The sequence below is a fragment of the Oncorhynchus gorbuscha genome, linkage group LG10, assembly GCF_021184085.1.
Source record: "Oncorhynchus gorbuscha isolate QuinsamMale2020 ecotype Even-year linkage group LG10, OgorEven_v1.0, whole genome shotgun sequence".
Classification (NCBI taxonomy): Eukaryota; Metazoa; Chordata; class Actinopteri; order Salmoniformes; family Salmonidae; genus Oncorhynchus; species Oncorhynchus gorbuscha.
In genome coordinates, this window is record NC_060182.1 from 75,247,739 (window position 1) to 75,391,917 (window position 144,179).

Sequence of the window (144,179 nt, forward strand, 5' to 3'; positions counted from 1 at the left end):
ATGTGTACAACTGTATAACTCCACATTTGACTATTCATCTTTATGTCTTCATAGAAATAAATGACAAAAAAATGAATTTACTACTGTCCAACACCAGAACACATCCTCATTTGTTGACTGCTATGAATATTTAAAGAAATATGATGTATGATTGCTCCTAAAAATAAAGCCACACTGAACTTTTCATTTTTTACATTTTCTGAAATTAACATGAAACTCATACAGATACTTGACCAAATTGGACATGTGACTTAGTCACTTTAATATGAAGGAGATTGCTCATAATGAAGTAATACATGAAGCCAACGTCCTTTCTGACTCCACGTTCCAACAATGATCTTTAATCTAATTTATGAGATATAATGCATTTCTACATTTTGATATTTTATATATGTTTTGAGCAAAGCTCAAACACAACACTTTTTGAAAGACTACTGTGGGAAAACTGTTTTCTCTTGCAACCATCACAGCCCTGAATTCCAAACAGATGACAGCCACCAAGCTTAGCAACATTTGTTATGGGCCCCTCTTTGATAGAGTATATGAAATAGCAGTGGGGGGCATTAAGTGTCCAACCAGGTAACCAGGGGAAATAAGCAGGGGGAATGTGGCACACATTATGAAAGAGAGCAAGAGGCTGTATGAGATATTGGGAGTGAGAAAGAAGGGAGGGCAAAAAAGGAGAGAAGAGGCAGGGTGAAGGGTGAATAACTGGACCTACAGATGTAGGATCTTAATTTATTGTATTGTCTCAGTGAGATAATCCCGCAGCAACAGGAGTTGAACGTTTAGTCCATAAGGTTGCTTGATCGGTGGTTAGGCTATAAGCTGGCCAAAATGAGACGACATGAAAAGTGCAATACTGTTAAAATAGCTGTGTATTAGTGCAGGTTTTCAGTTAATTTATGTAAATCACAAAGCTCATCTGCATTTCCTACAGGGCAGGAAGTTTTTCAGCAACCGAAGAGTGATCAAATTAAGATCCAAAATCTGTAGCAAACAAAGGTTTTTAGCTTTCTATGTAGACAGTTAGAATTCTATAACCAGAAGTATTCCAATGAGTTGGACTACCCTGCCATCTAAAGGCCACACGATTTTAACTTGAGCTAGAACAAAAGAAGAGTCTTGGAGTCTGTACTTTATGTGTGTGAACCATCTTCCTTAAGTTGTTGGGATGTAAGAATCTCACTTGAAATAACTCATATTAAATGTGTTGTTGACCATAACTGTAAAAATTCCCTTTATTGTCTCAATTAACATGGTCATCAAAAAGATGATTGTTCAGGCATAAAAAAACTAGCTTTTAAAAAAATGAAACACAGTGATATATAATAACAGCTCAAAAATAATGTATATTTGTTAGTATAATATTTTTGGGTTTTCCACATAGCAAAGTCACAGCTCAAACATAAAGTATATGTTAGTATCACAGGAGGCTGCGGAGGGGAGAACGGCCGGAATGGAGCATATGGAATAGCATCAATTACAGAAACCATGTGTTTGATGTATTTGTTACCATTCCAATGATTCCACTCCAGCCATTACCACAAGCCCGTTCTCCTCAATAAAGGTGCCACCAACCTCCTGTGCTTAGTATAGTGTTTTCTTTTCATATAGAAAAGTACATTTAGTTAGCTGTTCTTATTCAAGTGGTGGTAATAAGCATTGCTCGCTCACTCACTGCCTTATCTGTGTTGGCCACTCACTGAAAGACTTCCAAAAGAAGGGAAGGGGAACATCAATGTCCATCTTTTTCAATGTTACTCTTATGTATGGAGCTGTGCTTTGCGATGCCTGCTCCATTAGGTAGATCAATTCATTGAATCCCCCATAAAAGTGAGACTGGAAAAAATCGACAAGCTCCTTGAGGTCATTGTTCACACGATCCACTGTAACCTTGTTATAGATTTCCTGGATCTTTATTTTGGCAGTATCTTTGTACTCACCAGCTTTAGATTTTGTTACGTACATGTCACGCTCAAGAGAACGCAACATTTTCTTCAGGTCTTGTGTCTTCAGAGAGGCGATGAACTCTGCTGCCCTCTGGAAACATAGCTGCAGGAGGTTATGAACTTTCTGGATCAGGTCCTCCAGACTCACGTCCTCCAAGTGTCTCACTACCTTGGTCATCTCATCCTGGATGGCACTCATGACAGACCTCAGGTTGGCAACAATCTTGTTTCCGTTGACAACTACATTGCTACCAGGGATTGTGAACTGAACGCCTTTAATTAAACTTTCAATTATATCAGTTATGGTCTCCATGAGATTTGAGAACCTTTGGGCAGCCCAGTCAATGGTTGCAGACACAGAGCGACTGGCCCTCTCGTAGAGCTCCTGTCCAGAAAGTCTCTCCTCTATTCCGGGCAGAGCAAAATTAGTCTCACGCAAGAACGTAAGAACACTGTTAAGCAGTTCAGTGATGTCGATAGACGGTATACTGTCAGCTGCAATCCTAAACATCTCTCTCATAGAATTCTGTAGTGTATCAAAACCCAATGGGACCTCATGATAGGCTTTCTCAATAATGTTGGAGACAGAGTTCTTCAGCTTAATGGAGGCACGGTTTACACTGAAGCCAAAGTGAGCTGTGTGATACTTGTTTATGAACTTGAGCAGCGCATCTGTGATGGCAGGCATTCGCTCTTTGAGCCCTTCGATGGTGTAATGCATGGTATTCATGTTCCAGGCAACCTGGAAACTTAACTTCTCAGAGTTCTTCAGAGTGGCTTTGACACTCACAATGTCCGTATCCTTATCAGGGCTAGACTGGATGGATAAGGAACAAGTAAGAGGGGATTAGAATAGTAAAAAGCTATGTATTGTGTCCATAGAAAATAACATCTTGAAAACTCTAAGCTTTCAGTTTGACAATTTATAGGCAGAGGTGTGTAGTATGCATATAAAACAAGTTTCAGTAATTCAGATGTGTCTTACCAGGTAGCGACTGAACACTTTTCCGTACACTTGTGAAGGTGACCTCCAAGTAAAAATGAATCCAAGGAAACCAATCGATGGGGAAGCCATGGAAGTGGTGATGCCATCCTTGCGGGAAGCATAGCGGAAGCTCACATCAACAAAGGTTGGGCTGGTGATATCCACATTCAAAGTATGACGAGATACACTGAAAGATAAAGGAAACTTGGTTAGATTTTTATGCGATTATGATCTGTCTGTTGGGGAAAATCTGGGCTGAAAGGTAGAAATGTACAGGATGTCTGGGGCGGCAGGTAGCCTAGTGGTTAGTGTTGAGCCAGTAACCGAAAGGTTGCCCAGGTTCCCCGTTCTGCCCCTGAACAAGGCTGTTCCCCGGTAGGCCATCATTGTAAATAAGAATTTCTTAACTCACTTGCCTAGTAAAGTAAAAAAATCAAATTATCTTGTGGTACTTACATAGCATCAGGAGAGACTTGACGTTTCATCCTAAGAAAATAGATTACATTTAAATCAGAAAAATATGTTGTTATCTTATTATTTGGTAGCGTTGTATTTTCGAAAGCATCAGTCTTACTTTCATAACATATTTTACCTGAGATTTTGTGAGAAGACATGCTGCCAGTTGACATTTATGTCACTGTGAACCAAGTTGCATTTCCCATTCATGCGGACTGCTCCGTTCTCAAAACGAAGAGTGGCGGTGGCTGCAGGGACAAATATACAAAAATAAATGTAAACCTGAAAGTACTTGGAGGAAGTAATCCAAAGTAAATTTTTTAAATCTTACCATCGAGGTCATACTCCAGGAAGATCATAGTGGAGGTACAGATGGACTTCAGTGAAGTGACAACGTTGGACTCCTTGTTTTCCAGGTTTGCAGTTGATGTCACATTGTAAATTGGGGATAACACCTTCACAGTGGTGGAAAGGGCACCGAAGGCTGGGATAAACACACTTACAGGCAAGTTCAGGGAGATTTCAGGGATTTCAATCTTCTGTTCTGGGATGGTAATGGTTGGCATTTCAAAGTTGGAAATCTGACTAGCAATCTCATCCAAATGAATGGTGTGCTCACCAATGGTAATGGACTTGGAGAAGGTAAATGATGAGATAATGATTTCATACTGTGGCAGCTTCACTGACAGGAAGGACATTCTGTTCTGTAGCAACTCTATATCAATATCAAAACTGGGAATTTCCACCTTGGGCAGACCAGGCAGCATGATGTCAAAGCCAGTGGTGCTTATCATCGTAGGGATCTCCAAATTCTTCAAATCAATTGAGAAGGCTGGCACATGGAGAGTGGTGAAGGGTACATCAAAAGCTGGAACATCGATGACAGGTGGCACTGAGACCTGATCTGGGAGATCAATATTTTGGAATCGCATGTCAATCGTCCTTACAGCCTTTGGGATCTCTTTCACCCAGCTAGGCACTGCTAGTGTCAATTCTGGGATATTGAAGGTGACCCCATTCTCAAATAATTTGGATGGTAAAGTGAAAATTAGTCCCTCTTTGTTCTTTGTGTAAACTACAGTAGTGGACAGATTGAGGAATTGCATTTCATCCATTCTGGAGACCTGCTCTAACTTAAGCACATCCCAAATAGTCTTCTGGTAGACAGGGAGCCGGACAGACTTCAGGAAAGCAAGAGATCCTTCCACAGATTCAGCAATATCTATCTTCACTTCAGCCTCATCATTTGACAGAAGTAAGTCACAGGAATGTACAACAGAGGCAAGTTGCTCTCTGCCACTCCAGCTAAATGTCTGCTTATCTGCAGTGATGGAAAGATAACATTTCTGATCCACTCCTGCGTCACCTGGAAGATCCATGTAATTGAATGGCTGGGTTGCACCAATGTCTACCTTAGCTGTCACCGTTGTTAGAGGAACAAAGTCTAAGTTTGCTTTAACAGAGTGCTTCCCATTTGTATCAAACCCTGCCCAAACAATGTTAACCATATTGTTGCAGGTGTAATTCAAAGTTGCATACACACGCCTCAGAAATGCCTCAAGAGCTAGGTTGTTATTGATGTTCAGATTCAATATGGTAACCTTATCGTGAACAAGGTTGGAGTCTAGGTCAGTTTTCACTGTGGATCGCAAGCCATTTGCGTTTAGGTAAATGTTAGCCTCGTTGTCTATAGCTCCATAGTAAACAATCCTTTTTACTGTTATGTCAGTTTTTCCTTTGGTAGAGGTCTCCAGTGAGACATAAGATGTAAGTCCCTCCAATGCCACGTTTTGATCAATGTTCCCCTTGCCTACAGCCTCAATCAGTGGCATATTAAGCATGTATTTTAGTTTAATCTTGGAGGCTACATTTGGTTTTGTCTTGGTATTTCCAAGAAGTTCCTGACTCAATTCCAGACTCACAAAGGGAAGGTTGACTCTTGCAACAGTTGCCAGAATAGCTTCCATGTTCCTTTTAGAGAGACTAACAGTACATTCGTGGCTGCCTTCTATGTTCTTGTGCTCCCAGGACAGAGCAGTGGCAAGTTTTAAACCCCTTGACCTTGTCAGGCTGGTAGACCCGTCAAGTTTACCTTTTAGAATATCAAACATAGAAGTTGAGGAAGCTCCAAATCGGGCAACAATGTCAGACTGGTTATAGAGGCCTACATTAGCAGTCAGGGTAATCACAGTGGACTTGAAAGAGAAATCGCATGTCATGTTGCCCATGGCAGGGATCATGATGTTGTTCTGAATGGCAGGTAGTGTGAATGAGGGAAGGGTCAGCTCACTCAATGTCTCAGGAATATGTAAGACTGGCAGCTCCAGAGATGGCAGCACCAGGGTATAAGATGGCACAGAAAACCCCATTGTTGGAACTTTAAAACCTGGTGTACTGACCTCCTTAGGGATGAAAAAGCCAAATGCAGGTAACTCTGCTCTGAAGCTAGAGACTTCAATATGCAGGATGGGTATTTTGTATCCGGGGACTGTGACAAACCTGGGAGGTTGGTTGGATGTGTCAATCTTATATTTGTCAAAATGTGTCTTGGCTTCATTGTAAGAGGTTGTCAGAAGGTTTACAAGTTTGTTTCTCCCTAACTCAAAGTGAGCCCTAAAAATGTCTAAATTACTAATTGCATTGTAGAAGGGTTGTAGGTCATAATCAATGGTGTGCATGTCAGGGTTCTTCTGATACTGAAGCTTTAGGTTCATTTCAAATGATTGCCTAGGGGTGGTTAGAAGTTCCTTGAGGCCAGCATGCTCCCAAAGAGAAAGTTCTTGAATGTGAGGTGTTTTCAATCTAAGATAAGGCACTGTCATCTCAGGGATGGTGAGGGGAACGGTCAAAAAGTCAACATTGGCTTCACCGTTCATTGCTGCATAGATTCCAATGTCTTTCTGATTGTTGTCCACGGTGAAATTATGATAGTACTTGTACTGATTGAATCGAGCTAAGCCAGCCCAGCAGGCGCGCTGCATTTCAGAGTTAAGTATCACACCAAATTCATTTTGGAGATCAAACTTTCCTGTGAGTTTCAATGGGAAGATAACCTTTGAATTTCCTTCGTTTTTGCAATCTAGGACAATCTCAAAAGGACGGGCCAAAAATTCCAAAGTGTTAGATATGGTTCCACTCATTCTTCCCATAAGCTCTGCATTGTGGGAGGCTGTCAGTGCAATCTTTAGGTCTCCCACATGGGCATCTCCATTTAAAACCACAATACTGCTCTTGACGAAAGGAAGTTCTGTCTCAGCCCTGGCAACAACAGTGAAGTGGCTGAAAATGACAGATTCAGCATTCATGGTTTGTTTCATTTTCAAGATCTTGCTTTCAGTTTCTCCAACAAAGGTTAATTTCGCAGTGATAACATTGATGTTGAATTCTAGATTGTTTTTGTGTGTGCCTTCATCTGAGTATTTTTGAATGGACCACTTTCCACTTCCTTCATTTCGAACAGTCACAGAAATAATACCAGATTCAAGACTGGCTGCTGCAGTCTGGGTCATGGTGGCTTGGCTTGAAGTTTCAACAGCTGGGATGTTCAAGTTGTGGCTGTAGGTAGTGTCTATTGATGCAGAAATTCCACTCTTAAGGGACAGTGCAATGTTGTTCACCAGATCAGCTGTGTACATCTCAGTAGTGGCCTTAGCAGTGGTCTTTGCTGTTGCTTCTGCAGAGGGTGCGCTGAAAGTCAGTGATCCCTCGTGATCTATAGAGAAGACCATGTGGGTGACATTCACAGTCTCAGTAAACACCAATGTTTCCATCTGAGAAGCTTCTAGACGAGCAGTGGCATCCAAGGAGTAGTCAAGGAATTCACAGGCTGATTTGGCCTGAGAAGTAAGCGTGGCTGTGAACTTGGAAGTCTCTGGTGCATCTCTATTCAAATGAATTGTTGTTGAGTTCTCTAATGAGGCTACTGTCACAAGAGTGTAATGGGGGGAGTTCACTCTAAACTCGCCATAGAGCTTGCCAAAAGCAGGAATTTGAACTTCACTGTGGACCTGAGGGAACTTTAACTCCGGAATTGGAAGCATTGTGATTTCAAAGTTCTCCAGATTCAACTTAGGGAGCTTGATGGCTGGAAGCTTGATCTCTAAAATAGTTATTTCTGGGAAGGTCAAGTCTGGGAGGTCGGATAAGTAAAGTGCTCTCAAGTCTCCAAAGATGGCCTCGGGTGGAGGCATTGGAACCTCATATTCTCTTACTTGGTCGATGAATGCAATTATTTGTTGTTTGATTTCCTCAAAATCTATGTTCATGGCTGGGACAGTGTAAGAACTCAGGATGGTGAACTCAGGGACTGAGATTTGAGCCGGAATGCTTATGTCCTGCAGCCTGTTCAGGTTGATTTGGAAGGCGGGAATTACGAGGTCAGTGAGAGGCACTACAAAAGAGGGAATCTCAACATCTGCTGTCTTCAGTGCATCCAGAATACCATCTACAGCCTGACCGATCTGGTTTAATATATCTTGGTCCTCAGCCACCCTGCGGATTTCCTCAATCAGTTTGTTGAACTGAACAGAAATGTAGGCAACCATGTTCGTATAGGAGTCACTTGCCCTTTTCAGATATATGAGTATCTCCTCTCTAATGTTCATGCCATCAACTCTATCTCTCATGTCTTGAAGGGCTTGCTGTACAATCGTCTTTATATCGTTGAAGGCTGTAGTGTCAATCACATCTTTCATCATCTTCACGACTTCTGCAATTCTTGTCTCTTTGAGTTGTTCCAAGTATTTGATGATAGAACCCTGGATCTTTCTAACAAATTCTCTGGAGGCCTCTATTTTTTGTGCAATTCCATAGGCTTCAATCTGATTATTAACATAACTTGTTAGTTCACTGATCTTCTGGTTAGCATCATCAACAAACACATTGTAATCAAATTCCTTTATAATCTTGATGACTGAGCAAATGTATTCCTTTAGCTCATCAATACTTTGCTTGAAGTCAATTGATTTGAACTGATTTACAGACCCATCCAGTAGTTGCATAACTTTGTCATATATGACTTCAACGTCTATAGATTTCAAAGCATCAACCAGTGACTGCACAGTTTCTTGGATTCGGAATTCCTTGATGAGTACTACAGTCTGATCCATGAATATTTCAAATCTCTTGTCAAACTCATACCTGAGAAGAAGATCTCTGATATAAGAATACATAGCATTGATTTTGTCTGCAATTTCATATTCTTCAATCCAGTTGACAATTACATCCTTTATAGATTCAAGGACCCTGGCCATCTGCTCAGTGGGAATCTTAGCAGTTAGCTGCTCCACATATTTAGTAAAGTCAAAGTTGATTGAGAGGGTGTAGTCCCTCAGATTCTGGAAAAACATTGTGACATCAAAGGTCTCAATAACCTGTTTCAATTCACTAATTTTATCTTGAAGTTTTTCTTTGATTCTAAATCTACTATCAATGTCCCCCAACCAGGCAACACTGCTGTCTCCTAGATTCTGTAGATCAATCTGTCTGATGACATCCTCAATTGCATCAATGACTATGACAATTGTTTCTCTGATATTAAAATGGTAATCAACATCCTTAAGCATATTTCTAATTTGTGAGAGGACATTTGAAATGGCGTCTGACAAGTCTCCCCTCTCAATGCTGCCCTTGACTGTCGCAATCAGGTCTCTGATTTTGGTTGCAATATCAAATAGTGTTTTTTCAATGTTCACCTTAAGATTCTCCACAGAGGCTTCCAAGTCCTCCAGTGTCACAGCATACTCCTGTGTCAAAATAATCAGTTTCTCTTTGACATCAGTCACTTTGTTCTCCAAATCAATCTCTGTCATGAAGTCACTGACTTGCTGCGGCAGATTGTCCAAATGGACTCTTAGCTCACCAATTAGCTGGTTAATGTCTAAGCTGATGATATAATGTTGCATGGTCTCCAGAACACTGACAACAGCAGTCTTGAGGAGATCAAAAGCAGCAGGAAGGCTTTTAATGAAGGGAAGCTCGATGATATGTGAGTTACTGCTCTTGTCATACTTCAGGAAACCGGAGACACTGAATTCTTGGTTTTCCTTCTCTGACCTTTGGTCTCCACACACTCCAGCCTCATTTAAAAGGTTTGTAGATATTATTCCCTCAAACTCAATTCCAAGCATCTGAGCATTGTTGTAAGTGCTGACGTCTTGATTATAAGCGTGGTTGTCAAACTTGGATTTAGTTTTCCAGGTTAATGACTGTTCACTGGGTGTTAGAAGACCATCAAACTTGTTATCCAGGTGAGCAGCAGATTCCCAACTCTCCAGCATATGTGTGGTTGTGGCCCGGCAGTCATGTGAGTAAGCAAGTGCAAGAGGCTCTGCTTTAACAAGCAATTTGCTGTAGAGCTGCCCAGTGTGCTTCCCAAACAGGTCCACCTCACCATCACTGTTGATTATGGCATTGACAGTGACACTAAATGGCAGTGCCAAGGTGCGAATAGTGCTGACAAAACGTAATGATTCTGAGTTTATCCTTGCCTCACAGTTAGACTTGGAGGTCAGTCCTGCAATCTCAATTTCACAGTTGTGGCTCATCTGTGCATCCATTATCTTCCCAGTTGTACTACACTTCAGAGCGCCAGCTAGGTCAGCATAGTTTAGTTCATAAGTGTGTCTGAGCTCATGTTCGTCTCTGTAGGCTCCTCTTAAACTTCCACTCAGGTCCAGCTTGGTAGGCTCCATTTTTAACTGGCCTTCATTGTTCATACGGACGTCAAAGAGCTTGAGATAATTTTTCATGTCAATGGAGGTAACAAAAGGCTTCACGTCAACCTTTATATCATGCTTGTAGGAGGCGTCCTCACAGATGGAGTTATCTGTCTTAGAGCGGAAGGCCAGGGTCCACAATGTGAGAGTCAGACTATGGGTGTTTTCTGTCTTCATGTTCTGCAGAGATCCCTTCATGTTGTTGGAGAAGATTAAACCCTGCCTGTTCAATACCAGGTTTGTTGTACTTCTTGCGTTTGAATCATAGGCGTTGCCTCTGAAGGCACTGCCTAGAGAAGCCTCAGTACTTGATATTCTGCCCTCAAAGCTTAGCTCGGCTCTGCTGTCTTCAGCCATTCCTTTGGTCGTGGAGGTCAGGGAGGCTCCACTACTATCTATGCCCCCATTGTAGATGTTCTCAAACGTCAAGGGACTGCACTGCAGGCTGTTGGTGCCACTGATAACCAGGCCATTTCTGTTCACTGACACAGTGGCCTTATGCAATCCACGGCCTCCTTTAACGGTAAGGGAGCCTTCAGAGTTGACTTCAAGACCGTCCATGTTCAGGGAACCTGTGAGAAGGGAGTAAGCCTGGTTTGTTGCATCATCAGCCTGGGACTCAACTCTCAGAATGATTACCTCACTGGAGATTCCAAGTTCAACTTTGTTCTTAAGTATATTGCCCAGGGCATTGGAAACAGCATCACATTTTAGAGATAGTTGGCCATCCTTGTACTTGAGCTCTGCCACATGCTTGAGAGCATCATCCTGCACATTGGTTTTGGACACAATGGACAACTCGTCATTGGCATACACTCCCTTGATCATGTTCTGAGCCTGGATAAGTGGGGAGTTCACCCGCAGATTGGACTCTCCTCTTCCTTCTCTATCGAGGGGGCGAATGGCATAGTTATGTCTGTAGGTGGAGTCAGCTTTCCATGAGCCCACTCTGATGGTTCCATCCAAGCTACCATCCCCTGTGACCTCTTCAGAAGTGGATTCTGACATTGCTGAGTAGTACAGAGAGGTCTGCAGGCCCAGAGGACTTGAGGCTTCAATTTTGTAGTTGGCCTTAGCATTCAGTTTGTCTGTAACGCTCAAGGTTTCAAAGACACTGAAGCTGGCATCGATGAAACTGTGGCTCAGGGACCCGTTGACTAGGTACTTCAGATTATCTTCCACTGTTCCTGAAATCATGCCTGTGCCTTTATGAAGACAAAAGGAGATTAAACCATTGTCATTATATAAACAGTGAAATATGGTGATCTTCTATGTACTTAAATGTATGTGTGGAAAATATACAGTGCATTCGGAAAGTGTTCAGACCCCTTCCCTTTTTCCACATTTTGTTAAATTACAGCCTTATTCTAAAATAGATTAAATAAACAATTTTCCTCATCCATCTACACACATTGCCCCATAATGACAAAGCAAAAACAGTTTTTTTTAAATTGTTGCAAATTTATTACAAATAAAAAACAGAAATACATTATTTAAATGAGTATTAAGACCCTCTGCTATGAGACTCAAAATTGAGCTCAGGTGCATCCTTTTCCATTGATCATACTTGAGATGATGCTACAACTTGATTGGAGTTCCTCTGTGGTAAATACAATTGATTGGACATGATTTGGAAAGACACACACCTGTCTATATAAGGTCCTACAGTTGACATGCCAGAGCAAAAACCAAGCCATGAGGTTGAAGAAATTGTCCGTAGAGCTCTGAGACAGGATTGTGTAGAAGCACAGATATGGGGAAGGGTACCAAAACATCATCTGCATCATTCAAGGTCCCCAAGAACACAGCAGCCTCCATCATTGTTAAATGGAAGAAGTTTGGAAGCACCAAGACTCTTCCTAGAGCTGGTCACCCAGCCAAACTGAGCAATCTGGGGAGAAGGGCCTTCCTTGGTCAGGGAGGTGACCAAAAACCCAATGGTAACTTTGACAGAGCTCCAGAGTTCCTCTGTGGAGATGGGAGAACTTTCCAGAAAGACAACCATCTCTGCAGCACTACACCAATCAGGCCTTTATGGTAGAGTGGCCAGACTGAAGCCACTCCTCAGTAAAAGGCACATGACAGTCCGCTTGGAGTTTGCCAAAAGGCACCTAAAGGACTCTTAGATCTTGAGAAACAAGATTCTCTGGTCCGATGAAACCAAGATTTAACTCTTTGGCCTGAATGCCAAGCATCACGTATGCAAGAAACCTGGCACCATCCCTACGGTGAAGCATGTTGGTGGCAGCATCATGCTGTGGGGATGTTTTTCAGCGGCAGGTTCTGGGAAACTAATCAGGATCGAGAGAAAGATGAACGGAGCAATGCACAAAGAGATCCTTGATGAAAACCTGCTCCAGAGCGCTCAGGACCACAGACTGGGTTGACGGTTCACCTTCCAACAGGACAATGACCCTGAGCACACAGCCAAGACAATGCAGGAGTGGCTTCGGGACAAGTCCTTGAGTGCAACGGGTCTGAATACTTATATAAATAAGGTATTTCTGTTTTTATGATGAATACATTTGCAAAAATTTCTAAAAACCTGTTTTCACTCAACTTGTCATTATGGGGTATTGTGTGTAGATTGATGAGGGAAAACAAACAATTTAATCCATTTTAGAATAAGGCTGAAACAGATCAAAATGTGGAAAAAGTTAAGTGGTCTGAATACTTTCCGAATGCACTGTACATTAAAATATAGCAGCGACCAGCAATGAACGGGGTTCACGGGATGACAGAAAGGACACAAGATCAGTTGGATAACACAGCAAACTGCAAACTATATCATGTAGGAACTATCTTCCTTTATGTGCAATCAGTGAAACATTACCATGTTTATCTCTCAATACCACAAGAATGACAAAAGTGAAGTTTAGTCTAGCGCTGTAGGTTGTTATCTTTGATTGCAGCAGGTAATCATTCTTAAAGTCATTACTTAATGTACTGAGTTTATATATCAATTCTGGAGTCAATTTGACTAATGGTTAATGTTAAGACTTGTGAAATAGTTTCAGCCTTAGTGTATGGGTATATTGCGGTCATCTTTGAATTCTGGGACTTTATTTTGTTAAACTCATTAGAGATTAATGTGGTAAGTCTATGTACCAAATATGGTTTTGCGTACAAAGGTGAAGACTAAAGTGTCTTATTAGGAATTTTCAAATCCGACTTCTCTATTGTGCGGTCTATGAGTTAAACTGCAGCACCGAAGTACCGACGCAAGACTGTAGGTGTGGTCAAGAAAATCACTACACAAATATAATTTGAAATACTGTATATCTTATATGACAGCATTAAATACAAAATCTGGAGTGAATCTTGGTTCATGAGGAGAAGATGATTGCAGATGATTTTGAGCATTAGCGTTGCATATGCAAAGAATTTGTTGTTAATAGTTTCCTTGTTTTTTGAGATATCAATACCAAATTCATTGTAGTTCATCTTAGGGACGTCCATAATAGCGATGACAAGTTTCAAGTTCAACAGCCACTGTGGAGTTGATTTACTGTGGTTTAAATGGACACATAAAATCAGATTTGTCAATAACTCAGGCATATCTTGATCAATGCCTTAGCTTTTCTCAAACTTAAGACAAAGTTAAGACATGTACCATGGGCCTCCATTCTACATTTGGTGTCATTTGGTCGTATGGTTCATGAGAAGAAGATTTTCAAAGTATTTGTAGCATATTTTAACATATGTGCTAATATGCACATACTGGTATACTGTGTACATCTTTGAATGCATCAATGTTATTTTCTTAAACTCTTTAGGGACTTTTGTGATGAGTCCAAGGCCCACAATTTGAGTGAATCTTAAGTTTAGTCCATGAGAAGAAGATTTTTTTCTGATTAATTTAAGCATTAGCATTACATATTTAAAAAAGTTAATTGTTAATAGTTTTCTTATTTTTTAAGATATCAATGCCAAAATGTAACATAGTTCATCAAGGTCATCAAAGTCTCTGATGACCCCAAGAAAACAGGCCATTGTGGAGTGGATTTATAAAGGATTTAGATAGACATATAAAATCAGATTTCCTGATTTATCAATAACTCAGCCATCTCTTAATTAATCACTTAGCTTTTCTCAAACTTAAGACTAAGTTAAAACATGTACAATGGACCTACATTCTATATTTGCTGTCATTTGGTGTAATTCGGACATGGATTGTGAGAAGATGTTAATTTATTTTTGTCCAAGATGGAGGAAAATCGATCCTGATGGACCTTATGGGTCCTTGAGGAAAATTTGTTCAGCATGATGACAGACAACTACATACAAAGTTTCAAGACTCTAGGTCAAATGGCAGGGGATATGAGAGTTTAAAGGAAAACTACACCCAAAAATGATCTTTTGGTATTTGTTGCATAAGTCCATTGTTGATATAGACCCAAAATGTTTTGCATGTCAGCAATCAAGTTCTCAAGATATATAACTTCCAAAATACAGAAATACAGGCGGAATTATGCATTTTACATCATACGATGCTGCGTTTTGCATCATATGATGCAAAGTGCATCATACCAGCGTCATCTATAGGCCAATCAGTTCAGTCATTTTTAACAAAGTTGCCCATGGCCTCTAGTTTTTGTTCCCCCCCCAAAAAAAAACTATTATTACCAATCTATGCTTGAGTTATTTGACCATGTCAAGGAAAAACAAAATGCAAGAATAACAATAGGTTACAGAGCTTCACTATGAATCCCTAATGAAACATGGAAAGATCAGCAAAGTTTACCTTCAAGTCTGTAGGCAAGTGGGCTGACAGGAGACTGAGCCTTGACTTTAAAATGAGCAATATAGCTGGGAACATCAACAGTGTTGTTGCCCCCGGAGATGGATCCCTCCCAGTTGTAGAAGTTGCTGTTTACTTTGGAGGTCACCTCAGCAAGGCCAAGCAAGGGCAGCACGATGTCAAAAGAGCGAGGTATGGTGAAAGTTGGGATTTGGAACTCATTGGCAGGAACCATCCAACCTATTTCAGGAACATCAATGGCAGGAATGGACAGGGTAGCGGGAATGTTTAACTCCTCAGAGGATTTTCCTCCCAAAGGCAAAACAAGGGAGATTGCCATTTTGTTCTGGTTGAACTCGTATCTGAATAAACTGTCACTGTTGTAAAAACAAAAAAGAAAGTGACAAATTAATTAATTGCTATTAGCGAAGAATTTATCCTGATTTCCCCTTACACTTTGCCATTATTACATTTCATTTTATCTCCTGAATTGAATCAAGTCAAAGTTTATTTGTCACGTGCGCCGAATACAACAGGTGTAGTAGACCTTACAGTGAATTGATTACTTACAGGCTCTAACCAATAGTGCAAAAAAGGTGTTAGGTGAACAATAGGTAGGTAAAGAAATAAAACAACAGTAAGACAGGCTATATACGAGGCTATAAAAGTAGCGAGGCTATATACAGATACCGGTTAGTCAGGCTGATTGAGGTAGCATGTACATGTAGATATGGTTAAAGTAAATGGAAAGGATTGACATGGAAATACAGTGCCTTCAGGAAGTATTCAGACCCCAAATGTATAAAAAATTATTAAAAGAAATACCTTATTTACATAAGTATTCAGATCCTTTGCTATGAGACTCAAAGTTGAGCTCAGGTGCATCCTGTTTCCATTGATCATCCTTGGGATGTTTCTACAACTTGATTGGATTCCACCTGTGGTAAATTAATTTGATTGGACATGATTTGGAAAGGCATTCACCTGTCTATTTAAGGCCCCACAGTTGACAGTGCATGTCAGAGCAAAAATCAAGCCATGAGGTCGAGGCACAGATCTGGGGGTGTGTACCAAAACATTTCTGCAGCATTGAAGGTCGCCAAGAACACTGTGGCCTCCATCATTCTTAAATGGAAGACGTTTGGAACCACCAAGACTCTTCCTAGAGGTGGCTACCAGGGAGGTGACCAAAAACCCAATGGTGACTCTAACAGAGCTCTAGAGTTCCTCTGTGGAGATGGGAGAACCTTCCAGAAAGACAACCATCTCTGCTGCACTCCACCAATCAGGTCTTTATGGTAGAGTGGCCAGACAGAAGCCACTCCTCAGTAAAAGGCACATTTCAGCCCGCTTGGAGGTTAAAGACTCTCAGACCATGAGAAACAAGATTCTCTGGTCTAATGATGAAACCAAGATTTAACTCTTGAATGCCAAGCTCACATCTGGAGGAAACCTGGCACCATCCCTACGGTAAACCATGATGGTGGCAGCATCATGCTGTGGGGATGTTTTTCAGCGGCAGGGACTGGGAGTTTAGCAGTAATAAAGCCTTTCTTGAAAAAGCCAAACCTTGACCCAGAAAATATTAAAAACTATCGACCTACATCGAATCTCCTATTCCTCTAAATGTTTTTTGAAAAAGCGGTTGCGCAGTAACTCGCTGCCTTCCTGAAGACAAACAATGTATATGAAATGCTTCAGTCTGGTTTTAGACCCCATCATAGCGCTAAAACCCAAATTGGTCTACATGAGCATGTTCTGGCCTGGTTTAGATCTTATCTGTTGGAAAGATATCAGTTTGTCTCTGTGAATGGTTTGTCCTCTGACAAATCAACTGTACATTTCAGTGTTCCTCAAGGTTCTGTTTTAGGACCACAATTGTTTTCACTATATATTTTACCTCTTGGTGATGTCATTCGGAAACATAATGTTAACTTTCACTGCTATGCGGATGACACACAGCTGTACATTTCGAAGCCCCAAAATTACCCTCCCTGGAAGCCTGTGTTTCAGATATAAGGAAGTGGATGGCTGCAAATGTTCTACTTTTAGACTCGGACAAAACAGAGATGCTTGTTCTAGGTCCCAAGAAACAAAGAGATCTTCTGTTGAATCTGACAATTAATCTTGATGGTTGTACAGTCATCTCAAATAAAACTGTGAAGGACCTCGGCGTTACTCTGGACCCTGATCTCTCTTTTGACGAACATATCAAGACTGTTTCAAGGACAGCTTCCATCTACGCATCATTACAAAAATCAGAAACTTTCTGTCCAAAAATGATGCAGAAAAATGTATCCATTCTTTTGTCACTTCTAGGTTAGACTACTGCAATGCTCTACTTTCCGGCTACCTGGATAAAGCATTAAATAAACCTCAGTTAGTGCTAAACACGGCTGCTAGAATCTTGACAAGAACCAAAACATTTGATCATATTACTCCAGTGCTAGCCTCTCTACACTGGCTTCCTGTTAAGGCAAGGGCTGTTTTCAAGGGTTTACTGCTAACCTACAAAGCATTACATGGGCTTGCTCCTACCTATCTCTCTGATTTGGTCCTGCCGTACATACCTACACGTGCGCTACGGTCACTAGACGCAGGCCTCCTAACTATCCCTAGAATTTCTAAGCAAACAGCTGGAGGCAGGGCTTTCTCCTATAGAGCTCAATTTTTATGGAATGGTCTACCTACCCATGTGAGAGACGCAGACTCGGTCTCAACTTTTAAGTCTTTATTGAAGACTCATCTCTTCAGTAGGTCCTATGATTGAGTGTAGTCTGGCCCAGGAGAGGGAAGGTGAATGGAAAGGCACTGGAGCAACGAACCGCCCTTGCTGTCTCTGCCTGGCGGGTTCCACTCTCTCCACTGGGATTCTCTGCCTCTTACCCTATTACAGGGGCTGAGTAACTGGCTTACTAGTGCTCGTCCATGAGGCCCTAGGTGGGGTGCGTCACTTGAGTGGGTTGAGTCACGGACGTGATCTTCCTGTCCGGGTTGGCGCCCCTCTTGGGATGTGCAGTGGCGGAGATCTTTGTGGGCTATACTCGGCCTTGTCTCAGCATGGTAAGTTGGTGGTTGAAGATATCCCTCTAGTGGTGTGGGGGCTGTGCTTTGGAGAAGTGGGTGGGGTTATATCGTGCCTGTTTGACCCTGTCCAGGGGTATCGTCTGATGGGGCCACAGTGTCTCCCAATCCCTCTTGTCACAGCCTCCAGTATTTACGCTGCAGTAGTTTATGTGTCAGGGGGCTAGGGTCAGTCTGTTATATCTGGAGTATTTCTCCTGTCTTATCCGGTGTCCTGTGTGAATTTTAGTATGCTCTCTCTAATTCTCTCTCTTTCTCTCTTTTTCTTTCTTTCTTTCTTTCTTTCTTTCTTTCTTTCTTTCTTTCTTTCTTTCTTTCTTTCTTTCTCTCTCGGAGGACCTGAGCCATAGGACCATGCCTCAGGACTACCTGGCCTGATGACTCCTTGCTGACCCAGTCCACCTGGCTGTGCTGCTGCTCCAGTTTCAACTGCTCTGCCTGCGGCTATGGAATCCTGACCTGTTCACCGGACGTGCTACCTCTCCCAGACCTGCTGTTTCATCTCTCTAGAGACAGCAGGAGCGGTAGAGATATTCTGAATGATCGGCTACGAAAAGCCAACTGACATTTACTCCTGAGGTGCTGACCCGTTGCACCCTCGACAACCACTGTGATTATTATTATTTGACCCTGCTGGTCATCTATGAACATTTGAACATCTTGGCCATGTTCTGTTATAATCTCCACCCAGCACAGCCAGAAGAGGACTGGTCACCCCTCATAGCCTGGTTCCTCTCTAGGTTTCTTCCTAGGTTCTGGCCTTTCTAGGGAGTTTTTCCAAGCCACCGTGCTTCTACACCTGCATTGCTTGCTGTTTGGGGTTTTAAGCTGGGTTTCTGTACAGCACTTTGTGACATCAGCTGATGTAAGAAGGGCTTTTTAAATACATTTGATTTGATTTGGCTAGTCAGGATTGAGGCAAAGATGAATGGAGCAAAGTACGGAGCGATGCTTGATGAAAACCTGCTCCACGGTACTGAGGACCTCAAACTGAAGAGAAGGTTCACCTTCCCCAAGACAACGAACCTAAGCACACAGCCAAGACAACACAGGAGTGGCTTTGGGACAAGTCTCTGAATGTCCTTGAGTGGCCCAGCCAGAGCACGGACTTGAACCCGATCGAACATCTCTGGAGAGATCTGAAAATAGCTATGCAGCAACGCTCCCCATCCAACCTGACAGAGCTTGAGAGGATCTGCAGAGGAGAATGGGAGAAACTCCCAAAATACAGGTGTGCCAAGCTTGTAGCGTCATACCTAGACTCAATTCTGTATTCGCTGACAAAGGTGCTTCAACAATGTACTGAGAAAAGGGTCTGAATACATAAAACCTGTTTTTGCTTTGTCATTGTGTGTTATTGTATGTAGGTTGATGAGGGGGAAAAACTATTTAATACATTTTAGAATAAGGCTGTAACATAACAAAATGTGTAAAAGGGAAGGGGAATGAATACTTTTCCGAATGCACTGTAATCCCAACCCCACTTAATATGTGAATTGTCAGATAGTTACGATTGAAGGAACAGTTTCTCAGGCACGGTGGGTAGAGTGAGTTCTGCAAGGATTCTCTTGTTTCTTCCAGCAACTTTGTCCAGCCAAATGTTGCATGCCTAAAATGAGATGTACTTTTTAGGTTGAGAATTGTTGTAGAGAAATGTTATCAATGGAAACAAAATTGTTGCAATTTTTTAACATTTTGTATTTATCTTAACTTTATTTAACTAGGCATGTCAATTGGGAGTAGAACATTTGAAAAATGACTGCCGATGCCATTAATCAAAAGATACAGTCAGCTCAAAGTATTGGGACAGTGAATTGTTTTTGTTTGTTTTGCTCTGTACTCCAGCACTTTGGATTTGATACAATGAGGTTAAAGTGCAGACTGTCAGCTTTAATTTGAGGGTATTTGAAATCATATCGTGTGAACCGTTTAGAAATTACAGCACTTTTTGTATATAGTCCCCCATTTTAGGGGACCAAAAGTATTGGGGCAAATTTGTATTGTGTATTAAAGTAGTGAACATTTTAATATTTGTTCCCATATTCATAGCACAGAATGATTACATAAAGCGTGAGACTCTAGAAACTTGTTTGATCCTGTCACGTTCTGACCTTAGTTATTTTATTATGTCTTTGTTTTAGTATGGTCAGGGCGTGAGTTGGGTGGGATGTCTATGTTCCTTTTTCTATGTTTTGGGATTTCTGGGTTTGGCATGGTATGGTTCTCAATCAGAGGCAGCTGTTTATCGTTGTCCCTGATTGAGAACCATATTTAGGTAGCCTGGTTTCACTTTTGAGTTGTGGGTGATTATTTTCCGTGTTAGTGTTTGTTAACACACGGGACCGTTTCATTTGTTTCACTTTGTTATTTTGTATTTTTGTAGTGTTCAGTTTGTCTTATTAAAATGGACACTTACCGCACTGTAAATTGGTCCGACCTCTCTTACTCCTCATCAGAGGAAGACGACGAACATTACAGAATCACCCACCACCAAAGGACCAAGCAGCGTGGTAAGGAGCAGCGCTATCTGGAGGAGGTTACAACATGGGACGAAATCGAGAGGTGGTCGGTCGACCCAGGGAGAGTCCCGGAGCCCGCCTGGGATTCTCTGGAACAATGTGAGGAGGGATACCGGAGAATGGAGTTCGCACGGCGGTCAAGGAAGCCCGAGAGGCAGCCCCAAAAATGTATTGGGGAGGCACACGGGGAGTGTGGCACACAGGGAGTGTGGCTAAGTTAGGTAGGAGACCTGAGCCAACTCCCCGTGCTTACCGTGGATAGAGGTAGACCGGGCAGACACCGTGTTATGCCGTGAGGTGCACAGTGTCCCCGGTGTGCAGGCATAGCCCGGTGCGATACATAGCAGCGCCTCGTATTGCCCGGGCTAGAGTGGGTATCGAGCCAGGTGCCGGGGTACATGGCACCAGCCCTATGCATGGTGTCCCCGGTTCGCCAGCACAGCCCAGTGCGGGCTATTCTACCTCAACGCACTGGTCTGGCTACAGAATCTCCCTCCAGTCCGGATCTGCCAGAGTCTCCCTCCAGTCCGGATCTGCCAGCATCTCCCTCCAGTCCGGATCTGCCAGAGTCTCCCTCCAGTCCGGATCTGCCAGAGTCTCCCTCCAGTCCGGATCTGCCAGAGTCTCCCTCCAGTCCGGATCTGCCAGAGTCTCCCTCCAGTCCTGAGCTGCCAGAGTCTCCCGTCTGTCCTGAGCTGCCAGAGCCGCCCGACAGTCAGGAGCTGCCAGAGCCGCCCGTCAGTCAGGAGCTGCCAGAGCCACCCGTCAGTCAGGAGCTGCCGGAGCCGTCCGTCAGTCAGGAGCTGCCGGAGCCGTCCGTCAGTCAGGAGCTGCCGGAGCCGTCCGTCAGCCAGGAGCTGCCAGAGCCGTCCTTCAGCCAGGAGCTGCCAGAATCACCCGTCACGCCGGTGCTGCCGGAGTCTCCCGTCCGTCCGGTGCTGTCGGAGTCTCCCGTCCGTCCGGTGCTGCCAGAGTCTCCCGTCCATTCGGGACCCGTGGCTAGGGTCCCCAGTCCGAGGTCGGCGGCGAGGGTCGCTGCTTTAAAGAGGCCACGGAGGCGGGCTAAGAGGCGGACAAGGACTATGGTGGAGTGGGGTACACATCCCACGCCAGAGCCTCCACCACGGACAGACACCCACCCAGACCCTCCCCTATAAGTTCAGTTTTTTTCGGCCGGAGTCCGCACCTTTGGGGGGGGGGTACTCTCACGTTCTGCCCTTAGTTCTTTTGTTATGTCTTTGTTTTAGTATGGTCAGGGCGTGAGTTGGGTGGGTTGTCTATGTTAGTTTTTCTATGGTTTGCTATTTCTGTGTTTGGCCTGGTATGGTTCTCAATCAGAGGCAGCTGTCAATCGTTGTCCCTGATTGAGAACCATATTTAGGGAGCCTGTTTTCTATTGTGTTTCGTGGGTGATTGTTTTCTGTTGTGTGTCTGCACCGGCCAGAACTGTTTTTGGTCGCTTCTCTTTGGTATTTTTGTTATTTCCGTGTTCATTTTAATAAATATGGACACACACCACGCTGCACCTTGGTCCTCACCTTCTTCCACCAACAACGGCCGTTACAGATCCATTTTCTATTTGTTTTGGTTGTGTTTCAGATTATTTTGTGCCCAATAGAAATTAAGGATAAATAATGTATTGTGTAATTGGAGTGACTTTTATTGTAAATAAAAATGTAATATATTTCTAAACACTTCTACATGAATGTTGATGCTACCATGATTACGGATAGTCCTGAATGAATCTTGAATAATGATAAGTGAGAAAGTTACAGACACACAAATATCATATCTCCCCTCAAAATAAAATAAATTCTAACCTCCCCAGTTATCGTAATGGTGAGCATGTCTTGGGGTATGATATTTGTACGTCTGTAACTTTCTCACTCATCATTATTCACAATTCATTCGGAACTAGCTGTAATCATGGTAGCATCCTTATTAATATAAAAGTGATTATTCCCATTACTTTGGAACTCACTGTATTTTAAAAACACAACTCTTACCTCAATGGCTTTGGTAACAATATGCCGCACTTTCATATCAGTCTTAGCCACCTTCTGATCTAGTATGTCATCAATTAACTTTTGTAGCGCCCTCTGGTAATCTTCTGTTTTGGGATGAGTTTTGGGATCTCAGAGTTCAGGTCAGACTTCATCTCCACCTCAAACTTGTTGTCATCTGTATGGGAAAACCACATGTAAGACTTGAATCATTTCTGTTTGTAGTTACATTTAGCAATTGCCTTTGTTAGGTCACACAGTACAGAGAAAAAGCTGTATGACACTTACCATATCTCACAATGACTGTTTGCATGGAGGAGGTCTCTGGAATATTGACTGCTGTCTCTAATTGCATGACTAGACCATCGGTGTTCTTCAGGGTTGCAGTAGCAGAGGCATCTGAACTCAGGGCTGGGATGGTCATCTGGACTTGCAGCATTCCATTTTCCATGGACTCAAGTCTAAGTTAAAAAACATTCAAAGAAAGGCATGTTAGTTACAGTATTACCAACCTTGCCAAAATGGTAAAATATAATTCTGGGTTTTCTTTTACCTGGCACGACCAACTAGAGACAACTGTGGAATATTGTGGTTGGTCACATCTAAGGTGATGCCACGTATCTTCTTCCCATTCACATTGTTGTCTGTGACTGCCAGCTTAATCCCTGCCTCAATGTCATAATCAGGGACATGGACTTCAGTGGTCAGAGTGTTCTTGTTCCGGTTGTACTTCAGTGTTGCGGTCGCCTCTGTGGGCTCAGAACCTAATATGAAGAGGACAGATGTGCCTCAATTCATGTTATGTACATTCTATTGGGGTAGCTATATAATTTTCCTGTCTTAATTTGTTCTCTAAAAAAAATTGGACACACATACCTGACGCCCTCAGGGTTAGCTTCAGAGAGTCCACTTTCTGGCGTCCCTCCTTACCCTCTCTGAGAGTTTCAGAAGTAATGGCAGCAGTGTATTCTGTTACCTCCTCTGTTGGTTGGATCTCCACAGCAAGCCTAATGAATTGATAGACATGTGTCTCTTAAAGACTATCTTTTGAATCAATAAAATGATGCAGTTGAAATCAAATGTGTTTGGAAATTCTGTCGATGGACTCAACTCTCACCTGCTCTCCCCTGTAAGGGGGTAGTACGGAGCATCATCTGTAGAGCTTGCATTGGTGTAACGCAGTGTTGTGCAGATATTCATACCAGTAAACAGGGGCTGGCATTCAGTGGAGTCTGTCATACCCTCCCCTATCGACGGCACCATCTTAGTCTGGGTGGAGGACAATGACATCAGCTTGTTGCTGGATTTTGAAGAGATGCAGGAAAATAATGACAAAATCTTTAATATGACTTTTTACATAGTAATGCTTAATATTAACTGATTCAAGTTGAGGCTGGTTTATGTAAAAAAAAAATATGTTAAAAGATGATGGCATTTGATACAACTGGATTCTTAAGTCTGTACTGCGATTCACACTGACAACAGTATGTGAGATACCCTTAACGTTCCAATTATATTTTTAAACAATTATTTTAAGTAGAAATATGTTAAGTAGAAGTTAGAGTAATTCCCACCTGACACTGAATAGCTGAGTGGTTCCCTTGGGTGCAGGGATGGAGAGTTTGATCTCATTTCTGCTAATGGTGACTTTGGCGTTCAGGGAACTCTCATGGTACATGTTGGTGTGCATCTCAATGCCAGCCACCACAAACTCAGGAATTTGGATGCCCATTTGCGTAATAAACTCCACACCGACAGATGGCATGAAAGACAGCTGCTGCTACAGGTAAGAAAGGCATAATTCACACTTAAAAATAACCTAGGATCCTAAATTAATCATAAAATTTGTTCAAATAGGGTTGGAATTCATTCAAATCCTTCCATAAGGCATATACATTTAATTGAATAGAACCAAAAGAGCAGGCAGCTTACCATGCCAGGGGAGAAGCTCAGACCTCCCTTGGCTCCAGGGGCAAAGACACCAGACAAGGAGAATTTCAGGGGTAAGCCAGATGCGGAGGGCAGAGAAAAGCTCTCATCCAGGAAGATATAGTGGGCATAAAGCTCGTTGTCAGTGCTCGACATTAGAGACCGCATGACCTATGCAAAAATAAAGAGAATAAGGTTAATTGAAACAAAAGGAATTTGGGTCAGTGGAGGCTCCTCAAAAGAGGAAGGGGAGGAACCTTCTCCTCAGTGAATTTCATGCAAATTAAAATAGTGAAACATTAAAAAGGTTATCCTTTGTAGATATAACTATACCAAACATATTCACGTCACCAAATAATTGATTAAAACACACTGTTTTAATGGGTAGTACCATGGTGTAGCCAGAAGACAGCTAGTTTTCATCCTCCTCTGGGTACACAAAACCTAGGAGGCTCATGGTTCTTAGCCCCTTCCATAGACTTGCACAGTAATTATGACAACTTTCCAAGGATGTCCTCCAACCTATCAGGGCTCATGCAGCATGAATTGACATGTTGTCCACCCAATCAAAGGATCAGAGACTCAATTTACTACTGAATGATAAGCTACAGCTAACTAGCACTGCAGTGCATGCAATGTGGTGAGTAGTTTACTCAAAAAGAAAGTAAGACAATAGTTGAACAGTTTTGAAGAAATTCATTTAATTAAAGATGAAGGAGAAGCGAGCGAGAGAGAGAGAGAGAGAGATATATATTTAGTTGTATTTTTTTCACTTGCATTTTTACTTAGCTAGCGAATGCATCTAGCTAGTTTAGCCTACTCAAATAGCCGGCTCAAACAGAGAGGGATGCTATGTTAGCTGGCTGGCTATGGCTATCCAACACTGGAACTCTTCCAAGTCAAGGTAAGATTTTGAATTTATTAATTCATTGCCATCGAGGCCTGCCGGTGTAAGTGCTAAACTGCTTGCTGACTGTACACTGTACCACATTACTAACATGTTAGTTGTAGTAGGTATGTTGACTAGCTATGACATTAGCTAATATGGTGACGATGATGTAAGCTGTGTGTAGCAGTTAGCGGTTATGATATGAAGGTTTGGCTTGGAAAGGTTTTTTCGCCTGGTCACAGACAGCTGATGTGTTGTGCACTGAAGTCCACAAGCGAAGGGAAGAGGTGAGAGGAGGAGAACGCGTAGATGTGAGAAGTAATTGTAAAATGAGCAAAATGATCATGCTGTGAGCTTTGTTTGCGTGTGATAAACATACCTGAATTTATCCAATTGAAACTCTCGTTTGCAACTGTTGGACTAATGATTACACCCTAGATCATCTAGATGCAGGCAAGAGTGTGAAAGGCAGTATTGAATGTCACCTTGATAACTCTAATTTTGCACCTAAGTTGTAAACTTTCATTCATAGGCCAAGTCGTAGCAAACTCATGATAGGTATAGGGAAAATTAGAGTATCATGTAGTAGCCTAAACCTATCGACGTTACGTTGAGCTGGGTGAATGGAATATAAATGACAGTCAGCCAATATGCTGTAATAGAAATAAGGTATACTCATAACCAAATAAATCGTCCTCCCTCATCTTAAACATCACCGACACTGCTTTTGGTGTGGGTAAATTCACTTTAACTCAATTAGTGTATGGAGATAATTGAAATCAAATTTCCCACTGGGCACAGACATAAATTCAACGTCTATTCCACAATGGTTCTACATACACTGAATAAAAATACAAATGCAACAATTTCTATGATTTTACTGAGTTACAGTTCATATATGGAAATCAGTCAATTTAAATTAATCAATTAGGCCCTAATCTATGGATTTCCCATGACTGAGAATACAGATATGCATCTGTTGGTCACAGATACCTTAAAAAAAAGCAGGGGCATGGATCAGAAAACCAGTTAGTATCTGGTGTGACCAGATACTGGTGTAACCAGTTCATGCAGCATGACACATCTCCTTTGAATTTAGTTGATCAGGCTGTTGATTGTGGCCTGAGGAATGTTGTCCCACTCCTCTTCAATGTCTGTGCGAAGTTGCTGGATATTGGTGGGAACTGGAATACGCTGTCGTACACGTCCATTTAGAGCATCCCGAACATCAAACATGCTCAATAGGTGACATGTCTGGTGAGTATGCAGGCCATGGAATTGGGACATTTTCAGTTACCAGGAATTCTGTACAGATCCCTGCGACATGGGGCTGTGCATTATCATGCTGAAACATTATGTCACATTCTGACCATAGTTCTTGTGTGTTTTCCTTGTTTTAGTATTGGTCAGGACGTGAGCTGGGTGGGCATTCTATGTTGTGTGTCTGGTTTGTCTATTTCTATGTTTGGCCTGATATGGTTCTCAATCAGAGGCAGGTGCAAGTCATTGTCTCTGATTGGGAACCATATTTAGGTAGCCTGTTTTGTGTTGGGATTTGTGGGTGGTTATTTCCGTGTCTGTTTCACCACACAGGACTGGTTTCGGTTTTCACATTTATTGTTTTGTATATTTGTAGTGTTTTCTCTGTATTCGTCTTTATTAAAGATGTTTAACCCTATCCACGCTGCGTTTTGGTCCGCCTCTCCTTCCCAGGAAGAAAGCCGTTACACATTAGGTGATGGCGTCGGATGAATGGCACGACAATGGGCCTCAGGATCTCGTCACGGTATCTCTGTGCATTCAAATTGCCATTGATAAAATGCAATTGTGTTCATTGTCTGTTGCTTATGCCTGCAACACCACCACCATGAGGGACTCTGGTCACAACTTTGACATCAACAGACCGCTTGCCCACACGACGCCATGCACGCTGTCTGCCATCTGCCTGGTACAGTTCAAACCTGGGATTCCAACTTGTCAGTGGCCATCGAAGGTGAGCATTTGCCCACTTGAAGTCGGTTATTAGGCTGAACTACAGTCAGGTCAACACTCTCGTGAGGACGACGAGCACCCGGTAGAGCTTCCCTGAAATGGTTTCTGAGAGTTGTGCAAACAAATTCTTCGGTTGTGCAAACCCACAGTTTCATCAGCTGTCCTGGTGGCTGATATTAAACGATCCAGCAGGTGAAGAAGCCCGATGTGGAGGTCCTGGGCGAGGTTGTGAGGCCGGTTGGACGTACTGCCAAATTCTCTAAAACAATGTTGGAGGTGGCTTATGGTAGAGAAATGAACATTAAATTATCTGGCAACAGCTGTGGTGCACATTCCTGCAGTCAGCATGCCAATTGAACGCTGACATCCCTACCGACCAAAGCCCTCCCTAACCCGGACAACGCTAGGCCAATTGTGGGTCGCCCCATGGACCTCCCGGTCTCGGCCGTTACGACAGAGCCTGGGCGCGAACCCAGAGTATCTGATGGCACAGCTGGCACTGCAGTACAGCGCCCTTAACCACTGCACCACCCGGGAGGCCTTTAATCAGCTTCTTGATATGCCACACCTGTCAGGTGGATGGATTATCTTGGCAAAGGAGAAATGCTCATTAACAGGGATGTAAACAAATGTGTGCACAATATTTGAGAGAAAAAAGCTTTCTGTGCATATGGAACATTTCTGCAATACTTTATTTTAGCTCCTGAATCATTGGATCAACACTTTACATGTTGTGTTTATATTTATTTTTGTTCAGTGTACTTTCATTGAAATGCCGTGGAAACAATGTTGATTCAACCAGTCCAGTGGGTTAGCTCTGTTTGTAATTTCCTGTTTTGTTGAGTTATCTAGTTCGCACTTAGTTCACATACCAAAAACAATAGCACCATTTTTCAATGGGATTGTATGTGTTTTTTCCTTCAGAATGACCTGTTCAGTCAACCATTACTTACCTTAAGAGGCATGATCTTGAAGAACACCTCAGAGTACATGGCTAGGCTCTGGGCCATGTGTTCCATCTCACTGGACTTGATGTATCCAACTTCATTTTCAAGAATCCTTAGGTATGCCATAGCCTCAGGGGAGTCTTGAGAGCGAAGTTCCCTGACAAGCTTTTGGAAGTTCTGTCCAATGTCTCTCATGAGGTCCTGTGGGACCTGTAAGATATGGGGGATTAAACATGTCCTTAAAAGGCCAAACCAAAAAACTATTCCTTGAACATCAATACATAAAATCATACACTTTTACCTGTCTTTTCCTTCTGTCACTCCTCAAGGGGGGGATCCAGTTCTCCAGCACCTGCTTGACCGAGTCTGGCATCTTGTGACCCGCCCAGTACATGGCCTTGGAGACCGAGTCGGGGAAGAAACCCTGCTCTCCAAAAAGGGCCTCAAGTCTCGCTTCAAATCCATTACCTTCAATACCAACCTTAAAAAAAGAAGTGAGAATACGTTATAAAACTTAAACACATAAAGGGGAGACAAGATATCAATGTAATCACACCAATATAGATGCAATTATTCTTTGAAATAATATGCATTTAAATCAAATGTTTCATTCATTAAATAAATACACTTTTTGTATCATATTTACCAAATAAGTTTCTAAAGTCTTTTCAAACATTACCTCTAACATGTCACTATTGTACCCAAAGGCTTTGAGGGTGGTCTCCAGCAGAACTTCCTTTGGCAGGGAGTCAGTGGAATCAAAGATCATGTTGCCCTTCATGGAGCCCATGGCAGTGTCCATTTTGTAGTTGCGGGACATTGTGGTGAAGGGGTTAGCAGGATGCTGATGGTCTTGCAATGCCTCCTCGATATACTGTCTTATTCTTGAGGAAAAGAGAAAGAGCGCTTTTCAGAACCCACAACTTGTTCGTGTTGCACAAGTGATTATGGGGATTGGGAAAATAAAGGGTATTATTTTGTTGCTGTGATTCTATTCTATTATTTTGTAGCTGGACAGACAGATGAAAAATATAACTAAATGAAGATGATTTTCTTACACAGGTGTCAAAAACATATACAGTAGGAGATGCAGAAAACAACGACACCTTCTACCACTGTGATCACACATTAAGTTAACCTTGTAAACTACGTATATAAACGAATAGGGAGTGACTGAACATATCATACAGAAAACAGTCACTTACTGCTGCGTTTTGGGATCATCAGAGTGCCGGATGTTGTCAAGGTGGGAGGCCACAAAGCTCCTGACCTGTGGGTCCTGCTCGTCATTCAGCGTGGTGATCACCTTGCTAAGGAGTGCATCATCAGGACTCTTCATAAGCATCAGATAAGCTGCCACACGTTTCTGGACGGGGTTCTCAGCATCCTGGTACACCTCCAAGAGACTTTCTCTGACCTGTCATTCACAGCACAAACCTTTTAGCTTATTAGTACAGATTGTCATTGATAGGATTATGAACAGTGTGCTAAGTAATAAAAGTATATAACTGAAGAGAACTCAAAGAAGAACGTTGAGAATTTATTGAGTAGGTTTAGGTGGTGGGTATGGTGGTGGGCATTGAATCACCTCCTGGTCGATGTCCATGAGTCTGAAGGCCTGAATTGCTGCCTTCTGGACAGATAGAGAAGCCCCCTTCTGCACACAGTTCATGAGGGACTTCTTCAAGCTCAGACCGACATCACCGGTAGATTTCATAGCTTTACCCATAACACCTACTACCTGGAATATGTTTGTGAAAGAATTAAGTTGCAAGGTGCAATACTGACTAGCTGTATATGTATGTTAGGTATACAACAACACAATACTTAAAACAATACTTTTAATATTGCGTATAAGCGGTTGTATACCCTTAGTGTCAGGAATGTCATATCCTCATTCCCTGAGCAGTCTCCCAACATGGTATCCATGAACTCTTTCACATCTTTGACCTCAGCGGTGGCATGTCCTGGGTGGAACCTGCAGATGAGTGTTGGGAATATGTTAACAGTGCTGAATTGTGTTGTGACTAGGTTTGCGAAATTCTGGGCACTTTCAATAAATTCCCTGGTTGTCTTGAAATCCCGGTTGGAGGAGTATAAGCAATAAGCAGGAAATCTGTAATTCTCCAACCAGGATTTCGGGAAAACCAGAGAATTTATTGAACATTTTGCAACCCTAGTTGTGATGGTAATTATTGCCCTATGGTGGTTAGCTTCAACAATTAATTGAATAAAAAAATCTAAAAAGTTACAAAGCTGTTATGGTTACAGTCAAATAAACTTAAACGATATTCCCCCCTCCCAAAAAAAGGCAATTGATGAGATATCGATGATTTCAGTTATTTTGAGGTAGAGTAAAAATAGTAAAGAGTGTAATTTCACTTACTTCCTGACTGTGTTTGCCAGAGCGTACATAATGGCTTTGCTCTGCCTGTGTTGGGCCACACTGAGCATATCTCTGACCCGGTGGGAATCAGGGCTCGACTGGAGGCTAAGGGCGTACACAAAGGCATCCCCCTCCACAGCGTTGCTGTCCATCGTCCTGATGACTTGGAGGATGGCACTGGTGCACTCTGGTGTTCCACACTGGGCCAGGGCCTGCCAGGTCAGCATACCACCCTCCACCATCATCTCTTCCACAGCCGGGCTCAGTGTCTCGTTCTTAAGGGCACGAAGCTCGGAGACCAGTTTCTGGAAGAGACCTGGCCTCCTCTGGCCCTGGTCAGTGCTCGACAGACCAATGAGGTCTCGCAGCGTGCTCAGCACAGCTTCTTTGGTCTGAGTAGGAGCCTTGTCCTCTGAGTACTCCATGTGAAGGGGTTGATTGCGGCTGGTTTTAACCTCTACGTCAACGTACAGGGAGAAAAGAACAGGTATGGAAAATCCTTCAAGAAGTTCCCTTCAACTCATGTTATCTGCTTAATAATTGACACTTTACTTGACATATAATGGCCAAACGACAGGGTCATGACCCAAGTCAAATGAGCTGAATTTAATGTTATAAACTGACAGCTTTCATGGTATCAGTATGTAATTGTTAACACAATGCTATGCAGCTCTTATAACAAGGGGATATTTTTAGCAAGAGCCATCACAGATCGCAACAAACACAACACTCACACTTCCTGATAGTACAGTACATGCCTTCATGTTCCTTACCAACGACTCTGTTGTTGATCTTTGCTGAGTCTTTCAAGGTCAGGCTCTGTGTCACCACAGATGATATTCCACTATTCCTGCAGATGGGTAAAAATTGTCTTTACTGAAATCAATTCAAATATTTTTGTAACACGCACAATTTAAGGTTGAATATTTTCCAGTGATAATTACAAGAAATGGCCGGGATTCAGGTATTCCCGTTGTGACGACCCTCCCACTCTGTCTGCCGTATTCTCTGTTTGTTCTTGTTTCCTTATTAGGATGCCGGTGGGCGGAGTTGGGAGGGTCGTCAGCTACATGGGAAACACCTGGGCCCGGTGTGTCCCAGGATAAATTCATGGAGGAGACTCTCTCCATGCAGACACCTTTCTAGATTTTGTTGTGTTTCTTGGTGGTTTTTTGATTGTTTGCTTTGGCATCTTTCAACACCCTGCATTATCACATTCATGCATGCAAAACACTCACTTACACTACTGATTACTGATTACACACACCATTGTACTTAGTTACTTATTTAATAAATATATGTTTTGTTACTCCTTATCTCCACATTGTCTCCCTTTTGTTACGGGCTTTGAGCCGGTCCGTGACATGGTGCAAATCGGAAGTGCCATTTTAAACATAAAATATCAGCCATACTGACATGATTATGCCACTGTAAATGGGGAAATATACACAGGAATTTAACGTTGTTGTTGAATTTGTTTGATGCAATTGAATCAACTCAAAGTTCTCTCAAAGTCACCAAACTATTTCGTTGATGTAGCCTAGTTGTTTGTTTTGTTTTTTAAAAACGTTTTACTCCCCAATTTGTAATTACAGTCTAGTCCCATTGCTGCAACTCCCCTATGGAATCAGGAGAGGCGAAGGTCGAGAGACATGTGTCCATGAAACATGACCCAGCCAAGCCGCACTGCTTCTTGACACACTGCTCACTTAACCTGGAAGCCAGCCGCACCAATGTGTTGGAGGAAATGCCGTACAACTAGCATTTGAAGTCAGCGTGTATTTGTCCGGCCCGCCACAAGGAAAGGAGTCGCTAGAGCATGATGGGACAAGGACATCCCGGCCAGTTAAAACCTCCACTAACCAGGACAACGCTGGGACAATTGTGCGCTGCATCATTGGTCTCCCGATTGCGGCTGGCTGCGACACAGCCTGGGATCGAACCCGGGTCTGTAGTGACGCCTCCAGCACTGTCTTAGACTGCTGCGCCACTCAGGAGGCGATGTAGCCTAGTTTTAATGTAGTCTTATGAAGCACTGATGGCCGATTGGTAAAATATTATAAGGTCTAGTGAAAATTACATTTGTTTTAGTATATATTTGACTGAAAGATGTCAGACAGCTTGTTGTCCCTTTTCTCTTCCCTGGCTTGCACCTGGCAATTGGGGAGTTGGGGGAGGTTGTGGCTGTTTTTACTGGAGGATAATACACTTATTGCGATAACTTTGTCCCAGGGAACATGAGATTCTCCGCTATACAAACAGATAAGCTAAGCAGGCCTAGGGTAGCAGAGGAGAATCATGGATATTGCAGTTGATAAATTGCTGTACAGAACCCTTTTCAAATGTTCTTTATCAAATCAAATGTTATTTGTCACATGCGCCGAATACAACAGGTGTAGGTATACCTTACAGTGAAATGCTTACTTACAAGCCTTTAACCAACAATGCCGTTTTAAGAAAAATAAGTGTTAAGTGCGATAGCATAGAGAACAGTCTATGGCTGTAGTCCAAACACTTAAAATATACACCCTATCCCCTCAGCCCTAAAATGACATGGTTAAAGTATGGTTAAAATTCCATAGTTTTCCATAGATTCTTGGGGAGGATAGGCTATGGCCATCTTTTTTTAGTGCTGATCTGATGTAGAATGTAGGCCTTCTTGGTGTTTCCAATGGCATGGTAGAAGAACCCGTCACACGTAGTGCTTTTAATTAATGGCGACTTTGCGTAATAGGCCCACAGTAGGCTACAACAGCGCACACACACACACACACACACACACACACACACACACACACACACACACACACACACACACACACACACACACACACACACACACACACACACACACACACACACACACACACACACACACACACACACACACACACACACACACACACACACACACACACACACACACACTGTGTTGATTGACCATGCCATTATTTATCTCGGGAAACGAGAGTGGGTTTGGGCGGGAAATCATGGTAACCCAGTTCCCGCAATTAAACCCTAGCACACACACGCACACTTGCACACCGCACATACACATAAATGTTTGTCGGTGACTTACTCATGTGAGAAGGGCAGAAAAATGTGCTTTTCTGTGCACACAGCATTGGTCATATGCTTTCTCCTGTTGTCAAACTGATAGTTGCAGTCCTGAGTACTACTGATGAGCTTGGACAAAGGACCATGCTGAAGAAAGAGTGATAGCCATATAATGACATTATTACCTTTTTTAAATTTCCTGAAAATCTCACATTTGAAGTTATAAGAAAAGACACATATCTATCAAAATGGCTGTATGGTTTGTTCAGGACTTCCTTGAAATGTCATATATTTTATAGACTATAATTGCTCTAAAATAACATGACATCATATAATATTATATGTCACTTTTAGCAGTCACTTTGAAAGCAAACATTTTTGAACAGGTGTAGGATTTTAATTTGATCACCCTGTTGTTGCAGGAAATTTGTAGTGTAAGGTAAAAAAGGCTTCTAAAGTTTGTAATTTTCACTTTTGTATCAACCCCTACAAAAATGTCCATTCATTATAATCCACACAATATTTCACATTTCCTGTTGCTGTAGGATTATTTTTCTACTGTGAGAAACTGGTCAAATGAAGATCCTATATCTGTATGGGTGGATCCAGAGGGAACCCACAACATTTTCAACACAGTGAAGTTGTACAGGTTTAATGTTTTTGAAGTCAGGTCTCACCAGGCTTGGGAGGAGGGCCAGGGGGCTGCTGGGGAGCTTCATTCTTCGGAACTGATCACACTGAGACAGATCTCTGGTGAGGGTCACATCTGTATCAATGTCCTTCCTGGAGTTGACTGTGTAGTCAGTCTTGCACAGGCCATGCACAGTGTTCTAATGAGGAAAGGGAAAAATATACATCAATATTTCCCTCGCTTTCCCTCACTTTCCCTCAGTGCAATAGTGCACTTCTAAGAGACACCTGACCTACCATAATGTTGTTGCTCTCCTCCATGACAGGGACGTTGAGTGCGGAGATGATGCCCCTCTTGATGTTCAGGATGTTGACAGGCTCATCTGGCTCTGGGTAGAGGCGTATCCCGACGACCGGCTCCCATGTGATTTTCAGAGGGTTCCTGAATACAAACGACACACCAGACAATAAGTCAACATTGTCAAATTAATTATAGTTGATCTGTTCATTCACTGGACTAGTAATACATAGTGTTATTAATTTTACAAGTGAAAAATGATTGCAATGGTTAATAAAAAATGATGGAAAGTGAAGGAGAACATTTTATGTTCAAATCATCAAATTGACAATACATGTTTTATCTTTATGGTAAATGTTTCCACTGACTTCTCCATAGCAGCCTGGAAAGCATCAGCTCCTGCGGCCTGTCTATACACAGGCTCTCCCTGAGGGTCGATGACCGACACCTCACTGAGAGCACAGTTCGCTGTGTGAAGAACGAAGCTGCATTCTTGTGGGACTTCGAGTTCAACCTAAACGGGGTGGATAATAACAAGAGACGTGAAGCAAACAGAGAGAGGGAGGGGCAGTAAGATAAGAGCTCCCCCGTTTACCAGGAGAAACAATAAAAAGTGGAGCCACAAAAACAAACAGACATAGGCTTACCTGACATGTGACTTTGGGGCCATTCCTGAGTTTGGATGTACCAGTCACACCATTTTTGCTCTCTGTTGTGTATTGGTACACATATTTCTTAAAGGTCTTAAACCTTGCTGACACTGGAGATCACAAATAATGGGCAAATCAATTTGAATAATGTCACTGAATGTACAAGTATTATATCAAGTATTATATAATTTATATCAATACTTCTAATATACTAGCTACTAGCCACCGGCTACATTTTAGATGTACAGTACCAGTCAAAATTTTGGACTCACCTACACATTCCAGGGTTTTTCTCTATTTTACTATTTTCTACACTATAACAGTGAAGACATCAAAACTATAAAATGACACATATGTAATCATGTAGTAACAAAGAAAGTGTTAAACAAATCAAAATATATTTTATATTTGAGATTCTTCAAAGTAGCCACCCTTTGCTTTGATGTCAGCTTCACACACTCCTGGCATTCTCTCAACCAGCATTATGAGGTAGTCGCCTGGAATGCATTTCAATTAACTGGTGTGCCCTGGTAAAAGTTAATTTGTGGAATTTCTTTCCTTCTTCATCCATTTGAGCCAATCAGTTGTGTTATGATAATGTAGGAGAAGAAGATAGCCTTAATTGGTAAAAGACCAAGTCCATCCTATGGAAAGAATAGCTCAAATAAGCAAAGCGAGATGACAGTCCATCATTACTTTAAGACATGTAGGTCAGTCAATGTGGAAAGTTTCAAGAACTTTGAAAGTTTCTTCAAGTGCAGTCCCAAAAAACATCAAGCCGATTGGCTCTCATGAGGACCGCCACAGGAAAGGAAGACCCAGAGTTACCTCTGCTGCAGAGGATAAATTAGAGTTACCAGCCTCAGAAATTGCAGCACAAATAAATGCTTCACAGAGTTCAAGTAACAGACACATCTCAACATCAACTGTTCAGAGGGCACTTCGTGAATCAGGCCTTCATAGTCGAATTTCTGAAAAAGAAACCACTACTAAAGGACACCAATAATAAGATAGACTTGCTTGGACAAAGAAACACAAGCAATGGACATTAGATCGGTGTAAATCTGTCCTTTAGATGAGTCCAAATTTGAGATCTTTGGATCCAACCGCCCTGTGTCTTTGTGAGACGTAGAGTAGGTGAACGGATGATCTCTCCATGTGTGGTTCCCACCGTGAAGCATGGAGGAGGAGGTGTGATAATGTGGCGGTGCCTTGCTGGTGACACTGTCTAGGATTTATTTAGAAATCAAAGCACACTTAACCAGCATGGCTAGCACAGCATTCTGCTGTGATACGCCATCCCATCTGGTTTGTGCTTAGTGGGGCTATCATTTGTTTTTCAACAGAATAGTGACCCAAAACACACCTACAGGCTGTGTAAGGACTATTTGACCAAGGAGAGTGATGAAGTGCTTGCTGCATTAGATGACCTGGCCACCACAATCACCCGATGTCAACCCAATTGAGATGGTATTAGATGAGTTGGACTCCAGCGTGAACGAAAAACAGCTATCAAGTGCTCAGAAAATATGGGAACTCCTTCAAGACTGTTGGAAAAGCATTTCTCGTGATGCTGGTTGAGAGAATGCCAAGGCTGTTCAAAGCTGTCATCAAGACAAAGGGTGGTTTCTTTTAAGAATCTCAAATCTAAAATATATTTTGATTGGTTTAACACTTTTTTGGTTACTACATAATTCCATATGTGTTATTTCATAGTTGTAGAATATAGTAAACAAATAAAAATAAAAAGTGTGAATGAGTACGTGTGTCCAAACTTTTCACTGATACTGTTCTTCTACATAATGCAAAACAAAACATAATTTTTTTAAATGAAGAAAAAAAAAGAGAAGGGTTTTCCCATAATTATGTCAATATTTTTTACACAACATCCTGGGTTCACAGTCGAAGTTCCAAGTCACCACTTGAACTCTGGACCTTTACTGAGTAAATGGAAATTCTCTTAGTGAATAACATCAATTGTACAAATCATGAACATCATGGCGCAAGAGTTCAGATCCAGCCATGTTATCTCTGTTATCTCCAGTTCCACTAAAACTCAAAAACCAGGACAGGTATCGATCTAAAAGCATTTATTTACTGAACGTAAGATTAACAGTTCAAGTAAATTCTTAGAGACTTACATGGGCATGATGACATCTGTTCATCAGCATTTTCACTGCCTTTCTCTAAAAAGCAAATAAAAGAGTCCTAATTTTTGTGAAAAATGTTACATTGGTGTAGCATTTATTTATACTGAACAAAATATAAATGCAACATGCAACAATTTCAAAAATGTGACTAAGTTACATTTCATACAAGGATATCAGTCAATTAAAATAAATTAATTAGGCACTAATCTACAGATTTCACATGACTGGGAATATAGATATGCATCTGTGTGACCACCATTTGCCTCATGTTGTGTGACACATCTCATTCCTATAGAGTTGATCAGGCTGTTGATTGTGGCCTGTGGAATGTTGTCCCACTCCTCTTCGATGGTTATGCGAAGTTGCTAGATATTGGCGGATACTGGAACACGATGTCGAACATGTCGATCCAGAGCTTCCCCAACATGCTCAATGGGTGACATGTCTGGTGAGTATGCAGGCCATGGAAGAACTGGGACATTTTCAGCTTCCAGGAATTGTGTATAGATCTTGCAACACGGGCCATGCATTATCATGCTGAAACATGAGGTGATGGTGGTGGATGAATGGCACGACAATGGGCCTCAGGATATCGTTGCGGTATCTCTATACATTCAAATTGCCATTGATAAAATGCAATTGTGTTCGTTGTCCGTAGCTTATGCCTGCCTATACGATAACCCCACCGCCACCATGGGGCACTCTGTTCACAAGGTTGACATCAGCAAACCGCTCACTCGAACAATGCCAAACAAGTGGTCTGCGGTTGTGATGCCGGTTGGACATACTGCCAAATTCTTTAAAATGACATTGGAGGGGGCTTATGGTATAGACATTAACATTTAATTCTCTAGCAACAGCTCTGGTGGACATTCCTGCAGTCAGCATGCCAATTGCACGCTCCCTCAAAACTTGAGACATCTGCGCCATTGTGTTGTGTGACAATCCTGCACATTGTAGAGCAGCCTTTTATTGTCCCCATCACAAGGCGCACCTGCGTAATGATCATGCTGTTTTAATAAGCTTTTTAATGTGCCACACCTGTCAGGTGGATGGATTATCTTGGCAAAGGAGAAATGCTCACTAACAGGGATGTAAACAAATTTGTGCACAACATTTGAGAGAAATAAGCGTTTTATGCGTATTTACAATTTCTGGGATCTTTTATTTCAGCTCATGAAACATGGGACCAACACTTGACATGCTGTTTTTATATTTTTGTTCAGTATACTTTGCTACATTGAATCTGTGTAAATGTCAGACATGCAGTTGAGCATACATTTTTAGACATATATTTTCCAAACTATCCAAAATAATTTGATGTCATTAATTAAAGTAGATTGTAGTATAGAATATAATTATATTCCTAATATATTACTAAAATATGTATCTTCCTATATTGACTAAATAAAATGCAAGTGATGAATAGTTTTCACTATCATATGAAAATCGGAGAGTAATAAAATATAAAAACTTACGAGCAAAGACATTGGTGCTCAGAAGAAGTAATAGCCAGATCTTGGGGTCCCCCATGATGGGCGCTCAACAACAAAAAAAGCTCTGTCCCTTATGTTGGGTTGAGCTCTCTCTCAACCGTAACTGATTCACTAACCACAGGACCTAGATTGTTTATAATGTCTCCCCATATCTCTCCTAGTCCCTCCCAAAGACAGCCCAACTGAGAGCTATGGTAGATAAATCAATGTTGCAAATGTTGTGGCCAATTCAAAGGTCATCAACTTTGATTAGTTGAACAAAGGAGAAAATTGTCACTATTCTAGAATATGTGAATTGCACATTTGTCAGTATTGATTCTCCCGTTTAGCAATTGTTTTGGATCAAAATATCATTGTCTCCTGTTTTGTTTCTCAGGGATCTACTGTCCTGTAGAAACTTGCAACAACTACCAGTTGCACATTATGTAGGTCAGTATACTGTATAAGGAATTATAGCTATGCCCTAATCCATGTATAGCTTTTAGAAAAGTTGGAGAATATTTCGTACATTATTTAAATTACACAAAAGTCTAATATAGAGATGCACACTGAACAGTAGGATTTGGTATATACAGTATCAGTTAAAAGTTTGGACACATGTACTCATTCCACGGTTTCTCTTTATTTTACTATTTTCTACATTGTAGAATAATAGTGAAGACATCAAAACTGAAATAACACACATGGAATCATGTAGTAACCAAAGAAGTGTTAAACAAATCAAAATAAATTGTGTATTTGAGATTTTTCAATGTAGCCACCCTTCAATTAACAGGTGTGCCTTGTTAAATGTTAATTTGTGGAATTTCTTTCCTTCTTAATGCGTTTGAGCCAATCAGTTGTGTTGTGACAAGGTAGGAGTGATATACAGAAGATAGCCCTATTTGGTTAAAGACCAAGTCCATATTATGGCAAGAACAGCTCAAATAAGCAAAGAGAAATGACAGTCCATCATTACTTCAAGACATGAAGGTTAGTCAATGCTGTAAATTTCAAGAACTTTGAAAGTTTCTTCAAGTGTTGGCCCAAAAACCACCAAGCACTATGATGAAACTGGCTCTCATGAGGACCCCCACAGGAAAGAAAGACCAAGAGTTACCTCTGCTGCAGAGGATAAGTTCATTAGAGTTACCAGCCTCATAAATTGCAACACAAATAAATGCTTCACAGAATTCAAATAGCAGACACATCTCAACATCAACTGTTCAGAGGAGACTGCTTGAATCAGACCTTCATGGTCGAATTGCTGCAAAGAAATCACTACTAAAGGACATCAATAAGAAGAAGAGACTTGCTTGGTCCAAGAAGCACGAGCAATGGACATTAGACCGGTTTAAATCTGTCCTTTGGTTTGATGAGTCCAAATTTGAGATTTTTGGTTCCAACCTGTGTATCTTTGTGAGATGCAGAGTAGGTGAACGGATGATCTCTGCATGTGTGGTTCCCACCGTGAAGCACGGAGGAGGAGGTGTGATGGTGTGCATGTGCTTTGCTGGTGACACTGTCAGTGATTTATTTAGAATTCAAGGCACACTTAATCAGCATGGCTACCACAGCATTCTTCAGCAATACACCATCCCATCTGGTTTGCTCTTAGTCAGACTATCTTTTGTTTTTCAACAGGACAATAACCCAGCACACCTCCAGGCTGTGTAAGGGCTATTTAACCAAGAAGGAGAGTGATGGAGTGCTGCATTAGAAGACCTGGCCTCCACAATCACCTGACTTCAACCCAACTGAGACGGCTTGGGATGAGTTGGACCGCAGAGTGAAGGAAAAGCAGCCAACAAGTGCTCAGCATGTGGGAACTCCTTCAAGACTGTTGGAAAAACTTTCCAGGTGAAGCTGGTTGAGAGAAGTCCAAGAATGTGCAAAGCTGCCATCAAGGCAAAGAGTGGCTACTTTGATGAATCTCAAATATAACATATATTTGGATTTGTTTAACACTTTTTTGGTTACTACATGATTCCCTATGTGTTATTTAATACATGTGATGTCTTCACTATTATTCTACAATGTAGAAAACTTTTGACTGGTACTCTGTATTTATATTTTTAAGATTTTGGAACTTGCAGAGATCTGATACAGGTCTGATAAACTTTCAGTTTAATATCTGTTTAACATTCCAAGAACCCTATCAGTATGACTTAACGATCTGATAACCTGTGTAACCCTACTGCTATATAGGCGGCCTGGAACATGACATGCTGCTTCTGCGGCTGGTGTATGTAGTGTGCCTCATTGATTACAGTGGGGGTGTTTCAACTACAGCTGGTGGACATTAAAGAAACAGACATTCAATGCTTGAAGTGTAGTTTTGGCGGGAGCCGTGTGACCCATCAGACTCAACCTATTTTCTCTGCTTTTTTGCCGAAGTTTAAAACCTTATGCCAACCTACAACCTGTCAACAAAAATGTAAGGATTCTATTCTTGGCAAAAAACATAGGTTAAATGGCACAAGGTGTAACTTGATATCAAACATAAGGATAACATTGTATTTTTTAAAAGCAAACACACCAGTTAATGCTCACCTGAGATGCAAAGTAATGTTTGTTTTTCAGTAAACAGTGTTATTTGAATATAACCTCTGAGGTAGCTGACATGGTCTGCCAAAGCACTTTTTAAAATGTTTTATCTTTCCATTAACCCCATAGTCGGATGTTGAGGCGTGTGTGCTGATTGGTCACCATACATTTGTTTTCCTGGAGGTGTGAGACCTTTTACTGTTTGAATTTAGCTTAACCTTGGTGGTGAGAAAATATATAAGTATGAAAGTACCAGTTTTTTCAACAAGCAAAAATTGCACTTTTTCTGGCATGAACTGTAGGCTATGTCTTTGTGTTTTGGCTGTACCTAGTCTACTCACATCCCCAGTGTAAGCCTGCCTTTAAACAAGTAGCAAATGGGTTTCCCAACAATTACTATGCCTAAATAAAAATCGGGTCACTAAACTCGCTAAAGATAATAAAAAAGCTTTCTAAGCTTTTTCAAACGGCACAGTAGCTTTAAAATGCTGATTGTACAGTGAGAGCACAAGAGCCTGACGTTTAGTGACCCCTGATAAACTGTAAATAATGAATGTATAGTTCACCTGGTTGGGCAATAGCCAACTACAGCCATTCAATATATGACACAGGGGAAGCAGGCATGTAGTTGGAGTATCACTATCAAGTCAGATGGTATAGGCTTTGAGATGAGGAATTCCTAAGCAAAACTGTTGCCATAGGGTCAATTCCATGATAACAAGATGCTGAGACTCTGATTTTTCCTTTTAAAATGTATGTCAAACTAAATCCAATAATTGCAATGTTAAACAAATCACACAACTCTGTGCACAGTGACTACTTTAAACAATGTCCTTTGAAAATGTTACAACATTTTGCACTGTTGTTCATGTACATTAGTTTTTGTACAGTTGAAGTCGGAAGTTTACATACACCTTAGGCAAATACATTTAAACTCAGCTTTTCACAATTCCTGACATTTAATCCTATAAAACATTCCCTATCTTAGGACTGTTAGGATCACCACTTTATTGTAAGAATGTGAAATGTCAGAATAATAGTAGAGATAATGATTTATTTCAGCTTTTATTTCTTTCATCACATTCCCAGTGGGTCAGAAGTTTACATACACTCAATTAGTATTTGGTAGCATTGCCTTTAAATTGTATAACTTGGGTCAAACGTTTTGGGGAGCCTTCCACAAGCTTCCCACAATAAGTTGGGTGAATTTTGGCTCATTCCTCCTGACAGAGCTCGTGTAACTGAGTCAGGTTTGTAGGCTTCCTTGCTCGCACAAGCTTTTTCAGTTCTGCCCACACATTTTCTATAGGATTGAGGTCAGGGGTTTGTGATGGCCCCTCCAATACGTTATCTTTGTTGTCATTAAGCCATTTTGCCACAACTTTGGAAGTATGCTTGGGATCATTTTCCATTTGGAAGACCCCTTTGTGACCAAGCTTCAAATTCCTGACTGATGTCTTGAAATGTTGCTTCAATATATCCACATAATTTCCTACGTCATGATGCCATCTATTTTGTGATGTGCACCTGACCCTCTTGCAGCAAAGCACCCGCACAACACGATGCTGCCACCCCCGTGCATCACGGTTGGGATGGTGTTCTTCGGCGTGCAAGCCTCCCCTTTTTCCTCCAAACATAACAATGGTCATTATGGCCAAACAGTTCTATATTTGTTTCATCAGACCAGAAGACATTTCTCCAAAAAGTACAATCTTTGTCCCCATGTGCAGTTGCAAACCGTAGTCTGGCTTTTTTATGGTGGTTTTGGAGCAGTGGCTTCTTCCTTGCTGAGCGGCCTTTCAGGTTATGTCGATATAGGACTCATTTTACTGTGGATCTAGATACTTTTGTACCTGTTTCCTCCAGCATCTTCACAAGGTCCTTTGCTGTTGATCTGGGATTGATTTGCACTTTTCACACCAAAGTATGTTAATCTCTAGGAGACAGAACGCATCTCCTTCCTGAGTGGTATGACGGCTGTGTGGTCCCATGGTGTTTATACTTGCGTACTATTGTTTGTACAGATGAACGTGGTACCTTCAGACGTTTGGAAATTGCTCCCAAAGATGAACCAGATTTGTGGAGGTCTACAATATTCTTTCTGAGGTCTAAAGGCAAAGTCAACTTAGTGTATGTAAACTTCTGACCCATTGGAATTGTGATACAGTGAATTATAAGTGAAATAATCTGTCTGTAAACAATTGTTGGAAAAATTACTTGTGGCATGTACAAAGTAGATGTCCTAACCGACTTGCCAAAACTATAGTTTATTAACAAGAAATCTGTGGAGTGGTTGAAAAATGATTTTTAATGTCTCCAACCTAAAAGTATGTAAACTTCCGACTTCAACTGTAAATGTTCAGTGGACATTGTTAGAAGTCTTTGCGCAACAAAGCCTCGTTCACTCACGCCGCCAAACTTACCTTAGTAAAACTGACTATCCTACCGATACTCGACTTGGGCGATGTCATCTACAAAAGAGCTTCCATTACTCTACTCAGAAAACTGGATGCAGTTTATCACAGTGCCATTCGTTTTGTTACTAAAGCACCTCATACCACCCACCACTGCGACCTGTATGCTCTAGTCGCCAGACCCACTGGCTCCAGGTCATCTACAAGTCCATGCTTATCTCAGTTCACTGGTAACGATGGCAACACCCACCCGTAGCACGCGCTCCAGCAGGTGTATCTCACTGATCATCCCTAAAGCCAACACCTCATTTGGCCGCCTTTCCTTCCAGTTCGCTGCTGCCTGTGACTGGAACTAATTGCAAAAATTGCTGAAGTTGGAGACTTTTATCTCCCTCACCAACTTTAAACATCTGCTATCTGAGCAGCTAACTGATCGCTGTAGCTGTACATAGTCCATCGGTAAATAGCCCACCCAATTTACCTACCTCATCCCCATACTGTTTTTATTTATTTACTTTTCTGCTCTTTTGCGCACCAGTATCTCTACCTGCACATGACCATCTGATCATTTATCACTCCAGTGTTAATCTGCAAAATTGCAATTATTCACCTACCTCCTCATGCCTTTTGCACACAATGAATATAGACATTTTTTTTCTTTTTTCTACTGTGTCACTGACTTGTTTATTGTTTACTCCATGTGTAACTCTATGTTGTTGTCTGTTCACACTGCTGTGCTTTATCTTTGCCAAGTCGCAGTTTTAAATGAGAACTTGTTCTCAACTAGCCTACCTGGTTAAATAAAGGTGAAATAAAATAAATAGTTGTAGGATTTCTTGAACTTTTCAATCATTGTTTTTGATTGAAATACACTTTAAATAGTGTCAGTGTCACTCTGTTACCGTGGAATTATAGTCAAGTCAACCTTGTTCGTTCTAAATTGAGGAATGTAATTGATGAGTGAGACCTGGAAATCAGATTTACATCAAATGCAGATACCAAATTTACAGTGCATTCGGAAAATGTTATTTTTCCACATTTTGTTACGTTACAGACCTTATGGGTACACAATACCCATAATGACAATGTGAAAACAGGTTTTAAGAAATGTTTGTAAATGTATAAAAAATTCAAACAGAAATACCTTTCAGACCCTTTGCTTTGAGACGTAAAATTGTGCTCAGGTACATCCTGTTTCCATTGATCATTCTTGAGATGTTTCTACAACTTGATTGGAGTCCATCTGTGGTAAATTCAATTGATTGGAAATTATTTGGAAAGGCAGACACCTGTCTATATAAGGTCCCACAGTTGACATTGTATGTCTGATCAAAAACCAAGCCATGAGGTCGAAGGAATTGGCCATAGAGCTCCGAGACAGGATTGTGTCAAGACACAGATCTGGGGAAGGGTACATAAACATTTCTGCAGCATTGAAGGTCCCCAAGAACACAGTGGCCTCCATCATTCTTAAATGGAATACTTTTGGAATTTTGGACGCTACAATATTGACTGAACAAAAACATAAATGCAACATGCATGAATTTCAACGATTTTACGTAATTACAGTTCATATAAGGAAATCAGTTACTTGTAAATGAATGAATTAGACCCTAATCTATGGATTTCACATATTTGGTCATAGTCCCACACACTAGGGAGCCAGGCCCAGCCAATCAGAATAAGCTTTTCCCCACAAAAGGGCTTTATTACAGACAGAAATGCTCCTCAGTTTCATCAGCTGTCCTGGTGGCTGGTCTGAGACTATCCCGCAGGTGATGAAGCTGGATGTGGAGGTCCTGGGCTGGCATGGTTACACGTGGTTTGCAGTTGCGAGGCCGGTTGGACGTACTGCCAAATTCTCTAAAACGGCATTATAGAAGGCTTAGTAGAGGCCTAGTGGTTAGAGTGCCGTAACCGGTGTTGGGCTAGTAACCGGAAGGTTGCAAGTTCAAATCCCCGAGCTGACAAGGTACAAATCTGTCGTTCTGCCCCTGAACAGGCAGTTAACCCACTGTTCCTAGGCCGTCATTGAAAATAAGAATTTGTTCTTAACTGACTTGCCTGGTTAAATAAAGGTAAAATAAAAAATAAATAAAAAATGGTAGAGAAATGAGCATTCAATTCTCTGGCAACAGCTCTGGTGGACATTCCGGCAGTCAGCATGCCAATTGCACGCTCTGTGTCATTGTGTTGTGTGACAAAACTGCACATTGTAGTGGCCTTTTATTGTCCCCAGTACAATGTGCACCTGTGTAATGATCATGCGGTTTAATCAGGTTCTTGATGTGCCACACCTGTCAGGTGGATGGATTGTCTTGGCAAAGGAGAAATGCTCACTAATATGGCTGTAAACAAATTTCTGCACAAAATGAAACATGGGACCAACACTTTACATGTTGCCTTTATATTTTTGTTCAGTATAGTTTATTCAACTAGAGATTTTAATAAATTGTTTATTTAAAAAGATGGGCCTGGCAAACATGGACTGTTTCCTCACCTTATTTGTTGGTTATTTACCAGGTAACAAGAAGTGAAAACAAAACTGAAGTAATACTCCTTATTTTACTCAACTAGAGATTGAATTAAATGGTGTTTCTTTGAGAAGATGGGCCTGGCTGACATGAAAAAGACATTAAGTGGAAAGGATCCACACACCACAGGCGGATTAACAATCTGCACATCTCTTTATTTACAATGCTGGATGCCATGGTTAACACAAACGCAGGACATTGAATGCTACCTGAATTGAAAAGTAACACAAATAGGCCTACAGTACCACAGCGAGCTCATACAGGTGTGTGTGCGCCTATTAGTCAGATTATCCAGTGTCCACAACAGCACGATTGATCATTCTTTGCCCCCAGTGCATGCTCGCAACCCTCATCTTGTCTCCTCTTCCGGAGGGCCTAAGGCTCTTGGACCATTACTGAGTACATCCTGGCCTGACACCTGGACGTGCTTGGCCCAATCCCACCTGGCCCCCCCATCTACCTGCCTCCACTGGTTCTTTTTCCCCCTCAAGTCACTGAACCCCACACACCCAGAAACTTGGATTCCATTACATTTGACCATAAGGTTTTGAATGTATGCTTTTATACGGTCTGTAGCTCTATTACAGAAAGTCAAATAAAGATTTGTGCCAACCGGACGTGACTTCTTTCCCCAATGATTTCCTATGGCTGAGTTATTTTGTCAGTTAGCAGTTATTCTAGATGAGGCTGAATAGCAACACCACACACACAAATGCAATACTTGTGAATCTCATTGGTACATGACTGTTCAGTATAATGTCCATCATGAATATCCACCAGTGAAAATGATTTCTTGTTTGAATTAATTTAAAAAACAAAAAGTTTTATTTAACTAGGCAAGTCAGTTAAGAACTAATTATAATTTACAATGACCGCCTAGCCAGGCCAAACCCGGGCCAGTTGTGAGTCACCCTATGGGACTCCAAATCACGGCCAGATGTGATGCAACCTGGATTCAAACGAGGGACTGCAGTGATGCCTCTTACACTGAGATGCTGTGCCTTAGACCGCTGCGCCACTCGGGAGACAATTAAGGTTTTATTAAAAAGGGACATGCATACACAACAAAGGAAGTTTATAAAATAAAGTAATTGATAGGAAAAGCAATTTACTACATAAATTATAGTCAGAGCCTCTCCCCTTTGTTTGCTTAACTGGGGGAATGGGATGGATAAATGGATAACAAGCAGGGTGGTGCTCAACAGGCGGAATGTGCACTATGTATACGGAATAGGGTGCCATTTGGAACACATTCCAGCTGTTGATGAAGCCACCTGAAATTAGTGGCTGCATACCAATTGTCCATCTCTCTCCTCATGGTTATCCAAGCATTAGGTAGGTGTAAGCATTGGTTTGAGCTACATTACACCATTGTTAAATCCCTGAGATGAGAAGAAATGAGAAAGTCAATACTTTGGGAGAAGGACAAGGTATATGCAGCAATTGTTAAATGGTCACACAGCTTTCAGTCATTAGTAAAAAATAAAATGTACAATTATTTAAAAAAGGCAAATAACTGACAATTTGTTGCAGTAATAGGTAAGACAATGGATCCAGAGCTGTATAGGTTAAATATGGACTTTAAAGTAACAGGCAGGTAGAGGGGGGGTATGGACATGCACATCCAGGTGTCAGGCCAGGGTGTCCTAAGTTGTGGTCCAAGAGCCTCAGGCCCTCTGGATGGGGAGACAGAGAAAAGATTAGGGTTAGTGAGAGCGTGGCTAAGATCATAGTACTGTACACCACATGCACTGGGGGTAGAGAACAATCAATAGTGTTGCTGTGGATACTGGATAATCTGACTAACACGCACATACTTGTTTGACCTTGTTGTGATACTTCAGGACTACTCTGAATCAATTCAGGTAGCCTTCAATGTCCTGCGTTTTTTGTTAATCATGGCAGCCAGCATTGTAAATAAAAATACATGCAGTAAGATAATGAGCCTCTGTGTCTCTGGATCCTTCCCCCTTAATTTATTTCTCATGTCAGCTAGGCCCATCTTTTCAAAGAAACACCATTTATTTAAATCTCTAGTTTAGTAAAATAAGGAGCCTATTTTTCAGTCCTTTTGTTTTTTCACTTCTTGTTACCTGGTAAAATAAGCAACAACCATGGATAACCACAAGAACAAGGTGAGGAAACTGTCCATGTCAGCCAGGCTCATCCTGATTTTTCTCCCCAATTTCAATCTAGTCTCACCGCTGCAACTCCCAAACGGGCTTTGGAGGCAAGAGGCAGAGTCATACGTCCTCCGAAACCCGCCTGCTTAACCCGGAAGACAGCCACACCAATGCATCAGATTCCTCTGGTCATCTTACGACTGAGGTCAGCCTGCAGGCGCCCGGCCTGCAACAAGTAGTTGATAGAGCGCGATGAGCCAAGTAAGGTCCCCCCCGGCCAAACCCGGATGACGCTGGGACGATTGTGCGCTGCCCTATGGGATTACCGATCACGACCGGTTTTGATACAGCCTGGGATTAAACCCAGGTCTGTAGTGACGCCTCTAGCAATAAGATGTAGTGCCTTAGACCGCTGCGCAACTTGGAAGGCCCTCAGGCCCATCATTTTAAAGAAACACCATTTAAGTAGTTTTGTTCTGGTCACAAGATAATCCAGAAAATTACAATAAACAGCTCCACAATCAGGCAGAAAACAGAATGTTCTATTCTCAGACAGGGCCATCTTCAAAGAAAACATTGAAATTATCTCTATTTCAGCTAAATAGGTTGTTGAGAATACAAGAAAATCCTAATAATTCAGCTAAAGAGTGCCACAGTCATGCAGAAAAATCTGATTGTTCTATTATAGAGTGAGAACAATTTGTTTCCTTGGCTGATATGGCTGCTACTTACAAATAATATAACAGTAAATTAATAAATGACATTCACTGCTATGAGGCCGTCTCCAATATAATTGCATAGTTTACACAGACCCACCGTGGACCTTGACAAATACATCTCCGTCCAATAGTCTGTTTTGCAGTGGTATAAAGTACTTAATTAAAATTACTTGAAAGTACTACTTAAGTAATTTTTTGGGGGGGGTATCTGTACTTTACTATTTATATTTGACAACTTACTTCACTATATTACTAAAGAAAAGTATGTAATTTTTACTCCATACATTTTCCCTGACACTCAAAAGTACTTGTTGCATTTTGAATGATTAGCAGGACAGAATGATTGCGTAATTCACACACTTATCAAGAGAACATCCCTGGTCTTCCCGATTGCCTCACTCACTAAACACACATGCTTCGTTTGTAAAGTATGTCTGAGGGTTGGAGCATGCCCGTGGCTATAGGTACATTTAAAATTCAAAGACAATGGTGCCTTCTGGTTTACTTAATAAGGAATTTGAAAAGATTTACACATTTTACTTTTGATACTTAATTATAAGTATTTTCTATATAAAAAAAAGGTATCTTTATTTTTACTCAAGTATGACAATTGGGTACTTTTTCCACCACTGCTGTTTTGTCAACGAACTCAATATGATCCCAATCTAGTAGGTAGCCTAAAAGGTGGCCTAGTAGGTAGCCTAGTAAAACGATGCCCCCCCTCCGGTATATTCTTTTGCGAACTACCTGGATCCTAGGGCGTTAAGGTTAAATGCGGCAAACACATTTTGGTTGAAAGCATTCAGCTGTGAAACTGACTTGGTATCTCATTTATATATATATAATAAAAAATATATGCCATTTAGCAGACGCTTTTATCCAAAGCGACTTACAGTCATGTGTGCATACATTCTACGTATGGTTGTTTTTTCCGTTTACTACTCAAATATATTGAACTTATTCAAAGACGAAATTAACTTCAATACACTGGTCTGAAATATATTAGCATTACTAGGCTACACAGAACCACGGCGGACACATTGTAAATGTATTTTCTTCTAGTGTAGCAGGGCTGCACGCAAAAGCCATAAAGGCAAAGACGGATGGGCTATCAGCTGATCATAGCCAATGTAGATGATGACCTAGTTACCTAGCTTTGCTGTCGAAAGAAGCTAGTTTTTACTTGATTTGAGCTTGTTCTGCTACTGACATATGCCTCGACTTACTATCAAGGAGTCGATGTGCCTCCTTCACAGACCACAAGCAACCGTAAAATATTCACAACTCACCACTCGTGCTGTGCAGAACGAGTGCAGCAGCGCGCTTTTATTTTGAAGGCTAAAACCGGAAGTTCCTGTTTTGTATGCCTGCAGCCGAAACAGTATCTAGTTCCCATCCCATGACTTGTATCATAACAGTAGGGAATGGGGGTGGTCAGCTTGATTACAGCTAAACAAAGACAGGACAGAAATCTTACAAACAATGCCAGACGGACTTATTACAAGCAGGTAAAATAAAGAAAATTTCGTAGCTATCTTTCTTTGACGTTTCGAGGTTGCCTGATAACATTAACACGTGTGAAACACATTCCCATCGTTGTTTACTTGTTGAAGCCAGTCCTTGTTTTTCCCTGTACCAACCCAGGGGTCCCTTTGACTTAGTTGCAACTATTCACCAAACTATTGTGCACATATTAATTAATATCGGCATGTAGTGAAATAAAAGGTGCCATTGACATGTTTGCTGGATTCCTTTCTTGCTGTTTACCGTTGGGACAGTGTGGAATGATGTTTATTCACGATGTCACTCCACAGTTCTGTTCTTGTATGAATCTTGCACTTTGTGCAATTACTTTTGGTCAATGTCACAATGTTTTCCATCCCAGGCTGTTGCAGAATGAGGTGACAGGCATAGATCTGCAGGTGCCTCTTTACCAGGAGATCCGTGGTACCATGATGACAGGTCATGTGGAGTACCAGATAATTGTGGTGACTCGGCTGGCTGCCTTCAAATCCGCCAAGCACAAACCTGAAGACATTGTACAGCTGGTGGTAGGTAGTCACAGGTAGTCGTAGTCCCATGTAAGTTAGGTGGAAACATAAGTATTAGCATCCTGCCCCTGTGCCCCTAATCACCTCAAATTGAAAGTGATGGTGTTGCAGCTACTGCTTGGTCTGAAATTGTGGTAACACTTCACTGTAGCATTCAGTATGTACAGTATGCATTCCTAAACCCTTTATAACAGCTGCATAATGACCTTAAGATTTTGAACAACAACCAAATATACAATTCTAACGGTTAGATTTGAACCCCAAAGCATTGCTATAAAAGCTACAGGCATACCTAGACCCTGCATGTTTTACTGTAGCATTCAGTATGTACAGTATGCATTCCTAAACCCTTTATAACAGCTGCATAATGACCTTAAGATTTTGAACAACAACCAAATATACAATTCTAACGGTTAGATTTGAACCCCAAAGCATTGCTATAAAAGCTACAGGCATTCCTAGACCCTGCATGTTTTACATGTGTTTTGCAGGTTTCAAAGAAATACAGTGAAATTGATGAGTTTTACTACAGACTCATGGGTCAATATCCAAAGATCACCTTACCAGCCATGCCTCGCAAGGCCCTGTTTGTAGGCGAGGCAGACATCCGGGAGCGTAGGGTGGCCTTTGACGAACTGGTCAAGTTCATCTCCAAGAATTCTACACTTGCTACTTGCCCAGAGGTGTTGGAGCTCTTAGGTAATGTACCACAAAGCACTACAGTAAATAGTATTTTTTTCTATAGAGTTTTGGTAAATAACTTGTTTGATTTGCTTGTCTCTGACTGAAACTTGCACTTTCTAACTCATTCACCTACATTAATGCCACCCCTCTATCTTAATGCAAACTACATAGGTCAGAAAATGTTCAACCTTGGGGATTAGTACTAATACTACTGCACCAAACTGTGATATTATTATTTGAACAATGAGGTTACTGTATATCAAGGCAGTCAGGGGTTCAAATTAACATGTATCTGCCTGGCTAGTTATTTAAGAAAAGTATGAATTATTAACCAAACTGAAAAAACAAACAGTACTTCCCTGTAGTGTAGAAGTTGCCTTATTTAATCAAGAATATAATGTCAAAAAGAATATTTGGCTCACAGTTCATATTTCTGTAGGGGCGAAGTCCACAATGGCAGATTCGAAAACCAGGAACGTTGCAGATTGGCAGGACCAGGATAAAGAAGAAGGCTATAATTTCTTTGAAAGTGAGGAGACCCCTGCTGCTGCTGTGAAAGTAACCAAACATGTTCCACCAGTGAAACCTAGGGAAGAGGAGCAGGAACATGACGATGATGATCAGTACCTTGGACCTCTAGGCAATTTAAAGTAAGAGCCTTGCTAAGGTTGTGTTCATTTTAGATTGGATTTGGTTTTGGCAACTTCTCAAATATCTGTATTCTGGATCAAACGGTTGAAGGGAAAATATAATTTCAGGCTGTAAATCAACAACATTTGAAAATTGGGATACTTTCTACAGGCACTGTATGGTATTTAATGCCTTCTGTCACCCTTTCCCCCAGGTGCACGAGGCAGAAGAAGAAAACGTCTCCACAGGCTAAAGTGGCTACCCAACCTAAGTTATCTCTGTTTGATGAGGCTGAGGATATAGATGACGACTTGTTTCAACCTGCAGCCAAAGACAGTTAGTATAAATATTTAAATACAGATTCTGTGTTCCATTTATTGCTTCCATAGGAACTGCAATAACAATGTCATTAGCTCTCTACAAACAGTGTCAGTGTCAGTGTCAGAGACATCCCGTAAATGAAGATATCAGATCTGTTCCCCAGGAAGCTTGCCTCTTGTCCAATTTAAGTTCAACTCATATCTTCATTGTGCTAACAGGCAACGTTAAGCTGTTTAAGGAGCCAGACTTGATGTGGAAAGTGAAGTTGGGTGACCCTTTACTACTTCCAACAGCATACAAGGATGTGGCATCTGCAGATTCAGGACTGGATGAGGATACAGATGAACTTTTCAGGTATACAGTCACAGTTATTTGCGAGACAAAGGGGTTATTACAACATTGTATTAGCCACTCAACATTGTCCTTGTTTCCCTTTTCAGGATAGAAGACAACTTTGACAAGCTCCTCCAGGTGAAGAAAAGTATCAAGGCAAGGCCAGTTCCTGCCCCCAAACCCAAACTGGCCCCAAAGCCAAAACTGCCTGTGAAGCCCTCCTCTCTAGTCTCAGGTGGTAGGGGCCCAGTTGTGGGTGTTCTTCCAGTTGCAAATGAGGTGAAGGATCAAATCGACATTCTCAAGTATATCCAACAAAATGAGTCTACATCTATTGATGATCTGGATCTGTTTTAATTGCCAACTAAATGATATTAACTGATTAGGACTCATGAAGTTGTTAGCAGGCTACACAGGAAAATAACAGCCTAAAATTATGCCTATGATTATATTTTGACATTACCCAGGATTATTTCATCAAGGATGACTTTTGGAAGTCTGATTCTAATAAAAAGTCTACTGAACATGTATAGTTACAATCAGTGCTGGAAATGGGCCTGTGTGGTGTTACTTATTTTTACCCATATTGCTTTCCTACTTTTTATACTGAAAATACTGTATACATTACCGTGATTGAGTGGCTCCAAATGCCATGACTTCACAAAGAAATCTAACTCATTTTTGTAATACCTGCACAGTAGTTTTGGATTTATCATACTAAATGTCTTGTCGGAAAATATTAATTAAAAAAAAACAATTAAACAACAAATTCTATTTTCTTTTTTTTTCACCAAATAAAGTCTACAATTTTACAAAATGGTATGTTTACTTGCATTATTTATTGAAAGCATCCTATATTGCAGTACAATCAGTACAAATTAAGTCTGATATTTACCGAATTTGATAACAATTTCTTTTTTTTAACGTTCCATCTTAAATACAATTGACAATCAGGTTATGGTGGTGCCCATCCGAGATTTAAATTATTTTGGTCCAGGTATTACTCAGAAGAAAGCATTGTCATAGATTTTTGTCTGCTGGGGCCACCTCTAGGAAGAGCTGCAGGAACACTGTGACTTTCCCCAACAGTCCAGGGCAGAGTTTGTAGTGAATGAATGGCACATAAACCAATACACCACTGAAGATGAATATGGTGACGTAGAGGTACTCTATTGCAGGGTTGTCAATGATAGGTGCCATCACAAGGAAAATCGCTGCCATGATGACCAAGATGGGGATTACAATGGGAACCTGGGTGAATAAACAAAAACATTGGTACTGTCACAAGAGTTGAGAAAGCGGATGGGTCCATTTGACCAATTGAATTTGAATAAATCAATCTTGTGTTGTTCAAAAGGACTCAGACCTTTATAAATAAAATAAGACATTAGATATTCTATGAGACTCACACTATATGTCCTGGGAAGTTCAGGTTTCTTGATCTTGAGGTAGAGAAGCCCAGACAGAGTGATTGTATAGAAGAACCAGGCTGTAAAACTGGTAATATCAATGCAGAGGGATGGAAGATAAATAAAGCAACAATTTGATAAATGTATTGAGACATTTTGAAGTCAAAGCATAAACTACCTGAAGAAGTTGACAATGCTCTGGAAGTCCCCAGGGATGAGAACCAGAAGTGAGATAGCCGTGGTGAAGATCAGGGCTGGAGAGGGGGTCAGTCGATTCACATGGGCCATGGCAAGAATATCAGGCTGGAGATAAAGACAACACAAACGTTGACATAAAAACTACAAAACTATCTAACTCAACACCTACATCAGACTATGCCAAAGTTTCCTTTTGAAAAATGTCAGTTAAAATTGCCTGTCTCTTGCATGTGTTTCTCACCATGTGTCCCTCTCTTGCAGCCACAAAGCACACCCGGCCACCACTAAAGAATGTTCCATTCAGGGAGCCAAAAGCAGACAAAGCAGCTGCAATGGACATCACCCATCCCCAGCTCCCGAGCACCTTATTCCTGTTAAAGACAACAATGTAATTTGTCATCTCATCACACATTGAATTTTCTTTTGAGAGAGGTGTGTGGATGGAGTTAAGCTCTCTCACCCCCAGGTGACAGCCACTGCACTCGACAACATCAGTTCTCTGGGCGTCATGGCAGCCAAGTAGCTCACATTGACCAGTAGATAGAGCATGGTTACCATGGGGATGGCAATCATAACTGCCCTGGGCAGATTTACCTGAGAGGGTGCAAGATGGATAAAGATATGTTAAGTCCTTAAGATCATGGAACAAAGGACATTACTTATTACAGTGCATTCTTACCTCAGGTCTTTTCAATTCTTCTTTCACATAGTTTAAGTTGTACAAGCCAGTGACAGACCAGAGGCCTTAGTAAAAAGCCATCCCTATGGAGCTCACACCCAAGTTCATACTATCAAAAGCATTTTTTTGTACAGTAACATTCCCCTGTGCAATTTTCACTACTCCTCCAATTACTATAACCATCAGGACAAATAAGTAGCTTAGCCACCAAGAAGACCACCTGACTTCTCATGGATAAATGTACATTCAAGATTCTGGCCATGGCTACAACCATGATGGCTGCAACAGCAGCACATTTCACTATTAGCTGAAAGGAGAACAGTCTTGGTAGAAAGGTGCCACAGTGTATTCTGAAAAGCTGAGGGGTATTGGTGCGATGCTCGCTGGCTTCACCACTAGTAGGAAGTTAAAGGCCTTAAAAGAAGGCAGGGAAGGGTCCATAGATTTGAAGGATGTAGATGAAGTCCCCACCTGATTCTTTAATAATGGTTCCTTGCTCAGCTTACGAGATTCCTCCCAGCATGGCTACTAGGCCAAACAGGGCCCAAATGATCAGGCTTGCCTTTGGACGTCCAATGTAGGACAGCATAAACTGAGGGGACATGAATATACCCCATCCAATCATGATTCCTGCTACCAGTGAAACAGCACCAACTAAACCCAACTTGCACTTCAGTTGAAGCCCTTCTGTTTCTGTTTTTGCCATGGCCAGCTTACTGATTCAAACAACATGAGAAATGTTGTCAATGGTCAATCCTTTCTTCTTAAGCAAGACAAATATATACAAAGACCTGGCAAATCTTTGATGCTGGGTGCAAAGTACTTAGTAGTTAATATTAACTTCTCAGGTTGCAAAATGTATATTGTTGTGTCTTTGTTTATAGTGCCCATACAGTATGGTGTATGGTGCCCATACAGATTACCCCCCCCCAAAGTGTTTGTTAAAGATTCACCAAATTATTACTGTAACAAAAAAAAGGAGGTCCGATTGACTAGATGAGTGAGAAAATGGATGCTACTGTATGTCATTGTACACTTGGATAATTCCTTCCCCTGAAGGTCGGAAAGGTTAAGGCCAAGGTTGACCTACAGTATCTCACCATTGTTATATGTGTTGGTCATAAAGCCACATGCAATTGCTGTCAAAAGCCATGTAAATGTAAAAATGACAGCCAAGGTATTTTTAGTGTAGACTTGCCCTCTAGCTAATGACGTAGTTCTGCATACATTTTCAACCATATTACCATCCTGATTAGTGTATCAGATGCAATTTAAAAATAGATAAGGGCACACTATATATCTGTTGGTGGGGTGGTCCAAAGATCAAGGATCAAGGAGGATGCGATAGAGTAGACTTGTCAGGTATTGTCTCAGGTGATTTGCCTGTATATCCTATACTCTGTATTTTTGGTTTATTTCCTGTGAGCTATAACCTCAGTAGTACAAAAAAGGAAACGGCTCACGCTGTTAACGTGAGCCATGACCAGCATTTCAAAGCACTTCATGGCTACTGATGTGAGTGCTACGGGCCTGTAATCATTTAGGCAGGTTACCTTCACTTCCTTGGGCACAGGGACTATGGTGGTCTGCTTGAAACATGTAGGTATTGCAGACTCAGTCAGGGAGATGTTGAAAATGTCAGTAAAGACACTTGCCAGTTGGTCCGTGCATGCTTTGCGTACACATCCTGGCAATCCATCTGGCCCCGTGGCTTTCTTAGGGATAGGGGGCAGTATTCGGACGTTCGAGTGACTGTGGTGCCCAAAGTAAACTGCCTGTTACTCAGGCCCAGAAGCTAGGATATGCATATACTTGGAAGTAATTGGAAGTATTGGAAACACTCTAAAGTTTCGAAAACTGTTAAAATAATGTCCGTGAGTATAACAGAACTGATATGACATGCGAAAACCCGAGGAGAATCCATCCAAAATAAAACATTTTGGAGCTCACCACTCATTGTAATGGCTATCTATGGGAAAATGAATGGAAAACCTCCCAGATTGCAGTTCCTATGGCTTCCAGGAGATGTCAACAGTCCTTGGACTGTATTGGCAGTATTGGATAGAAAACACTTTGAAGTTTCTAAGACTGTTAGAATAATGTCTGTGAATATAACAGAACTGATATGGCAGGAGAAAACCTGAGGAGAATCCATCCGGAATAAAACAAAATTGAGATCACTACCCATTGAAAACACTTTTTGTCAGGGTCAGTGACACGCAGAATGTGTAAACCAGTGTTAGTGTTCCTTTGTAATCAACTTGTATGAGATAAGAAATATAATGTATTATGTACTCAAAATCAGCACTAATATAAATTCAATGTACAGTTTCTACAATGGAAGTGAATGCATTTCTTTACCTCAGGACGTTTCAGCTCTTCTGTCACATAATTCAAGTTATTCCATCCATCGTAGGACCACAGTCCCTGGTAGAAAGCAATACCTATCGGATTGATGCCCAAGTTGGTCCCATTAAAAGAATCCTCAAAACTTTCTGTTTCCCCTCTGACGAGCAACACCACTCCTCCAATAATTATTACTGAAAGAGCCAGCACCTTGGCCACCATGAAGAACACTTGCATTGACATGGCAAATCGTACATTCAGACAGTTAACAATGGCTGTCACCACAATCCCTGCTGCAGCCACACACTTCACCAACAGCTGTGGGCATGGACAGTCCTGGTAGAAAGGTGCCAATGCATATTCAGCAAAGCTCAGTGAGATCCCAGCCACACTGGCAGGTCTCACAAATATGACTGAGCTGAAAATTAAAATGAAGGCCATGACTGGGCCTGACGTCCGTAGGATATAGATGTACTCTCCCCCCGACTCTCGGATGACTGTCCCCAGTTCAGCATAGCAGAGAGAGCCAAGCACAGCCAGCAGGCCACAAGCAGCCCAGACCACCAGGCTTCCTCCTGGACTTCCTATGTTGACCAGAACGAATTGAGGGGACATAAAAATCCCAGATCCAATCATAGTGCCAGCCACGAGCGACACAGCGCCAACCAGTCCCACTTCCCGTTTCAGGCTGAGCTTGGGTGATGTTCCATCCAGAACTTCAACTGCTGGACATTTGTCCTCACCAGTCATGTTTTACCATAGACCAACAAGATATTTTCTGAAGTAAGCTTTACAGTCTGTGTCCAAGTCACTTGTACCACCATTGAGCGGGTTAATAATTACAGAAGGAAGAGTGAGTATGACTATTTTACAACCACATTTCAGTGCCAAGGGATTGCTACAGATTAGATAGAGATAGATTTTTTGAAGGGGGGGGGGGGGGGGTTGAGGTCACTGGGGGAGTAAATAAGTACACAAACAAAAATAAATAACTTTATTTTGCACCAATGTCTGACAGGTTTTTCCCCCTGGCATTTCTGTAAAATGAATGTGTGTACAGTGCCTTCGGAAAGTATTCAGACACCTTGAATTTTACACATTTGTTACGATATAGCTTTATTCCAAAATTGCTTAAATAAATACAAATCCTCTGCAATCTACACACAATACCCCATAATGACAATGTGAAAACAGGTTGTTAGAAATTTTTGCAAATGCATTAACTGGGGCAGCAGGGTAGCCTAGTGGTTAGAGCGTTGGACTAGTAACCGGAAGGTTGCAAGTTCAAACACCTGAGCTGACAAGGTACAAATCTGTTGATCTTCCCCTGAACAGGCAGTTCCTAGGTTGTCATTGAAAATAAGAATTTGTTCTTAATTAACTGACTTGCCTAGTTAAATAAAGGTTAAAAAAATATATTAAAACAGAAATACCTGATTTAGACCCTTTTCTACGAGACTAGAAGTTGAACTCAGGTGCCTCCTGTTTCCATTGATCATGCTTGAAATGTTTCTACAACTAGATTGGAGTCCATCTGTGGTAAATTAAATTGATAGGACATGATTTGATGACAGTGCATATCCCAGACGTCAGAGCAAAAACCAAGCCATGAGGTCAAAGGAATTGTCCTTAGAGCTCTGAGACAGGATTGTAATCAAGGCACAGATCTGGAGGAAGGGTACGGAAACATTTATGCAGCATTAAAGGTCTCCAAGAACACAGTGGCCTCCATCATTCTTAAATGGAAGAAGTTTGGCAACACCAAGACTCTTCCGAGAGCTGGCCACCCGGCCAAACTAAGCAATCAGGGGAGAAGGGCCTTGGTCAGGGAGGTGACCAAGAACCTGATGGTCACTCTGACAGAGCTCTAGGGTTCCTCTGTGGAAATCAAATCAAATGTATTTATATAGCCCTTCATACATCAGCTGATATCTCAAATTGCTGTACAGAAATCCGGGCCTAAAACCCCAAACAGCAAGCAATGCAGGTGTAGAGGCACGGTGGCTAGGAAAAACTCCCCAGAAAGGCCAAAACCTAGGAAGAAACCTAGAGAGGAACCAGGCTATGAGTGGTGGCCAGTCCGCTTCTGGCTGTGCTGGGTGGAGATTATAACAGAACATTGCCAAGATGTTCAAATGTTCATAAATGACCAGCATGGTCAAATAATAATAAAATCACAGTAGTTGTCGAGGGTGCAGCAAATCAGCACATCAGGAGTAAATGTCAGTTGGCTTTTCATAGACGATCATTCAGAGTATCTCTACCACTCCTGCTGTCTCTAGAGAGTTGAAAACAACAGTTCTGGGACAGGTAGCACGTCCGGTGAACAGATCAGGATTCCATAGCCGCAGGCAGAACAGTTGAAACTGGAGCAGCAGCACGATCAGGTGGACTGGGGACAGCAAGGAGTCATCATGCCAGGTAGTCCTGAGGCACGGTCCTAGGGCTCAGGTCCTCCGAGAGAGAAAAGAAAGAGAGAATTAGAGAGAACATACTTAAATTCACACAGGACATCGGATAAGACAGAAGTACTCCAGATAAAACAAACTGACCCTAGCCCCCGACACATGAACTACTGCAGCATAATTACTGGAGGCTGAGACAGGATGGATCAGGAGACACTGTGGCCCCATCCGATGATACCCCCAGACAGGGCCAAACAGGAAGGATATAACCCCACCCACTTTGCCAAAGCACAGCCTCCACACCACTAGAGGGATATCTTCTACCACAAACTTACCATCCTGAGACAAGGCCGAGTATAGGCCACAAAGATCTCCGCCACGGCACAACCCAAGGTTGGGCGCCAATCCAGACAGGAAGATCAGGTCAGTGACTCAACCCACTGAAGTGACGCACCCCTCCTAGGGACGGCATGAAAGAGCACCAGTAAGTCAGTGACTCAGCCCCCGTAATAGAGTAGAATCCCAGTGGAGAGAGGGGAACCGGCCAGGCAGAGACAGCAAGGGGAAGAAATGGAAGAACCATCTTTGCAGCACTCCATGAATCCATTAATCAATTATGATAGAGTGGCTAGACGAAAGCCACTCTTCATTAAAAGGCACTTGACTGCCCGCTTGGAGTTTGCCAAAAGGCACCTAAAGACTCTCAGATGATGAGAAACAGTATTCTCTGGTCTGAGGAAACCAAGATTGAACACTGGCCTGAATGCCAAGCGTCACGTCTGGAGGAAGCCTGGCACCATCCCTACGTTGAAACATGGTGGTGGCAGCAGCAGTCCGGCAGGGACTGGGAGACTAGTCAGGATCAAAGGAAAGATGAACGGAGCAGAGTAAAGAGAGATCTTTGATGAAAACCTGCTCCAGAGCGCTCAGGGCCTCATCCTGGTGTGAAGGTTCACCTTCCACCAGGACAACGACCCTAAGCACAGTCGAGAAAACCCTAGAGTGGTTTCGGGACAAATCTGTCCTTGAGTGGCCCAGCCAGAGCCTGGACTTGAACCCGATCGAACATCTCTGGAGAGCTGAAAATAGCTGTGCAGTGACGCTCCACATTCAACCTGACAGAGCTTGAGAGGATCTGCAGAGAAGAATGGGAGAAACTCCCCAAATACAGGTGTGCCAAGCTTATAGCATCATACCCAAGAAGACTTGAGGCTGTAATCACTGCCAAAGGTTCTTCAACAAAGTTCTGAGTAAAGGGTCTGAATACTTATGTAAATGTGATATTTCAGTTCAAAACAATTATATACAATTGCAATACATTTTAAAAACCTGTTTTTGCTTTGTCATTATGAGGTATTGTGTGCAGAATGATGAGAAAAAAAACGAATTATTTAATCAATTTTAGAATAAGGCTGTAACATAACAAAATGTGGAAAAATCTGCTCAACCGTCCCGCAGTGGACACCGATCCTGTAGAGGCCTAGCTCCCGCCTATCCTTTCTTTGGATTGGTGGATAGAGATCATTATTGTCATTTATTTTTGAATATTCTATGAGAGTTGTTGATGCCAACCACCTGTATTCAATGGATATAGATGCTATGCTACTAGCCTCATGACATGAATATGCATGGCCATCTCGAGACAACTCCGATATTGTGTTTTTTAAATCAAAGCTGCTGGGATGTCACGTGTCCTATATCAGTACACTCGAAACAATGTAAGCATTACGAAAACGTATATTCCATAATATAAACCTCATGTAGCAAAATAGCCATTCCGGTTGCCCAAATTCGAACCTCTCTCATTGACCTCAATACTAAAACGCATTCCTTGGTAAAACAACGCAAAAAAATGCCACCTGCTGGAGGGAGCCATATTTCCGTATTATTTTTTGATCGAGTTGGGCCTCTTCCTTTCCCTCTCTGAACCAGTTGAGAACTGTTCTAACCTATAGGAGAGCACTTCGACACCCCCCCTCCTTTACACACGCCTACTACTTTCCTTTGGACACAACCACTTCCTTCCACATGCTTGCTACTTTCCTTTCAACACACCCACTCGCCCATATTCCGGTTTCCATATTGAGCTGTAGCTAACTCCTTCTCAAACGATTTGGTTGAAAAATCTTACTAACGCTACCCACTAGAGAGCAGAATACTGTGTTCATAGCTGAAATGCTGTTCGATTTAAGTGCCAGTGCGACGTTCTACGTCACGTCATCGTACCGGATGTTGATACAGAATCCGCAGGAACAGCTGGGAGAGAACAACAAAGCGACAACGAACCCAACAGACTTTGGGGAATAAAATTATTCACGTGGAAAAGGACGGCTTAGCTACCAATAGCTAAAACCCAACTAGTCGAAAAGTCTTTAAACGGTAAGACTGGGTTGTGTTTAGGCAACAACACGTCATATTTTTCCGACCTTCTCTTGATGCCATCGACGTCGTTTGCTAAATATGGCGTTACTGAGTTTGACAAACCGGCCATGAAAGAGAGTGCGTGCGCGAGACACAGCGTCGTTAGGGACTGACTGTATTATCGTTAGGGACTTTATTATGACAGTTGTCAGGGATTTGTGTTCTTCATTGAACAGTTTTTTGAACAGAGTATAGAGATGTAATTTAAATGATCTCTGTCTTTCAGAGAGCAGCGTTTAACCTTCCGTTTGGTCCTGCAGGTGAGTGTGTACTGAACCATGGGGCGGATCTTCCTGGACCACATCGGGGGCACACGCCTCTTCTCCTGCGCCAACTGTGACACTATCTTGACAAACCGCTCAGAACTCATCTCCACCCGCTTCACCGGAGCCACCGGCAGAGCCTTCCTCTTCAACAAGGCAAGCGGCACCTCCACTGTAACACCATGACACCAGCCTGCTACTGCCAAAGACATGTTTTCACATGAGTACTTTTATCCCTTGATTGAAATAGTCCAATGTGAAAACTTTTATGCATAAACACTCAAACTAATATATTTTATTCCAGGCTCACTATCACTATACTTAGCTATGTATAACACACAAGTGTACTCACATTATTTACATAGCAAGTTACACTACACGTGACACCTAGAAAACCCACTTCCACAAAAGACAGAAGTAACACCTCGCAAACGCATACATGTTTATTACCATGTTACGACTGTGTATTAACCTCTGCATTATTATTCATTATCTGTAAGGTGGTGAACCTGCAGTACAGCGAGGTGCAGGACCGAGTGATGCTGACGGGCAGACACATGGTGCGAGATGTCAGCTGTAAGAACTGTAACAGCAAGCTGGGCTGGATCTATGAGTTTGCCACCGAGGACAGCCAGCGCTACAAGGAGGGCCGCGTCATCCTGGAGAGAGCACTCGTCAGGGAGAGCGAGGGCTTCGAAGAACATGTCCCCTCTGACAATTCCTGAGCTGATGCTCAAAATACTCACTCATCCCTACGCCCCTGCCCTAACCCTCCATAGCCCCAAGCTCATTATTCCAGACACTGGTCAATAGTCTAGGCTCCACCCACAGCTTTGACCTAGCTAGGACTTTTTGACCTCTCCTGATTGGCTGGATCTCTTGATGCGTTGTTGGCCTCTCCTAAACCCCAGCTCTCTTTCAAAGACCACCTTCTGTCACCTAGAGACATCGACAGGCCCGCTTTCACATAGCTATGGACTCCATGCACACGTGCAAACACAGGATTTTGAAGGCAACTACACACACTGCAAGGCACACAGACTCATATTTACATACTTGACATGCTCACATGCATGATTAGTAGATTTATTCACTGACTGGATATTTTGTCAACGTTACAGCTGCAGTCACTATAACTCCCTCCCAGTGTTGTGTGTACTGTGTATCCTTATCCTCTATCTGGCTGCTGTGCCTGTGCATGTATTGTGAGGACCTTCTTGTTGTCATGCACATCCCCACAAGTCCCTCCTTCTGTGTGTGAGGAGTGCGAGCAGCCTATTGCCTCTTAGTAAGTGAGGAGCTGAGCAGGGTAGTATCATGCCCAAAGACTGGTGGCCTGCTGGGCTGGCCTTCATATGAACTGTTGCTGTTCCTCCCAATTTCTGACAATTCCCAGCCAGTTGGAATGAAGGGATCTGTGTTCTCTGTCATGCTGTTCTTTGTTTCCAATCCCTGCCCAGGTTAATGTACAATAGATAGAAGAAAAAGAAACACACCTATTAAGACGAGGTGCTGGCTAGCGGAGTAGAAACTTGAAAATAAAAGAGCCGCACACTAGGAGCTCAGATGCAAAAATTTAATACCAACGTTTCGACAGCTATTTTCAATAGATAGAAATAACACATGATAATCAGAAATTATTATAATTGTATTAATGGTTAGTATCATTATTGTATTTTTATTCTCAGATGAGTCATTGTTTTAACTGGTTTGCTTTTCAAATCAGTTTATTAGTCGAGTACACAGATGTGCAGGTGTTAAAGCACCTCCAACAGTACAGTAGAATGTCACGTGAATACAATACAAATATATATTTTTTAATTAACCAAGAAATTACAGAATGAGTATAAAAAAATATTACTTTTATTATGATTTTGTTTTTCTTTATGTATTTTTTCTTGATATGAGGTATAAAAAAAGAGTAAGATTGTCTCTTTTTCCAGTTATCCTGCTTGGGCAATTTTTCGTCTGTAGTGATGATTTCTGAATAAAGTGTGTATTCTTGCTAAAAGTAAAGTTTCCAAATGTTGTTTGGTACAGTTTTAGCTTTAGAGCACTAGATGGCACCAGAACTGATTACATACTAAAAATACAATGCGTGTTTTGATGTGACTATGGTTATCCTATAGACCAGTGGATTCCAAACTGTAATAGTAGAATGCACAACATGCAATTTCGAAATTGGGTAGTGCATCATCAGTTCCTATTGTCATGTTAGTCATTGCATACCGTAGAGAGCTATTTATAACCTGTCAGAAATGTCCAGATCAACTAGCCTATGTCAGCTAAGGTTTTTTAATTTTGTTTTTTTAGCCCAGAGATATTGTTGTACTATTTTGTCACTCAAATGTCACATGAAAACACATTAGACATGGCCAAATGTATAGAATTTAAAGAAAATTTGCTTTAGTTAAACTGAAAAATGTTCTTTGCACCCCATGACAATATGTGTAGAATTGCAGGAAATAAGCTTTAAACCTGCACAATTCTCTCTGCAAACAAGAGGGGTGACATTTTGTGTCACGAACAGTGCTTGTGCCCGTAGAAATAGATGTGGTGCAGGGGGTGCGCAGGAGTTTCCCCAATGCTGGAAGGGGGGCCCCAAGTAAGAAGGTTTGTGAACCCAGTGGAAGCGTTTAGACAGTGGAAGTGTTTGACATTGCAGCTGGGTCGGGACTGAGTGATCTACAAATCGCCTTGCATTATAAATAACCTCAATAGTATTTGGAGATCAGTGAGTCAGTCACAATTTACCCAAGATGCATCAGGGTTTCGATGCTCTAATACGGCCAATGTCTTTTTAATCGTTTTTTTAATAGAATGAGGGCTAGATTCAATCACATCTGCCTTAACCTGCAATAACCGAAAACAGAATAGCAGATTGATTGTTTTTATTAAAGTGATGTTTGGAGGTGTAACTGCATTGGGGTTGTCAAATCAGCAAGTGTATACATATTGCGGACATTGTCATTGGATGTGCCGAGTTGCATTAGTAATAATCCCATGCAGCCTTGTTACAGGTTCGAACACAGGAATGTGTTGTAATCTATTAGATCCTTTTATTTCGTAGAATGATTTTCAATTTGAATGTCATTACTTCTATATAGCCTATATTTCACGTTCTGAATTTTGAGTTCAGCCTAGTATGGTTCTCAATCAGAGGCAGATGTCGTTAGTTGTCTCTGATTGAGAATCATACATAGGTAGCCTGGGTTTGACTTTTGAGTTGTGGGTGTTTGTTTCCGTGTGAGTGTTTGTTGCCACACGGTACTGTTTCGGTTTTGTTAGTTTCACGTTTATTGTTTTGTAGTGTTCAGTTTATGTCTTTAAATAAATGTTATGGACACTTACCACGCTGCGCATTGGTCCTCCGATCCTTCTCGCTACTCCTCCTCAGAAGAGGAGGAAGAATGCCGTTACAATATAAAACTACTAACTCACATCAAACTGATGGAGAGATGTCAAGAGTGGAGAATGTCAAGGTGGCTAAAGAGTAGTGGAAAATGTGAGAATGGGAACCAAGTCCACCCAGATAAGGAGTCAAACAGGCACAGCTGTCTGAACACAGACCAAGCAACCACAATAATTTGTTCTGTGACAACACAGGCCACAAATATCACCACTATAAAGGGGTTTGGTGGTGTGTGAAATTGGCTTATTAACAGGCTCTGTAACATATTACAGAGCCGAACACAGGGGTTATTTTTAGAGTTGATCCTGTTGGAAGCCATCGTTGTCTGTGGGTGTTAGTCTGAGTGTGTTTATGTGTTATGGATGGTAGAATCAGCAAGGGTCTGCAATCACTCAAGCAAGAGTGCTACCAATCACTTACCAGGCAGGCTCTAACAGATCCTGATTAACTGCACAAGATTGGCGGGACAGAAAGGGTTACCCTGTGTGATCCATTTTGTTAGAACTAGCTGGGGTTTGTGCACAGTAGTGTACTTGTGAGGCATCTCAGGTGATTGAACTAAAGAGGATGAGGGTCAGGGTGTTAAAGGAGGGTGGATTAAAATAGCAACGTGTTGAGTGCCAGACATAACCAGCTCGACCAATACTCAAGGTAGACAAAACAATCAGATGAACAAACAAGTTTCTTGTCCCCAATATGTATTGTATTGGTTATCCTTTTCCCCTCTGATATGCTGACAACATCGCCCATGTTGCGTGTGCAAGCGTTGCAAAATACATTTACACATACATGTTATTCAATCATTTCATCCAAATCACTTGCGCACGACTGTGTAGCCAGGTACTAAAATAGAACGTGGTTCAATTTTTGACGCATGACGTGCAGCAAGTCCCACCTCTCCCATCTCCTCATTGGTTTTTAGAAGCATATACAACGATGGTGATTGAAAGATGAACTGAGGTCCACACTCCAGTCCAGTTGGTAGCGGTAATGCACCTTAAAGTTGGTTGCCAACCGCCATATAAAGTCCACAAAAGAAGAGGAAGACTGAAGGAAGAGATTACTAGAAACTAACTCGGTTTCCCCTTTTATCTGTGGATTAAGAAAACTATGCTAAAAAGAGCTCCTGGTTTCATGTTCCTCCAGGGATGAGAAGGAATAGGAACATGTCTTGTGATGTGTCATTGCAACCAGCCAACAGAATGATTGAAGCTGTATCATCATCCTTCAACCCACTGTAATATCTATCATAGTGGGTGTGGACATCATTTTGGCCACAGCACAAGGATGATGAAAAAAACAGTTATTAAGGTAATAATTAGAGCCATAGGCATAATTGTCCTGTGATTCATAGTCCCTGGAGTGGCTATTTCTAAAAGTCCTGTATCAACCTGGCCTGCATTCACCCTCATTTATTGCCAAGGATGTCAGCATCACTCCCTCCCTCTCTACCTCCAGCATTAATGGGCAGCTGGAATTTAAAATCCGAGCAGAGACTCGTGCTTGCAGACACAGCTCATAGACCCAACACTCATGCACTGCACACACACTGACACATACACAACTGGCATCATACCGTTAGCAGTAGAGGAAAAAATAGCATGCTTCCATTGACATCATTCTGCATCACGTTGCTAGGGAACGGATGAGTCAACATTTGTTGCCACGGCAACACTGCTTCACCTTCAAATCTCTTGCCCTCTGTCTGTCAGTGCCACAGCAGACTGGTGTGGTGAGTGTGTTTATATATATATATGGTCTATGGTGTGAGCTCACTATGGCTGTAACATGAGCGTGCACGGTCTTATTGATTCGTTCACTAAAATGTTTACTAGGACTGCTCCAAGAGACCACAACTACAATATTCTAATGGTAGTGAGCTGATATAATGTTGGGTCAGCATCCTGAACGCCAATCAGTGAAGAATGAGTTTTACATTGCACATTTTCAAACAAGACACACAGAGCAGGGTATCTGCATGGGATGAAATGTTATATTTATTGAACAGCGTGATAACTGACAACGTTGGCCAGTAAAGATTTATCTGAGGACAGTGATTGTAAATGAGTCCAGCATCAGCAGTTGATTCTACTATGGACAATAACAAAACACAGAGACAACCCAACAGAGAAATAGAGAATTTTGAGAAACCAAGAAAGATAGAGAAAAGAAAACAAAGAGAACAGATAAGAGAGAGATGGGTGAAATATGTCAATTCCAGCTGTTTCAGAGATTCTAGTAATAGAGAGATGAGTAGTAATTTGGTAAGCCATTGACATCCTGATGAGAGAATTGTTAAAGCAGTCTAATCACAGTGACTGGAACCAGCCCATACACCTGAACCAACAGGGCCTCGTATTTCAAGAAACAAAAACACATCGATAACCATCTATGACTTTGTACATAGGACTCATTCTTTTCTTACAAAAATTATAATTTGACCTGCAGCATTGAGGTGGTCGGTAGATCAAACAGTGTCCTTCATAAAAATGGTTCTGGATTGGCAGATATGTATGGCAAGGTTGGATTTTTTTGTTGTCATAATCGGTAGAGCTTTCTCCGCTGTCATTCGCTAATTGAGTTTAGCGCACTGAGAGCATCGATGCAAGTTTGCTGGGAAGAGAAAGAGGTGGGCATGAGGCTTTTTTGGGTTAGGGCGACTTCAAGGCCAACTTTCCACTCCAAGTCTGGTCCTCTGTGTCCCACTTGGACGTTGTGGGTGTTGTCTAAACTACATTCTTCCACCCTCTCTTTCTAAGCTGCTTTGCAGTTGCTCAGTCTCACATCTCGATTCCTGAACAGTCGCCCATTCCAATAAAGAGTGCATGAAAGTGTTGCTGCATTCCACAAGAACCTTAGCAGCGATGCGTGGTGGAACTGCCCTGCCCAGTTTTGGCAGACTACTACTTTCCGTTTGATTCCTTTTTACATTACATGGCTGATTTTTGCCTTTGGATTTCCTGGTGCAAAAGTTACTTCCAGCATGTATACAAAAATAATCAGGTTTACAGGTTTATCGAGAGGTAAGCAATGAAAACAGCTTACCTCGTCTATAAAGGCTCAATGTAAATGGATTGACAGTGGCCTTAATGTGTTAGACACTGTTCAGATTCCCTGCCTGCAAACACTTTAGTGCACGATTGACTCATCACTTCGACTGAAAGCATTTAGTTCTACCGGTAATCACTTTTTGTTGGCTAATGATTGCTTGCAGAAACAGTGATTAATTTGGCTTAATTTGGATCATCTACATTGACTAAACACAGAACAATAATGGCAAAAATACACACATCTAATGTATGAGTGCTGTATACTATGGCTCTGTTCCATCACTTAAAATAAATAAATACATAACCAATGGACAACATACAAAACAATAATACAATCCATTTAAAACACATAGCTATAACTGAACCAAGAAATAGTATTCTGGCTATTATTATGACACTCAATAAAATCAGATAAGGCCCAGAGCCAGAGGTCTGTGACGTTAGGTGAGGAAGGAGCTCCAGTAGAACAGAGAAGCTGTTTTGATCAGAGCCATGTGGAGCTCCGTCTTACAGGGGGGCACGCGGCACACTCCCTGTGGAAAGCCCAGGGGCTCAGCGGCGTAGAGGTCACTCAGACGGACCTCCCTTTTAGCCCAGTGCTCCTGGGTCATTTTATTTTACATTTTTTATTTCACCTCTATTTAACCAGGTTGGCCAGTTGAGAACAGGTTCTCATTTACAACTGCGACCTGGCCAAGATAAAGCAAAGCAGTTCAACAAAATCAAACAGCACAGAGTTACATATAAACAAACGTACAGTCAATAATACAATAGAAAAAAATCTATGTACAGTGTGTGCAAATGTAGAAGAGTAGGGAGGTAAGGCAATAAATAGGCCATAGAGGCGAAATACATGTAATTACGATTTAGCATTAACACTGGAGTGATGGATGTGCAGATGATGATTTGCAAGTAGAGATAATGGAGTACACAAGAACAAGAGGCGGCAGGGTAGCCTAGTGGTTAGAGCGTTAGAGGTTAGAGCGTTGGACTCGTAACCGAAAGGTTTCAAGTTCAAATCCTCGTTCTGCCCCTGAACAGGCAGTTAACCCACTGTTTGTGGGGTTTGTGTGGATGCTGACCCTACTGTGTCATATATCTGGCCCTGGGTCTGTAAGTCAAAATAATTTTAAGAACATTAATGCACATACACAGAGATACACATAGACCACACTCAGGGAGTTACAGTATAAAACCAATGATAACAGGCTTGGGGATGAGAGCTGGAAACGGTTGATGCAGGATGCTCATGTCCTATTCAACAATCATTGCCCTGGTTGGCTGATGTCACTAAAATCTGTTACCGGTCAGGGAAGAGGAGGAGCTGCAGTGGCTCTCTGATGTTACACAAGTATTCCAGCATGTTCTCTTTGTGGCTGTGGTCCTCCTCCCACTGACACTTGATGAAGATGAAGCACTGTGTAACCCATGCTGAGGTGTGTGTGTCTGTGTGCACATGTTTATGTGTGTGTGTGTGCGTATGTTGCCTATACCCACCTTGAGGTAGATATTCTCCAGGCACAGGTAGCTATACCTCAGCAGGCAGTACCACAGGAACATCCAGTCCAGGTGGGTCCGGTGGTTCATGATGATCACACTATGCTCCCCTGGGATGAAGCCATCACCCGTTCTGACCACCATTACCCCAAACACCAGCTCCAGCAAGGCCTGGACAGAGGGAGGGAAGGAAGGAAGGAACAGGAAGACTGTCATTTAATTTGGTCCTACTGTATTCCCCTGTATTTGCATTCTTATTCACAAGAGCACCCCGTATACATTTCATCATCTCTAGACAAAAACAAAAAGTCCAAGAATAGTACAAAAAACAAGGTCAGTGAGAGGTCAAAAAACATCAGGGCAAGAGATCAAGAAAGGTCTAGGGAACACATCAAAGAAGGTTAGGAGGTCAAAACCAAAAAGGCACAACAGTTAAACCACAGTGGTCAAACAAAGGTGATAAAAAAGACAGCCATAAGTAAGAAGATGCAGAGATAAGGAACACAGACAGAGACAGAAACAGATTGGTGTAAATATATGAACCACATGCAGGGTGAGCCAGGTGGCCAATATAGAGTCTGTGATCCAGGGTACCAGGCGGGTGACATCAGCATGAGAGGAAGCACAGGGACTAGCATTAGCATGCTGTCAAGGAAACAACCCAGAAACAGGGTCACCACAAAGTAAAGCCCCTGCACCGACACCGCCATACCTGGAAGAGAGAGGGGAGAGCGAGAGATGATTTCACATTTATAATTGGACTCTCTTATTATTGCGTCAGTGAACTTGTTAGTTCACTACAGTAAAAGCAGTTAAACTGATCATGAAGCAGATATACTGTACATAGGACATTAACACTTCCAAAGTAAGCTAATTGTCTAGAATTCTCGGCGGATATGGAACTGCAAGCTTAGGAGTAACGAGGAAAGATTTGATGAATCATGGAGTTGCCTAATGTAAGACAAATGGAGTTATCAATGTCCTCATAACTAGTAAACCCTCCTGTTCTGTTCATCTTCCTAAACACTTCCACACAAACAGTGGAAAAACCAAGGCAGACATTCCTATTGTGGAATGTAAATAGGGGTTGGAGCCAGGAGTTTCTTACTGTTAAAATGCTGTGAGCAGGGAGACTGGATTTTATGCAGCTCGCCTGACAACCTTTTTTAGACCTGAACATTTCACATTTCCACTGAATAGCCTAAATATTTTTGCATATAACTCAGCATACAGCTGTCTTTTATTGGATCATGCTTTCGAGAATGATGCCATCTGGGGCCCACTCAATATTGTCATACGCCTTGGCCTATATCCCATTTTCTTTTCAAAGCTACTGCTGTATTAGAGTAGGTGTACAGAGACTTTGACAGCTCATATGATCTCCATAGATGATATCTAGTCTTGCCCCACAGGGACCCTTTGTGTCCCTTTGTGTCTACTAGTGTTCATAGAAATCATTTGCTGAGTGGAGGAGTGTATCGTATTTAGGTTTATGGGGCCTTAACAGCTCAGTATTGCCAAGCATGAACCAATGAGCATGAACCAATGAGCATATCCTAACAAAAAGTATAAACCCAGCAGGTCGGACAAACTTTCCCAGAACTCCTGTCAGTGTCACCTATTACCCTAAAAATGGGGATCTTGGCTACGTATGCTATGCATGTGGCTTTGGATGAAAGTATAAGCCTATGAAGAAAAAACAAATCATAACACTAAATCAGTAGAACATATGGCTTTATTCTTGCTGTTAGTCTTTATTGCTTGCTCTTGCTGACGCAGTGAACCTGAGCTCGGCTACAGGGAGTTCTGCTCTACCAAGCAGGGGTTTTGAACTGTGGTTCACACTCCTCCACCTCCATTACCGCTGTAATCAGAGTCCCTAGTAATCTCCTCCTGCCGGTCGTCTGTCCCGCGGTCCCTTCTGCCATGGTCTCAGTCTCCCGGTTCCATCCCCCTCACGTAATTATCACCACGCTTAGCAACAGCACTACCATTACACGGCAGGTCTCCCGGTAGCAGCATTCAAAGTGGTTGATGGAATAACAACTCAGGTGTGTGTGTCATACAGAGCTTGGATGGGGGTTTAAGGGTTGTTGTTTTTTAGCAATGGAAAATATGAAGCACGGATGAGGTGTGGAACACGCTGGCTCAGCACAATTGTCACAATTACGCCTCCCCTGTTACTGCTCTCCCCCATAACACACACACACGCACGCACGCACGCACGCACGCACACACACACACACACACACACACACACACGCACGCACGCACGCACGCACGCACGCACGCACGCACGCACGCACGCACGCACGCACGCACACACACACACACACACACACACACACACACACACACGTGTCGGCAGGAACATGCTAGAGCACACACACCTTTATGGTCCCCAGAGGATGAGAGGTGAAAAGTGATAAAGTCATCACATCATGATTTTTTCCAACCCCCAGGACACAAGGGATGTAGGCTATTCACCTGCTCACGGAAAACATTTTATTTCGATGTTCAATGGTGTAGGACTAATAAAATCATAAATGTGATTAAATCCATATAACGAGGGTTGATTAAATGTTTATTCAATAACCATAGCAAAATATGATCTAGCCCAACTGCAATGATACATATATATCTGCTCGTAGTCTGACCCTGCATGTCACCATAGAGGAAATTGAAATGAGAGGTCAACCATGACTAAACAGCAAGCCGAGTCGTGCCCATTCTTGGTTCTCTGCTCTCAAAACCATTAGGCAGAGTAATTCAACTTCTGAGTTAGGCTAGGTGAACAGCCCTCTTTGTTGCAGTGGAAAAACAGAGAGGACTTCAACCCCTGGGTTCCATCTCCACTGTGCTCACAGCTAATTGCTGCCTGCTGTCTGTGATGAGTGGTGCAGTTTGCAGGGAGGGGAGGGTGAGGGTTAGTCAGTGGGGAAAAGAACAACGCTTTCATAACTTTTACCCATTGGATCTCTGATAAAGATCAGGGAGAGTACAAAAAAAGCCAGAACACAAACCCACACCCAGACACACACACACTCACACCAGTAACAAGGCTTAGTTGTGCCAATGATCAATACACAGCCCGTGGACCTAGTCAGTACATACTGTAAGGTTAGCCTACTTTCAATATGAACTGTGCCTGTAATAGACAGGGCACACTGATTGCACTTGAATAGGACAATGGGGCCAGTGTAACCCATTCATAGATGCTAACCACCTTTAGCGTCTATGAGTGAAGGTATCTTCTGGCCTGGGAAGTTCTGTTAACACTTATCTCTTGCGGTACAGTTTTGGAAACATAAGGAACATATTTTTCATATCAGCAAGTAATAATAATAATAATTACTACACACCTTTATAAGGTTGGGGTTAGTGTTCCCACACAGCCATATCTCCATTTTACAGCGTTTGTTTACGGAAGACAGACAGAGGAAACAGAGGCGACCACCTGTGCTAATTAGCTATCTAGCATGCTCGAACACCTTTGTGTAAGTGTAACTGGGGAGGAATTGTAGTGAAAGTGTAGTTCGTTGGTTTTAGGGACACAACTGTTTGGATCTGTGCAAACCGGCTACAGTAAGTGTATACTTTTTATTTGAAAGATTCTTTTTCGATGATATGAAAGATAAGTGCCCACAGAGGCCCACATAAAGCACTGCCATCCCTCCTCCAGAAAGAAACACCTTGTGCAGAATGTGTGTGCGAGTGTGTGTAAAGCTTTCTAAAAAATCTCATCAAGAATGATAAGGCCTAGAAGTGTTTGGAATGTGACCAGGAGGTAGCCTGCTCATTTCGCTAATGGACATCATCACTGGAGGATTTGTGTTGGTGTCAGAACACATAGAGGGCAAATGAGCTTATTGGAAAATAACTACATTTGACAGAGAGAATGCAGTTTAATGAGGTTGATGCTGCAGTCTAAACTGGAAGAAAAGCATAGTAGTTAGTAGACTTCATTTATTCATCATGAGCTGAGCCATTTTCACATTCCAACAGCACACCTTTATTTCAACTCAATGACAGGGATTATATAAGTTACCAGCTAAATCCTTTTTAGCTACTGCAATGACCTGGCAGTGTGGAAAGCATCACTGCTTGGTATGGCAACAGCACCGCCCTCGATCGCATGCCACTACATAGGGTGGTGCGGACAGAACCAGTACATCATCCAGGATTTCTAAATTAGGTGGTGTACGTGACATTAAAACTTAAAACTTTTCAACCTTCACATGCAATACCTAGGCTAGTTCTGTCAGGATTTGGCCAGGGTTGTTCCGGTTTTTGGTCACTAGATGCCCCCATTGTGCCTTTTGACCTTTTGTTTTCCCTTGATCCCCATTATTATTTGCACCTGTGCCTCGTTTCCCCTGATTGTATTTAAACCCTTTGTTTTCCTCAGTTCTGTGCTCTGTGTTTGTATGTTAGCACCCAGCCCTAGTACTCTGTGAACTCTTGTTGATCCCGGTGGACTCTCTTGTGGAATTCTGGTTTTTGTTCTTGTTTGTTTGTTTTTTGAGTATCTTTTGAGGCTTTTTGTGCTATACCTTCCACCTTGTGGATTTACCTTTTTGTCTTGGAGGATTACCTTTGTTCTTGTGGAATTCCTTTTGAGGTTGTGGAGTTACATGTTTTCCTGAAGAACCTCACTTTTTACTTCATTAAATACACCGTCTCAAGTACTGCTGTGTCTGCCTCATCTTCGGGGTTCTGCCGACTATTCGTGGCTCAGTTGGTTAAGTGACTGTTTCTCACTCCGGAGACCTGGGTTCGTAACCGGGTCCTGACAAGTTCTCCACCCCTAAACAAATAAAAAAGGTCTTAATGTGTGTTCCTGTAAAATAGTAGTGTCAGCTGTAAACATAATTGCTAGATAATTCCCCCCCCCAAAAAACTAAAGCAATGCTTTAACTGAAATGTAATATACTCTTTACTAACTAGTTATATGCTTTTATCTTAGCTGCTTAGTTAGCACGCTAGATTCGCTTGCTACTTCAGCTTTGCCAGTCCTGGTAGACAGGTAGGCTAACGTTAGCAAGCTAGCGAGCTTGCTTCACTACAAATGCAAGCTAGCAAGCTAGCATAAAACCAGTTGCTGAAGCAAAACCTCTTTTGCGGACACGCTGGTTGTTGTGAACGCATGCTTGGTAGATGCACAAATATAATTTTTGTATATTAACATTGCATTTATGAAAGTTAAATGTGAGATGGATGCATTCTTTGCTGCCGCCATAGCTAGCTAGCTAACCTTTTAACTCAAATGACCTCTCAACTCTACTCTCAACCAAGCACATGCCATCAGGGGACCCTGTTTATGTGGGCTGGGTGAGGAAAAGTGGACAGCAGGCCTGCTGTGTATAAGGTAGTAGTTGTAGAATTGTTAGGTTAGATTACTCGTTGGTTATTACTACATTGTCGGAACTAGAAGCACAAGCATTTCGCTACACTCACATTAACATCTGCTAACCATGTGTATGTGACAAATACAATTTGATTTGATTTGATACCATAGCATTTTTGACAAGAGTATTTAAGTTAATGGAGCATGTGAAGCGGTGACACTACAAGTCCCTCTTGAAATAGCCTACTTGGCTTTTAATTAAACATGTCAATGCGACACTCAATGCTTCCATTTCTCAGAAGAGATTCATAATGAAAGAACCTGGGTGAAAAAATAGGGTGAAAAAACTCAACACATAACAGTGTAAGAACATTGTCATTTCACTTTGTCTGCGACGGACTCGGACTGTGAGAGAGACAGAGGATGTCTTTTTCGGGCATTGGACATTGTGTCTTGGGTTTATTCTCAAAGGAGTCTATAGATAGCGCTTTAAAAATACTTTATTGGAGAGAAAACATTTTTTCTGGTTTGTTGTTTTTAAACATTCTTGTCCCTTCTGACCCCTTGTACTTTTCGGGAGATGTGGCAGATGTGCCTGTTCATCTTCAAGCCAGTGTGCGCATTCCCAGCTGACTGATTGGTTTGTGGTGCTGGTGAGGACATGGACATTAGGTGGATGACCCTCATGGTGCCATAGTCCTTTCTTCTCACGAGGGAAGCCGTCAGGGGACCAATGATGACCCATCCCAAGGATTCACGCTGATAGCTGAATTTCAGGCTGACCACTTGACTTGTAGTGCTGGTCGTGGTTGGAGGGCCCCTGACAGCTTCACAGGAGAAAAGAGAGGGGAGGAGAAAGGGGTGCATGGAGTTCAGAAAAGAGACAGGGATGATTTAACTCAAGTCTTCTTCCCTTTCACCCCACCCCTTTTACTGGGTCTTGCATAATTGTCTATTTCCTTATCTCCTGTTTTTCTCTTGTTACTCTTTCTCTCTCTACCACATCTCTCTCTCTCTACCCCATCGCTCTCTAACTCTCTCTCCATCTCTCTCTCTACCTCATCTCTCTCCCCCATATTTCTCTCTCTCTACCTTATCTCTCTCTCTCTACCTTCCTCTCTATATCTAAACTCTCTCGCTCACCTCTCTACCTCATATCTCTCTCTCTACCGCATGTCAATTCAATTCAAAGGGCTTTATTGGCATTGGAAACATATATTTACATTGCTAAAGCAAGTGAAATAGATAATAAACCAAAGTGAAATACACAATGAGAAAAAAACATTAAACATTACACATCTCTTTCTTTCTTTCTTTCTTTCTTTTCTTTCTTTCTCCCTCTCTCTCTCTGAATGTTGAGGTGAGGCTGTTTATTCTAATCTGGGCTCCAGTCAATAAGGATTATGTTTTGGGGGGGAAATCACATCATCATGTGTCACAATAGACAAACATAGAGTGATTGAATATACAGTGACAAAGCTTCTTTGCTGTGCTGTAATCTTTTCAAATCTTCACCTTCCTTATCTTATCCTATATTGACTTTATGTTATCTTTGTTGGCCTACTTTGTATGTCACCAAATCATTCACGTGACTGTTGATGAACCCCTTGGCCCAATGTACTTCATTGCTATGCTCGCTCCCTTTGGCCAACGTACCGCTCGCTATACTCTCTCTTGGCCTGGCACTACTCTGATCTCATCCACCCCTCCTTTATGTCTCTACCCATTCCCATCATTATGCCCCTATGTGCGTATCTCTCCCCCAATAAAAAAAAATCTGTTTAAAAGCTAATTTGCAGAAATGTTACATATTGTCACATGGCTTAGGCCCAGATTGGACATTTAATTATATTTGTTTTTGGTTAGAATAAGCTAATATTAATATTAGGTGGCAGTGGCTAAGCATAGGACAGATTGCAGTTTCTCCTTGTCCATAAGAAACCAACAGGCAAAATAATTAATACATTTGGTTGAACGATCCCTCAAAATAGGACCATTAAAAATCCTGCCTAGAGGTAACTCTCCAAAAGGTTTGGCTGCCCATCTCTGATCTATGTTTTCCAAATACTACGTGCTTGAATATGTTCATGTGACATTTGACATTATACAAATGATCCCAAATGATCCCTTCAGGTGTTTGAGGCTGATTTTCAAAACCTTGCCATCATCTTACTCTACATAGGCGAGATCTTTTGCAATTGCACTTACCGTTTATGCCTAGCAGCTTGTGCACAATACTAAAATGACAAAACAGGACATTTGAAGCAGCAGGGTAGCCTAGTGGTTAGAGTGTTGGGCTAGTAAACGGAAGGTTGCAATTTCAAATCCCAGAGCTGACAAGGTACAAATCTGTCGTTCTGCCCCTGAACAGGCAGTTAACCCACTGTTCCCAGGCTGTCATTGAAAATAAGAATTTGTTCTTAACTGACTTGCCTGGTTACATAAAGGTAAAAAGCAAGGGGCATTTCAATATAGCCTGTCATCATTTTATCATTTAATTGGTAAGAAGTGAAATAATAAAATATTGGGAATGACAGTGTTTTTGCTGCAATAACCACACTAAGTAATCATTCTATATTATAAACCGGGTGATTCGAGCCCTGAATGCTGATTGGTTGACAGGCGTGGTATATCAGACTGTATACCACAGGTATGACAAAACATTTATTTTTACTGCTCTAATTACATTGGGAACCAGTTTATTATAGTAATAAGACACCTCGGGAGTTTATGATTAATGGCCAATATATCACGGCTAAGGGCTATGTCCAGGTACTCCGCTTTGACTCTTGCCTAAGAACAGCCCTTAGCTGTGGTATATTGAACATATACCACATCCCCTAGGGCCTTATTGTGTAGCCCAATGTAGGGGATGAGAATTATTCTAATGCCTTACATCAGCTATTGTGAAAGACCAGATAAATTAAACTGATAACAAAATATTCTGAGAACAAGATGGCACAGGCTAAATTTACCCCTACACTCAACACAAATTATCTTTCAATGTACTGTCCCCAACGAGAATCAGTTCCACATTTGGGTTTAAACTTCCGACTTCAACTGTATGTCCAAAGTTTGGGGCAGAACATGCATAAGGGGAATGTGAAGATGAGTCCAAGTAAAGTGCTTTAATTGTGGGGGTGCCCACAGTATTGCATATGGGGATATGTGCAGTGATAAAAATACAGGTGGAAGTGCAGCAGGTGTGGAGTGAGTGTAAAATCTCATGTCAAATCAAATCAAAATGTATTGGTCACATACACATATTTAGAAGATGTTATTGCGGGTGTAGTGAAATACTTGTGTTCCTAGCTCCAACAGTGCAGTAGTTAGCAGAAGCAGTGAAGGCAGTTCACACAGAAACAATTGGGGGACCTAGAAGAGCAGATAGGGATGCAGGTTGGGCGTGATGTAGGGAGCAGATTGGGAGCAAACATTTAAACGTGTTAACCCTCGCAAGGCTGCAGGTTCAGACGGCATCCCCAGCCGCGTCATCAGAGCATGCGCAGACCAGCTGGCTGGTGTGTTTACGGACATATTCAATCAATCGTTATCCCAGTCTGCTGTTCCCACATGCTTCAAGAGGGCCACCATTGTTCCTGTTCTCAAGAAAGCTAAGGTAACTGAGCTAAATGACTACCGCCCTGTAGCACTCACTTCCGTCATCATGAAGTGCTTTGAGAGACTAGTCAAAGACCATATCACCTCCACCCTACCTGATACCCTAGACTCACTCCAATTTGCTTACCGCCCCAACAGGTCCACAGACGACACAATCGCAATCACACTGCACACGGCCCTAACCCATCTGGACAAGAGAAATACCTACGTAAGAATGCTGTTCATCGACTACAGCTCAGCATTTAACACCATAGTTCCCTCTAAACTAGTCATTAAGCTCGAGACCCTGGGTCTCGACCCCGCCCTGTGCAACTGGGTCCTAGACTTCCTGACGGGCCGCCCCCAGGTGGTGAGGGTAGGTAACAACATCTCCACCCTGCTGATTCTCAACACTGGGGCCCCACAAGGGTGCGTTCTCAGCCCTCTCCTGTACTCCCTGTTCACCCACGACATGCACGCCTCCTACTCAATCATCAAATTTGCAGACGACCCTACAGTGGCTTGATTACCAACAATGATGAGACGCCCCACAGGGAGGAGGTGAGGGCCCTCAGAGTGTGGTGTCAGGAAAATAACCTCACACTCAATGTCAACAAAACAAAGGAGATGATCATGGACTTCAGGAAACAGCAGAGGGAGCATCCCCCTATCCACATCGACAGGACAGTAGTGGAGAGGGTGGAAAGTTTTAAGTTCCTCGGCGTACACATCACGGACAAACTGAAATGGTCCACCCACACAGACAGCATGGTGAAGAAGGTGCAGCAGTGTCAGCAGCACTGCTCCGCCCATAACCGTAAGGCTCTCCAGAGGGTAGTGAGGTCTGCACAACGCATCACCGGGGGCAAAAGACCTGCCCTCCAGAACAACTACACCACCCGATGTCACAGGAAGGCCAAAAAGATCATCAAGGACAACAACCACCCTGTTCACCCCGCTATCATCCAGAAGGCGAGGTCAGTACAGGTGCATCAAAGCAGGGACTGAGAGACTGAAAAATAGCTTCTATCTCAAGGCCATCAGACTGTTAAACAGCCATCACTAACATTGAGTGGCTGCTGCCAACATACTGACTCAACTGATTTAATAATAGAAAAATTGATGCAATAAATGTATCACCAGCCACTTTAAACAATGCCACTTTATGTAATGTTTACATACCCTACATTACTCAATTTATATGTATATACTGTACTCTATACCATCTACTGCATCTTGATGTAATAAATGTATCACTAGCCACTTTAAACAATGCCACTTTATATAATGTTTTCATACCCTACATTACTCGTCTCATATGTACTTTATATACTGTACTCTATACCATCTAATGCATCTTGCTTATGCCGTTCGGCCATCACTCATTCAATAAGTTTTATATACATATTATTATGAATTCCTTTACACTTGTGTGTATAAGGTAGTTGCTGTGAATTTGTTATGTTAGATTACTTGTTAGATATATACTGCATGGTCGGAGCTAGAAGCACAAGCATTTCGCTACACTCGCATTAACATCTGCTAACCATGTGTATGTGATAAATCAAATTTGATTTGACTTGATTTGAGATTGGGGGAGAACACAAGACTGATAGTAGACATGAGAAAGGTTGTTACATTTGTGATAGCAGCAATCAATTGCAAAGAACAATTAAAATCTAAAAATAAGAAGATACAGATAATAGTGGAACAGGCATTGAAGTATCTTGGGATCACAGGACTGACATGGGAAAATGCACAGGATGACCTCAATAAGATTGAGAATCAGTCCAGAGACGAATCATGTATTCGTTAATTTGCATTATGGTGTTAATCCTTAAATGGAATGCAAGAAGTTTGATGACTAATGGGCAAGAGTTCAAACAGTTTCTTGAGGTGTTACCATTCTAACCTGATGTGATATGTTTCCAGGAGACATGGCTTAAACCTACTCTAGATTTTGTAATACAAGGTTACGTTGCAGACCTTAGAGATTGGGTGGCAGGGGGAGGGTGTGCTACCGTTATAATGCGGGGGATCCCATATAGGTGTGTATGAGAGGGAGTTGAACAAATGTATGTAAGTGTAGAGGTGTGGTTGGGAGGGAGGAATATGGTAATAGTGATTTTTTCCAACCTGTGTGAGAGACTGGAGTTGATTACCCTTGGGAATGTAGAAGGTCAAGATAGAAGACGGGTAATGTGGTGTGGAGATTTTAATGCTCATAGTACGCTCTGGGGAGGGGTACAGACTGATGTAAATGGACAATCGTTGGAGGACCTACTGTATGAGAAAGGGCTTTTGAGTCTTAATCCCAGGAACTGGAAATAAATCTGCACTGGATCTTGCTCTGATCTCAAGTTCAATGGCAGGCAGATGTAGTTGGGAGGTTTTGGAGGAATCTACAGGGGGTAGTGATCACTATCCTATCATGTGTACTGTAGGAATGAAGGTGGACATTTCAGTAGGAGATGGATATTTGGGAAAGCAGAGAGGGGTCAGTTTCAGGAGTTGAGTGAACAGGAGCTGTTTCAGGTTGATATCAGTTCAGATATAGAAACAGTGAATGATAGAATAAGAGGAGCAATATTAGGGCCCTCAAGGCAGGTGATTCATATGGGTACAGGGGGAGAAGGAGCAAGGCAGGTCATTCCTATGGGTACAGGGGGGAGAAGGAGCAAGGCAGGTGATTCATATGGGTACAGGGGGAGAAGGAGCAAGGCAGGTCATTCCTATGGGTACAGGGGGAGAAGGAGCAAGGCAGGTCATTCCTATGGGTACAGGGGGAGAAGGAGCAAGGCAGGTCATTCCTATGGGTACAGGGGGAGAAGGAGCAAGGCAGGTGATTCATATGGGTACAGGGGGAGAAGGAGCAAGGCAGGTCATTCCTATGGGTACAGGGGGAGAAGGAGCAAGGCAGGTCATTCCTATGGGTACAGGGGGAGAAGGAGCAAGGCAGGTCATTCCTATGGGTACAGGGGGGAGAAGGAGCAAGGCAGGTGATTCATATGGGTACAGGGGGGAGAAGGAGCAAGGCAGGTGATTCATATGGGTACAGGGGGGAGAAGGAGCAAGGCAGGTCATTCCTATGGGTACAGGGGGGAGAAGGAGCAAGGCAGGTGATTCATATGGGTACAGGGGGGAGAAGGAGCAATGCAGGTCATTCCTATGGGTGTCACGCCTTGGTCATTGTATTTTGTGTTTTTGTTATATGTTTGGGTAGGCCGGGGTGTGACATGGGTTTATATGTTGTTTTCATATTGGGGTTTGTATTATTTGGGATCGCGGCTGATTAGGGGTGTGGTATAGGCTTGGCTGCCTGAGGCGATTCCTAATCAGAGTCAGGTGATTCTCGTTGTCTTGGATTGGGAAACGTATTTAGGCAGCCTTAGTTTCGCTTTGTATTTCGTGGGTGATTGTTCCTGTCTTTGTGTAGTGTTCACCAGATAGGCTGTAATAGATTTCTCGTTCCGTTTGTTGTTTTTGTATTTAGTTATTTCATGTATCGTCACTTTTCATTCATTAAAGATCATGAGTAACAAACACGCTGCATTTCGGTCCGACTCTCTTCCTTCAACAGACGAACGCCGTTACAGAATCACCCACCACTCACGGACCGAGCAGTGTGTAAACTGGCAGCGACAGCGACAGCTTCAGCAGCGAAAGGAGGACGTTATGGACGGTAGAGACATGGAGTATACGACCTGGGAAGAAATCGACAGGTGGGCGGCCGACCCAGAGAGAGTGCAGGCGCCCGCCTGGGATTCGCTGCAGCAATGCGATGAGGGCTATAGGCGAATGGAGTCAATAAAAAAGAGAAGGCGGCGCAGAGAGAGAGTGGCTGAGTCAGGGTTCAGACCTGAGCCAACTCTCCCTGTTAATCGTGAAGAGCAGTTGCAGTGGGAGAGGCCGCACCACTTGGAGAATTGGACATGGGAGGAGGAATTAGACGGGAAAGGACCCTGGGCTCAGCCTGGAGAATATCGCCGTCCCAAGGAAGAAATAGAAGCGGATAAAGCGGAGAGGCGCTGGTATGAGGAGGCAGCACGGCGACGCGGTTGGAAGCCTGAAAAGCAGCCCCCAAAAATATTGGGGGGGGCTAGAAGGGAGTATGGTTATGCCAGGTAGGAGACCTGCGCAAACTCCCTGTGCTCACCGTTGGGCTAGAGAGACCGGGCAGGCACCGTGTTATGCTATGGAGCGCGGCACATACCAGCCCTTCCTATTGGCCGGGCTAGAGTGGGCATCGAGCCAGGTAAGCTTGGGCAGGCTCGGTGCTCAAGAGCTCCAGTGCGCCTGCACGGTCCGGTCTATCCAGAGCCACCTCCACACACCAGTCCTCCGGTAGCCGCTCCCCGCACCAGGCTTCCTGTGCGTGTCCTCGATCCAGTACCACCAGTTCCAGCACCACGCACCAGGCCTCCAGTGCGCCAGGGTGTGACATGGGTTTATATGTTGTTTTCGTATTGGGGTTTGTATTATTTGGGATCGCGGCTGATTAGGGGTGTGGTATAGGCTTGGCTGCCTGAGGCGATTCCTAATCAGAGTCAGGTGATTCTCGTTGTCATGGATTGGGAACTGTATTTAGGCAGCCTTAGTTTCGCTTTGTATTTCGTGGGTGATTGTTCCTGTCTTTGTGTAGTGTTCACCAGATAGGCTGTAATAGGTTTCTCGTTCCGTTTGTTGTTTTTGTATTTAGTTATTTTCATCTATCGTCACTTTTCATTCATTAAAGATCATGAGTAACAAACACGCTGCATTTCGGTCCGACTCTCTTCCTTCAACAGACAAACGCTGTTACAATGGGTACAGGGGGGAAAAGGAGCAAGGCAGGTCATTCCTATGGGTACAGGGGATGAAATAGTAATGCAGTAACGCTAGTGGACTGAAGAGAGTAGAGAAGCTGTGAAGAGTAGGAACAGGGCTTTCAGAATGTTGAAAAGGTCCCATAATTACCAGCACCTGATTCAGTATAAACAGGCACAAGCAGCAGTAAGGAGGATCATTCAGGCAGCTAAGTTGGTGCCGCTTTTGTGGAAACATAGGTAGGACCACTCCTGTGGGAGAGGTATGGGGGATGATTAAGAGGATTAAGAGTGGGGTCAGACAAGATTGGGATCTCCCTGAGCTGAAAAGTTGGGAATTGTTGTAGTGAGAGATGGCAGAGATGTTAGCACAGGAATATGTGAAGGTGCACAGCTCAAATAATCTGACAGAAGAGGAGCAGAGTGGGAGAGAGAGGGTCAGAGGAGAACATTGAATGCCCCTTTTCCATTGGCTGAGATGAAGAGAGCATTAGCTAAAGCTGGGGTTGCATCGTCTGGGAAGGATGAGAAGTGTTACATCATGATGGCTCATGTCAGTGACATTGCAATAGGGAAAGTATTGAGCCTTTACAATAAGGTGGGGAAACTGCCTGGAAGTTGGAAGCAGGTTGTAGTAGTGCCAGTAAGGAAACCAGGGAAAGACCCAACTAGTCATTCAAGCTATAGGCCGATAACATTGACATCTCATGTAAACTTATGGAGAGGATGATAACAAAAAAGGCTGACTTACTTTCTGGAGATTAGAGGACTGATGTCACCAGATCAAAGTGGGTTCAGGAAAGGCAGGGGAACGATGGATCCTGTACTGTGTCTTGAGTCAGTCATACAGAAGGCACAGGCAAATAAGGAGGAGGTGGTAGCCATTTTCTTTGATGTAGAGAAGGCCTATGATACAGTATGATGTGGAAGGAAGGCCTACTTATCAAGCTGTATATCATGGGGTTTGGCGGAAGGGTTTTTAACTGGTTAAAGGATTTTCTTTTTGGGCGACCAATAAAAGTGAGGATGGGGAACTCAAAATCAGAAAGTTATGAGGTAGATAATGGTACCCCTCAGGGAAGTTTCATTAGTATTTTGTTGTTCTCCATTATGATTGACAATGTATTCTCTCAGGTGAGACGTTATATTGATAGGTCATTGTTTGCAGAGGATGGGGCTCTGTAGAAGAGAGGGGAAAATATTACCCATACAGCCAGGAGAGTTCAAGGTGGGGCTTCATGTTTTCAGTTGAGAAAACACAGACAGTTTTTTTCTAGAAGGAAGGTTGGGGTGGAAATAATACTTGAAGTTGTAAGAATTCATCTGTAGAGGGAGGGTTTAGATTCCTAGGGGTCTGGGTTGTCACTCGAATGACACGGGCGGAGCATGTTAACAGAGTTGTTGTCGAAGGAAAGAAAATATTGTGATGCTTTGCCTGTCAGGAATGGAGTGAAGGGCAGATACAATGGCATTGAAAATGATATAAATACCAATGTTAAGGTCATCACTGGATTATGGAAGTATAGCATAAGGATCAGCAGCTCAGACATTTTTTGAAACGCTAGATGTTATCCAGACCCAAGCCCTAAGAATATATTATGGAGCACTCAGAACCTCCTCGGTGGCAGCGATGCAGGTAGAGTTGGGAGAGATGCCGTTAAAGTTAAGAAGACAACAGCTGGCCATGACATATTGGGTAAATCTACACGGGAATAAGGTTACACATCCTACGAAAAATATACTCCCAGAGGGCTGGGAACATGAACAAAATCTGAACAATGGCATGGTGAGAGAGATGGGTTTGTTTGGGAGGGAGTTTAGCCCCTCTGTGGTTCTTCCTGCTATCTCACCTTGGTTGCTCCCTCAGCCAGTGATATATCTAGGGTTGCTTGAGAGGGTAAGAGCTGATGAGGAAGGAGTATATTCAGTTGTAAGTGAACATTTAAGAACACCGAATATATTTACAGATGGATCTAAGGACCCTAAAACAGGCAGGACAGGTGCAGCTTTTAGTGTTCCAGAGTTTAAGGTGGCAGTGACACAAAGAGCATCAGATCATTTGTATTTTTACACAATGGAGTTTATGGCCATACTCTTGGCTGCAGAGTGGGTGGAGGAGGTGAGGCCAGACAGAGTAGTGATCTGCTCTGACTCCTGTGCAGCACTGATGAGCTTAAATTCCTTTGTGTCTCAGAGCAGACAGGATGTATTGTATGAGGCTTTGCAGTGCTTCCATAGGGTAAAACCGATAAGGGTATTTGTTCCTCTGGGTACCTGCTCATGTGGGAGTAGAGGGGAATGAGGAGGTGGATCTTAAAACAAAGCAGGCTCTTAAACATGTTGATGTTGAGATGGAATTGTCAATTAGTAAAGCAGAAGCCAAGGGGTTGATAAAAACAGTGGTTAAAAACAAATGTCAAGAGTTGTGGGAAAGGGAGGGAAAGGGAAGACACCTGTATAAGATTCAGGAAAAGGTGGGGACAGGGAGGTCATCAGGCTGAGAGAGAAGGGAGGGAAAGGGAAGACACCTGTATAAGACTCAGGAAAAGGTGGGGACAGGGAGGTAATCAGGCTGAGATAGAAGGGAGGAAAGACTAATCACAAGGCTGAGAGAGAAGGGAGGGAAAGGGAAGACACCTGTATAAGATTCAGGAAAAGGTGGGGACAGAGAGGTCATCAGGCTGAGAGAGAAGGGAGGAAAGACTAATCACAAGGCTGAGAGAGAAGGGAGGGAAAGGGAAGACACCTGTATAAGATTCAGGAAAAGGTGGGGACAGGGAGGTCATCAGGCTGAGAGAGAAGGGAGGGAAAGGGAAGACACCTGTATAAGACTCAGGAAAAGGTGGGGACAGGGAGGTCATCAGGCTGAGAGAGAAGGGAGGGAAAGGGAAGACACCTGTATAAGACTCAGGAAAAGGTGGGGACAGGGAGGTCATCAGGATGAGAGAGAAGGGAGGAAAGAGTAATCACAAGGCTGAGACTGGGACACATAAGGCTCAATATTACATTGAAATTGGTTTGGAAACATCCAACTGGGAGGTGTGATCATTGTCAGGAGTAGATGGAGACAGTGGAACATACAGCCAGAAGAGTTCCAGGAGAGTTCAACTGAAGTTGAGACAGTGGAACATGTTCTATTGCAGTGCCAGAAATATGGGAGGGGAAAAGGAGAAATTGTTATTAGATTTGAGGAGTTATTTGGTTGAAGAGCCAAGATTAAGTGAACTGCTGGGTAAATCTTCGGGGATGTAGTATTTAATTATCTATTGACTTTCCTTACGGATATGAGAATTCTGGGTAGGATTTAGACTGTCCCTTTTGCTCTTCCATACTCCAGTCCAGTTGGTGGCGATAATGCACCTTACAGTTGGTTGCCAACCGCCATAATAATCCACAGAAGAAGAAGAATATGTTATTTGAACTTCTTGCACGAACGCGCACACACGCACCCAGAAACACACGAAATCAGAAACATGGACAGCCACATCATATTTAGCTTACGTTGATTGGACTAAATGCTCCGAGAGGCGCAGCGGTCTAAGGCACTGCAGCTCATTGCTAGAGGCGTCACTACAGACACCCTGGTTTTAATTCAGGCTGTATCACAACCGCCCGTGATTGGGAGTCCCACAGGGCGGTGCACAATTGGCCCAGCGTTGTCCGGGTTTGGCTGGTGTAGGCTGTCATTGTAAACAAGAATTTGTTCATAACTGGCTTGCCTAGTTAAATAAATACAATTGTTTTTGGTATCTTTTATTTGTCACTATATTGGACTACGCATAGATAATGATGATGATGAAATGTTGAAGTTTAAATGGTGCTGGAATAGTGGAGGCAGCTCCTGTTTTCTTTGTGACTTGTAATAACTCTGTGGTTCTAAATCAATAGTTCTTTAGTGGTCTGAAAATGCCGGGAAACATTCACTTGCTTGATGTAGGTCATGTAAATGTTTTTTTTACATGCAAAATGCTTTGTGAACTTCACTGGACAGAGGTTCCTATCTGGTTTTGTGATGAAAGAAAGGTGTGGTTGAATTTATTATTTCTTATTATTATTATTATATCGGCCTTTAGGCTTATATATCACGGTTGTAAGAAATATGAACTAACAGGTTAAAGAGCCAGCAATGCAATTATCACAACACATAGGTTGTAATATGGCATTCTGTTTTGGCAATATAACAATAACACACTACGCCGCCAGGGACTCAAATCCTGCAGTGCCAGTCGTGTCCCCCTGCTTAAGCCAGTACATGTCCAGGCCCGTCTGAAGTTTGCTAGAGAGCATTTGGATGATCCAGAAGAAGATGGGGAGAATGTCATATGGTCAGATGAAACCAAAATATAACTTTTTGGTAAAAACTCAACTCGTTGTGTTTGGAGAACAAAGAATGCTGAGTTGCATCCAAAGAACACCATACCTACTGTGAAGCATGGAGGTGGAAACTTCATGCTTTGGGGCTGTTTTTCTGCAAAGGGACCAGGACGACTGATCCGTGTAAAGGAACGAATGAATGGGGCCATGTATCGTGAGATTTTGAGTGAAAACCTCACATATTATGTGCTACGATTTCAAAATGATTTGCAGGCACAGTTGAAAAGTTAACGCACTGAATATATAGTGGATTAATTAGAAAATAAAAGCAGCATGATTGAGAAATAAGAGGTGTGCTGTGTGAGCATGTGAAGAGGGTCAAATGTGGGTGGCCCCTGGCCAATGCCTGAGAGTTGGCACCACTGCCAATCCATGTGTACAATCGTGCAGTAGGTACAGTGTAGAACAAGCAGTTTAGCAGTTACACAGGTGGGCCCCCCTGGGTAAATTAATAAAACCGAAAGTTTACCTTGACTTGGAAGAGTTGGATAGCCTTAGCCAGCTAACTAAAATAAATAGCATTCCTCTCTGTTTGAGTCAAGTTGTTGAGTAAGCTAACTAAGCTAGCTAAGTAAGTGAAACTGAAAAAATAGAACAAAATATAGTCATCTCTCGCTCTGCTGCTTCTCCTTAATTTTTGAAGAATTTAATTAGTTTAAAACTGTTAATCTATTGTCATTCTCTCTTGAGTCAACTATTCACCACATTTAATGCACTGCAGTGCTAGCTAGCTGTAGCTTGTGCTTTCAGTACTAGCTCTGATCCTTTGATTGGATGTTCATGCTGCAAGAGCTCTGACAGGTTGGAGGATGTTCTCTGGAAGTCATCATAATTACTGTGTAAGTCCATTTGTTTTGCTGTGAGTTTCACTTAGTAATGAAAAGATGTGGAACCCAGATCATGCTGCGCTTTGGTCCAGTTATTATAACGATCATGACACACACACACACACACACACACACACACACACACACACACACACACACACACACACACACACACACACACACACACACACACACACACACACACACACACACACACACACACACACACACACACACACACACACACACACACACACACACACACACACACACACACCATCAGCCATTCCGGAGGAAACGTAGCGGCAAACTTACTTGAACTACACAGCAGTATAGTGAATGTGAGGGGTGTGAGTCCAGATGTGAGTGTGTGTGAATGTGGGGAATGGTGCTGGGGTTAGAGGGGAGAGTGAGGGAATGAGAGAGCAAAGTGAGTTGTTGACTGCAGGAATCAGAGAAAAGTTGGGGGGTGAAGGGGTCAGACTGTGCTGACACACTGGGATCTGTGGCAGATTGTTTCCATAGGAAAGAATTCCAAGAATTGGCTAGGAGAGCTATCAGTAATATGCTGCGATCACTCCGACAACAGTTTAATACACAGCCAGGCACCCATACACACACTCACTCATGCACACACTCACCCATACACACACTCACCCATACACACACTCACCCATACACACACTCACTCATGCACATTCTAGCACCCAGCACCCCAAGCCAACAACGGTGTGCGAAACACAATCCGTCCCCAGTGTCACTGTGGAATTTCTGATGTTATCGCTGCCCAAATGAAAGCTGTCGCCCTTGCTGACCACCATGTGCTTAAATGGTTGTTCACACAAGGACATTGCCAAAGAAATTGCATTTATCGAACAACATGGAGGGCAAAAGAAAGAAATGGATTAAAATCAGATGTCAGTTCACTAATGGGTTGCGTGATGTACTGTTGGAGCTAGTAACATAAACAATTTGCTTCACCTGCCATAATACCTGCATAAATGTGTTTACACGACAATTAAAAACTTTAATTTGATGTTACAACTACATGATTAGTTCTCGATTTACTCCAACTTGATTGAGGGATGGAGTGTTGGACCTTTGAACTGAGTGGATTTAATGCTACTGTTACGATGATGCCAGATAACTGATTTGAACAAAAAAATCTCTCTAACCTATATACTATAAACAATTAGAACCTGCAATGGCTTTTTTGTTTGTTTACTGTATTGTATCCTATACATTTTTAGCATTCTTATCACCAGAGTCATGACTATATAGCTGTGGCGACAAGACAAAGCAAGGCATGATTACTGATTGGCTGGGCCCAACCTTAAGAGAATCCAAGATGGTGTAGCAGTCCTATGTGTGTTTGTTTTGTCCCGTTTTGTCCCATGTAAATAGTCGGTTTCGTCAATTTTTTTGTATATATTTTAATCTCACTTTCCACCTACGATCTAAATATACTTTCCTGCAACCCACTTCACACAATGTGGTACAGATCTGCTATTTTTATATATGTTATAACTGTAAACTCTATCAGAAGCTAGCCAGCTAACTAGCTAGTAGTCACTGTTAGCCACGGCTAGCAGTCTTCACCTTTAGCTTGCACACTAGCCAGCTTTAGCTCGGTCAATACCTGCCAATCTGCACAGCGCGATATCAACCCAGAGCATATCGGATTGCCTTTCTCCACCACATCACCGGATTCCAGCCGCAAGCTCTGGGCCATTACACCGGATCAACGATCGCAGCTAGCTAGCTGCAACCGAGTGGCTACTGCTGGCTACGCCTCTGTCCCGAAGCAAGCACCAGTTAGCCTTGAGCTAGCCTCGAGCTAGGCCCATCTCCCGGCTAGCCGAAGCGGTATACCCACTAATTCGTGGGATACAATACCTCTTTTGCCAATTGGCCTGGACCCTTTATTGCCGACACGGAGCCCCGCCGATCCATCATGACTGGTCTGCCGACGTAATCGTCCGATGTGGTTTCAACAGGCTTTTCTGTTGCGATGTCGCCAAAGACCCATCTGCTATCCCTGGCCCGCTAGCTTTCTGAACACCGTGCCTCCTGCTTGCCTAGCATAGTAGCGACTACCGAATAGCTCCCTGATTCACAGATTGCTGCTTATTGGACCCTATGATCAATTGGCTACACATGACTCTCTCTAATGTAAATTAACTTTGTCTTCTGCTGTCTTGGTTAGTTATTATTGTTTTATTTCACTGTAGAGACCCTAGTCCAGCTCAACATGCCTTAGATAGTTATTTTGTCACACATCCCACACATGGGGAGACCTCATCTGGCTTAACTGGTGTCTCCAGAGATGCAAGCTCTCTCATTGTCACTCAATGCCTAGGGTTACCCCCACTCTACTCACATCCTACCATACCCTTGTCTGTACATTATACCCTGTACATTATGCCTTGTTTTCATACATGTTAACATCAGAAGCGTCCTCCCTAAATGTGTTTTATTCACTGCTTTAGCACACTCCGCCAACCCTGATGTCTGAATCCTGGCTAAGGAAGGCCACCAAAATTTAGGAAATTTCCATCCCCAACTACAACATTTTCTGTCAAAATAGAACTGCCAAAGGGGGTGGAGTTGCAATCTACTGACGAGATAGCCTGTGCCCAAACAGTTTGAGATTCTACTTTTTAAAACCTTTCCAGAAATAAGTCTCTCACTGTTGCCGCTTGTTATAGACCCCCCTCAGCCCCCAGCTGTGCCCTGGACACCATATGAGAATCGATTGCCCCCATCTATCTTCAGAGTGCGTACTGTTAGGTGACCTAAACTAGGATATGCTTAGCACCCCGGTAGTCCTACAATCTAAGATAGATGCCCTCAATCTCACACAAATTATCAAGGAACCTACCAGGTACAACCCTAAATTCATAAACATGGGCACCCTCATAGATATCATCCTGACCAACGTGCCTTCTAAATACACCTCTGCTGTTTTCAAACAGGATCTCAGCGATCTCTGCCTCATTGCCTGCGTCCATTATGGGCCCGCGGTCAAATGACCACCCCTTATCACTGCCAAGCGCTCCCTAAAACACTTCAGCAAGCAGGCCTTTCTAATCGACCTGGCCCGGGTATCCTGGAAGGATATTGACCTCATCCCATCAGTAGAGGATGCCTGGTTGTTCTTTAAAGTGCTTTCCTCACCATACCGACTTGTATGCTCTAGTCGGCTGGCCCTCACTACATATTCATCGCCAGACCCACTGGCTCCAGGTCATCTACAAGTCCATGCTAGGTAAAGCTCCGCCTTATCTCAGTTCACTGGTCACGATGGCAACACCCATCCGTAGCACGCGCTCCAGCAGGTGTATCTCACTGATCATCCCTAAAGCCAACACCTCATTTGGCCGCCTTTCGTTCCAGTACTCTGCTGCCTGTGACTGGAACGAACTGCAAAAATCGCTGAAGTTGGAGACTTTTATCTCCCTCACCAACTTCAAACATCAGCTATCTGAGCAGCTAACCGATCGCTGCAGCTGTACATAGTCTATTGGTAAATAGCCCACCCATTTTCACCTACCTCATCCCCATACTGTTTTTATACTGTTTTTTATTTATTTACTTTTCTGCTCTTTTGCACACCAATATCTCTACCTGTACATGACCATCTGATCATTTATCACTCCAGTGTTAATCTGCAAAATTGTATTATTCGCCTACCTCCTCATGCCTTTTGCACACATTGTATATAGACTGCCCATTTTTTTCCTACTGGGTTATTGACTTGTTAATTGTTTACTCCATGTGTAACTCTGTGTTGTCTGTTCACACTGCTATGCTTTATTTTGGCCAGGTCGCAGTTGCAAATGAGAACTTGTTCTCAACTAGCCTACCTGGTTAAATAAAGGTGAAATAAAAAAAAAAAAATATTAAATAAGCATACCCCATTCAAAAAATGTAGAACTAAGATCAGATATAGCCCTTGGTTCATTCCAGACTTAACTGCCATTGACCAACACAAAAACATCCTGTGGAGTACTGCATTAGCATCGAATAGCCCCTGCGATATGCAACTTTTCAGGGACGTCAGGAACCAATACACACAGTCAGTTAGGAAAGCTAAGGCTAGCTTTTTCAAACAGAAATTGGGCTACCCCTTCCCCGGCCAACAGCTCTGCACCCCCGCAGCAACTTGCTCAAGCCCCCTCCCCTGCTTCTCCTTCATCCAAATCTCTACGGTTTCCAACGCAAAGTTAACAAACAGATCAGCGATCATTTCCAATCCCCCCGTACCTTCTCCACTATGTAATCTGGTTTCCGAGCTGGTCACGGGTGCACCTCAGCCACGCTCAAGGTCCTAAATGATATCATAACCTCCATAGATAAAAGACAGTACTGTGCAGCTGTTTTCATCGACCTGGCCAAGGCTTTTGACTCCGTCAATCACCGCATTCTTATCGGCAGACTCAATAGCCTTGGTTTCTCAAATGACTGTCTCACCTAGTTCACCAACTACTTCTCAGACAGAGTTCAGTGTGTCAAATCGGAGGGCCTGTTGTCCGGACCTCTGGCAGTCTCTATGGTGGTGCCACAGGGTTCAATTCTTGGGCCGAACTCTTTTCTCTGTATATATCAATGATGTCGCTCTTGCTGCTGGTGATTCTCTGATCCACCTCTACGCAGATGACATTCTATATACATCTGGCCCTTCCTTGGCCACTGTGTTAACAAACCTCCAAACGAGCTTCAATGCCATATAACACTCCATCCGTGTCCTCTAACTGCTCTTAAATGCTAGTAAAACAAAATGCATGCTCTTCAACCGATTGCTGGCCGCACCCGCACGCCCGCCTAGCATCAAGACTCTGGACAGTTCTGACTTAGAATATGTGGACAACTACAAATACCTAGGTGTATGGTTAGACTGTAAACTCTCCTTCCAGACTCACATTAAGCATCTCCAATCCCAAATTAAATCTAGAATTGGCTACCTATTTCGCAACAAAGTCTCCTTCAATCATGCTGCCAAATATACCCTCTTAAAACTGACCATCCTACCGATCCTCGACTTCGGTGATGTCATCTACAAAATAGCTTCCAACACTCTACTCAGCAAACTGGATGTAGTTTATCACAGTGCCACCCGTTTTGTCAACAAAGTCCCATATACTACCCAGCACTGCGACCTGTGTGCTCTTGTTGGCTGACCCTCGCTACATATTCGTCACCAAACCCACTGGCTCCAGGTCATCTAAGTCTTTGCTAGCAAAGCCCTGCCTCATCTCAGCTCACTGGTCACCATAGCAACACACACCCGTAGCACACGATCCAGCAGTTATATTTCACTGGTGATCCCCAAAGCCAACACCTCCTTTGGCCGCCTTTCCTTCCAGTTCTCTGCTGCCAATGACTGGAACGAATTTCAAAAATCACTGAAGCTGGAGGCTTATATCTCACTCACCAACTTTAAGCATCAGCTGTTAGAGCAGATTACCGATCACTGTACCTGTACACAGCCCATCTGTAAATAGCACACCGGACTATCTCATATTTTCCCCCCTTTTGCAACCCAGTATCTTTACCTGCACATCATCATCTGCACATGTCACTCCAGTGTTTATGCTAAATTGTAATAATTTTGACACGATGGCCTATTTATTGCCTTACCTCCCTAATCTTACTACATTTGCTTACACTGTTTATAGATTTTTCGATTATGTTATTGATGGAACGTTTGCGTAACTCTTGTTTGTGTCGCACTGCTTTGCTTTATCTTGGCCAGGAGGTCGCAGTTGTAAGTGAGATCTTGTTCTCAACTGGCCTACCTTGTTAAATAAAGGTGAAATCAAAAAAACTTTTCCCTGCGGTCCCACAGCCTCATCATTATCAGCCTCTGTGTATTAACTCTTTATGCACAGCTTTTTTTCCAGCAAGGAGAGAATGTCAGCTCATTGTTCTGTTTCCAGGAAGTGTCCCAAAGACCTTGGGAGTGCCCCCTGGACAATCTGGGAGGCCCTTTCCCCCCTCAGTCCCACCCCCTTCACTTTGATGGACAGCTCCAGGTACAAGTCAATCAAACTTGACTGGACCATGTTACAAACACAAAGCAGTGAATCACCTGTAAAGTGTGTTTTCATAGAGACTTTTCACTTGATTCTGTGAAGTACAAGCATGTGTGTTTTCAGCATTGTACTATGTCACTGTTGCTAGCAACTCATAGCAATCTACGAATATCTTAACTGACTTCAGAATTAGCAATATGCTTCAGTATGATGTAGAGATTAAATCATTTTAGTGCCTGAGAAGGGGGAGGTTAGAAAACAGGAAGACATGTGGTCTGTGCTGCTATATATATATATATTATGTACACATGCATCAAGAACAAGGCAAGATAAAGACGCAATGATGTGCAGGAAGTAAAACCAAAGGCACTAGATCCTGTAACCATGGCACGTAAGGGGGATAAAATGTTTTACAAAAGAAGTTTGCTTTCAAGAAACACAATATGATACACTATAGGGTTACCCGAGAAAAAGTGGATTTTACCCCATAGCAGTGGATCTGCTTTTGCAACCTCTGACAGCACAAGGAATCAGTCAGACAGTTGAAAGCAAATTCCAATGTTTATTTACAACCTCTGTTCAGAGTAAAGTGGTCTAAATACAAAATATTACAGCAAAATGGCAGCTAATCTCCCTGAGCTTTACAAAAACTACACAGGACTTGTGGGTGACAGCAGAGAGAGACAAAGAGATATTCTGTACAGAGTTCTAATGCCATGTACAGAGAAATTAAATGTGCGAGAGAGAGAGAGAGACTTACACAACGCTTCATATACAGTATCATAAATGAAATACATAAGTAGTTTTTTCTCCAGAAAACATGCTTTTAACAATATACATCCTTCCAAGAAGACTGGACATGGAGCTGGTGATGTAGAATATAAATAGAGAGCAAAACACCGTTGGTCTTTCAAATGGCATACAAACCAAGTGGCAATTTATGAGACACGATCAATGAGTTAGCCAACTAACTTTGACAAAGTGACAGACACCGGTAACTGTTTTCAACATCAGAAAATTAAGCTACTTTTGAGGACTGGTTAATAACAGTGCAGAGTCCATGAACCAATGCCCAATTTTATGAACTGGAAAATTGGAGTTTCAGAAATTTACAAAAGTTATCTGGCAAAGTCACTGACCACACATCATGTTATACCTTACAGGTTGAACATTGAGGCTGACATACCCATCATGGATTTCAAAAGAACAGGAAGACTAGATTAGGGAACTCTGAGCTCAGGTGAGAATAACCTAGAACAAATTTTAGTCTCATGAATATTTTACGACAATAATAAAATAAACCAAATCAACAGTAACCTCAGGTATTGGTTCTGAGGGCAAACATATATTTACATGTCCTTCAGTGAGTCTTTGTCCATTATAGTGACACTGTTGGTTTTAAATCACTACATAATCTCAAATATATTGACTCTTACTGTACTCAATACCTATCCAATGACATTAGGGGTACACAACAAGAACAAAATAAAAGCACATGAGTGCTTCAGGGCACAACCAGCCTTCATAACATACTGTACATATTATTAATTGTTACAGAAATAGGGAAGCGTTTCCTCTTTCCATCTCAGTGTAAAAAACTAGTACTTTACCCAACGGAGACCAAAGGTCTCCTTGTGTTTAGACAGTAACCCCTACTTCCTGTCAACCACCAGAATCCACCGACAGGAACAAAACAAACCCCACCAACCTATGCACAAGCACTGCCTTTTAAAAAGACTGGCAATGGCAATCACAGTCATGTATATTTCAATCCATATACTGAAGGAAAGTATGAAAAACAGAAGTCCGCTTGGGTACCACAGCAGTAGTCTATATGGGTATGAGGAGTCTCTGGAGTCATGTGGCCAGCGGGTTTGACCGAATGGTGTGGGAACTGTAGTATCCTGCAGTACTAGAATTGTCCATAAAGCCCAGAGCTGCTACCGTTTAACTGGGCCTCTATGTTGGGGTTGGTTTTAACTGTGTGTGTGTGTGTGTGTACTTTCATGCATATGGAGTGTGAGTGTAAGGTAAAGCAACAGAGGTGAAATCTGGAGAGTAGATAAGGTACTGCATATTGCTTCTCTTGAGAGTGATGCTTTGGTGTCAAGGGAAGGAAAGTGAGCATCACTGACATGTGTGCCCCTGTTCAGTTTGTTTGAGTGGTTAGGTGCGAGTGGGATCTCCTGCTGGTGTGTGTAGGAGGGTGGGTGGGGTCTGTTTGAGTGGTTAGGTGCGAGTGGGATCTCCTGCTGGTGTGTGTAGGAGGGTGGGTGGGGTCTGTTTGGCTTCTAGTGCTCGTTGTTCTGCGTCGGCTGTCCAGTTTGGCTTTTGCCATGGTTCTCTTCCTCCTCACAGACAATGAACTCCTCCGGTGGCCAACGCAGCTCACCGCTCTCCACTTCCCCCTCCGTGGGCTCCACTACGATGGACGGCAGGCGGTCTTTCAGCTTACAGCAGCGCTCGAAGTCCGAGGGGTCCGGGAAGATCTGAGGAAAGGACAAAAACACACAGTTAAAGTCCTGGGTGCCCGATCAGTCTTTCATGCGGCTAAATTTAATAGCTTCGGAAGGCATAGTGCCAAAGCTGCTTTTAAGTGCTTACAAATGGGGAGATTATAGGAGAGCTAATCATAGCATTGCAAGTCTAGAGTAAGTTTGTTACAGTCAAGACACAGAGCACATTTTAAGGCAGTAGAGCTTTCTCTTAGCTTAACCAAAAGAACACTAGGTGGTAGATATTGACAAGTAAAGTTTATTTGTCATATGCACAGGCTACATGTGATACAGGCAATGAAATGCTTACTTGCAGGTTCACTCATCAGGTTCACTCTGATAGGATGACTAAATAACCAATAATCCCATGATACTGAAAGCTAAGCAATGGGTTATATATATATATATATATATATATATATATATATATATATATATATATATATATATATATATATATATATATATATATATATCTCTGTGGAGTCTGCTCTTTTTTATGATTTTGTCTGCAATAAAAGCTAGACCCAAATGGGTTGTGGGTGTACAATGCCAGACTTGCTGAAGAAGAACCCAGGAAGATGTGCAGACTTTTTTGGATCTAAAATGAAGAGCATGAGAGAGAGAGAGCTACTCTGACAAGGGATTACAGCCATTCCTAGTCAAAGAACAGCACTTTTTGCTGTTTGGATGAAGTGGAAGAATATTTTTAGAGCTGCATATTTCAGTGGGAGACATTGGAAGGGGAAAGCGATGTTGCTGTCTGGGCAAAAAGCCCAGTTCAAATAAAGCATTAGATGAGGCTGAGAGGGAGACATAGTGAGAGAGAGGGAGGAAGAGAAGGAGGGAGAGGCAGGAGAGAGAGAAAGAGGGTCCAAGTCTCCCTGAATACCATGAGAGGGGATGAGGAGGAAAAGGACTAAATGTTCTGAAAACTGCCGTGTTTCAGTATGTTTGGCTGCGAGTGCCTGGTTAGTGGGACAGATTTAGCATTTGCATCTCCAGACATCAGTTTGAGTGTGTGCATATGTGGGAGTGAGTATGAATGTTAGTCAGTGCCTGTGTGTGTGAGTATGTGTGTTAGTGCATGTGTGCACAGGGAGGTTTAGTATCTGCATATCCTTGCCTGTGTTGTGAATGTCTGTGCTGTGAAGGTCTGTGCGTCAGCACCGAGTGGGATGGCAGAGCGTGACCTTGCTATAAGACCCCCAGCAACATCATCACAGCTCAGTTCACTTCCAGCTGCAGGAAATGGCAACACATTGCTAGCGAGGCACAATGACAGCTATTTTGGGTTGTGGTAGGGTGGGGGTAGGGGGGGTGATAGGAGCTTTGGGCGATCAGGAATCACTCAAGTGCAGACTCCAAATTAATCTGCTGCAGAGAAGCCCTCACCTCCGTAACCAACATCCAGTTACTTTGCTCTATAAATGCCTCCATGCTTCATTGTTTTGCAGATTTTTTTTCTACAGCAACTCTCAAACATGGGGGTTATTCCAAAATGTAAGGCTGTGTTGCCTAACAGTCAGAGATGCAGTTGGCATTCAGGTGATGGACTCACAAATTGTATCAAAGTCAACATGTAATCCAAGATGGTGTAGCAGTCAGAAGTCTTTGTCCTGTCGTGTCCCTTGTATATATATCGTTTTACATCTTTTTATTCGTATATCTTTTAAAAATATTTTGCTAAACCTCAACTTCTAAATACTCTCCTGCAACCCGCCTCACCCAATGTGGCATGGATCCGTTCCCCCCCCAAAGGTATTTATATTTACTTCGGATCTGGAATCCCTCAACTGAAGCTAGCCAGCTACCAGCTATCAGTCAGCAAACCATTGCTATCAGCTAACCTTTAGCTCGGAAAGCTCTCACCAGTTCGAACACCGTGACTCTAACCAGAGCATAACGGACCTATTATTTATTTACCCCCCCCCCATATCCCCGGATTCCTACCGCAAACTGAACATTTTCATCTGGATCTTCGCAACTAGCTCACCGCAATCCCGGGTGACTACTCCTGGCTAGCGTTTTCGTCTCTGAGCAAGCACCAATTAGCCTGAAGCTATCCCGGCCAGGGTTCCTGTGCTACCACCGAAGCCTACTCCTGGGGTACAATTATCCGGACCCCTTCTACTGCCCCAGTCTGCTAACTGCTAGCACGCCTGCCCCGGTCTGCTAACTGCTAGCACGCCTGCCCCGGTCTGCTAACTGCTAGCACGCCTGCCCCGGTCTGCTAACTGCTAGCACGCCTGCCCCGGTCTGCTAACTGCTAGCACGCCTGCCCCGGTCTGCTAACTGCTAGCACGCCTGCCCCGGTCTGCTAACTGCTAGCACGCCTGCCCCGGTCTGCTAACTGCTAGCCCCTGCTAACTGCTTGCTTGCTAACCCGGTCTACTAACTGCTAGCTTGCTTAGCCCCAGCCTACTAACTGTTAGCATCGGCCTGCTAACTGTTTGAATCACCGTGTCCCCAGTCAGCTCAACCACTCACTGGACCCATATGTTCCCTTGGCTACGCATGCCTCTCTAATATCAATATGCTTCGTCCATTACTGTCCTGGTTAGTGATTACTGTCTTATTTCACTGTAGTGTCTCTAGCCCTGCTCAATATGCCATAACAAACCATGTTGTTCCACCTCCTACATATGCGACGACATCACCTGGTTTAAACATCTCTAGAGACTATATCTCTCTCATCATTACTCAATGCCTAGGTTTACCTCCAATGTACTCACATCCTACCTTACCTTTGTCTGTACACTATGCCTTGAATCTATGCTATCGTGTCCAGAAACCTGCTCCTTTTACTCTCTGTTCAGAATGTGCTAGACGGCCAGTTCGTATAGCCTTTAGCCGTACCCTTATCCTACTTCTCCTCTGGTGAAGTGGAGGTTAATCCAGGTCCTGCAGTGCCTAGCTCCACTCCCAATCCCCAGGTGCTCTCATTTGTTGACTTCTGTAACCGTAAAAGCCTTGGATTCATGCATATTAACATTAGAAGCCTACTCCCTAAGTATGTTTTACTCACTGCTTTAGCACACTCTGCCAACCCAGATGTCTTAGCCATGTCTGAATCCTGGCTTTAGGAAAACCACCAAAAACCCTGAAATCTCCATCGCTAACTATAACATTTTCCTCCAATATAGAACTACTAAAGGGGGCAGTGTGGCAATCTACTGCAAAGATAGCTTGCAGAGTTCTGTATTACTATCCAAGTCTGTACACACACAATTCAAGCTTCTACTAAAAATTCACCTTTCCAGAAACAAGTCTCTCACTGTTGCCACTTGCTATAGACCTCCCTCTGCCCCCAGCTGTGCCCCCGATACCATATGTGAATTGATTTCCCCCCCATCTATCTTTTGAGCTCGTCATAGATGTCATCCTAACTAACTCGCCCTCCAAATACACCTCTGCTGTTTTCAATCAAGATCTCAGCTATCACTGCCTAGCTTTTTCAAACAGAAATTTGCATCCTGTAGTACTAACTCAAAAAAGTTCTGGGACACTGTAAAGTCCATGGAGAATAAGAGCACCTCCTCCCAGCTGCCCACTGCTCTGATAAATCCACTATAATTGAGAATGTCAATAAGCATTTCTCTACGGCTGGCCATGCTTTCCACCTGGCTATCCCTACCCCGGTCAACTGCCCGGCACCCTCCACAGCAACCCGCCAAAGCCCCAACCATTTCTCCTTCACCCAAATCCAGATAGCTGATGCTCTGAAAGAGCTGCATAATCTGGACAAGTACAAATCAGCTGAGCTAGACAATCTGGACCCTCTCTTTCTAAAATGATCTGCCGAAATTGTTGCAACCCCTATTACGAGCCTGTTCAACCTCTCTTTCGTATCGTCTGAGATTCCCAAAGTTTGGAAAGCTGGCACGGTCATCACCCACTTCAAAGGGGGAGACACTCTAGACCCAAACTGCTACAGACTTATCTCTAACCTACCCTGTCTTTCTAAGGTCTTCGAAAGACAAGTTAACAAACAGATTACCAACCATTTCGAATCCCACCATCCCTTCTCCGCTATGCAATCTGGTTTCAGAGCTGGTCATGGATGCACCTCAGCCATGCTCAAGGTCCTAAACGACATCATAACCAACATTGATAAGAGACATTAGACAAGGCTTTTGACTGTCAATCAACATTCTTATTGGCAGACTCGACAGCCTTAGTTTCTCAAATGATTGCCTCGCCTCGTTTACAAACTACTTCTCTGATCGATTTGACACTGAACTCTGAGGGCCTGTTGTCCGGACCTCTGGCAGTCTCTATGGGTGTGCCACAGGGTTCAACTCTCAGGCCGACTCTTTTCTGTAAACATCAATGACGTTGCTATTGCTGCTGGTGATTCTCTGATCCACCTCTACGCAGACAACACCATTCTGTATACTTCTGGCCACTCTTTGGAAACTGTTAACCTCTTATGTCGACCCTCTACTTTTTCTAACATTCTGTTAAAAACCGTGCAACATTTCAGCGCCCTACTACTCATGCCAGGAATATAGTATATGCATATGATTAGTATGTGTGGATAGAAAACACTCAGACGTTTATAAAACTGGTTAAATCATGGCTGTGACTATAACAGAACGTGCGTTTCATCGAAAAGTGCAGGAAAATCTGATCACTGAAAATGGTAAAATATATCCATGCGCCACTTCAACCCATTGATAAAGGTGAACCACATTAAATGGGGCCGAGGTTGCAATACCTACAGCTTCCACACGATGTCAACAGGCTTGTCATTTGCCTACGATTTGTTGCTTGGTCAATCGGATGCAAGGCAGAGCCTTTCTTCCGGTCTCGGACCGGATTTTTTGGTTGAGATTTACCCGGACATTATTTCCAGACGTACAGCTATAGAATATACATCACCTCGTGATCAATTTGATCACTTATTAACGTTTACTAATACCTAAAGTTGCATTACAAAAGTATTTTGAAGTGTTTTTTGAAAGTCAATCGTCGACTTTTTTAATTTTTAAAAATGACGTTACGTTATAAAACGCTATTTTTTTCCTTGATCACACAGTCTTCATAGATCGATATCTAGGCTATATATGGACCGATTTAATCGAAAAAAAAGACCCAATAGTGATGTTTATGGGACATCTAGGAGTGCCAACAAAGAAGATGGTCAAAGTTAATGAGTGTTTTATATTTTATTTGTGCGTTTTGTGTAGTGCCGACTATGCTAATTATTTTGTTTATGTCCCCTGCGGGTCTTTTGGGGTGTTACATGCTATCAGATAATAGCTTCTCATGCTTTCGCCGAAAAGCATTTTAAAAATCTGACTTGTTGCCTGGATTCACAACGAGTGTAGCTTTAATTCACTACCCTGCATGTGTATTTTAATGAACGTTTGAGTTTTAACTAGTACTATTAGCATTTAGCTTAGCGCATTTGCATTTCCAGATGTCTAGATGGGACGCGTGTCAGGTAGGAGCAAGAGGTTAACTAACCTCCAGACGAGCTTCAATGCCATACAACTCTCCTTCCGTGGCCTCCAACTGCAAGTAAAACTAAATGCATGCTATTCAATCGATCACGGCCCGCACCTGCTCGCCCGTCCAGCATCACTACTCTGGCCAGCTCGGACTTAGAATACGTGGACAACTACCTGGGTGTCTGGTTAGACTGTAAACTCTCCTTCCAGACTCACATTAAGCATCTCCAATCCAAAATTAAATCTAGAATCGGCTTCCTATATCGCAACAAAGCATCCTTCACTCATGCTGCCAAACATACCCTCGTAAAACTGACCATCCTACCGATCCTCGACGTCGGTGATGTAATCTATAAAATAGCTTCCAACACTCTACTCAACAAACTGGATGCAGTCTATCACAGTGCCAACCGTTTTGTCACCAAAGCCCCATACACTACCCACCATTGCGACCTGTACGCTCTCGTTGGTTGGCCCTCGCTTCATACTCATCGCCAAACCCATTGGCTACAGGTTATCTACAAGTCTCTGCTAGGTAAAGCTCCACCTCATCTCAGCTCACTGGTCACCATAGCAGCACCAACTCTTAGCACGTGCTCCAGCAGGTATATCTCACTGGTCACCCCCAAAGCCAATTCCTACTTTGGTCATCTTTCCTTCCAGTTCTCTGCTGCCCATGACTGGAACAAACTGTAAAAATCTCTGAAGCTGGAGACTCACATCTCCCTCACTAGCTTTAAGCACCAGCTGTCAGAGCAGCTCACAGATCACTGCACCTGTACATAGCCCATCTGTAAACAGCCCATCTACCTACCTACCTCATCCCCATACTGTATTTATTTATCTTGCTCCTTTGCACCCCAGTATCTCTACCTGCACATTAATCTTCTGCCGATCTACCATTCAAGTGTTTAATTACTATATTGTAATTACTTTGCCACAATGGCCTATTTATTTCCTTAATTTACCTAATTTGCACTCACTGTATATAGACTTTTTGTTTTCTTTTGTTCTACTGTATTATTGACTGTATGTTTTGTTTATTCCATGTGTAACTCTGTTGTATGTGTCGAATTGATGTGCTTTATCTTGGCCAGGTCGCAGTTGCAAATGAGAACTTGTTCTCAACTAGCCTACCTGGTTAAATAAAGGTGAAATAAAAAAATGTAAAAAATAAAAACAGTACATTTTGAGAAGGAGCCCCCTGAGGGGGAAGAGGATTATCGTGCCCTCTTCAAGACTGTGGACCATGATAGATCCTTAGTGATGTGGACTGAGGAATTTTAAGCTCTCGACCCACACCACTACAGCCCTGTCGATGTGAATGGGGACGTGTAAGCCCTGTATTCCACAAGCAGCTCCTTTGTCTTTGTGACGTTGAGGTTGTTGTCCTGGCACCACACGGCCAGTTCTCTGACCTCCTCCCTATAGTCTCATTGGCATCGTTGATCAGGCCTTACACCGGTGTCGTCTGCAAACTTAATGGTGTTGGAAGTCGTGCACGGCCATGCAGTCATGGGTGAAGAGGGACTACAGCAGGGGACTAAGCACACTCCCATGAGAGGCCCGCGTGTTAAGGGTCAGCGTGGTGGATGTGTTGTTTCCTACCCGTACCACCCAGGGGCATCCCGTTAAGAAGTCCAGGATCCAGTTGCAGAGAGAGGTGTTCAGATCCAGGGTCCATAGCTTAGTGTTGACCTTGGGGTCACTATGTTTTTGAATGCAGAGATGTAGTCAATGAACAGCATTTTCACATAGGTGTTCCTTTTGTCCAAGTGGGAAAGGGCAGTGTGGAGTGCAATAGAGATTGCGTCATCTGTGGATCTGAGCAATGACCAGTCTTTCAAAGAATTTCATGGCTACAGATGCGAGTGCAATGGGGCGATAGCCATTTAGACATTACCTTGGCGTTCTTGGGCGCAGGGACTATATCGATCTGCTTGAAATATGTAGGCTTTACAGACTGGGTCAGGGAGGGGTTGAAAATGTTAGTAAAGACACTTGTCAACTGGTCAGCGCATGCTCCGGGTACAAGTCCTGGTAATCCGTCTAGCCCTTGGCTACAGAGAGCATGATCACAGTCATCTGTAACAGCTGGTGCTCTCACGCATGGTTGAGTGTTGCTTGCCTCAAAGTGAGTATAGATGGCATTTAGCTCATCTGGTGCCCTGCTCCTTGAAAGCGGTAGGTCGTCTTTACCTCAGTGTGGCTGTTGCCTTTAACCCATGGCTTCTGTTTGGGATATTACGTACGGTCGGTCATGTAGGAGATGACAATGTTAATGCACTTATTATTGAAGCCGGTGACTGATGTGGTAAACTCATGGATGAGTCCTGCAACATATTCCAGTCTGTGCTAGCGAAACAGTCCTGTAGCTTAACATCCGCTTCATTGGATCACATCACTGGTACTTCCCATTTGAGTTTTTTTCTTGTAAGCAGGAATCAGTAGGATATGGTCAGATTTGTCATATACAGGGCGAGGCAGAGCTTTGGATGAGTCTCTGTGTGTGGAGTACATGTGATCTGTTTTTTTTCGCCTCTAGTTGCACAGGTGACATGCTGGTAGAAATTAGGTTTCCTGCATTAAAATCACCAGCCACTAGGAGTGCTGCCTCCTAGTGGCCTCACAGGACAGACACAGCTTGGGTGTAAATTGTGAGAGGAAGGCAGCCCACCTTCCTAAAGGGTCAGTCTGCATCATCTGGGTCTCTGACACGTACAGTCACAGACACTCATAAAGGAGTGGTTTAGCCTTAAAATGTCTCAGATTCTTTCCAAACAATAAAACTTGTCAAGGCCACCTGATGGCCTGCTACTCAGAAAGTTGCCCATCTGTGAGTTGTAATGTCGTGACATGCTATCAATCCCCCACAGTAAAGACCGGAAGATTCAACTAACTCCTTTTCATGTCCTTAGCATTTTTTAAAAAGTCTGTGCAATCATCTGGAACTCCCTGCAAAGCTACACTCCATCTTAAGGCAAATACACATTTTTTCTTAAATATCCCCCCTTGAAATCCCCCAAAAAGGTTGTTTGCATAACTCGTTATAACAATAATAATGCTAATGATTAGACCTCCTGGTTAGAAAACAAACCTCTCCTTACCCATGGTCCCCTGGGTGAGCTGCTTACATTAAGAACCATGATGGAACATGCAGCCCTGTCCTTAATCCAACCTCAATCGCTTGTTAAAAATCCAAGACCATTTTTGGGTTACTAATAGTAGCGAGGACAGGGACGTGTACCATAAACCAATTAAAACTAGTTCACCCTCTGCCTCCTAGTTTGGCTTCCCCCTTATAAAAGGGATCTATAGTGTGACCATTTTACTCGTATATGTGCCTAAATATTTCCCTGTGCGACCTGGAATTTGTATTAAGCAGCACCAGAGTGCCTAAAAAAAATAAAAGTAGGATTCTAGCTTTATTACATCAAATATTTTTAAGTGTGCTCCTATATTTCTCTGTGTGCTTAGATTTTCCAACTTAAGCATACAAGTACTTCTTGTAAAAACAGTCAGCGTAGAGCCCTGCTCTTATGGGTTATATACCATGATTTTGCTGCAAACCAATTTCCCTTTAGGATAAAAACGGGTGTTAGTATGTGTGTTAGTTACCTGGAAAGAGAGCCGGTCCTTGCTGGGGCTGAGCCTTATGTCCTCCATGGGGGTGCTACTGATCATCACCTCAGTCATGTCTCCGCCCGGCACAAACACTGGGCTGGACAGAGACAAGGGAAAGGACTGGGTTATTCCACCATTCAGGATCCAATATCATCCCAAACTTTCACACTGAGGAGCAGAATACAATGATTTCAAATTCCTTATATTGAGCAAACCAGGAAGCACCATTTTCTTGTTTTTAATTTACTGACAGCCAGGGCACAATCCAACACTCAAACATAATTTACAAACAAAGCATGTGTATTTAGTGAGTCCGCCAGATCAGAGACAGTAGGGATGACCAGGGATGGTATATTGATAAATGGGTGAACTGAACCATTTTCCTGGCCTGCTAACCATTCAAAATGTAACAAGTACTTTTGGGTGTCAGGGAAATTGTAAAAATGACATTATTTTCTTTAGGAATGTAGTAAAGTAAAAGTTGTCAAAAATATAAGTAGTAAAAAAATTACAACTACTTAAATATTTTTACTTGAGTACTTTACATCAATGCAGAGCCGGTACATGTGTCCCAATCATAGTGCTGTACAAGAGGCCGCATAATGGAGAACGGATGGGTTGGTGCAATATCATTTACATGTAGCTATTACTTTGGCAAGTGTTATGCAAATTAATCCTATCAGCGAGAATGACAGAGTACAACTTTCAGTCATGTAGTTGCATGAGATTTGGCCCTTTGGTATTATTTTTGCAATGACAAAGCTACACACAAGCCTTGTTCAGTATTTTGTTTAGTCTCTATGCATGCATTTGCTTTCATTTTGTCTGACCACTGATAGGCTCTGCAGCATACATTTGGTGCACTGCAAAGCTACACCACCACTGATATGTGGTTTGCATTGGGTAGCCATATCTAAATACGGTACGAGGTATGCTTCAACTAGGAGAGAGGGGACACAGTCATAGCGAGAATGCATTGTGGGCGTGCAGTGCAATTTGACTGGGACCGTTTTAGTTGAAGTAAGGCGCACTGTATATGCACTGTAAGAAATAACTGAACAGGAGGATTGAACTGAGGTACTATTTGCGAGGAAATATATTCTTGGGACGTTTGAGAACCAAGACGGCAGCCGAGCAGAGCGAGAATCTCAAGCTTTCGATTTCAAGTCTGGTGGCACAGCGGCCAGTGTCCACAGGACTGCGGTCAGGGTGGCCAACCCACCATAGGGGACAGGAAACAGAACATAGATCACAACCTGCCTCAGATGAGCAGAACAAGAACAGACTTGTTCTAAATATAACAAGTCAGTTTGTTTCTGCAAAAAAATGAATATTGGGTGCCATTAACCTCCTTTTACAGTAGAAACTGAAGGTTTAGTGGTTAATCATGTGAACATAACACAGCCATGACCAATGAAACATTTGAGGTAAAATCAATGAAATGCACTTCAAAAAAGGAGCCTACATTATTTTCATATACATGTTGCTCCGGATGGATTCTTCGTCTCAACTTCATCTTAAAAGCTCTCTTTTCCAAAGATTTGTCAAGTTGCCTCTGACGTATTTTGACAGTACTGCTATGTACAATGTCAGACAAGACCCTGAACAGGACTTCAAGACTCTTTATGGAGAAATCAACAGTGGAACCTCAGTGATACTTTCAGTTTGTAAACTTTCTGTGATCGGAAAATGAAAATGTTTTCACCATAAGAGACTGTGGGCAAAAATAGAGATGTGTCGTATGACTCATAGTTTGCCACTGACTCATGTCCCTTCACTGCTTTGTTGAATTCTTTCGAAGAGATCCATGTTTATTATCAACAACCATTCTTTCATTCTATGGGGATTAAGTTAAAGATTAACTCTTTAAATTTATGTCAATCCAAAAATAGCAAATAAAGCCCTCAGGCCATCCACATTTTCCAACACATCACTTTCATGTAAAAAGGCTTGACCTTATGGTACCACAATAAAAAGGTAGAGGTGGATGTATTCATTCCTTAGAATAAGGGACAAAGCTCCTATACATTATATAGTTAATCTATCCTGAATATGTCAGAAAGAAGAAGTCAATTGCTTCAAAGTGAAAAGGAGAGATGCTGTGTAAATTGATTTTTTTCACACAACACATTGCCACACCCTGAAGCAATGGCTACTGCTGTTTAACAATCAATATTTCCATTTCCAAATTTGCATACCATGTGTCACATTCAAATTGGGAGAAGGAAAACTATTTGTGCAGGTGGGGGCCACAGGGGGAAAGCACAAGCCAAGACCCAATGGCAGAATAGGTTTCTGGAATCTTCTCATACGTTCACAAACTAGTCGACCTGGTTCAATGACAACAATAGCAGGAAATCTAAAAATAAAAACTAGTGCAAAGGATATGCAAGGTTGTGTGTGGAAAATATGTCAAAAGACCCATTTCATTCTTGAGACAGGAGAGAGGGTAAGCCAGAGACACATGGAGAGGGATGGACATCGACTGGTGACAGCACAGACCTGTGCAGAAGTGCGGGGAGAAAGATAAACACTCTGCCTTTGCCAGTCATATTTCTGCTCGGGGATTGTATAAACATCCTGCTCAGCTAAGCATAACAGAACATCGTCCTAATAGAACAAAGGGGCACAATGAGAAGTGGAGGAACACATGTAATGTAACAATTCAACCAGTGAGAGAACATACCATTAAAATCCATTACTGCTAAAAGTTTCTGCCCGATGTAACAAAACATGTTTTTTTTTCAATAAAGAATGTGAAAATGTCTTCCTCAAGGAGCCATGTTAAGTGTTCTGTAGAATTAAACAACTCCAAATGCATAAAGATAATGATTAACATGGGCTATGCAGTTAATTAACACTTCACAAGTTCATTGTGCATTCGTTGGCCTTTGTGCCAACTAATGTAGAGGCCAATAGGTGAAATATTGTGCATTCCTACTTCTACCCTGGCAACACCCATCAAAGTACAAATTAATCCTAAAAGGGCACCACAAATTCTATAATGACCACTGCCAAAGATCAGTTAAGGCACTTAAGGACACATTTACTCAAAACCACTTAAAAATTATCTTAATCTTAGACCAGGATTGGCCTGAGATGACTCCTTTGACTATTGCCAAGTAGTCTGTCTGGACTTGCTGTCCCATCTTCCATGGGCATGCAACATGACCAGGTATTGGCCAGCTTGGCACTTCAGTGACTATCTTCAGCACTGTCAACAGAAACAACTAGGCCTACATACTGTACACAGTCACATGTTCATATGGACTAATGCCAGTCTTACGTGGGCTAATGCCATTCCTATGTGGGCTAATGCCAGTCCTAGACACATTCCAGTCAGAGGTCTGGCATGGGCATGAGACTGGGCATCTCAGACTGACACGTGGCCTGGCTAAATAAATAAAACTAAGGATCACAGAGGTTGCCTGCTGCTTTGGCTGATCATTAGAGCATGTGTGAAGGTCTGTCTGTCCAACATTACATTTACAGTGTCAAATATATTTTTAGAAGAATCTGTGGTGAGGACAGTGTGACGACTCCTCTTCCTGGATCGATGCCAGTCAGGATTTGTTCTTTAGGGTAGGTATCTCTACAAAGCTGCACATTCCCATCAACTCTAAATGGTAAATTACTCAGTAACTAAAAATAATATTACCCTACCCTCTATGCTGCATCATCCTCCAAGTGTGTATGGTATGGAAACGAATTGAGGACACATTGTTCTACAGTCTTGCCAAATCATCTGCCAGTCTGTGCTGACAGAGACAAAATGTATATCCCCATAGCAATGCGACCCGGTGCACACGATAGGATATTACGTCTTGCATAATTAACACTGTTTCCCCTCTACTCCTCCCGAGTCTCGCTATGTGCATTATACATCTGAGGAGGCTTGGCGAAAAGGCGAAGTTGCTGCTGAGATTCCATACCAACACAGGGCGGTAAACACTATTTGTATAGTCCATCTGTAGATGTTCTACAGACTACCTTTTCTAGCTACTTTAAAAAAATTAAACATGTCGCAAGACATCTTTCAAATAGGCAAATTCTTCTCTTCTCCACTCCCCTGCAACTCTTCACTGGGTCCTTATTGTACAAGAGAAAGTAGCACACTGTTTTCTGTCAATATACAGTACCTGGTAAAATAATCGTTAATAAAAACTATGGGGGGGGCCCACATAAAATCTGTGATTTGTTTTCCAAATGATGTTCCCAGTACAAATTGCTGAATTATTATTTTTTCTTCACTCAAATGAACAATTGCTCATAGAAAAACAACAAAATTGGATGTTGAGTGTCAATGATTAAATCATATGAGAATACAATTTACAATTTTAAAGAAAATGAAGACATTTAGATTAGAGTGCAATTCCCCTTTAATCTGTCCCCTTAATTGCGCATCTAGGGAGTGAGGAATATGCAGTCTAGCCACGGTTCTGTACCACTGCTGCTCATTTAATGGCAACGTTTGCAAATAACAAATAATACTACTTCGCAGTTAACATTTAATTGAGAAGGTTTTGGGTAAGGTATCTCTGTCAACCCACCAGACGGTTATCACATCAACTGGCTCCACACGGAGTCATAGACAAATGTGCGTACCACACAGGCAGACAGGCAATACTGCTGGAAACCAGGGATGGGATCATGTCAAAGTTCCATTGATTAGACATTAGTTGGGAGCTTGCAGTGTCTGATACTTGTGAGATTGGTTTATGACAGTTGGCAGTGGAACACGTGAAAATTGTATTTACTTTCAGAATTGTTTGGCGAACTACTCATAGGTGAGCTGCAAGCTACTGGTAGCAAGCGATCGACCTGTTGGAGACCCGTGATCTACACTAACATTTCAATGAACTATCCTCACCTTTCCCCTAACCCTTATTCTAAACCTAACCGCAGGGTCGGCTCTAGCTTTTTTGGGGCCCTAAGCGAGATTTGGTTGGGGGCCCCTCCCCACCTCACAGGTTCAACATATTAGTGGCCCCCCCTCAACAGCGGAGAGAAATATTTACATTTTAAAACCTTGTCCCACGTGTGTTCCAAATATCTCTAACGGTCACCCCAACGTGAGTTTTATGCACGTGATGTCAGAATGCACTCACTGTTCTCATGTAATTTACATGGAAGTAGCCCATTTCAGTGTTGCCGACAATTTATGTTCGAGGGTTTATTGAACTGGACAAACTTCCCTCTTCGAGGAGAAGTGTTCCCCATTTTTTCCTTCTGCACATCAAGTATGTAGACATTTGCATAATCTTGCATGATCCGACACATTTTCTGGATGGCACTCGCATTGCCCCCATTGTTGTTACATATGAGAAACTGCTGATGCACAACCAAATTTCCAACTTGCACTGTGTGTATTCTACTATTCTAAGAAGACCGCGTATGCCTAGAGCTGGATTTCCTTTGCCTAACAGTAACCTTAGCAAGCAGTTGCTTATCAATATAGCTTGTTGATAGCATGACCAGCTGTAAAATGGAAAATCCGGACTATCCAAATTAAAAAGTGTGACCGCTGGGCTGCCTGGCGACCGGTCAAATCACACAACCTGGAGGCGTGTGTGTGTGTGTGTGTGGGGGGCAATCAATCTCTCTGAAAAGTGTTGGAATTAATGGGCCATATCCAGATTTCTGCTCCAGCCCATAGGCTTCCTAGCTGAGCTCAGCCTTCTCAGAATATAGGAAACACTGTTACTGACTGGACAGAACATGGTAAACTTTAGGTCCAGCTCCAGCACAACTTGAGTCCATAATTCCAAGGTGCCAAAGCAGAGGCATTTGATCCACAATGACCTGATCACTTTATAGGAGAATTACATGTTCTTGTTTCAAGAGTTCAAACGTGTAAAAAAGAAAAGAAAGAAATGAAAGTTAAGAGGTCTTCCTGTTTACCAGGTGTGAGATAGTGTGAGTCGTCACTCACCTACAAGTGTAATAACCATAAATGCAACAACTGGCCCTGGCAAAACATTGAAAGCTATCAAATGGCTCCCATGGGACTGCACTTATGACTTATAACATGATAAACCTGAAACAACTTTTTTTTTTCTGCAGTGAGCTTTGAAAAATAAACTGCAAAGTGCTATATTAGGCAGCAATGCATGGGGAAACAATAAGAGATCTTAGCAAAAGGGTCCCCCATGTAGCAGTGGTATCTGAAGAACAGCGCAGCACACAAAGCTGAGACGAGAAGCTTTGTGGTTACTGTAAGTCACAGGGTCGGGTCTTCACTTCCTGGTGCACGCAAACAGACTTGCAGAGTAAAAAAAACACACAAAAAAAAGAAGCAAAAAAATGTATTGCAATCCTTAATGCAATGTTACAAGCCTATATGGAGGTCGGAGTACCCAGAGTAAAATGGAGAGATTGAGTCACAGGCCTCCTCTGGGTGATGGATGGACTGTCAATGGGTTAAGAACCTCATTCCACCTCCCTCTATTGCACCCCACCACAATAGCTCACCAATAAAAGGTCAATTGTCTAACCACTAAAGGTCAAACAATGTGAAACAGTAGTGGTTGAACAGTTCCATATCATTGCTTGATGAGAAACCAAGGTAGGCTCATGTTATTACTTCTGCAATTATCAGTAGTTTGACTAAAAGACATTGCATCGCGAAACATTAGGTTGCCAATCTAGGATGTGCATGTTGACGTTTATTTTCATGAATCTTGCCCTGGAGGCAGAACTGAGTGATTTCGGCTAGATGTCAAAATTGATTATATTGTAAAAATGATTGAAAACAAAAAATGTGCATTTGGTTTAAGGTTAGGTTTCAAATCCAGTTATGACTTGGTGGCTGTGCGTTAACCTGCTTATGATGTCCCCTTATGAAAGGAAAAGGGTCAACCTCAGACATGGCACCTGGATAAGGAGTCGTGGAGGACAGCTTGACACCTGTCACCATTTCAAAAACAGACCTCCAAAAATGTAGAGTGCTTTGTTTGTCATCTGACCTTTCTTTCAGGTGGCGTTATAAAGGTTCTAAAACAAAAACAACGCCACTGACTGCAGCCGGACACATTCAAGAGCGCAGTTGAAATGGTTTGAAGCAGTACATACTTTCTTTTTATTTACATACATTCTTCCAAGCATCTTAGTTTTCTATTGATTATACCGGTTATGGCCATTAGCAAATATAAAGGCAATGCTAAAAAGCACATAGGCTACATGCAATAATGAAACTTTATCCCAAAATGTTTCATCAACTTCGAACTGAAGTCTCGGGTGTAAAAAAATATACATGACAAAAATCATACTTACCAGTATATTTGGTCAGAATATACAGACATGAATTCACACGTGCAGTTGATTATGATTATTAAGGAATTACTTCGATATTGACGCCTTCTTTAAAAAAAAAAAACGTTCCGTCTGTCACACGTAAATTAAAAGCGAGCGTTTGGAAAGAAAAGCCGTACTCGAAGCTGAGTCGAGACCTTGGTTAAGCAAACAGCTCTCGTGTAATTTAGCCTTTTTTATATCTCGACTAGGGGGATATTACATTTTATATAAGAGGCGTGTACTGTCACTGCAGACACACCCCCTTCACACGGGCTCCAAATTCTTCAATGGCAGCAGGATCACTACGGACCAATCAAAGGACAGGTGCCACGTACCCGCGGTGACGATGGCAAGGGATAAACAATTTCGTTAAAAAAAAGAAACCATAAATGATACTGCGTCATGCTCTTCATCAGAGAGGATGAGTGAAAGCAAGAGGTTTCACTCGCGCCAAAATACGTTAAAAAAAAGAACCACAATGCATTTCTATGGGTTTATTTTGGACCTGAACTCGTCTCCTTATTTTGGACCATGAACTTGTCGCATTTGGGACAACTATTACCATTGTTTATCTTCATTGATAAGTCACTAAGGCAATATGATATTAAGCCGAATGAACAAAAAATAGTCACAACATTGTCTACTTATTTCTCACTTTCATAACGATTTATATTATGTAACAGAATATCCAAGTGTTTATGTCCAAAGAAATATACATTTGTTTTTCAATTATTGCAAGTATATTTGCATAACTGGAGGGGTTGATGATACGGCACCAGAGCAGGAAATGAAGCTCTTTTTCTGAATACATTGACATACAAATGTCACCGGTTAAGACCAAGAAACCCGGAATGCAGATTTTAGGCTAAACAATACTGAAAATGTTAAGATCACAAGTCATCAGAGGTAGCCTATATACAATATTTACAAGACCATGTAAAGGTTAAAGCTGGGGCATGTCAAATTACAGTCCTCTCTAGCCCTGGACATAGCAAGCATTTGGCAGACTATTAAGTTCTGTGTGTATGTATTTTATCACCACCTTGTGGCCGTAATTATTTTAACTGACCCGTAATTATTCTAGCTGACTGTTCCCCATAACCTCAAAATAAGGTAATTGAAAGTGTGCAAAGCCTTCATGGAATCGAAAAGTTGGACAGCATATGTATTGACAGGCTGACATTTTTATTGCAACATGTTTTAGAGGGGCATCTTTTCTGAAATTCAACATCAAAAAAGAGAGTAACATTTGTGTGCTTGCCAGGAAAGACCTTTACAGTTATCAACAAGGCACGTTAACCGGTAGTCATCCAATTGAATCTAAGTCAGAAATGTACATTTAGGATTTTCCACCATTTAGTGGACATTAGGGACAAAGGCAGTCAGACACAATAATGAATAGTACATGACACATCTTTGTGGCTTGACTTTGAATTCCAAAAATCCTTAAAGGTGCAATATACAGAAATCACTCTGTCATTTCCTGATTGCAAAAATTCTAGTAGTTTGCCTAATTTCAGTTTATGTGACAAAACAAGCAATTTTGTAGAATGTCATTGTACCATATAAACCACTGTGAAATATATTTTTTATAACCAAAAATATTGTATTTTCAGCTGTTTGAAACGGCTGTACCAAACCGAAAGTAAAAGATGCAAAATCAATACTTAAATAGCGCACATAGAACAGATCTACAGCTTCTTAGACTTGCTTTTAATGAGAATGACAGGTCTATAACTCACATTTCTATGTAAATTTGGTCGGGTTGCCCCAGAAGTTATATATTGCAGCTTTAAGGATATTTTACAGTGACTGGTGTATTTTTCAGTAACATCTGTATGGGCATTAAGAGAATCATACGAAAGGACATAAGAAGGTTGGCAGACAATTTAAATATGTATTCTTATGCAAATTAGAAAAATATAAAAACAAACCACATTTCACCACATACAGTGCCTTGCGAAAGTATTCTGCCCCCTTGAACTTTGCGACCTTTTGCCACATTTCAGGCTTCAAACATAAAGATATAAAACTGTATTTTTTTGTGAAGAATCAACAACAAGTGGGACACAATCATGAAGTGGAACGACATTTATTGGATATTTCAAACTTTTTTAACAAATCAAAAACTGAAAAATTGGGCGTGCAAAATTATTTAGCCCCTTTACTTTCAGTGCAGCAAACTCTCTCCAGAAGTTCAGTGAGGATCTCTGAATGATCCAATGTTGACCTAAATGACTAATGATGATAAATACAATCCACCTGTGTGTAATCAAGTCTCCGTATAAATGCACCTGCAATGTGATAGTCTCAGAGGTCCGTTAAAAGCGCAGAGAGCATCATGAAGAACAAGGAACACACCAGGCAGGTCTGAGATACTGTTGTGAAGAAGTTTAAAGCCGGATTTGGATACAAAAATATTTCCCAAGCTTTAAACATCCCAAGGAGCACTGTGCAAGCGATAATATTGAAATTGAAGGAGTATCAGACCACTGCAAATCTACCAAGACCTGGCCGTCCCTCTAAACTTTCAGCTCATACAAGGAGAAGACTGATCAGAGATGCAGCCAAGAGGCCCATGATCACTCTGGATGAACTGCAGAGATCTACAGCTGAGGTGGGAGACTCTGTCCATAGGACAACAATCAGTCATATATTGCACAAATCTGGCCTTTATGGAAGAGTGGCAAGAAGAAAGCCATTTCTTAAAGATATCATAAAAAGTGTTGTTTAAAGTTTGCCACAAGCCACCTGGGAGACACACCAAACATGTGGAAGAAGGTGCTCTGGTCAGATGAAACCAAAATTGAACTTTTTGGCAACAATGCAAAACGTTATGTTTGGCGTAAAAGCAACACAGCTCATCACCCTGAACACACCATCCCCACTGTCAAACATGGTGGTGGCAGCATCATGGTTTGGGCCTGCTTTTCTTCAGCAGGGACAGGGAAGATGGTTAAAATTGATGGGAAGATGGATGGAGCCAAATACAGGACCATTCTGGAAGAAAACCTGATGGAGTCTGCAAAAGACCTGAGACTGGGACGGAGATTTGTCTTCCAACAAGACAATGATCCAAAACATAAAGCAAAATCTACAATGGAATGGTTAAAAAATAAACATATCCAGGTGTTAGAATGGCCAAGTCAAAGTCCAGACCTGAATCCAATCGAGAATCTGTGGAAAGAACTGAAAACTGCTGTTTACATTTACATTTACATTTAAGTCATTTAGCAGACGCTCTTATCCAGAGCGACTTACAAATTGGTGCATTCACCTTATGACATCCAGTGGAACAGTCACTTTACAATAGTGCATCTAAATCTTAAAGTGGGGGGGGGTGAGAGGGATTACTTATCCTATCCTAGGTATTCCTTAAAGAGGTGGGGTTTCAGGTGTCTCCGGAAGGTGGTGATTGACTCCGCTGTCCTGGTGTCGTGAGGGAGTTTGTTCCACCATTGGGGGGCCAGAGCAGCGAACAGTTTTGACTGGGCTGAGCGGGAGCTGTACTTCCTCAGTGGTAGGGAGGCGAGCAGGCCAGAGGTGGATGAACGCAGTGCCCTTGTTTGGGTGTAGGGCCTGATCAGAGCCTGGAGGTACTGAGGTGCCGTTCCCCTCACAGCTCCGTAGGCAAGCACCATGGTCTTGTAGCGGATGCGAGCTTCAACTGGAAGCCAGTGCTCTCCATCCAACCTCACTGAGCTCGAGCTGTTTTGCAAGGAGGAATGGGAAAGGATTTCAGTCTCTCGATGTGCAAAACTGATAGAGACATACCGCAAGTGACTTACAGCTGTAATCGCAGCAAAAGGTGACGCTACAAAGTATTAACTTAAGGGGGCTGAATGATTTTGCACGCCCAATTTTTCAGTTTTTGATTTGTTAAAAAAGTTTGAAATATCCAATAAATGTCGTTCCACTTCATGATTGTGTCCTACTTGTTGTTGATTCTTCACAAAAAATTACAGTTTTATATCTTTATGTTTGAAGCTTGAAATGTGGCAAAAGGTCGCAAAGTTCAAGGGGGCCGAATACTTTCGCAAGGCACTGTAGGTCTGTAAAAATGGAGTCTAAACATATAAAACGGTCCATGAGCAGTGCCGCTGTTAAGGTCGGGCAATAGGGGGTTTAGCCAGCCCTACTGTACCTCCTTGCTCGTCCAAATAAAATATTTCAATATTGATCATTTATTTGACTGAGACGGATGCTGACAGAAAGACTCATTAAGAGAATCATATGAAAGGACATAAGATGGTGTGTCTGTTTTATAGTAAGACAGGGGGGTGCTGTTTCACTTGCTCTGATTTTTTTTCTGGTGAGATAGTTTCAGCCAAATGAGATTCCATACAAACACGACACTTCGATACAGCTATGACCGGAAGTGCCTTTTCAGTAGCAGATTAGCGGAATTTATATGCAGCAGGATAGGAAAATTAGGTTACGGTTGGGAAAAGAGTTAGATAAAATGCTCTCAGAATCCTTATCGAAGTGGTGTGTTTTTACGGAATCACTGGGCCAAACCCCCATGTTTTCGTTCAAACTCTATTTTTTCTCTCTCACAACACAAGCAGTAGGCGGCTTCTGTTGTGAAAAGCAACTGCGGATACGGGCTTAAGCATATTTTACACTGACTGGTGTATTACTCAGTAACCTCTGGACGGGAAAAATCTGGAAAAATCTAAACATATATTTCACCACATAGGTCTGTATTAGTGGTGTCTAAACGTCTAAAACTATGTCTTTGAGATATACACTTGGAATGCAGTAAGACCACAAATATGATTGTTTTTGCTGTCTGTTCCTTTACTCTTTCCAGCCTCAAAGAATGCCATCTAAATGACTATATTATTTCCTGATAGGTTGGTTGGTGTTATTGTCATATACGATTGTAGTACAGATTCGTTTCCAGTTTCTTGGAATCTGCAGACTTGCGAACTGATGTGTTTTTAGGGAGTCACTGGGCCAAACCCCCATGTTTTTGTTCAAACTCTATTTTTTCTCTCTCACAACACAAGCAGTAGGCGGCTTCTGTTGTGAAAAGCAACTGCGGATACGGGCATAAGCATATTTTACACTGACTGGTGTATTACTCAGTAACCTCTGGACGGGCATTAAGAGAATCATTTGAAAGGACACAAGATGGTTGCCAGTTTATTTAAATATGTATTCTTGTGCAAATTTCTAAACAAAAAATCTAATCATATATTTCACCACATACTATAGGTCTGTATTATTGGTGTCTAAACATCTAAAACTATGTCTATGAGATATACATTTGGAATGCAGTAAGACCACAAATATGTTTGTTTTCATCATCTGTTCCTTTACTCTTCCAGCCTCAAAGAATGCCATATAAATTACAAAAACATTTTCTGATAGGTATTGTGGTACTATAATATATGCTTGTAGTTTAGCTTGGTTTCCAGTTCCTTAGAATCTGCAAACTTGCAAATGGCCTTTTATTTGACCTATATTTAACTAAGAACAAATTCTTATTTACAATGACCACCTAGGATCAGTGGGTTAACTGCCGTGTTCAGGGGCAGAATGACAGATTTTTACCTTGTGAGCTTGGGGATTTGAGCCACCAACCTTTCGGCTACTGGAGCAACACTCTAACCACTAGGTTACCTTCCGCCTTCATGAAATCTTCCTGGGTCACATACTCATGGTCAGCACGGATCCTAAACATACCTGGGAAACACGCATAGGAACAGACAGTGAGTGAATGGCTTGTTTTTACGATGTCAAAATACAGTTCTACAGTGTATTGGATAGGTTCCTAACCTGCTTCAGTGCACACATTCCTTAAATCAGCTCCATTAAATCCATCAGACTGCTTCACAATAGCCTCGTAATCTGCAAAGAAATTCAAGTTAAAGCCCGTCATGAAATGAACAACATGCAATTCAATTTCATCATTCAATTCAGTCACATCCACAGCACAACATGGGCAGCTCAATGAGCAGGCTTGGATGGACATTCTGAAGATCCACGTTGGACCAATCACAGAACAGCCGGAATCTTAAATTCTGGGTTTGTATCTACAGACGCCGAGCTGCCCATGCTGTGCTCTGGATGTGACTGAATTGATTGATGAAATTCAGTCGCATGTTCAGACACCCCATCCAACCTGACAGAGCTTGAGATGATCTGCAGAGAAGAATGAGAGAAACTACCCAAATACAGTTGGGCCAAGCCCGTAGTGTTATACCCAAGAAGACTTGAGGCTGTAATCACTGCCGAAGGTGCTTCAACAAAGTACTGAGTAAAGGGTCTGAATACTTATGTAAATGTGATGTTTCAGTTTTTATGATTACATGGAACTCTATTCCACATCAAGTAACTCATGGAAGCAGTAAAATTAGATTTAAACAGATAAGAATAGACCTTATGGAACAGCAGGGACTATGAAGCAACACAAACATAAGCACAGACATATGCATACACACACACACAATAACATCCGCACTATACACACACGTACATATGGATTTTGTGTTGTAGATATGTGCTACTAGAGTAGAGGGCACAAACTTAATGTGTAGCTGCTGTGGTGCTGTGGGGATCCATAATAAATACAAACAGAGGAAGTGTATGTTGGGAATTAGGCAAATTGATGACCATACTGTATTGTGGTTTAAGCTCAGGAAAGGACAAACTTGTCGACGGAGTAATTGCTGGAGTCTCAGAGGAAGTGGTCATCGAGGAGCTGAAAGGTATTCCTGGAGTGGTTGATGCACGGGGGATGAATCATTGGGTCATTGGGTCAATGTCAAGAAAGAAAATAGCTTGTCTATTCTGTGTTTTTTTTAATGTGGAGTCCCTCCCGATCCACGTGAAGCTGGGGTATCTAAGAGCTTTTATTTCCAGGCTGTAGCAGTGTAAATGGTGTTCCATGTTTGGATATGTAGAGAAAATCTGCAGGTGGAGGAATCCAAGATGTGGAAGATGTTGAAAAGACGGTCATGATGAATATTATGAAGAAGATATGAAGTGTTGCAACTGTGGTGGAAAGCATGTAGCTACATCTTTGGAGTGCCTGACGAGGGTGAAGGAGAATGAGTGTGCCAAAGTCAGTGCGGTCATATGCAGAGGCTGTCAAAAGGGTGGAGGGAACAAAAGGTCCTCCTGAGGACTCCATAGTGTTGAGTAGGCCTTCAATGCAGGCTGCAGAGTTGGCTTCCCACCAGAGTTGGCTTCCCACCAGTTAAATGTAAAGAAGGTAGCTTTGTGGACAGGAAGATGTACATTATTGTGGATGCGGCAGAGCGGTTCCTGGGACCAAAATATTTCTCAGGGAAGGAGTTACATGAGGCGCTGTCACGAGCAGTGATACCACAGACAGAAGTTGTAACCAAGACACATCAAAGGGGCTATAAAGCTGAAGCATCCGTTTAAAAAGTTCTCACCACCAAATGTGGTAGTGAGAGGAAGTCCAGTCGCGGGTAATGGCAGAAGATGGAACTAGCTGAAACTGGACCGACATTCTGCAATTGTTCTCATCGATGAAACATCTGATCTCAATTAATGTTTCTTTTAACCAAGCCTAAAATCTATTACGAACACAGTGCACTAAGTTTAATAGACTTGACGCTTTGCCAAAGTTTGAAAATATTGCATTGATTTGGAGTGCACTTCAACAGAGGAGATTTTCCCTAACGGAAATACGCAAATAGGATTTCACTAGCTTGTGCTTGGCTTTGCCAACCTCCTTGCTTGTTCTGCCCACTAAGCTTCATTTGCTCCCATTGCAAATTAAACAGATTAACTATTTGGGTTAGTTATAAATATCTTTGGTGAGCTAAGGGAGAGGGTTATTGAAGAAATTAGGGAGTGGGAAGAGTGTTGCATGATGGCAAAACGACATGGACAGTTGTTTTGATTGAGTCAAATAGTGTCTGTAAAGCCTGGCTATTGACGGAAACGATGTGTCATGCAAGAGAAACTGATGTTAATTTTTAATGAGTACATACTGTACATTTCTTCTGTAATCTTGAAGTCTCTTGTCTCTGGGATCCACCATGATGCCTTGAAAAAAACAGTTCTGCTCAATTGTGGGTTTGAAAGTTGTGACATCAGAGAAAGTGTTTTGCTGGTTTTATGATAGAGGAGAGAGGGGTATGTCGAGCATTTTTTTTACATTCAGCATCACTCAGTCAAGGGAAATAAATAAATACATATTTATTTATTGCAGAATGTTGTGTATCCCAGGAAATAATCTGAATTAATGTAAACATTACAGTTTTGAAAACATAGCTTGTCCAAAAAAAGTGGTCTCATGGCACGGGTATGGGGTATGTTGAGTTGCGGGACAGGGTAATTTAAGCCGCCTACACATTTTTGTACTGAATGAAATACTACCACAACCTTTTTAAAAACATGTATATCTTTATTTCCCCAAACCAATTAATCACAATCACTTTTTGCTCTTTAATCATTTTAAGCATCTTTTAACACAGGCTTAACACCTAACAAACACTTTTTAAACAGTTTTAACATAGGATAGGCCCTGTTCTTACCTCATCTCCCAGCGAGAAAACACTTGCCATTGGCTCAAACATTTGCTCAACTTACCACAAGGCAAACATTTGGACTACATTAGCCCAAATAGCTACAAGGATGCACTTTCATGCTAGGTTTAAGGCCTCATATTGAAGCTTATAGAGACTCAAACTGATGTATAGAACAATTTTTAAACTATATCCTTTGTTTTTTACACAAGCACCATGAAACCTCTAACACAATACATTTATTTGACGTGGTGAAAATAATTTGCTTACCACTTTTTCCATGTGTTTTTCCCCCATGAAATAATGACCTTTTTATAAATATTTATTCAAATTATGAATTTTGTGTATGGTTTCCTAGAAACAAGGGTGGCTCAACTTACCCCACTCTCCCTTATGTATTCCCAGGCACATAATAATTTATTTAAAGTGGATTGAATTGTGCTTTGATTTAACTTTGCCTTGAGAACATGTGAAATTGTTGTGAAGACATTCATTCAAAATAACATATTTTGTGTAGGTGCTTTTACATACACTAGCGTTTCTTTCAATTCTATCTGGTTGCACAAAACCAGTCCATGGGATGCCAGAAGTGAAATACAATTCCATTTCAACTTACTGTGCCGATGGGCAGGAAGGTTGGTCATTATGATGGGGCAATTTGAGATGAAAATATCTAAAGGATTGTATTATTAAACAGACTTTCCAAACTTGGATCTACTTTAGACCCACTTCCTCTCTGCTTTCCTCATGTCTAAATAGTTCCCCACATTATTCCTTTTTTTTGTCCACATATGGCGCACATGCAGGACTTTTCATTTGACATGAGGTAACCAGAGAGTAAGTGAGTCTACAGCAGACCGACATTTGGAATGTCTGTTTAATAGTACAATCCTTTAGATATTTTGTCTCAAATTGCCCCATCATAATGACCTACCGTCCTGACTACCGGCACAGTTAGTTGAAATGTGTAGATGTAGTTGAATTTAACTTCTGGCTCCCCACGGACTGTTTTTGTGCAACCCAATAAAATTGAAAGCATTTGCTAGTGAATGTGAATACACCGCGTTGCTAAAAGCAACTATATTTTGTGGTGCTTTTGAAAATTCATTCAGTTTACTGCTTACCTGCATATGAACATGAAAAAACATTAACAAAATGTCCATAAGGTGTCACTATTGTCTTAGAAATATTTTCAGTTCTCTGACAGACTTAAGGCTGAAAGCACGAGAATGGGAGGAAGTAAGGATTTGAAGTTACAACAACAATGTGCCATGGCATAGAGGATTCATTTAAGCTCTCAGTTGTCAGAGGCTCAGTGGGCCTGCATCACTCTGGCTTGAGTCAAAGGGCAGAGGGCAAGGATGGTCAGTCAGTGGGGTGATGGAGTTGAACAGAGGTTATTTGATGCATGGGGTTACTTAAGGATTGTGGCAGTCAGGGTTTAAATAGCTTGGAGGACTTGGTAAGAACTTGGTAAAAACAAACCTTGGTTTGGGAGTGAACTAAAGATTGGAAAGCAGCTGTGGTCATCCCCCTCTTCAAAGGGGGAGACACTCTAGACCCAAACTGCTACAGACCTATAGCTATCCTACCCTGCCTTTCTAAGGTCTTCGAAAGCCACTTTAACAAACAGATTACTGACCATTTTGAATCCCACCATACCTTCTCCGCTATGCAATCTGGTTTCAGAGCTGGTCATGGGTGCACCTCAGCCACGCTCAAGGTTCTAAACGGCATCATAACCGCCATCGATAAGAGACATTACTGTGCAGCCGTGTTCATCGACCTGGCCAAGGTTTTCGACTCTGTCAATCACAACATTCTTATTGGCAGACTCGACAGCCTTGGTTTCTCAAATGATTGCCTCGCCTGGTTTACCAAGTACTTCTCTGATAGAGTTCAGTGTCAAATCGGAGGTTCTGTTGTCCGGACCTCTGACAGTCTCTATGGGTGTGCCACAGGGTTCAACTCTCGGGCCGACTGTCTTTTCTGTATACATAAATGACGTTGCTCTTGCTGCTGGTGATTCTCTGATCCACCTCTACGCAGACTACACCATTCTGTATACTTCTGGCCCCTCTTTGGACACTGTGTTAACTAACCTCCAGACGAGTGTCAATGCCATACAACTCTCCTTCCGCGGCCTCCAACTGCTCTTAAACGCAAGCAAAACTAAATGCATGCTATTCAATCGATCACTGCCCGCACCTGCTCGCCTGTCCAGCATCACGACTCTGGATGGCTCTGACTTAGAATACGTGGACAATTACAAATACCTGGATGTCTGGTTAGACTGTAAACTCTCCTTCCAGACTCACATTAAGCATCTCCAATCCAAAATTAAATCTAGAATCGGCTTCCTATATCGCAACAAAGCATCCTTCACTCATGCTGCCAAACATACCCTCATAAAACTGACCATCCACCCGATCCTCGACTTCGGTGATGTAATCTATAAAATACTCTACACTCTACTCAACAAACTGGATGCAGTCTATCACAGTGCCATCCGTTTTGTCACCAAAGCCCCATACACTACCCACCATTGCGACCTGTACGCTCTCATTGGTTGGCCCTCGCTTCATACTCGTCGCCAAACCCACTGGCTACAGGTTATCTACAAGTCTCTGCTAGGTAAAGCCCCGCCTTATCTCAGCTCACTGGTCACCATAACAGCACCCAATCGTAGCACTCGCTCCAGCAGGTATATCTCACTGGTCACCCCCAAAGCCAATTCCTCCTTTGGTCGTCTTTCCTTCCAGTTCTCGGCTGCAAATGACTGGAACGAATTGCAAAAAATCTCTGAAGCTGGAGACTCACATCTCCCTCATTAGCTTTAAGCACCAGCTATCAGAGCAGCTCACAGATCACTGCACCTGTACATAGCCCATCTGCAAACAGCCCATCTATCTACCTACCTCATCCCCATACTGGTATTTATTTATTTATTTTGCTCCTTTGCACCCCAGTATCTCTACCTGTACATTCATCTTCTGCCGATCTACCATTCCAGTGTTTAATTGCTATATTGTAATTACTTCGCCACCATGGCCTATTTATTTCCTTAACTTACCTCATTTGCACTCACTGTATATCGACTTTTTGTTTTCTTTTGTTCTACTGTATTATTGACTGTATGTTTTGTTTATTCCATGAGTAACTCTGTGTTGTTGTATGTGTCAAATTGCTACGCTTTATCTTGGCCAGGTCGCAGTTGCAAATGAGAACTTGTTCTCAACTAGCCTACCTGGTTAAATAAAGGTGAAAAAAAGAAGAAAAAAACTAGGCCTATAAATTGTCCATAACAATTGTCACAAGGCTGATTGGTTGTTTTGTTCTATTTATAATGGTTCAAGGCAAAATTAATGTGTCACAGAACCCATCCTGAACCTGTAGTGAACTGCAAACGATAGGCTAAAGCCAGAGTGGTTAGTTTTTCCTAGCGGTGGTCACGGCAACACCCTCTACCGTTTGCTGGGAGCATTCTCAGGCCGGCTCTCAGGACCGCTGCTCCACATAAATAAAGGCACATCTGGACAGGAGGGTGGGACAGTGGGGCGGGAGGCCACCCGCGCAATGTGTAAATGGACGAGGCCCCTGAGGGGACGGCTGTCATCAAGCACCCGTCGTCCTCTTGGCCCGGTTTCCAAGGAGGCTTAAGTTCCTTCTACGGGGCTCTGAACATTCTGTGTTCCTTTATTTTTCTTCTTCTCTTCATCGTTGTTTTCAGCTGCTGGTCGTTTCATGTACACACCCTTGAGTTTGTGAGAAGGGTCCTTGCACATTGCGTGCTGCAGAGTAAACGGATGTACTGTATAGTGTATAATTGTGCTTCTATAGCCAGAGTGGTCAGAGATCCTGTAGAGGGCATGAAGGGTCAGCTCAGCGCATCCTGTGTGCCTGTCCTGTCATCTCTGGGACCTATATGTGACACAGCTGTGTATTACTGAGATTGGTCACACTATCAGCAGTTAGAGAGGCACCTTTGTGACTTCATGTTGGTATTTTTAGAATGAATGCAGTGGCAGTGAGAATGTGCATAGCTGGTCAGCCCTACAAGCTTTTCAAGTTTAGTGTGTTTATGTAAATGCGTGTGTGCTTGCTTGGGACATTTTTAGACAATGTCCGTGAATGTGTAACTGTGTTTGTGTAACTGTGTATGCGTGTGCTGTGGGACATCCTATCCTCTCGCTTGCCGCACTCCACGCTTGCTTGCAGGTGGTCTGTCATGCTCGGGGGCCGGCAGCAGATTTAATATTTCATAGGAGCACAGCATGCCCCTGGACGCCATCATTGAGTCCACATGGCAGGCCGGAAAGGCGCACTGTGAGCACTTGGCTGAAATATGTGGCTTGCCAGCCCCCCTTTCCAACATGCCGCCCGCTCGCTTGCCGGGCCTCACAATTACAAGCCAGCCACCGCTACAGATATTGGCAGCTGTCTTTAACCCCTTGGATGCATTACTGAAGCCCTCTGTTTTAATGACCTCTGTGGCTTCTTTAATCAGTGAATAATTGAAAATGCTATGGGGATGTGAATGAAGGAGTCACACAGAAGGAGAAATCTATCTTCTGATAAGCTTTGCGATAGAGAAACTTTGCACAGTTTCATGACTAACTATTGCTCTTTTTTATCTGTGTATGCCTATAAGAGGGTGAGAGTGAGAGAGTCTCAAATGCTGTGGGCAATGGCATGAGGAGCTCCAGTGGGCGGAGATACAGTAGTTCAGCTCCAGACGTCCTGTTTTAATGTCCTCTCCACTTCCACAAACCATATAAACAGGAAGCATAAACCAAACATGTTTATGACACAATTGCAAAATCTGTTGTACAGAGCTGAAGTTTAGCTCAGTATTCCATTCAACAAGTCCAAGGGGCTCAGTAAACATCAACCTTTTAAAACGATATGAGCTCTTCTTTTCAGTTTGTTGTAACTTAGAAACTTGCACATTGTGTAAAGTTCAGGTTGGCTCACAACCAAAGAGAGCAGAAGGAACGTAACTAGCATCATTAGTCAACAAGGTCAAACCCAATTTAAATTTGGAACCTAAGCCAGAGCAGAGCTTCTTGAAACTGTTAGGAAACTATTCCTGATCTTAAACAAACCAGGGGGACTATGTACATCCCTAAAATGCCAATTTACTGTATGTACAAACGCTTGGTTTAGTCAAGCTCCTTTACAAAACTACCACACACACACACGCATATATATACACAATCTATGCACCCCTGCCATTCCTGCATATGAGAATACACAGAGCCCCTCGCTGTGTGCAGTCTCAAGCCCCCATCACACACACACACACACACACACACACACACACACACACACACACACACACACACACACACACACACACACACACACACACACACACACACACACACACACACACACACACAAACCGGGACCAGAGGAGCAAACAACAAGTCTCAGACACTAACCATGTCAGATGTCAGCCTATGGATTCATCTTGTGTGTTGTAGAAGCTTTATGTTGTCAGTTCAGTCATGGGAATATACTGTAAATGTGGAACTAGTATTTAATGTACTTCTCTAGATGATCGAGCCAAACGTTTCACAAGTATGTTCTTAACTCTCATAATTCTTAGCACAAAACTCCAAACTGCTAATACTTGCGATGCTTCCTGTCTTATGTTCATTGTGCAAGAGAATAACAGGTGAAAGGTTCTGCATGGTTCTCGACCAAACCCTGACCTTATCGTCCTGTGGTCTACCCATTTCGTTGACCATAACCCAACAAGGTCAGAGTTCTGCTACTGTCTCTAGGACTGAGGCGTGAAGCAGAATACTGCATGTTGGACACAACAATTCCCCATTCACAGTAGAGTGTTCAAAGTAAACACACCTTGTTACTAGGGAGCTGTGTGGCTGTTCCCCGTGTCTCTTACACTCTTACATCATGTAACGGAGGAGACAACAGACAGGGTTAACAAGTGTTAACTTTCACTGCTATGCAGATGACACACAGCTGTACATTTCAATGAAACATGGTGAAGCCCCAAAATTGTCCTCGCTGGAAGCCTGTGTTTCAGACATGAGGAAGTGGATGGCTGCAAATGTTCTACTTTTAAACTCGGACAAAACAGATGCTTGTTCTAGGTCCCAAGAAACAAAGAGATCTTCTGTTCAATCTGACAATTCATCTTGATAGTTGTACAGTCGTCTCACATAAAACTGTGAAGGATCTCGGGGTTACTCTGGACCCTGATCTCTCTTTTGACGAACATATCAAGACTGTTTCCATCTACGTAACATTACAAAAATCAAACTTTCTGTCCAAAAATGAGGCAGAAAAATGTATCCATTCTTTTGTCACTTCTAGGTTAGACTACTGCAATGCTCTACTTTCCGGCTACTCGGATAAAGCACTAAATAAACTTCAGTTAGTGCTAAACACGGCTGCTAGAATCTTGACTAGAACTGTCATGTTTTGTCATATATTGTCTTGTCATTATGCTTTCCCTTCTGTTCGTTTCCCCCTGCTGGTCTTATTAGGTTCGTTCCCTTTTTCTATCCCTCTCTCTCCCCCTCCCTCTCTCTCTTCTCTCTATCGTTTCGTTCCTGCTCCCAGCTGTTCCTATTCCCCTAATCAATCATTTAGTCTTCCCACACCTGTTCCCGATCCTTTTCCCTGATTAGAGTCCCTATTTCTCTCCTTGTTTTCCGTTCCTGCCCTGTCGGATCCTTATCTATTGTTCACCGTGCTGTGTTTGTGTATCGCCCTGTCGTGTCGTGTTTCCCTCAGATGCTGCGTGGTGAGCAGGTGTCTGAGTCTGCTAGGTTCAAGTGCCTTCCCGAGGCAACCTGCTGTTCAAGATCGAGTCTCCAGTCGGTTCTCGTCATTACGAGTGGAAGTTGTGTTTTTTGATTGTATTTTACTTTACTGGATTAAAGACTCTGTTTTCGCCAAGTCGCTTTTGGGTCCTCATTCACCTGCATAACAGAAGGATCCGACCAAGAATGGACCCAGCGACTATGGATTCTCTCTACTCTACTCTCGAGTTCCAGGGAGCGATGCTCGGCAGACACGAGCAGGAATTGTCTGCTGCTCGGCATGCCGTTGAGACCCTGGCCGCTCAGGTCTCCACCTCTCAAGACAGTATCAGAGTCTTCGTCTCGTGTCACCAGCTACTTCCGGTTCTTCCGAGCCTCCGGAACCTAGGGTTAATAACCCACCTTGTTATTCTGGGCAGCCCACTGAGTGCCGCTCCTTTCTCACCCAGTGTGATATCGTGTTCTCTCTCCAACCCAACACATACTCAAGAGAGAGAGCTCGGATTGCCTACGTCATATCACTCCTTACTGGTCGGGCTCGGCAGTGGGGCACAGCTATCTGGGAGGCAAGCGCTGAGTGTACTAACAATTATCTGAACTTTAAAGAGGAGATGATAAGGGTTTTTGATCGCTCAGTTTTTGGGAAAGAAGCTTCCTGGTCCCTGTCTTCCCTATGTCAAGGTAATCGATCCATAACGGATTACTCAATAGAGTTTCGCACTCTTGCTGCCTCCAGTAACTGGAACGAGCAGGCGTTGCTCGCTCGTTTTCTGGAGGGACTCCACGCTAAGGTTAAGGATGAGATTCTCTCTCGGGAGGTTCCATCCCGCGTGGATTCTTTGATTGAACTCGCTATTCGCATTGAACGACGGGTAGATCTTCGTCACCGAGCTCATAGAAGAGAGCTCGCGTTAACTGTGTCTCCCCTCTCTCCGACACTACCGTCTTTCCCCACTGACTCAGGTGTTGAGCCCATGCAGCTGGGGGTATTCGCATCTCGACTAAGGAGAGGGAACGGAGAATCACCAACCGCCTCTGTCTCTATTGCGGTTCCGCTGGTCATTTTGTCATTTCATGTCCAGTTAAAGGCCAGAGCTCATCAGTAAGCGGAGGGCGACTGATAAGCGCTACTAGACGGTCCTCTCCGTCAAGTACATGTACTACTTTACCGGTCCATCTACGCTGGACCGGATCGGCAGCATCCTGCAGTGCATTAATAGACTCTGGGGCAGAGGGCTGTTTTATGGACGAAGCCTGGGCGCGGGAACATGACATTCCTCTCAGACAGTTAGGGAGCCCACGGTCATGTTTGCCTTGGATGGTAGTCCTCTCCCCAGTATATTATGTGAAACACTACCTTTAACCCTCACTGTATCTGGTAACCATAGTGAGACCATTTCTTTTTTGATTTTTTGTTCACCTTTTACACCTGTTGTTTTGGGTCATCCCTGGCTAGTGTGTCATAATCCTTCTTTTGATTGGTCTAGTGGTTCTGTCCTTTCCTGGAGCGTTTCTTGTCATGTGAAGTGTTTAATGTCTGCTATTTCTCCTGTTTGTTCTGTCCCCTCTTCTCAGGAGGAACCTGGTGATTTGACAGGAGTGCCGGAGGAATATCATGGTCTGCGCACGGTCTTCAGTCGGTCCAGAACCAACTCCCTTCCTCCTCACCGGTCGTATGATTGTTGTTCTGATCTCTTTAAGAAGCGTTTTGCATCCGCTCCTATCCTTGTTGCACCTGACGTCACTAAACAGTTTATTGTTGAGGTTGACGCGTCGGGGGTGGGCGTGGGAGCCATTCTGTCCCAGCGCTCCGATACTGACGATGGGGTCCACCCTTGTGCGTATTTTTCTGCTTCTGCTCCTGGTCTTGCTGGGTCTCAGTCTGTTCCCTGCCATCGCATCTCTCCTGTTCTTGTTCCTGCCCTTGCTGTGTCTCAGTCTGTCCCTAGTTGTTACTCTCCTGGCCTGTTTGGTCCTGTTTGCTCTAAAGTTTTCAGTTCTCTACCCGTGTCTCATTTTTTTTTTAGAGTAGTACCCTAGTTTCCCTTTTTTTCAGTTTTTTCCGTTACGGTCCTGAGGAAAGGAGTTGGGTTCTTTCTCGGGACGTGCTGGACCGTTTGATCTATGATTTCCTCCGTTGCCGCCAGTGTTCCTCCTGGAGAGCGCCAGGAGGCGCTCGGTGAGTGGGGGGGGTACTGTCATGTTTTGTCATATATTGTCTTGTCATTATGCTTTCCCTTCTGTTCGTTTCCCCCTGCTGGTCTTATTAGGTTCGTTCCCTTTTTCTATCCCTCTCTCTCCCCCTCCCTCTCTCTCTTCTCTCTATCGTTTCGTTCCTGCTCCCAGCTGTTCCTATTCCCCTAATCAATCATTTAGTCTTCCCACACCTGTTCCCGATCCTTTTCCCTGATTAGAGTCCCTATTTCTCTCCTTGTTTTCCGTTCCTGCCCTGTCGGATCCTTATCTATTGTTCACCGTGCTGTGTTTGTGTATCGCCCTGTCGTGTCGTGTTTCCCTCAGATGCTGCGTGGTGAGCAGGTGTCTGAGTCTGCTAGGTTCAAGTGCCTTCCCGAGGCAACCTGCTGTTCAAGATCGAGTCTCCAGTCGGTTCTCGTCATTACGAGTGGAAGTTGTGTTTTTTGATTGTATTTTACTTTACTGGATTAAAGACTCTGTTTTCACCAAGTCGCTTTTGGGTCCTCATTCACCTGCATAACAAGAACCAAAACATTTGATCATATTGCACCAGTGCTAGCCTCTCTACACTGGCTTCTTGTTAAGGCAAGGGCTGATTTCAAGGATTTACTGCTAACCTACAAAGCATTACATGGGCTTGCTCCTACCTAGCTTTCCGATTTGGTCCTGCCGTACATACCTACACGTACGCTACGGTCACTAGACGCAGGCCCCCTAACTGTCCCTAGAATTTCTAAACAAACAGCTGGAGGCAGGGCTTTCTCCTATAGAGCTCCATTTTTATGGAATGGTCTGCCTACTCATGTGAGAGACGCAGACTCGGTCTCAACTTTTACGTCTTTACTGAAGACTCATCTCTTCAGTAGGTCCTATGATTGAGTGTAGTCTGGCCCAGGAGTGTGAAAAGTGAACTGAAAGGCACTGGAGCAACGAACCGCCCTTGCTGTCTCTGCCTGGCCGGTTCCCCTCTCTCCACTGGGATTCTCTGCCTCTTACCCTATTACAGGGGCTGAGTCACTGGCTTACTGGTGCTCTTCCATGAGGCCCTAGGAGGGGTGCGTCACTTGAGTGGGTTGAGTCACTGACGTGATCTTCCTGTCTGGGTTGGAGCCCCCCCTTGGGTTGTGCCGTGGCGGAGATCTTTGTGGGCCATACTCGGCCTTGTCTCAGGATGGTAAGTTGGTGGTTGAAGATATCCCTCTCGTGGTGTGGGGGCTATGCTTTGGCAAAGTGGGTGGGGTTGTAATCCTGCCTGTTTGGCCCTGTCCGGGGATATTGTCGGACGGGGCCACAGTGTCTTCTGACCCCTCCTGTCTCAGCCTCCAGTATTTATGATGCAGTAGTTTATGTGTCGGGGGGCTAGGGTCAGTCTGTTATATCTGGAGTATTTCTCCTGTCTTATCCGGTGTCCTGTGTGAATTTAAGTATGCTCTCTCTAATTCTTTCCTTCTTTCTTTCTTTCTCTCTCTCGGAGGACCTGAGCCCTAGGACCATGCCTCAAGACTACCATGCATGATGACTCCATGCTGTTCCCAGTCCACCTGACCGTGCTGCTGCTCCAGTTTCAACTGTTCTGCCTGCGGCTATGGAACCCTGACTTGTTCACCGGACGTGCTACCTGTCCCAGACCTGCTGTTTTCAACTCTTTAGAGACAGCAGGAGCGGTAGAGATACTCTGAATGATCGGCTATGAAAAGCCAACTGACATTTACTTCTGAGGTGCTGACCTGTTGCACCCTCGACAACCACTGTGATTATTATTATTATTTGACCCTGCTGGTCATCTATGAACATTTGAACATCTTGGCCATTTTCTATTATAATCTCCACCCGGCACAGCCAGAAGAGGACTGGCCACCCCTCATAGCCTGGTTCCTCTCTAGGTTTCTTCCTAGGTTATGGACTTTCTAGGGAGTTTTTCCTAGCCACTGTGCTTTTACACCTGCATTGCTTGCTGTTTGGGGTTTTAGACTGGGTTTCTGTACAGCACTTTGAGATATCAGCTGATGTAAGAGGGCTTTATAAATACATTTGAATTTGATTTTATTTGAAGTACACACACACACACACACACACACACACACACACACACACACACACACACACACACACACACACACACACACACACACACACACACACACACACACACACACACACACACACACACACACACACACACACACACACACACAGACCCATGTACACTCGCATGTACGCACACACCTCCTTGCCCATTCTTCTACCCCTACTGCCTGTCTCAGGAACATTCTTTTAAGGAAATTCACAGCTGAAGCAGAACTAGGCAGCAACGTTCTGGGAGCGTTTTATCATTAGCAGGGGGCCTGCCTGGTCCCTGGGCTGCATGCTGTGATATTGTGTAAGTCCTTCGCTCTGCTTACACACTCCAACAGAGGAGCATAAGGGCCAAAACAAGCAGGTGTTTGCTGATCCTGTGGCCCTCTGGTCCCCCCCACCAGGGATCCCTGGCCATTTTAGATGTGCTTTATTAGTTAGGGAGTGTGTGTGTGTGTGTGTGTGTGGGAGTGATCCCAGCTCTGGCAACACGCGCCTCTGCAGTACAGGGCTGGCCTGATGGGGCTTGCAGCTGTGTGTTTAATAGCTCTGTATTGCTGTTGTTCTCTCTCTCTCTCTATAGCGACAGGAGGAAAGAAAAGACAAACCCTGACCCAGGCAAGCACCTGTGAGGTGGAGTACTGCTACACCTGGCTATCAGCAGAGCCTTGTCTGGCAGAGAAACAGTTCATTCAGCCTCATTTACTGCCTTTTTAGAAAACATAGCTGATATGGCTGACTTGCTTAAACAAATGTGGTTTCTAATGATAATTGAGATGTACAAACTATGGCATAAGCGAACGATGAGCGGATAAGAGACGAATGTAGTCACTATAACTATTTGTTCAGCACTTTTGAAATATATAGCGACATAAATCAGAACATGGACCGTTCTTACAGCATATTACATCATGTATTCAGCAACATACAAGACATTTTTGGATTCACCTTGTTGTGCTGTGCTCACTTGAACAGGAAGGTGGTGCGGCAGTCCTTCTTGCCAGCAAATTTTGTCATCAAACTTTGTCATCAAAGTCTGCCATTTTCTGGATTTCTGGTGCTTTCGAGACAACTGGGAACTCTGAATCATGATGTCGGTGATATTCAGGTCAGAGCTCTAGGAGGCCAGAGTTCCCGATTTGGAATTCCGAGTTGGATGACCGTTCCAAATGTATTTTCCCAGTTTCTGAGTTCCCAGTTGTCTTGAACGTGGCAGAAGTCATGCTGGATTGACAGCATGGCCAATGTATTCAACCTTTTCTGGCCCATGGTGTTGCATGTGAATGTTTATCTTTTTGTGCAAAGCGGTCATAGAAGTTAAGGGTGGCTACCTTGAAGAATTTCAAATCTAAAAAGATGAACACTTTTTTGATTACTCCATGATTCCACATGTGTTATTTTATTGTTTTGACGTCTTCACTATTATTCTACAATGTAGAAAATAGTCAAAATAAAGAAAAACCCTTGAATGAGTAGGTGTGTCCAAACTTTCGCCACTGCAGCTCCTATTCCCTGGGAAGTATATCAGTCTGCTTCTCAGTCTGCAGTCTTCTTCTTCCCTCTTATTCACTCCCATCTCCATTAAGATAGTACAGGTGAAAGCAACCTGTTGGAGGCCTTAGTGTCTGGGGATTGATTTAAACTGTCCAGGGGTGAATTACCCAAAAACACAAACATTATCTTTAGCACTAAGATCATCTTAGTGGTAGGCAATGGATGAATAATGACCTTCATGCTAAAGATGATCTTTATGATTTTTGGGGGCAAGTTCCTTTAGCCCAGGTCCTTTAGTCCAGTTCTGAAGGAAAGAAAGGAATGGGGACAATGATGGGGTTGGCAGGTAGCCTAGTGGTTAGAGCGTTGGGCCAGTAACCAAAAAGTTGCTCGATCGAATCCCTGACCTGACAAGGTGAAAATATGTCATTCTGCCCCTGAACAAGGCCTGTTCCTAGGCCATCATTTAGAATTTGTTCTTAACTGACTTGCCTACTTAAACAAACAAAAATGCACTATTGATATGCTTCCAGTCCCAGGGTGTTTGTGGCTTGATTTGTGCACCACTAGAGGGCAGTGTCGTCAAGTGAGATGAGGTGTGTCCTGACTACCCCAAAGCACCAGCCACCTATTTCCTGGATGGATTCAGCCTTAGAATGTGTAAAACAGCAAGGGGAAATGAACAGAGTTGATGTTGCACCAGATCTCAGTAACACAGAGAGGTGGCAGTGTTGTATTATGGAAGCGACTCATAGAGAAACGTAGCCATTCTACAGTTCCACAGAGGAACATGTTTGCTCATGCCGCAGGGCGCAATGTTTTCAGAGGAACAGCAGGAGCGATGAGAGGAAGAGATGAGGGAGGCTGAGGGAGTCTGGTGGCCACATGTCCCTTCTATTGCTCAGTGCCCGGTTATTGCAGGGTAGGGTTACAGGCTAAAGATTCACGTAGAGGCTGAAAATAAAACTCTCCAAACACAGGGGCTTGGTGGTGGTGTGGTGAGGACAGACCATAGCCTCCACATCCCTCAGCTTTAGCTCAATTAGACCGCCCTTTAGCGGGGTTCCCCAACTGGTGGCCCTAGTGCCGAATTTGGTCCTTGCGTGATTTTATTTGGCCCCCCAAGTTATTTTGTTTAATTGCTGGACATTAAACACTGTAAAAACACCAGCAAAACATCTTCAAGGGATTTTATTTTAGAAATCTGTTTGAAAATATTCCAATGCATAATAGAGTTATATGTCATCGTATGCAAACGTAAGCAAGGTTTGAAATTATTATGTTTTAGCCAAATATTACATATTTGGGCTTCTTGCGGTCAATTTGCAGTTGACTAATTATTTGTAATTGTGTTCCGGACCCCTGACCATCCACTCAAGAAAAGAATTGGCCCATGGCTGAATCTAGTTGACGGTCCCTGGCCTATAGTATACTCTTCTGAACCCCCTCATCCCCACTGCATATAACGCCTGACACATGCACACACCGGTACACACACAAACACACAACATAGCATATATTTCAAATGTTATGTCAAAACATATGAATACAAAGTTTCATGTGAATAAGCTGTAAAAGGAGAAAAACAACAGTAAAAGCCTAGTGATCTTCAACCAAAGAGATGCACAGATATCTGCCTGACAGTGTCAAAGTAACACTGCAGGGTTGCAGTCAATTCCATTTCAATTACAGTCAATGTAGGAAGTCCACTAAAATTCCAATTAACTCCAATTCTTTTAAATTAGAAACATTTGGAATTTGAATTTGGTTTGCTTTCTGAATTGATTGGAATTGACCCCAACCCTAGAAAGCTGTGCAACATTAGCAGCCTGTAAAACATGGAAAGAAGACTTTAATTGCCATTTGCCATCATTTGAAATGTTTCCACTCCTCTATAGAACACGTTCCACTGCCAAAAGAGAAGTTAAAGTTAGAGCGGAGTGGGGGAACCACATCAAACAGACTTTGTGTATGAATCTGTCAGCATTGAAGGGCTATTACTATAGCAGCAGTACTGTGCCTTAGGGAGGATTCTGTCAATTTCCTCATTAAAGGGTCTTCACCTTCACTGAGAGGTTTTAGATGGTTCACTCACGGCACTGCAACTGTATCTGTTCTGAAGGCTTTTACAGAACCTCAGAGCACTGTGCTTCAAGCAGGATAATGTGTAAGAGAGAGGGTAGGTGTGTGTGTGTGTTCGTGCGTGTGTGTGTTCGTGCGTGCGTGTGTGCGTGCGTGCAGTGTGCAGACCTATGTCCATGAGTGTGTATTGGACTTTGTGTGTGTGCACATGCATGCGTGCGTGTGTACGAGTGTCAGAGGGCCACTTAGGACCTTGACAAGCCAACTCCTGAGAACAGTTATTAGAAAAGCATCCTCAACAGAACACTGACACTGACAAACGCTTACACGACTTATCAACCTTCCCATCCAAGAAGCACACACAGCAGGGATACCGCCAACCCACACGGTATGGAATGGAGCTCCAACTGGTATCATGAACCTGTCTGTCTCCTGTCACATTAGACTGATGTTACCCACACATCCAATCCCATCCATACCCACCCACTGCATTGCCTGCACTGAACATACATGTGATTGCTGACAGGCATTTCAGGAGCCAAGTAGAGCCTCTTAAAATGTGGCCCGGGGCAAAGTTCATCCACTAATGAGTAAAAGCTTTTCTTTCTTTGTTTCTCCGTGGGACTGGTAGGGAGAGGAGGAAATGTGCTCACTAGGTGGTGGTTGGGAGAGGGGGGGTGAGTTGGCGGGTGGGGGTATGGCAGGGGAGCAGTGGGGTACCAGCACAACCAGTGCATTGTGTGAAGTGATAGGTGGATGGGTGGGAGGGGGGGGCAGGAGTGAGGGGGAAGCGAGAGGTGAGTTCTCAGGTGAGAGTGGGTGTGTAACGGGATTCGTCTTCCTCTGATGAGGAGTAAGAGAGGTCGGACCAATTTGAATCGTGGTATGTGTCCATTTTAATAATACAAACGGAACACTATACAAATACAAAATAACAAAGTGAAAGACAGAAACGAAAACCGAAACAGTTCCATGTGGAACAGACAGACATAGAAAACAATCACCCACACTGGTGGGAAGAGGCTACCTAAGTATGATTCTCAATCAGAGACAACTAACGACACCTGCCTCTGATTGAGAACCATACCAGGCCAATTGCAAAATACAACAGAAAAACAGACATAGACTAGCCACCCCAACTCCGCCCTGACCATACTAAAACAAAGACAAAACAAAGGAACTAAGGTCAGAATGTGACAGTACCTCCCCCCAAAGGTGCGGACTCTGGCCGCAAAACCTGAACCTATAGGGAAGGGTCTGGGTGGGCGTCTGTCTGCGGTGGCGGCTCTGGCGCAGGACGTGGACCCCACTTCACCATAGTTTTTCTCCGCCTCTTTATCCGCCTCCGTGGCCTCTTAAAAACAGCGACCTTTGCTGCAGACCTCGGACTGGGGACCCTAGCCCCGGGTCCTGAATGGACGGGAGATTCCGGCAGCTCAGGACAGATGGGAGACTCTGGCAGCACCGGAGTGAAGGGCGATTCTGGCAGGGCCGGCGTGACGGACGGCTCTGGCAGCTCCTGGCTGACTGATGGCTCTGGCAGCTCCTGGCTGCCTGATGGCTCTGGTAGCTCCTGACTGACCGGCTGCTCTAGCAGCTCCTGACTGACCAGTGGCTCTGGACAGAGGGGAGGCTCAGGACAGAGGGGAGACTCTGGCAGCTCAGGACAGACGGGAGACTCTGGCAGCTCAGAACAGACGGGAGACTCTGGCAGCTCAGGACAGATGGGAGACTCTGGCAGCTCAGGACAGACGGGAGACTCTGGCAGCTCAGGACAGACGGGAGCACCTGTAGGAAGAAGATGGAGAGACAACCTGGTGCGGGGGGCTGCCACTGGAGGGCTGGTGCGTGGAGGTGGAACCGGACAGACCGGACCGTGAAGGCGCACTGGAGGTCTCGCGCACAGGGTCTGCCCAACCCTACCTGGCTGAATGCTCCCTGTAGTCAGGCCAGTTCAGCGAGGTGGAATAGCCCGCACTGGGCTGTGCTGGCGAACCGGGGACACCGTGTGTAGGGCTGGTGCCATGTACCCCGGCCCGAGGAGACGCACTGGAGACCAGATGCACTGAGCCGGCTTCATGGCACCTGGCTCAATGCCCACTCTAGCCCGGCCAATACGAGGCGCTGGATTGTACCGCACCGGAATATGCACGCGCACCGGGACACCGTGCGCCTCACGGCATAACACGGTGCCTGCCCGTTCCCTCTCTCCACGCTAAGGTCAGAACGTTACTGGGTGGTAATGATTAACAATGTTTGTCTGTTTCACGGAAACATGGCTCTCTCAGAATATTTTGTCAGAGTCGGTACAGCCACAGGGATTCTTTACGCATCGCGCTGACAGAAATCAACATATCTCTGTGTTTGAAGAAGGGCGGTGGTGTATGCTTCATGATTAATGACTCATGGTGTAATCGTAACACCATACAGGAACTCAAGTCCTTTTGTTCACCTGACCTAGAATTCCTCACAATCAAATTCCGACCATATTATCTCCCAAGAGAATTCTTGTCGGTTGTTGTCACAGCCGTGTATATCCCCCCTCAAGCTGATACCATCACTGCTACTCTAATGCATACAAGGCTCTCCCCTGCCCTCCTTTCGGCAAATCTGATCACGGATACATTTTGCTCCTCCCGTCCTATAGGCAGATCCTACAAACAGTCCTACAAACAGGATGTACCTGTGATAAGAACTATTCATTAATGGTCTGACCAATCGTAATCCACGCTTCAAGGTTGTTTTGATCAAGAGGACCGGTACATGTTCTGGGTAGCCTCAGAGAATAATATTGATTTATTCGCTGATTCGGTGAGTGAGTTTATAAGGAAGTGCATTGGAGATGTTGTACCCACAGTGACTATTAAAACCTACCCTATCCAGAAACTGTGGATAGATGGCGACATTCGCGCAGAACTGAAAGCGCGAACCACCGCATTTAACCATGGAAAGATTACTGGTAATATGGCCAAATACAAACAGTGTAGTTATTCCCTCCTCAAGGCAGTCAAACAAGTGAAATGTCGGTATAGCGACAAAGTGAAGTCGCAATTCAATGGCTCAGACATGAGACATGTGTTTTTATTACCTTTTTGATTTAACCTTAATTTAATTAGGCAAGTCAGTTAAGAACAAATTCTTATTTACAATGACGGCCTACTCCTGACAATGCTGGGCCAATTGTGCGCCACCCTATGGGACTCCCAATCACGGCCAGTTGCGATACAGTCTGGAATCAAACCAGGTTCTGTAGTGATGCCTCTAGAACTGAGATGCAGTGCCTTATACTGCTGCGCCACTCAGGAACCCATGTGGCAGGGTCTACAGGCAATTACGGATTACAAAAAGAAAACCAGCCACGTCATGGACACCAACGTCTTGCTTCCAGACAAACTAAACACCTTTTTTGCCCGCTTTGAGGATAATACAGTGCCACCAACGCGGCCCGCTACCAAGGACTGCGGGCTCTCTCTCTACTTCTCCGTGGCCGATGTGAGTAAGATATTTAAACGTGTTAACCCTCGCCGGGCATCCCGAGCTGCATCCTCAGAGCATGCGCAGACCAGCTGGCTGGTGTGTTTACGTACATTCAATCTCTCCCTATTCCAGTCTGCTGTCCCGACATGCTTCAAGATGGCCACCATTGTTCCTGTACCAAAGAAGGCAAAGGTAACTGAACTAAATGACCATCACACCGTAGCACTCCCTTCTGTCATCATGAAGTACCTTGAGAGACTAGTCAAGGATCATATTACCTCCACCTTACCTGCCACCCTAGACCCACTTCAATTTGCATACCACCCCAACAGGTCTACAGATGATGCAATCGTCATCACACTACACACTATCCCATCTTGACAAAATGAATACCTATGTAAGAATGCTGCATATTGACTTCAGCTCAGCATTCAACACCATAGTACCATCCAAGCTCATCATTAAGCTTTAGGTCTCAACCCCGCCCTGTGCAATTGGGTCCTGGTCTTCCTGATGGGCCGCCCCCAGGTGGTGAAGGTAGGAAGCAACATCTCCACTTCACTGATCCTCAACACTGGGGCCCCACAGAAGTGCGTGCTCAGCCCCCTCCTGTACTCCCTGTTCATCCATGACTGCGTGGCCATGCACGCCTCCAACTCAATCATCAAGTATGCAGACGACACAACAGTAGTAGGCTTGATCACCAACAACGACGAGACAGCCTATAGGGAGGAGGTGAGGGAAATCAGAGTGTGGTGTCAGGAAAACAACCTCTCACTCAACGTCAACAAAACAAAGGAGATGATTGTGGACTTCAGGAAAAAGCAGAGGGAGCGCTCCCCTATCCACTTAGACGGGACAGCAGTGGAGAAGGTAGTATATTTTAAGTTCCTTGGCCCATACATCACGGACAAACTGAAATAGTCCACCCACACAGACAGTGTGATGAAGAAGGCGCAACAGCTGAAGAAATGTTGATGTCACCTAAAACCCTCACAAACTGTATATCTTGCATTGTTCATCCCAAATGTATATACTGTATTTTAATACCATCTATTGCATCTTGCTTATGTGCTCGGTCATCGCTCGTTCATAAATGTATATGTACACTACCGTTCAAAAGTGCGGAGTCACTTCGAAATGTCCTTGTTTTTGAAAGAAAAGCAAAAAAAATTGTCCATTAAAATAACATCAAATTTATCAGAAATATAGTGTAGACATTGTTAATGTTGTAAATGACTATTGTAGCTGGAAACTCTAGATGTTTATGGAATATCTACATAAGCGTACAGAGGCCTATCAGCAACCATCACTCCTGTGTTTTCAATGGCATGTTGTAACGTCTGCTTCCATCTCACACTCTCAAACACGTAGATCCCCTGAACGCAGCTCCCTTTCCAGCCCACTTTCCAGCTCACACTCTGAAACACATAGATCCCCTGAACGCAGCGCACTCTTCAGATCCCAATTACCTGAATTCTGATCGCCTGTTCACACACCCGTATATCATTATCACACACTATTTAGTTAAGTTCTTTGCACCCCATCATTGTGAGGTATTGTTTGTTTTGTAACACACTTCTAGTCGGAGCTCTGTTTTTCCTGTAATCTAATCCTCCCGTGTATGATAGTTTTGGCCTGCCTCACTAACGACGCCATTTGCATATTCTCTGCCTGTCGGATTTCCTGTTATCAACCTATCGCCCGATCTCCTGGATGACGTTACTAGCCTTTTCCCTGCCTGTACTGTTGCCTTTTTGGACCCCCTGTGTATGACCTTCTGCCTCCCTCTGTACCCAGCTCCCTGCCTCCTCCTGTGGTCCTTCACCAATAAACACCTGCTGCGCCCTGTTCTTGAAAACAGCTCTGTCTCCAATCATGTTCATTACACACATTGTGTTAGTTAATCTAAGTTTATCATTTTAAAAGGCAAATTGATCATTAGAAAAACCCTTTTGCAATTATGTTAGCACAGCGGAATATTGTTGGGCTGATTAAAAGAAGCAATAAAACTGGCCTTCTTTAGACTAGTTGAGTATCTGGAGAATCAGCGTTTGTGCATTCAATTACAGGCTCAAAATGTCCAGAAACAACGACTTTCTTATGAAACTCATCAGTCTATTCTTGTTCTGAGAAATGAAGGTTATTCCATGTGAGAAAATGCCATGAAACTGAAGATCTCGTACAACGCTGTGTACTACTCCCTTCACAGAAGAAGCGCAAACAGGCTCTAACCAGAATAGAAAGAGGAGTGGGAGGCCCAGGTGCACACCTGAGCAAGTACATTAGAGTGTCTAGTTTGAGAAACAGACGCCTCACAAGTCCTCAACTGGCAGCTTCATTAAATAGTACTCGCAAAACACCAGTCTCAACGCCAACAGTGAAGAGGCGACTCCGGGATGCTAGCCTTCTAGGCAGAGTTGCAAAGAAAAAGCCATATCTCAGACTGACCAATAAAAATAAAAGATTGAGATGGACAAAAAACACTGGACAGAGGAAAATTGCCCATAGTTATACAATTGGGAAAAGTGTTATGCACTGACAAATCTAAGTTTGAGGTGTTCGGATCACAAAGAAAAACATTTGTGAGATGCAGAAAAAATGAAAAGATGCTGGAGGAGTGCTTGACGCCATCTGTCAAGCATGGCGAAGGCAATGCGATGGTCTGGGGGTGCTTTGGTGGTGTTAAAGTGGGAGATTTGTGCAAGGTAAAAGTTATCTTGAAGAAGGAAGGCTATCACTCCATTTTGCAAAGCCATGCCATACCCTGTGGACAGCGCTTAATTGAAACCAATT

General features: G+C 42.9%; 5 protein-coding genes and 1 long non-coding RNA gene across 9 annotated transcripts; 2 read left to right on the forward strand and 4 right to left on the reverse strand.

Moving 5' to 3' along the window:
- Positions 1 to 697: 697 nt before the first annotated feature.
- Positions 698 to 38,954, reverse strand: LOC124046578 (apolipoprotein B-100-like). Its single transcript, XM_046367106.1, is given in 30 exon segments — positions 698 to 2,769; positions 2,938 to 3,124; positions 3,394 to 3,423; positions 3,530 to 3,641; positions 3,725 to 11,314; positions 14,854 to 15,227; positions 19,446 to 19,543; positions 22,460 to 22,566; positions 22,569 to 22,634; positions 22,745 to 22,917; positions 23,010 to 23,220; positions 23,333 to 23,463; positions 23,574 to 23,756; positions 24,031 to 24,236; positions 24,389 to 24,556; positions 28,220 to 28,423; positions 28,515 to 28,694; positions 28,893 to 29,097; positions 29,419 to 29,630; positions 29,802 to 29,954; positions 30,083 to 30,191; positions 30,600 to 31,056; positions 31,373 to 31,449; positions 33,679 to 33,803; positions 34,334 to 34,486; positions 34,584 to 34,728; positions 34,953 to 35,098; positions 35,232 to 35,344; positions 37,376 to 37,420; positions 38,863 to 38,954. Coding segments are annotated over 30 exon segments (13,107 nt in total). The 5' UTR covers positions 38,918 to 38,954; the 3' UTR covers positions 698 to 1,677.
- A 7,534-nt stretch (positions 38,955 to 46,488) lies between these two features.
- Positions 46,489 to 50,585, reverse strand: LOC124046581. Of its 2 annotated transcripts, none has more exons than XR_006841030.1 (2): positions 50,486 to 50,585; positions 46,489 to 48,030 (listed from the first exon to the last, which is right to left on the reverse strand). It is a non-coding gene; the product is annotated as an uncharacterized LOC124046581 (long non-coding RNA). The 2 variants fall into 2 exon arrangements; XR_006841029.1 differs by having other exon boundaries at positions 50,423 to 50,495.
- On the forward strand, positions 50,562 to 54,034 carry hs1bp3 (HCLS1 binding protein 3). 2 transcript variants are annotated; one of them, XM_046367108.1, is made up of 7 exons: positions 50,562 to 50,704; positions 51,082 to 51,247; positions 51,739 to 51,946; positions 52,371 to 52,581; positions 52,776 to 52,897; positions 53,101 to 53,236; positions 53,323 to 54,034. In XM_046367108.1, exons 1-7 carry the CDS (start codon positions 50,679 to 50,681, stop codon positions 53,570 to 53,572), a joined length of 1,119 nt encoding a protein of 372 aa, XP_046223064.1. In that variant the 5' UTR covers positions 50,562 to 50,678; the 3' UTR covers positions 53,573 to 54,034. The 2 variants fall into 2 exon arrangements, with proteins under 2 accessions (XP_046223064.1, XP_046223065.1); XM_046367109.1 differs by having other exon boundaries at positions 53,176 to 53,236.
- A 1-nt stretch (position 54,035) lies between these two features.
- On the reverse strand, positions 54,036 to 58,661 carry LOC124046579 (b(0,+)-type amino acid transporter 1-like). The gene is made up of 6 exons (XM_046367107.1): positions 57,863 to 58,661; positions 55,283 to 55,416; positions 55,064 to 55,193; positions 54,803 to 54,927; positions 54,625 to 54,712; positions 54,036 to 54,466 (listed from the first exon to the last, which is right to left on the reverse strand). The coding sequence occupies exons 1-6, from the start codon at positions 58,595 to 58,597 to the stop codon at positions 54,236 to 54,238; spliced, it is 1,443 nt and encodes a 480-aa protein (XP_046223063.1). The 5' UTR covers positions 58,598 to 58,661; the 3' UTR covers positions 54,036 to 54,235.
- A 3,632-nt stretch (positions 58,662 to 62,293) lies between these two features.
- Positions 62,294 to 66,190, forward strand: LOC124046582 (protein yippee-like 5). Of its 2 annotated transcripts, none has more exons than XM_046367111.1 (3): positions 62,294 to 62,631; positions 62,900 to 63,092; positions 63,437 to 66,190. In XM_046367111.1, exons 2-3 carry the CDS (start codon positions 62,952 to 62,954, stop codon positions 63,659 to 63,661), a joined length of 366 nt encoding a protein of 121 aa, XP_046223067.1. In that variant the 5' UTR covers positions 62,294 to 62,631; positions 62,900 to 62,951; the 3' UTR covers positions 63,662 to 66,190. The 2 variants fall into 2 exon arrangements, with proteins under 2 accessions (XP_046223067.1, XP_046223066.1); XM_046367110.1 differs by having other exon boundaries at positions 62,296 to 62,631; positions 62,934 to 63,092.
- A 30,230-nt stretch (positions 66,191 to 96,420) lies between these two features.
- Positions 96,421 to 114,971, reverse strand: LOC124046583 (protein LBH-like). Its single transcript, XM_046367112.1, has 3 exons — positions 114,731 to 114,971; positions 107,453 to 107,555; positions 96,421 to 98,372 (listed from the first exon to the last, which is right to left on the reverse strand). Exons 1-3 carry the CDS (start codon positions 114,757 to 114,759, stop codon positions 98,175 to 98,177), a joined length of 330 nt encoding a protein of 109 aa, XP_046223068.1. The 5' UTR covers positions 114,760 to 114,971; the 3' UTR covers positions 96,421 to 98,174.
- Between the last annotated feature and the right edge of the window lie 29,208 nt (positions 114,972 to 144,179).

What these genes read in the sequence shown, in the direction of transcription:
- LOC124046582 (XM_046367111.1), top strand. Translation starts at nt 62,952, where the DNA reads ATGGGGCGGATCTTCCTGGACCACATCGGGGGCACACGCCTCTTCTCC. An exon ending in GAGCCTTCCTCTTCAACAAG is followed by an intron (nt 63,093 to 63,436) that starts GCAAGCGGCACC and finishes ATTATCTGTAAG; the next exon opens with GTGGTGAACCTGCAGTACAG.
- hs1bp3 (XM_046367108.1), top strand. Translation starts at nt 50,679, where the DNA reads ATGCCAGACGGACTTATTACAAGCAG. An exon ending in AGAGGTGTTGGAGCTCTTAG is followed by an intron (nt 51,947 to 52,370) that starts GTAATGTACCAC and finishes ATATTTCTGTAG; the next exon opens with GGGCGAAGTCCACAATGGCA. An exon ending in GATACAGATGAACTTTTCAG is followed by an intron (nt 53,237 to 53,322) that starts GTATACAGTCAC and finishes TTCCCTTTTCAG; the next exon opens with GATAGAAGACAACTTTGACA.
- LOC124046583 (XM_046367112.1), bottom strand. Translation starts at nt 114,759, where the DNA reads ATGTCTGTATATTCTGACCAAATATACTG. An exon ending in TATTCTGACCAAATATACTG is followed by an intron (nt 107,556 to 114,730) that starts GTAAGTATGATT and finishes GTCTCTGTCCAG; the next exon opens with CCCAGTGTTTGTGCCGGGCG. An exon ending in AGGACCGGCTCTCTTTCCAG is followed by an intron (nt 98,373 to 107,452) that starts GTAACTAACACA and finishes TCCTTTCCTCAG; the next exon opens with ATCTTCCCGGACCCCTCGGA.
- LOC124046579 (XM_046367107.1), bottom strand. Translation starts at nt 58,597, where the DNA reads ATGACTGGTGAGGACAAATGTCCAGCAGTTGAAGTTCTGGATGGAACA. An exon ending in GCAGTGGCTGTCACCTGGGG is followed by an intron (nt 55,194 to 55,282) that starts GTGAGAGAGCTT and finishes TGTCTTTAACAG; the next exon opens with GAATAAGGTGCTCGGGAGCT. An exon ending in CTGCAAGAGAGGGACACATG is followed by an intron (nt 54,928 to 55,063) that starts GTGAGAAACACA and finishes CTTTATCTCCAG; the next exon opens with CCTGATATTCTTGCCATGGC.